The sequence below is a fragment of the Dermacentor silvarum genome, chromosome 7, assembly GCF_013339745.2.
Source record: "Dermacentor silvarum isolate Dsil-2018 chromosome 7, BIME_Dsil_1.4, whole genome shotgun sequence".
Lineage (NCBI taxonomy): Eukaryota > Metazoa > Arthropoda > Arachnida > Ixodida > Ixodidae > Dermacentor > Dermacentor silvarum.
In genome coordinates this window covers 132,859,323-133,003,501 of record NC_051160.1, presented here as the reverse complement: position 1 = coordinate 133,003,501, position 144,179 = coordinate 132,859,323, and the positions used below count along the sequence as shown (strand labels likewise).

The window sequence follows — 144,179 nt, the reverse complement described above, 5'->3', positions numbered from 1 at the left end:
TTACCACGGTGATGTGATAGCGGAACAAATCACCGTATTATTGCTCACAGAAGGCGTTTAGATTGCACGGGGCATTCTGGCTTTAAATCATGGGCATGCAGCAGTGCTCCTTTCCAACTTTAGCAACGAACGCCGCCACGTCCCGAAAGGCACTACAGTTGCGATCTGTGAGGACATAGTACAAGTAAAGGACTGCTTCGCTGTGCACGACCAAGGAATGAGTGACAAGTCCATCCCGGCCCCGAAAACATTGTCCGTCCACGTTTGCTCAACCTTGTTGCCCGCTAAGAGGAAGCGCCTACTGGAACTAATACAGCAGTTTGAGGATTGCATTTCGTATAGGTCCAAGGTCAAGCAAACACCACTGACCAAACATCGGATAATTACGGACGATGCCACGAGACCAATTCTACAGAACCCCTACCATGAGGCTTTTAAGAAACGCGAAGAAATACACAAGCACGTGAAGAAAATGCTCTAAGATGATGTGATATAACCTTCGAAGTGTCCTTGGGCGTCCCCTGTGGTGTTGGTCAAGAAAAAAGACGGCAGCTTACGTTTCTGCATTGACTACCGCAAGTTAAATTAGGTAACAAAGAAAGACGTCTATCCGTTACCACGAATCGACGATTCACTCTACAGGTTGCGCCACGCACGCTACTTTCTTCCATAGAGCTACACAGCGGGTACTGGCAAATAGAAGTCGATGACCGAGATCGGGAGAAAACTGCGTTCGTGACGCCCGACGGTCTCTACGAATTTAAGGTGCTACCTTTCGGTTTGTGTACAGCGCCTGCCACTTTTCAGCGTCTAATGGACACCGTACTTTCAGGTCTAAAGTGGGAAACGTGCTTGGTATGCCTCGACGCTGACAGTTGACAGTTGACAAGAACTTTATTAAAAGGTCCTGAGGAAAAAGATTGGGGGAGCCGAAGGCACGCCAATCAAGTTGGTGGCTCCGCCCATGACGGAGCCGGGAGCTGATGACTCTCGGCGACGTCGCGGGCCCTCTGGACGGCCTGTCGTTGATGCGTAAAGTCCGCGCTTAGCAGTAGGGCGTCCCACTTGGACTTGTCGTGAAGATCAGAGCCCGCTTTGGACGGGCACAGCCAGAGCATATGATCGAAAGAGCAGTAGTCGTGCCCACATTTGAAGCACTATTGCGGGAAGTTAGAATATATCCGATTGAGTGCTCTGGGGGTGAGGTACGATCTCGTGTGTAAGAGCCTGAACGTGACACACTGAGCCCTGTTTAATTTTGGGTGAGGGGGAGGGAATTTCCTTCTGCTCAGTCTGTAGTGGGATGTGATCTCGTTAAAGGTGATAAGAGGGTCTTTAGGGGAGCAATCCTGTGAGAGAGCTCGACCGCTAGCCCGGGCGCGGTTCGTGAATTCACGCGCTAGGCAGTGGGCCTGCTCGTTGGGGTTTCATCCCGCTTGATTAACTACGCCTTTAACGTGGGCCGGGAACCATACGATGTGGTGACCTCCTGTCTCGTTATCCGCAGTGTTTTCAAGAGATTTTTTTTACTAGGCTAGCCGTGTGCTTAGACACTAGGGCTGACGAGAAGGCCCTGACGGCAGTGCGTGAGTCGGAGAAAACAGTCGTTGGGCCTTTGGCAGCGTTAAGGGCCAAGGCTATCGCGGTTTCCTCCGCCTCGTTTGCGTGCTTAGTGCAAACGGATGCAGCGCTAATTAGCGTTCCGCGCGCGTCTACGACCGAGATTGCAAACCTGTTTTCGTTGCCGTATTTGGCCGCGTCAACGAAGAGTGCATCTGCCCCGTACCAATTAACTCTTTGAAGGATGGCTTTAGCCCGTGCGATTCTTCGGCCCTCGTTATATATCGGATGAATGTTTCTCGGTACGGGATCGACCGTTATAGCTTCCTTGGCTTCTTTGGACAGGGGGTATCTGTCGAGCGGCGGTTGTATGGATGATATATCTGCTTCGTTTAGGATTTTGTTACCCGGCTTAGTTAACGAAAGCCTGGTGATCTGTGCAGTGCGATGTGCCTTCGATTAATTCGTCGATAGTATAGTGAACACCAAGCTCCAATAGTTTCTCCGTGCTAGCACATTGTGGGATGCCGAGTAGTCTTTTGATACCGGACCTAATGAGCGTGTCGAGCTTCCTCTTTTCTGCTTTACTCCAATTGAGGAAAGGCGCCGTGTAGTTAACGTGACTGATAAAGAAGGCCTGAAAGACCCTGAGTAGGCTGTCCTCCTTCAGTCCCCCCTTTCTACTTGTAACTCTGGCAAGTAGCCTGAGTATAATGTGCGCCTGTGCGCCGAGCTTCTTTACAGCTTCTGCATTACATCCTTTGGCGTTTATTAAAAGTCCTAAAATTTTGATGGAGTTCACCCTCGAAATGGGGTGTCCTTTTCTAGTCATAATTTTGACTGGCAGTGTTTCCAGAGGCTCAAGGTTCCTAACGCCTTGCCTAGCCTGCCTGTAGAGTAATAGTTCGGATTTGCTGGGCGAGAGCTTTAGTCCTGTGTCTGTGAGGAACTCCTCCGTCACCTCTATGGCCCCCTGTAAGGATTGTTCTAGTTCGGCCAGAGATCCCCCCGGAGACCAGATTGTAATGTCGTCGGCATAAATTGCATGGCCCACTTTTGGGAGTTCGGCTAGCCTGTTAGAAAGCTTATGCATGGCGATGTTAAAGAGTACCGGGGATAGGACCGAGCCCTGAGGAGTTCCGCAGTTGCCCAGTTTGTAAGGACCGCCCGAAATCGTACCCAGTCGAAGGAGCGCCTTTCTTTTCGACAGGAAAGAAAAAGTGAAGTTCAAGAATCTCCGCCCTAGATTAAGGGAGGAAATCTCTTTCAGGATGTGCTCATGCGCCGCCTTGTCGAAAGCTTTGGCGAGGTCGAGTGCAAGGATGCCTTTAACGTCACGCGACGCGTTGTCGAATATGGATCTTCTTAGAAGGAGCATTTTGTCTTGCGTGTAAAGTCCTCTTCTAAATCCGATTAAAGTTTGTCTAAAGAGTTCGTTGTTCTCTATGTGATTTGTGATTCTATTATGTATAGCATGTTCGGCCACTTTGCAAATACAAGATGTTAGAGAGATGGGACGCAAGTTATCCATATGCGGGGGTTTCCCCGGTTTGGGGATAAGCACCACCTTGGCTGTGCGCCATTCCAGCGGGACCTACCCCAAACTCCATACTTCGTTTATCTCTGCCGTTATGATTTTTATGGCCTTGTCGTCCAGGTTTCGGAGGAGTTTGTTGGTAACTCCGTCTGGTCCAGGGGCGGACCTTCCGTTTAGGTTGAAGAGAACGTGTCTAATTTCTGATACAGTGAACGGTTCGTCTAGCTCTGGCCTGTCTAGCCCCGTGTATCCTGCTCTCACCGTTCCGCCTTGCGAATCTCCTTCCTTAATGGGGAGATAGGTGCGAGCCAGGATGTTGATAGTTTCTGCTTCCGTGAGGCCCGTGGCGATCTGCTTATGAATGAGTCTATCCACGGCAAGATTGAGAATGCTCTTGGACTGTTTGTCGTTGAGGAGGCTTTTGAGCAAGTTCCATTTACTGCCTCTTCGCATGCGACCGTCCATTTCGTTGCACGTCTCGTCCCACTGCTGTAGGGCCAGCTGCCTGGAGTACGACTCTATTTCCTTGTTGACTGCCGTCAGCTTAACTAGAAGTCGGCGATTTAGCTTCTGCGTTTTCCACCTCTCCGCGAGGGCGTGTTTAGCCTCCAGGAGGTGCGCTAACCACGAGTCCATTTTGGGAACTTCGAGCTGTGATCGTTTTTTCGGCTACATTTGAAGAGCATCTAACACAGCTACAGGGTGTTCTCCAAGCCGTACGCTCCGCTGGCCTCACGTTAAAGCCTGACGCTGTTAACCTCGACGCTGTGATCGTTTTTTCGGCTACATTTGAAGAGCATCTAACCCAGCTACAGGGTGTTCTCCAAGCCGTACGCTCCGCTTGCCTCACGTTAAAGCCTGAAAAATGTCATTTTGGCTTTAACGACCTCCAATTCCTGGGCCACGTCGTCAGCCGGGAAGACAAAATAGACGCTGTTACAAAATTCCCCACACCATCTAACAGGAAGGCAGTGAGACGCTTCTTGGGCCTCTGCGCCTATTATCGCCGGTTTATTGCGGACTTTTCACGTATTGCCTCACCGTTGACGCGACTAACACGAGAGGATGTTTACTTTGGTTGGGGCGAACGCGAGCAAATGGCATTTAACGAATTACGTCAGCGTCTGCTTAGGCCGCCAGTTCTGGCACACTTTGACCAGGACGCCCCGACAGCACTTCATACCGACGCGAGCAATGTAGGTCTGGGTGCCGTGCTGGTGCAATGGCAAGACGGCTCCGAAAAACTGACAGCCTACGCCAGCAGAACTCTTTCGCACTCAGAAGAAAACTATTCCACTACGGAGAAGGAATGCCTCGCCGTTGTGTGGGCTGTTATTAAATTTCGCCCTTATTTGTACGGTCGTTTATTCACCGTCGTCAGTGACCACCATTCTCTGTGTTGGCTAACTAATTTAAAAGACCCCTGCGGTCGATTGGCGCGCTGGAGCCTCAGGCTTCAGGAGTTCAACATGACCGTCGTATACAGGTCAGGGAAAAAGCATACCGACGCCGACTGCCTCTCTCGGTCACCTATACAGCCTTCTGTCGCCGAGGATCCGCACACAGACACTGCATTCTTGGGAGTCGTCGATACATTTACTATTTCCCAGCAGCAGCGCGACGACCCAGAACTGCTTCCGGTTATTGATTTCTTGGAAGGCCGAGGCAAAGACGTGCCTCGACTGTTTGGACGCAGTCTCACGCCATTTTCTTTAAAGGACAATGTTCTCTATAGGAAGAACTTTACTACGATGGGCATCACGTCGTGCCTGCTTCGCTTTACAATGAAGTTCTCACAGCATGTCATGATGAGGCCACCTCAGGTCATCTGGGCTTCACACGAACATTGTCCCGACTGCGGCGGAAGTATTATTGGCCGAAGCTCCCAGCCGATGTTAAACATCATGTACATACACACTTGCCCTGACTGCCAAAAACGCAAAGCACCACCCGACAAGCCAGCTGGTCTCCTACATCCTGTAGAGGTACCGGGAACGCCCTTTGCCAAATTTGGCATGGATTTTCTTGGACCATTTCCAACTTCAACTACAGGGAACAGATGGATTATTGTCGCCACTGACTACCGTACCCGTTATGCGGAGACAAAAGCTACCCAGCGCGGATCAGCAGCTGAAGCAGCTCGACGTGTCGTCGAAAACGTCGTGCTTCGGCACGGTGCCCCAGCAGTTGTAATTACTGACAGAAGAGCCGCGTTCACGGCCGAACGTTTAGAAGCAGTTCTCAAACTCAGCGGCCCAGCCCACCGGAAAACGACAGCCTATCATTCCCAGACGAATGAACTAATGGAGCGTTTGAACAAGTGAATCGCAGACATGCTTTGCATGTATGTCAACGTGGCCCATAAAAACTGGGACGAGATTTTGCCTCATGTAACCTTCGCATATAACACCGCTCAACAGGAAACGACTCGTATGACACCATTCACCTTGGTACACGGTCGCGAAGCCACGACAACTTTGGATGCAATGCTGCCCACGAGTGCGATGATATCTATGCAGATGCTGAAGAATTTGGTCAACGTGCCGAAGAAGCCAGACAGCTTGCACATGTACGCATCCACCACCATCAAGACCAACACGCAATGCGGTACAATCGTCAGCACAAATTCGTCGCCTACACACCCGGCGAGAGAGTGTGGGTTTGGATACCCATTCGGCGTAGGGGACTGAAAAACTACTCAGGCGATATTTTGGTCCATACACAGTTATCCGACGACTGAACGACGTGAATTAGGTCGTGCCCGATGGTGAAGCTTGTTCGCGGCGCCGCAAGCAACCCCCCGAAGTGGTGCATGTGGTGCGCATGAAGCCGTACTTTTCCAAGTGACTCGCGTTTTCGGGTCTGGTACATGTATACGCTTAAGTAGCGCACTGGGACGATGCTTCCCTTGGGAGGGAAGCATTAATATTCATCTTCAACCCCACTCTTACACTTTCTTGGTTAAGGTTCTCAATCATTTGTTGTAATTCATTTTCATTGTTGCTGAATAGGACAATGTCATCTGCAAACCGAAGGTTGCTGAGCTATTCGCCGTTGATCTTCACTCCTCTTACACAACCACTACCCTACTCTTACACAAGCGGAATGTCCACTAGTAAGACAATATATTGACGCGTGCTCTATGTAGACATTTAGACTACGATGAGGATATGTGCTTTAACGTGCTCCGTGTAGTGGGACAGGGGGAACTCGAAGACGAAGAAGACGTCTGTTGTTCTGGTGTTTTCCAAAGCTGTTCCGCCGTCTTGTTCAACGTGTTGTCTCTTGTTCGCGTTGACACGCCACACTGGTGGAAGTGCTGGGTATAGAACCCTGCCTGATGCTCCGAACTCCTCCGGGGAGCCGTTCATCCAGCCCATCTCCAATTACAACTCCTGTACATCGCGTCAGTCGGCGGTTGCTAGGCCTTGCCCCCGAGCTCAACCCCCTACAAGAAAGCTCGTCCGAGCCCTGTCTACCTCTGCCAATGGGAACCGCCAGCCTGCCACAGGTTGCACGAGTTCCACAAGACAGCTCTACTCACAGTCCGTCCCAGGTAACCCTTCTGCAACCACTGATTCCCGATCGCTTTCATGGTGGCGCACATGAAGATGTTGAAGACTGGCTTGACCAGTACGAACGTGTTGCCAAGGTCAATGGGTGGACTGCTCAACAAAAGCTCTCCCACGCGTATTTCGCCCTTGACGGTAGTGCTCGCACGTGGTTTGAAAACCGCGAAGCCAGTTTCGCTACATGGAATGATTTCCAACATCAGATAATTGAAACATTTGCGAGTGTCGATCGACGGGACCATGCCCAGCAACTAATTAAGCTGCGCTTTCAAAAAGCCAACGAAACTGCAGCGATGTTTGCCGAGGACATGGCCCGCCTGTATCGTACAGCTGACCCGCACATGCCTGAGGAAAAGAAATTACGGTACCTATGCGTGGCATAAAAGAAGAACTGTTCGCCGGACTTGTGCGCAATCCACCGAGTACCGTGGCGGATTTTATAAAGGAAGCCACTGGTACTGAACGCGCACTACATCTAAGAAGCAGGCAGTACGATCGCTTGCCCACCAGCACTCCTATCAATGCCGCCGCAATGACCATTAGCAATCAGAACTCCCTTCGTGATCTAATTAGGGAGATTATTCGCGAAGAACTTCAGAAGCTCGGGCTACCGGCAATGGGCACACCCATGGCGTCAGTCGCTGAAGTCGTACGTGAGGAAATTAGGCAAGCGTTCTCCGCAGGCGATCCTGGTTACGAGCAGCGTCCCCTAAGTTATGCCGACGCTGTCCGACGTCAACTTGTTATGTCCATGCGGTCGCACCATCAGCCACCGAGGGCCACACCATGGTCATCACCAACAGAGGAACCTTTGAGTCATCCGCCCGTTGTGCCAATCCCGTCATACCGCCAGCCGCCGTCAGCTGCATTTTGGCCACCGCCACAAGACGAGCCTTCGAGGCGGCCGCAAATTCGAAGAACGGACGTATGGCGCACTGTCACTAGGCGCCCCCTCTGCTATCACTGCGGAGGCATCGGCCATGTCTCCCGCCATTGCTGGTACCGCGATGCCTCATTTCAAGCTTATCAATCCTGGTCCGAAGGTCGACGCACCAGTGACGACTACCTGCTACGCCGCGACGACGCTACTTTTCAAGGTGCTCCCGCAACGCGCTCTCTGAACGATGACTCTCAGCCCAACCACCAGACCGATTTTGGCCGGCGGTCACGCTCTCCGTCCCCGGCTCATTCATATGCACAGAGTGGACGTACTTTTGCTGACCCCCGGGGAAGAAGGTCGCCCAGTCCACGCCGGGGAAACTAACGGCGGCGACCTCTGGGGTTATGGTTGCGGGCCGACAAGACGACGAAAAACCCCCAATGATCCCGCCGCAGGACGCCGTGAAACCGACAAACTGCAACGCTGACGAAATTGTGAGCGCCCATATTATTGTGTCAGTTGACGGACAGCAAGCGACAGCGCTAGTCGACACTGGTGCCGATTATTCGATAATGAGTCAAGCTCTAGCCGTTCGCCTTAAGAAAGTAAAAACGCCCTGGACCGGACCTCATGGACTGCGGGCGGTCAACTGCTCACGCCTGATGGAAGCTGTACGGCGGGAGTCACCATAGGAGGTTCGTCCTTCGTGGGAACTTTCGTAGTTCTTGCAACATGCTGTAAAGAGTTAATCCTAGGCATGGATTTTCTACGGGAATACGACGCCATAATTAACATCCCGGACCGCTTGGTTACGTTTCACAGGACTCCGGATTTATTTCCCTGCTTATCGCCGAAACGCAACGCCTGTCGTCTAATCGAAAACGACGTGGTCGTCCCACCTCGGTCATGTATACTTCTTTCGGTTGCATGTGACGTACCGTTTGATTGTGAAGGAGTTGCAGACCAAGTAACTCCCTTGTTGGTACGCCGTTGCACGAGGCATCGTAAATATCACCGATGGGCGCACGAACCTGTTGACCAATTTTAGCACGGAGCGACGGCACCTACCAAAGGGCACGGCTGTGGCCTATTTGGACGATGTCGCTGATGTTCGTGGGTGCTTTTCTGTACTAGAAGAAGCGCATGCGCAAGACCCAGCACCTGTGCTTGACGTAAACGCTACTTTACCGCAACACGAGCGATAACGACTTCTTGCACTACTGGCCGAGTTCCGCGATTGCTTTGCGATGACGTCAAGAGTCGGTCGGACGCCCCTAACCAAGCACCGCATAATCACAGAGGACGAAGCGAGACCGATTCACCAAAACCCTTATCATGTGGCCCCAAAAGAACGTGAAGCGATACAGCAGCAGGTAAACCAAATGCTTGAAGACGATGTGATTCAGCCTTCCAAGAGCCCGTGGGCATCACCTGTAGTTTTGGTAAAGAAGGACGGCAGCCTGCGTTTTTGTGTGGATTATCGAAAGCTAAATCAGGTTACAAAAAAGACGTGTATCCGCTTCCCCGCATAGACGATTCACTTGATAGGTTTCGAAGCGCTCGTTATTTCTCTTCCATGGGCTTAAAGAGCGGGTATTGGCAAATTGAAGTAGACCCGAGGGACCGTGAGAAAACCGCTTTTGTCACGCCAGATGGACTATACAAATTTAAGGTCTTGCCTTTCGGCTTGTGCTCTGCACCTGCCACTTTTCAACGGCTTATGGATACCGTGCATTCGGGGATGAAGTGGAAAACCTGCTTAGTCTATCTCGACGACGTCATAGTGTTCTCCGCAACGTTTGAAGAGCACCGTTGGAGCCTCAGACTGCAAGAGTTTGATATGACGGTCCTGCACAAGTCGGGAAAACGGCATACCGACGCCGACTGCCTGTCTCGGTCACCCATAGAATCAGCTCCTTCGACCGATGAAGAGGAAACAGCATTCCTCGGTATTCTCGACACGTCTACCATTGCACAACAACAACGTGACGACCCTGAGTTGCTTGGCCTGATTAATTTCTTAGACGGGCGAACTCGGACACCACCTAAAGCTTTCGCAAGAGGATTATCATCGTTTTGCTTAGGGAACAAAGTCCTGTACAAAATGAACTTCTCATCGAGCGGATCAAGCTATTTGCTCGTCGTTCCTACTGCTCTTCGTAGGGAAGTACTGGAAGCATGCCACGACGAGGTCACTTCTGGGCATCTAGTATATACGCGAACACTGAACAGAGTGCGACAAAGATATTATTGGCCAGGACTGCTCGTTGCCATGAAACATCACGTTCGGGCCTGCCTAGATTGTCAGCGGCGCAAGTCACCTCCTACGAAACCAGCCGGTTTGCTACAACCCGTTCAAGTACCTCAAACGCCATTTGACCAGAGCGGAATGAACCTCTTGGGTTCACTCCCTACCTCTACTACTGGTAACCGATGGGTTATTGTAGCAACTGACTATCTCACTCGCTACGCTGAAACAAAAGCTATCCAGAGAGACACAGCAGCAGAGGTGGCCCGATTTTTCATAGAGAATGTTGGGCTGAGACATGGCGCACCAACGATCGTCATAACAGACCGAGGCACCGCATTCACAGCCGCGCTTTTAGATCACGTCCTGATGCTCAGTGGCACAACTCATCGAAAGACAACAGCCTACCATCCACAAACAAACGGACTAACAGAGCGCCTGAACAAAACACTCGAAGACATGCTTTCCATGTACGTGAATATAGAGCACAGAGACTGGGACGAGATTCTGCCTTATATCACGTTTGCTTATAATACGGCTAAACAAGAAACTACACGGATGACTCAATTCCGCCTTGTACACGCACGCGAAGTAAGGACGATGCTCGACGCCATGCTACAACACGAACCTGACGACATTGACACGGATGCCGATGCGTTTACGCAACGTGCAGAAGAAGCCAGGCAGCTCGCACGCGTGCGAATACACCTGCAGCAAGAATACGATGCAGGTCGCTATAATGCCCGTCATAGGCCTGTAACTTACGACACCGGTGACAGAGTATCGGTCTGGACGCCTATACGAAAACGGGGACTATCCGAGAAGCTGCTGAGGCGATATTTCGGACCCTATAAAGTGCTCCGTCGGCTAAGTGACGTCACATACGAGGTCGTTCCAGATAGCCCTTACTGCACAAAGCGCCGCCAACACCGTTCTGAACTTGTGCACGTAGTGCGCATGAAGCCCTACGTCAGCGAGTGACTGTACGAGGGACTTTCGTGTTCACTAAGCGAACTTTTTGTTTAGCATCGGGGCGATACTCTTTTCGAGGGAGAGCAAATGACGCGTGCTCTATGTAGACATTTAGACTACGATGACGATATGTGCTTTAACGTGCTCCGTGTAGTGGGACAGGGGGAACTCGAAGACGAAGACGTCTGTTGTTCTGGTGTTTTCTAAAGCTGTTCCGCCGTCTTGTTCAACGTGTTGTCTCTTGTTCGCGTTGACACGCGACAATATTCAATATTTTTGTTTGCAAACAACTGACAGAATATTAGTTCCCTCTTAGCCTGAGCGCCAGAGCTATTTGCCTGTGCATTTTATATAACTTTCTTAGTGAGAGTGGTATTGTGCAATTTGTCGTTGATTATGTACAGTGTGCCAGTGTGCCAAATGTATAAACTATATTTAGCACAGAATAACAAAACGAAAAGTAATCGCTATCGAAGACCTGATAATTTAGCTAAAAAGTGAAATATTCATCTTGCGGTGGTTCACCATGTTAACTCTAAAGAAAGATCTTTCTGGTAATTGTATTGCATTTTATCTCTTTGAAGGCACTTATTCACCGGCGAACGCCTTACTTGTGCAGCCACACTGTCTTCGCTTCACGAAAACACTTTTCTATCACACCATCACTTTTATTGCATTTGTGATGGCTGGAAAGCGAAGCCATTCTGGTCACTCAGGGCACTAGCATACCAGAGGGTCTAGCATGGCTTGAGAGGCCTGACATGAATGTTTCTTGTGACCTCGGTGACGAAATCATGAGACACAGTGAGATAATTGAGGACGTAGTGAATGGAAATGCGGAAGCGGCCACAATATAAGATATGAGTATTTTTTCATAGGTTTCTACGAAAGAACAGGGGTCTGGTCATCATATGGCAAAGTATACTTACCGTTTGTTTTTAACGGTCTACAGACTTCGCAATCACAGAAACAGGCGCGAAAAAACAAACGCGGAGCGTTGTGGCTGCCTTTTCGTGTTTTCTGTTGTCCTGCCGGAGGTGCTGAGCTGCAATAAGCAACGAGAAGCAGTGGAGCCTGTGAAAAAGTAAGAGCAGCCACATAAACATGACGCGTGAGCTACTAATAGTGTTGGCCGATTTCGGTCTGGGGACAGCTGAGGCTTACGTGGTGACCTCCCAAATGGGCGTCATACCGGAGCAGAGTATCCAAGGTGCATTATGTCTCCCTCCCGCATACAGGACAGGGAAAATCCTGTAGTGGTTGTGTGCCGGTAGTGTAGGCGTGAAGGCGGAATTGGGGGAGAAGCTCTATTTTGTATGTTAGAATGCCGCATGTGCATGCTGAGCACGTCGGCAAGAGCGCTCTCAAAAGGTTCGGTGCTTCTATTCATTTGCGGGTAATATGCCACAGATGAGCGAATAATAATGTTTCACTAAAGTCTTTAGGATAGGTTTTGATGACTTCGAATATAAATAAGTGTCCACTGTCGCTACGAAGCTTATGGGAAGCACTATGCCGCAAAAGGAAACTACATTGAAATTACGATGCAACACTTTGCAGGGGCGGTAGCTGTACAAAATAACGCAGCTCCAGTTCTAAGATTTTATTGTTGACGCCTACAATATTCTAGGCATAGATGTTTACGCGCACGCGATCAAAGAAGCGAGTTAGGTGGGGAAGAAGCTACCGCAGACCAGGGCCGCGATAGGAGATCTCTGTTCAAAACGATTTTTGTTCAATTGCTGCGAAGTCACAAAGTGGCAGTATGCAAAATGTTTTGAGAACGGGAGGGAGAGAGCAGCCAATATGCAAGCGCTTAAATCATTCCGTAGCCGCAGCTGCCTTTTGGATCCAATCGAATTCACCAGACCTGCCATGCGAAGCCGGTCTCATAGCGAGCTGATGACCGCTCGAACTTCAGATCTCTGCGCGTTCTGCTCCTAGCAGACGACGTGCTCGAGCGTAATCAAAAGAGTAGAGCGCGATAGCGTTATTGGGACCCGTTCGCATCGCATCGTAACCATACAGCAAGTAGGCTTCATTCACTGCAACACTGAACGTGGGAAAGCCAGCTTACAAAGACCAAGATTACACCGATCCATTTAAAGTCGTCTTCACTTTTAAACTGAAATGCTTTGCTCGAAGGACGTTTTTCTAGGGACAATATAAGTGGTCTTATATTAAAATGTGAAGGCCCCACCACCTTTTTTATTATTTTGTTTAATGTTTCCTATTGCCCGAACGCACGCAGATCTGGTAGAAATGCTGGAAAAGGGGTTGGTGTTTGAGTTTCCTCGTAACAAAATTAGGTTTTCTCGTACATTCAAATTACCATCCGACGGCGAATCCGACGCCGAATGGTAAAGCCGTACTTTACCATTTTTCTGACCGATTTCACTGTGTGAAATTTAATTTTTGTTCACCAAAACCTTGCACCACGTGGAGGGCCTGCACGGTCCATATGGTTGGATGATTTTCTCCGCCACCCGCGATCGCACGCTGGTTGCGACCGCTGCGACACGGGGCCTATCGTTTTAAAATGATTGACCGGAGCCTGTCGTCATTTTGACATCATCAAAAACGAAGAACAACGTATGGCGATGGAGTTCACCGCTTGCCGATTGGCTGCTCTCTCCATCCCGTTCTCAAGAAATTTCGCATACTCCCACACTGTGACGTCACAGCAAATGAACAGAACGTGGTTAGAACAAAGATCTCCGATCGCACGCCAGGTAAGCGTTGAGTAGTGTTCTTGCTTGCCCGGCAATCTGATGCCCTCTTGTTCATGCCTTCTTGTTCGATGTTAATTGTTGTTAGCTCCAGAAATTAGCGGCAACAAGCTCCGAGAACGGTATTTTAGCATTATAGCAGTCTTTTCTAAGTTTTTAGCGTGGCTGTGTGGCCGACTTGCAGTTCGGAATGAACTGAGACGATGTGTCCAAACGCACAATTCTGAGAAACTTGAAGTAGTGACTAGGCTACCGTCAGGCTTTCTGCGGCACTCCCGTGGGCACTGCCCTAGTTGATCATGTACTGACACGTCCATTGCTCAACCACCCTCCACTGCAACTGTTTGTCATAGCTGCGTATAACGCCGGCACGGCGCACCAAGTAGCGGTTTCACCAGTGGTCACCGTCAAAGATTGAGCGGCGCTCACAAAAGCTTGGGGAAAATTTCAGAGGACATGTGAGACATACATATTCATCCTTCAGGTCTTCTTAAGCCTCGTACAAAAGCAGTCAGCATGTACTAGATGTACTAGAGGCCAGGCCTACAAATTGTTTTCAAACACGCAGTTGTATATACTTTGAAGTCGTGGTAATAAATCAGGATTACTGTAATTTTCGCATGATTATTTATTTATTTTAAATGTTTTTAAATATTCACATTAGCTTTAAAACCACACGTTGTCTTGTTTTTGGCTCTATAACGTGTTTTAGTTCGATGTCATTCTCATATTACCGACTTAATCATGGATGTGCCAATTGCGGTATGTTTCCCTGTGCCATGCTCCGAGGTTATAATGCCCACATTCTAAACTTTTCTATTAGCTAACAAAGAGAGAGAGAAAATGATAAATGAAAGGCAGCTGAACACTTCGTCCTGAGTAACAGCTAAAACAAGTGGACAGAAATAAAAAAATATATATTGTCTACCACTTGTTTTAGCTATTACTCGGGACGAAGTGTTCAGCTTAGAACCTTGTTATGCGGCACATGTAAGCTATACATTTGTAGCCATACGCACCTGTGATCTGACTTGTTTGTTATGTGTGACTGTGAGAAACAGTTACTTTCTGTGAAATGCTCTGGATGTTAGTGTAGACCAGAAAAATAATGGTAAAGCTCGAGCAAATTTGAGGCGCTATCTGTCCACCGTACTTTTGTCGGAATTTTCCGTCAATCAAAAATGGTCTCAAGCTTCTTGAGCAATATGACAATACGGCATTGTATTCCAACGTTGTGGCTGCAAAAAAAACAAGGAAGAAGAAAGCTAACAACACAGAAGCTTTTGTAAAGCAGAGTTAGAAACAAGCTCACGAATATCCAACGGCAATGTTTAAATTTATGCTAGACGAAGCTTATGCAAAAAGGTACATAAATGCTTTACAGCTAACTGTGATGCGTTCTAGTGTGCAATGACCGACGTAGGCACTGAAAAGTACAACATGTATCAAGCAACGTTTAGGTATTAGGTTGATGATGATGTTGATCTTTTATCATGGCTTGCACCCACTGAGGGGGATAGGCCAAGAATCGGGCGGCAGTAGGTAGCTAAAAACAATTCTTTTTGAAAATGAGAAACGCAAAGTAAAAGAAAGCAAAAACAAACACAAATAACATTTGGTATAACTAGACTAGTGTGTCAACGAGCTGTCAGACTAACTGAAGGGTGAATTTTAAATAAGGTTACAATCATGGCCAGGATAAATATAATGTTACTAAGGAGAAACAAATTTCAGTGAAATGAATACTGATCTCATATATATGATTGGTAGAATAAAGTTACAATAATTAGCAGTGTAATCTTCTTGTTTCAGTTAAAAATTCAAACAGTGCGCAACAAACGTCTCTGACAACAGCCGAGGGTGGAGGCCCCAAATGATGATAATACTGGTGTATTTATTCTTAATCCAATTTTGCAGAGTGGAGCTGCGAGTAATATCTTTGTCTGGTTTGAATGACGTTCGGCATGATAAAAAGTAGTGGTCTATTGTTTCAATGTCCTTGCAATTATGGCGCAGAGGGGACATCCTGAGCTCTATGTAAATAGAAATTCAATTCCGGGATGCGACAGAGTAATTTGGAGTATGTAACTTCTAACTGCCGAGAAGTACACCACTGATTATTCCAGCCAAAACCGAGATGCTGAAAGTCTGTAGATGGGATCAGCAATAATTTGCTTAAGTCATTTCGTAGGCAAAACGTTCGGAATCTCGATGCAGTGACGTAAGCTGTATCCGGTAAAATATGAATCACAGGTCTATTTGAGCATGTTCTGGTTAATAAATCTGCCATTTCATTGAGGTATAAACCACAGTGTCCAGGAACCCAGAGCAAATGAATTTTTTGTAGCAGTTGTAGGGACTAAATTTTGAAACACATTTAAGATAGTTGTATTCGTTTGCCGAGGAAACCGACGCATATACCGACCGAGAGTGTATTACTGCGACAGCTGACAATTGATTCGGGGGTAATTTGCGTAGTGCTAAAACAATCGCCAATAATTCTGCTTTGCAAATAGGCGTGTAATCCGGAAGGCAAATAGAAAAGTACCAACTAAGAGACGGAGAAAAAATGTCTGCGCCAGCCTTCTCGTCTAACATTGAAGCGTCTGTTGCTATTATATTGTTTGTCTGCTGGCGAGAGAGGTAACCTTGTAATTGGTCACTTAAATATTGGAGTGGCATTAGTTTAGCATTCTATGGGAAAATACCGTAGAATTCAATATGGAGGTTTTTCTTGGATTGACTTTTTGGGTGAATACATTGAATTTGTACATTCAGTTGTGTTAGCTGTGCCTGTACGAATACGATCTGAGGAGTGTGCAGTCACGACCAATGATTATTAAAAAATGTACTTGGTTCATTAATGAAAACATATATTGATCTTCTTTGAGAAGAATTGTAAACTTCAGGTACGTTTGGATAGTAAGGATTCTGACTGTACCTTTTAAACATGGTAATCGCGCTTCCATGTACAGAGCATTGTTTGCAACGAACTTAGGGAGTCCAAGGCACAAACGCAGAGCTTCCCTTTCGAATGGTATCAAAGGTTGAATTTTATAAGCTGGACAGCGAGAAAACAAGACGCATCCAAATTGCACGATGGGTCGGAGGTACATTTTATATATCATAATAATGTGTTTCGTCGCAACCCCTATCGTCGGTTACTGATTTTACGCAACCATCCTACAGCCCGAGTTGCCTTTTAACGCCGTTTTAAATGTGGCTTTTCCAGTTTAGTATGGCATGATATGTAATTCCCAGGTATTTAAGAGAATCCACCTGGGAAATGAACTCTTGACGATACATCAGTGAAATGTGAACGGGAACATCTAAAGGAAAGAGAAGGAGTGCACTTTTACTAACGTTCAGATGCATATGTATGGCCTCAATCCAAGTTTCAAGAATAGATAAGTTTTTGTAACATTTGATAAATTGAATGTAGATCATCATTCGATGCAAAAAAGTGATGTCATCAGCATAAACGTATACATGAATGTCCTGGAGCAGCGGGATGGAGCTTAAAATATATTAAATATAACAGGAAATAATACTGACCCTTGTGGTACTCTCCTCTTCTGCTTATACCTAAACGATGAACATCCGTATTGAAAACAGTAGAATTCTCTTTCCCTTAAAAATTCTGTAAGCGATGCCGTGATGTATTTCCGAAATCTGGAATTCTCTAATTGCTTTATCAGTATGCCATGTTCCACGGAATCACAAGCTTTAGCAAGATCTAGGGTCACTAATGCTGAATATTCTCTTCGGCGACGAGCAAGTTGTATGTGACTCTCTAAATCTACGTGCGCACACCAAATCGAGCACCCAGATCTACAACCAATTTGACAGGGGCTAAGTATTAAGTTTTCAGAAATATAGGTCGTAATGCGACAATTACAAATTCGTTCTATTAGTTTAACTAAATCTGATGTGAGGGAAATTGGTCTGATGTTATCTAAATCATATCCACCTCCCTGTTTTTTAAGCATCGGAATTACCTTAGCAAGTTACTATTCTGAAGGTACTATGGATTTTTTAAAGAGTAATTTACCATATCCAAAACTTCGTGTGGGGACAATTCATACGAAATTTTTATCACGGCTGTGGCAACTCCATCTGGTCCTGGCGCTGAAGAAAGCAGATAGCGAACAACATGCGCCAGCTCTTCTAACGTGACTTCCCTAAATTCCTCTAGTGGTAACGGTTTCACTATGTACGGTGAAATGATTGAAGTGAACATGTCTTCCAGTCCTTTTACAATATTTCTAACAATTCGGACAATTCACGTGGCGAAAGCACAAAGAGTTAATATTTGCTGTAACTGGAATCATTTTTAGAGAGCGTAAAAATCTAAAAAGTGTTTTTTGTTTTTTTGATTTAGACAGATAAGTGAACTTATTCACATCATACTCATCTTTGGCTTTAGCTATTGTACGCTTGAAAGATGCAGCAAGAAATTGGTACTCACTCCAATTCTTTGGACATTGATTACAAAGAAGTTGCTTCCAGGTAGGTTTTTGTTTTCGGTAGGCCGTCGCGCAATCTGAATTCCACCACGTACTTAATGGTTTACCTGTGTTGCAGGTTAAATTACCGGTTGCATTCTTCGCGGAACGCTTTAAAACTGCACAGAGGCTCAGAGCCTTTATATCTTCTTGCATATCCGTACGTGAAAGCATCGTAGACTTCAAGTTTTTTGAAGTTTGTTATAGTTTACAAATGTGTTATTTTTCCTTCGAGAAATCACCGGGAAATCAATTTGTAAAATCGGTCCTGCGCAAGGGCTAACGAGTTTGACAACGATGTTGGTTTTTGAGTTAGGTTTAGTACATTTGAAACCTGGGATGCAGGACCTCGGGCAGAGGCTGCACCAGTGACCTACGCCATCTGACTAGAGATCATTTGTGCCAAGGACTCAAAAAGAGTTGTTGCAAGTCGTTCTATAGCCTTTTCCATAGCTTTCTCTACTGCCTCTGCTTTGGCCTTGGATAGAGGAACATCTATACTAGCGGTGTGACGAGCTGTTACGCCTGCGTAGCTCTGGGATCTTCCCTGAACCTCTGTAACTGCTTCCCTACGGGAGTGTCGTCTGCGTTCCACCACTTTTAGTATTCTTCATTCTCGTTCCTTCGCAGAACAGTTCGAATAGTCTGCAGGGTGTGCTTCATTGCATAGACAACAGTTTTCTTCCTGAGACTTACGTTCTGTGCTGTCGTGATTGTCTCCACATAGGCGGCAACGAGTAACCGACCTGCATCCCTTTACAGTGTGTCCGTAGCGCCAACATTTCAAGCACTGTGGTGGTCTTGGGGAAAGTATCTCTACTCTGTATATCAGGGGCCATGCCTTTATTTCAGTTGGACGAACTGTTCCCGCGAACGTAACAATCGCCGATTCCGTAGGTGACTTCTTGTTATCAATAATTCGGCTACACCGGTGTACGGATACAGCTCCAGCAACTGAAAACAAGTCTAGTATTTCTGAGGGGTCCAGGCTCGCGTCGACCCCACTAACTAAGCCTTTCGAGCATGCATGGTGTGGTTGAATAAACGGGCAGTTTAGAAGGTCTCGAACGCACTCCTGGTCCGGTGAACAGCAACGAATACCACCGCGACCAAACTGACGGATCTCGGGGGATTGTTCGGAACTAGGAGGAGGCCTTTCGAAGCTCCACGTGAATCGCTTTCGGATTCTTCATCTGTATCGATCCCCCATTTGCAGGAACAAGAGCCACAAGGACACTTGTGTTGCCACTGCGTATAAAATTGAGTCTATCGGCCACTCTCGGGGAGGGATAGAAGCTAGCCAAGGGGAATGCCCTTGACCGCGGGAAGACGAGACATCAGGTTAGTCTGACTTGCTTACACTGGCGACACAATAAACCGAAAGGTGAAGAAAAAGAAACAATAAATAAGTCAAAAGAAGAACCGAGACGTTAAACGAACAGTAGAATAGCGCTGCCCGATACTTGACCACACCCAAGGCAGGAGTCCCTCGAACCTCTTATATCACAATTAGACATACCCATTCTGGAGGATAGGCCGAGAACGGGCATTCACTCAGTGGCACAATCCGAATGACTAAATCAAAGAAAGTACGGTAAATGAGAGAATTCATGAAATAAATGTATCCAGTCTATCAACAGATCCGCGTGCTTTAGGGATATCTCTGAGCCAGCTTGATAACATCACGTTTTACGTAGGAATCTTAAAGTGGGACATGCTCATTCTGGAGTACAGGCCAACAACTAAGTAGCATTACTGAGCGGCAAAAAAATTAAATCGAATGATTCGTTACTTATATTTCACCCTTCCATTAGGAGTCCGGTGTGTCAAATAAATGCCTATGAGCGGACATTATACAGGATGATCAAAGTGAAGTTGACAGATTTTTATTTTTTTAATAAAGTGCTAGGACGTACGCAACGACCACATCTACATTAGGGTTATGTGGCGAGGGGGACACAAAGTGAGATGCTAATTATCGCTGTTAGCAGTGCAATAACAAAAAATGGAATAATTAGCTTTTAACTGGCTGAAGTAAGCAGGCACGCTTGTATTGAAAAGTAAGAGGCAGTCATGTAATTAGAAAGTTCCACTTGGTGGAATTCTTCTAGCTTATCCGTGCTTTGAGACCATCATCATCATCAGCCTTTCTTAATGTCCACTGCTGTACGAACGCCTCTCCCTGCGATGTCCAATTATTCCCGTCTTGTGCTAGCGTGTTCCAACTTGCGCCTGCAAATTTCCTAACTTCGTCATCCCACCTGGTTTTCTGCCGTCCTCGACTGCGTTTGCCTTCTCTTGTTATACATTCTGTAACTCTAATGGTCGACCGGTTATCCATCCTACGCAATACATGGCCTGCCCAGCTCCATTTCTTCCACTTAATGTCAACTAGAATATCGGCTATCCCCGTTTGTTCTCTAAACCACACCGCTCTCTTCCTGTCTCTTAACGTTAGTCCTAAGATCTTTAGTTCCATCGCTCTTTGTGCGGTGCTTAACTTGTTCTCGAGCTTTTTTGTTAACCTCCAAGTTTCTGCCCCATATGTTAGCACCGGTAGAATGCGATGATTGTACACTTTTCTTTTCAACGACAGTGGTAAGCTCCCAGTCAGCATTTGGCAATGCCTGCCGTATGCACTCCAACCCAATTTTATTCTTCTGTAAATTTCTTCCTCATGATCAGGGTTCCCTGTGAGTACTTGACCTAGATAAACGAACTCCTTTACAGACTCTAGAGGCTGACTGGTGATCCTATATTCTTGTTTTCTTGCCAGGCTATTGAACATTATCTTTGTCTTCTGCATATTCATCTTCAACCCGATTCTTACACTTTCTCAATTAAGGTCCACAATAATTTGTTGTAATTCGTATTCGTTGTTGCTGAATAAGACAATTTCATCTGCAAACCGGAGGTTGCTGAGATATTCGCCGTTGATCCTTACTCCTAAGCCTTCCCAGTCTAAGAGTTTGAATACTTCTTCTAAGCATGCAGTGTATAGCATTGGTGAGAGTGTGTCTCCTTGCCTGACCCCTTCCTTGATAGGTAACTTTCTACTTTTCTTGTGGAGAACCAAGGTAGCTGTGGAATCCTTGTAGATATTTTCTAAGATATTCACGTATGCCTCCTGTACTCCTTGATTACGCAATGCCTCTATGACTGCTGGTATCTCTACTGAGTCAAATGCTTTTCATAATCTATGAAAGCCATATAGAGAGGTTCATTGTACTCCGCCGATTTCTCGATTACCTGATTGATGACATGGATATGATCCATCGTAGAATATCCCTTCCTGAAGCCAGCCTGTTCTCTTGGTTGGCTGAAGTCAATTATTGCCCTGATTCTATTGAAAATTATCTTGGTGAATATTTTATACAATATTGAAAGCAAGCTAATGGGTCTATAATTGTTCAATTCTTTAACGTCTCCCTTCTTATAGATTAGTATAATGTTGGCGTTCTTCCAGCTCTCTGGTACGCTTGAAGTTGTGAGGCATTGCGCATAAAGGGCCGCAAGTTTTTCACGCATAATATTGAAAAGTATACATGTTTATATTTCACCGCTGGCCACTTTCCACCGGCTAACAAATGTTAAACGTTATCGCTCGGCGCAGGACGCGCCTGTAGGGAAGTTTCTAGAACGTTACTTTCCGTTGCCTGTTTTCACCGACGCTTATGTTATCTGATTGTATGACCGACGCGAATTGTCTAGAACTTTCTGGAAGACACTGCGGGTACCAGGGATTAATCTGGAACATTCGATGACTCATGTATAAAAGCCGGCGCGTTTCACCGCAGATCAGATTTTCGACGATCGCCGACTGTGTTCGCCGCTATTGTTGCGCTTTGGGTGTAGCTTGCTTTTGTGGGCACAGGTTCGCCCAATAAAGAATCCGTTTCGTCATACACAGTTTTACGACTGTTTTCTTCAACATCACTATCACGTGACAATATCTCCTCCATCTTTGATTAAATGTACTGTTGTTCCATCTTCTCCAGCAGCTTTTTCCCTGGTCATGTCTTTCAAGGCCCTTCTAACTTCATCGCTAGTTATAGAAGGGGCCTCTGTATCCGGTTCATCACTATTTGGAATGAAAGTAGCTTGGCTGTTTTGGCCACTGCACAGGTCAGTATAGAATTCTTCAGCTGCTTTTACTATATCATTGAAATTGCTGATGATGTTACCACGCTTATCTTTCAGTGCATACATCTTGCCTTGTCCTAGGCCAAGCTTTCTGCTTACTGATTTCATGCTACGTCTTTATTTTAGGGCTTCCTGAATCTTTCCCACGTTACAATTTCGAATATCCCTTACTTTCTTCTTGTTGATCAGTTTTGACAGTCCAGCGAATTCTATCTGATCTCATGAGTTGGACACTGTCATGTTTTGTCGCTTCTTTATTAGGTCCTTTGTTTCTTGGAAGAGCTTTGAGATATCTAACTGCGAAGTTTAGTTGTCGTTTGCATGATTACGCATGCAAGACAGTGACGACTTGCACGAAACTCCTCCCTTCCGGAATGCACGCTCCGGAATGACTTGGTCATCTGATGTTTACGTGCGCCTAATTTTGAGGCAAACAATGAAATGCGTGGTGTTAGCGCCATCTCATTTATATTGAGCGCAGCAGCCGCTGAGAAGCGTCTATGATTTGGTATATGGTGGCATATAGTAATGTGGTAGCAGACAGAAAAACGAATCCTTGTTTTTTCTCTTTCTATGTTTACTAAAGCTCATTTGCTTTTTGCTGAGCGTTAGCTCTAAGAAGTCCATTTATTAAGCAGGCCCGCGAACACGAAGAAAAAGAGGATGGTGTCTACTAATCAATAATAGCGTTGATTGGTACTTGAGGTACCAATCAGGTACTTGAGATAAATTCATCCATGTACTATCAGTCCATATGCAGCAGCCGGCTACCGCCTCCAGTGGACAGCGCATTTTATAACAGAGTACGAAATGGGTGATTTTATGTAATGTGTAGGCTTCATGCCTTTCTTTAGCAATATCGTATTTCCTTCCCGCGGGGAAAATATTACACTATGTTGAATAGGTTAAATATGACACCGCTTTCACAGTTGCATATTCTGAAGCCAGCGATTAATTATGTGTTCAGCAAGATTGGTATAATCAGCTCACTCGCAACTGCTTGCAGGTGCAACATGTTTTAAATAATGTGCATGAATCGTTTAATTGTTCATAATGTCACCTTAGTCAACCATGACAACTCAGAATCAAGTGGGAAAACATGAGTTTGCTTTATCTTGAAATCGAAGCGTAAGCTACCTATCAGGCAATGGATGGGACTCCGACAACGACTGTTTGGTCTTGTTTTGAATGCAAAAGCATAAAAGCACTATATGCCCCATTACGCGAAAATGTAGTCGGCGTGACCGAAATATAGTACCAAATATGGCCGACGGCGCAAGGAGTCAAAACAGGTCCAAAATCCCCGGATTGACGTCAAGTTACTCAGGGAGGCTCCAGTAAACAAAGTAAATAATTGCTTTGAAAAGAAATTTTGGCACATTACGTTCTGGGGAGTAATGGAATCCTGGGGTGCAGGAAGAGCACGCATCCCCGACTCCATGGCGGCTCCATGGTTCTGTGCTTAGTGTGTTCTTCACTGCACACGTCACGTCGTAGCCATGTGCCTGAGGAAAGGTGTGGCCTAGTACCTGCGTCTTTGGGCCCGTGACGGCGCAGCCATTGGGTAGGACGTGGCGCGGTGTCACGTAACGGGTCTACAAAATGAGCGCGTTCATGACGTTGTGAGGTCTACAAGCGGTATATTCCCACATGTTAGCAGTCTTAAGAGTCTCTGGCGAACTTTCTTTTATGAGTTACATTCAGTGAAACTGAAGGCTCAGGTGCAAGTTTATGGAGACATGTTTCGACGAAAAGAACGCGGGAAATAAGCCAGAAGTCATGAAAACCGTGCCGCCCAACTAACTCCGCCGAGAGCAGACAATTTGTGCTTGCCCTGCGTTCTTGCGTTGTCTCCGGTGAAATTGGCACCAGTAAGTGCTGTAAAAAATTAAGTTTTATCTTTATTATCTTCCCAGTATGTACAGCTTTTGCAAAAATATTCCAGCTACTTAAATTTGATTATTGCTTCAGTATTGCCTCCACCGAAGAACAACCGTGAGCGTCACGAAAAGTGTTATTCCTCTAGAGTTGATATTAGGCATCGTCGGGAGGTTCAATTCTGGCCTGCAAGAAAAGACAGAATCAATGAAAAAACATGAACACCTCTAGGCAAAAGCCATAAAAAACAGTGACACAAGAAATGTACAACTCTAAACTATTACAATGTTTTACCTTTACCATACTGTTTGAATATATTGTCACGACTAAATAGCCCACATTCCTCAAGGCGTCGACGGCATACACCGGAGATTGTGCACGTCGTCCGGATGAAGCCTTATTGGTCCGAATGAAATCACTGCAGCATTCGCGTGGACAGATCCTGGCGTCGTCACGATGAAGCATCGGGACGATGCTTTCTTGGAAGGGAGGCAGTGTCACGACTAAAGAAGACAACGAAGGGAGGGAGACGAGCGCAAGCTTAATTCTCTCTCTCCGAAGAAGATAAAGTTGGCGCGGACAATTATTATTGGGCCTTCAATATAGAGCCTTGTTTGTTGTCTCACCACCGTCGTTCTGTGTGCCGTTCTTCGCATCTTGCGACAATATCACTCAGCTGCACATTGCCATTATTATAGCAATTAAAATAATTTTAGAAGTACTCACTCTTCACGTCGTTTTCCGTAAAGCCCCTGTAAAATATATAAAAGGATCCGTCAGGGGTTGCCTACACTTGTTGATTGTCGTGCTGTAAACTTTATTGTCTTCATTTTCAAGCTGTAAATTTTGTGCAGCTGTCAGCGTTTCCGTGTACTTGAAATCATACAAGGTCACCTCCATAGCCGATTTGCAGCGTCATCATTATCCCACCATCGTTTCTGCCTCGTCCTTATAGTCGTCATGAAGATCAGAGTTGCAGAGTGGGACCCTCTATACAGTTCACACTCCATTCCGGATAGTGTAAATCCGCGTAATTCACTCTATTTTGCTCCTAGAAACGAGAGAGGTAGACGTTTCCACTCATAGAATGTCTGAAGGGATCTATTCCGTTGCTCCAATTCTAGTAAATCATATACTTTCTCTACACCTGTTTAATACTTGCGCTTGCGTGGTTCTCGCCACTAAAACATCTAATTGACGCACACCATCTACCATCTAATTGACGCACAACGAATGATGCCACGTGCTATATTTTGGCATAAGAACAAACACGCTCTCTGACTTGTTTTCTCTGCGACGCATTCTTGCCTGTAGTATCTCTAATATTCGCTCTCTAAAAAAACGTTTGCCTTCATTTTCACCGTCATAAATCTCCCTGTCTATGTGTGGTGAATAGTTTTACTTCAGCCGTCAGAAGAAGCACGGCGCGAGCAATTAGATGGTAGAGCACATTCTTGTTCCTGTTATGGCACTGGCGTTGGTAATAGTGCTTATACTATAGGAACATTATTTCGCTAGCACTAATACAAAATGAGTATTAAATTTTTACCTGAAGTACTTACTATAAAATATGAGTACATTACATCACCATTCGGTTTTTAACTTTTAGCTGACAGTGTTATTCTCTTGCTCGTCAAATATTAGCAACAAACATATTTTAGTTGCACGGGATAGAAGTCACGAATATGGGCGCTGTAACATAAAGATATTCAAAACTGGTCTGTTTAATTTCTGCAAGCAGCCATTCACGAATGGTACAATTGTTTTTGGGCTACGCCCACTTCAATTGTCTATCACATGACGTCAGCAAACCACAAAAAGTCCTCATCTGATATGACATGTTTGCATTGATTATGCATGATGAGGCCGAACAAACAAAAATAATTATTTCTGATTCTACACCCTTTCACCACCAGCCTTCCGCTATTAGTCAAAAGCTTTCGGGCTGCGCCCAATGTTACGCGGTGCCCCAAAAGCATGAAAATTCGCCACATCAAAATGACGTGTGCTCGTTAAATAAGCATTAATATGGGGTACAAAACTGCAGTTTTTTTTTTTTAAATAGCCGGACACTTCTCCTTTTTAAGGTGCCCATAAGTTTTTAAGTTACCCGTCCATCGCTCTCACTGGCTGCGGGAGCTGTTAGTCAGAATGTATTTTTGTGGGTATAATGGTTTTCTCTCTTTTTTGCGCAACAGGTAACGTTTTTTAGCCCTTTCATCACGACGCGACGTCGCTCAGCCTACATTTAATTACTGAGGATACGTTTCAACGACATTTTTTTTTACCTTTCCGTGGAAAGAGGCCACGATTTCCGAACCTATATCCGAAAGCTGAATTGAATTGAATTCCGGGATGTTGCGTGCCAACAACACCATTTAGTTATGAGGTACGCCTTAGTGGGGGACTGCGGATTAATTTTGACCACCAGGTCAAAATTTGACGTCAGGAGTATTTTGCTCATGCTAGCTTACATCGATGCGGTGGTATAGCGGCTGTAACGTTCCACTGCTGAATATGGGATGACGGTTTCGATTTCCGGCCATGACGGATGCACTTAGATGAGGTCGTAATAGAAAAAAAAACGTGTAGCGTTCATTTGGTGTGTATTATTGAGACCCAGACAGTCGAAAATATTCCAAGGTATCCCACTCTTTACCTTGCCCCAATGCACGGGGCAGGCACGGGTGTTTTTTTGCATTTCGCCACCATCTAAGTGCGGCCGCCACGGCAGGGATTTGATCCCACGACCTCCTGTTTAACAGCGCAACACCATAGCCGCTTGCATCGGCGGTTACGTAAATTTGACGTCAGGAGATTGGAATAAAAACAAGTTTCGATAGTTTTACGGCATAGAGCCCATATGGCGTGAATGCAAGGTATATTCAGTTATTGCGAGTATTTTCTCCCCAAGATGTCAGTATAAGAGACTACCCCAGACTTCCCCTTTTATGAAAGAGCCTCCCTAGTTACTCTAAAAAAAAACAGCGAAGAGGCTTAGTTTTTCACAACCATAATACATAAAATGTCTATAATAATTGAGGCTTTCTTTTAACCCAAATTTGGCTGTATCGTACTTATGTATTTTTTTTATTTAAAAGTACGCTTTTTTTCACCGACCAACATGGCGCTTGTTCCAAACAGCATGGCGTACCAATTTTGCTCATGCTAGCTTACCATCGATGCGGTGGTCTAGCGGCTGTAACGTTGCACTGCTGAATATAGGATGACGGTTTCGATTTCCGGCCATGACGGATACACTTAGATGAGGCCGTAATAGACAAAAAAAAAACGTGTAGCGTTCATTTGGTGTGTATTATTGAGCCCCTGACAGTCGAATATATTCCAAGGTATCCCACTGCGACAGTTGCTCATAATGGAATTGCACTTTTGGCACGTTAAACGCCAGTATTTATTTTTATAAAACTGTTTTTATTCAAGTAAGCCTTCGTACAAAATAGCACCACTGCGTCATGCTTTCAATGCATCCAGCTAGATATTTCTGTCACTTCGATGACTAACATACAAGCAAAACGTGTGGACATGATTTTTTGGAAGATCTTTTTTGCTTTACATTTACTAGCATAATAATGAATGTTATTTTTGCAGCACACCTCTCTCGCCGCTTGTTATCGTACCTTCTGTATACTGGACAGCGCGAAAAAAACATGGCTCGCGTTCCAAGTCACCGTGGAAACGCGGCGGCTGCAATCGTTTGCGACGTCACTTTTGATGCGAAAGCAGTATGTGCCGCAGTACGCCAAAATCTGGCGTGGCAGTCGGCGGCTGACTGAATGATGATACCAAAAATGGCCGACTGCTCAGAGTGTAAAAACAGGTCATGAAATGCTGCAATTAGCCTCGCGTTTCTCAGAGAGTTTCCGCTAAACAAAGTAAATTATTATATTTGAAAAGAAAATTTGGTAAACTTGGGTCTAGGTGGGGAGGAAACCCGGGATTCGGAGCGCGAGACAGGCACGCTTCCTCGGCGTCAGAGGGGCTCCACGGTTCCGATTGAGTAAATGTGTGCCCAGTGCGTGCGGCAATGCACACGTGCCGTCACAGATTGAATGCCGCTGAACGGTCCTTCGAGTTATGAACTCTTCGCGGGCAAGCGAGCGCGTTTAGATTTGGCCTTACCGAGGGGAAATTAGAATGCAGGTGAGAGCTTGCGAGGACAAGGAATGCGCGGAAAAAACATTTCATCAGTGGGGCTATGCTTTCGCATTACCACTCGTAAGTAGAAGTAAGTGCCTCTCCCATTTTTTTTACTTGAATCTTCGTGTCATAGGTCAATCATGCTCCTGCTAGATCGCATCATTTGTGGCAACTAAATGTCAATGTCGGTACATTCACTTCAACGTGACGACTGAGAAATGATTACTGGTCTCCGGAAGCGTAGACTATATAGACTAACGTGTTGTTTTTATTTAATGCGGCAGGAGTGGTCACCCATATACTGAAATATCTGGAATTCAGGAAAAGCAGATGAATGTTGTAACTTGAATAAGAAAAAATTATTCAATAATTTTGAAATTTCCATACTTGGGATTCCCGCCTAAAATCAACGTTTAGTGCTTCAGGACTTTGTGGCCATTTCATTATAACTCCATTCCCGAATCTGGAGTTTACGTTTCATTACCATTTCGTCTACATGACTGGTCCCATAATTCCGTTCCCATTGCAGCTTGGTTTCAGAAAAAAATGAACAAATTTATAAAAGATTTCCTAAGCGTCTTTGTGCAAAAGTCAATATACGTGACATTGTAATGTGCTCACGAACAAAAAAACGCGATGGTCAGGTTCTTTCAGGCTCTTGATTCAGGTTCTTGATTATCAGGCTAGCAAAGGTGAATATAAATAACTACATAAATGAATTTAGCAAAATAATTTGTTCGGCCATCAAAAATTACTTCAGGGAAGACAAAATGGCACGAAGAACCAGTCCAACGAGTAGCACACTAAACGAATCTAAACGACACACACGCAATTCATGTTTCCCTCACCCTCACTGGACAATTCCGAACGATCGTACCATGCTATGCACAAAGAACAAACTGTTTGACTGTATTAATGCGAAAGGTGTGCTTTTATGCACTCAGAGGAATGTGAGAAAGGCAAGAATCACCTGATAAGAATCAACTTATCCAACTCGGTACTAGTCATTCCTAATTTCTCATTAGCATTTAAACTTCTCAAGTACGCCTCCCAGTATATGACACCGTTCCTGTGTTGTACCACAGAGACCACAGAGAGACCGTTAACCACCAGCTGAAGATACAACTATTACATGGTTACCAAGTTGCAAGGAAATTATTCAGCAACCAAAAAGAGGCATTGGCACTATTCATAGCATTGCATTATATCCACATCTATTTAAAGGCCGTCACTTTCAAATATTTACTGATAATCAAACTTAGCCACCTTCGGAACTTGAGGCAACCGAAAAGCAGATTTGCACGATGCATAGTACAACCTCACGAATTCAGGTACTAGCGTCTTTCATTGGCATTGAGAAGCTTCCTGACTCAGATTCCCTATCAGACTTGCATATGCGAAGAGAAAGCCCGCTTCAATATGCTATCTTAGATTGTTGGAGGGCACCGAAGATCTGCAGCTATAAGTAAAATGGATGACATGATATTCCAGAGTATAGCATACCCAACGTGTTGACCGTTATCGCAACAACCCTGAGCCTGTCTAAGATCAATAAATTTGAAGAAAAAAAACTCTTCAAACTTGTTGAAAAGGCTCACAACGGATCACATGACGGAAGAAACTAAACAGTCCAATCATCATCAGCCTATATTTATGTCCACTGCAGGACAAAGGCCTCTCCCTGTGATCTCCAATTACCCCTGTTTTGCGCTAGCTGATTCCAACTTGCGCCTGTAAATTTCCTAACTTCATCACACCACCTAGTTTTCTGGCGTCCTCGCCTGCGTTTCCCTTCTCTTGGTGTCCATTCTGTAACTCTAACGGTCCGGTTATCCATCCGACGCATACATGGCCTGCCCAGCTCCATTTTCCTCTTAATGTCAAGTAGAATATCGGCTATCCCCGTTTGCTCTCTGATTCCCACCGCTCTCTTCCTGTCTCCTAACGTTAGGCCTAACATTTTTCGTTCGATCGCTTTTTGTGCGGTCCAATATAGCGTGCCAAAAATGGTAGATAAATAAGGCAAGATTTTAGACTCCGTAAGATTAGGATGGTCGTACTGGAACATTCCACTGCGCCATTCGATGTCACGCACTTAAACATTGCTGACAACAAAAAAAAAAAAAAGAACCATAAACTGCGGCGGAATCCATCTCGCGATGACTGCCGACGGGGATGCGCTTAGCCTTGCATCAATACAGCGAAACAATGTATTTCTACCATCGAAACGAGTCATGATTGATGCGTCCACTGCTGCGGGATTACTCTTTCGCGCTCCCTTAAGAACACTCGGTGCAATCTGCCGCTGCCACCGCGAAGCCTGCGCGTTCGCTCCAAAATGCATGGAGCGCCAGTGCATGCGAATGCTCAGAAACCAGCCATGTGACAACAGCGATCGTCCCTCGTGCTTCTTTCTCGACACGCTGCGCCATCTAGTAGCACTGCCTAGAAGACCAAGCGTGACCTCCGAGACGAGATGTCTATCTGTTTAGGCAAGACCTATTTCGCTTGAAAAACAAGCAGCTGAAATTTCACGGCTCTCTACACTAGTCTCTCACATGTTTAGGCGCGATGGAGCTCAAGTTTTCTGCGGCTTCGCGGCACAAGACTGCTGAAAGCGCATGTTTGACCTGACTAACATGCAGCTAGGGTTGCATTTTGCCGTGTTGTTCATAATTTTCTCGAAGTATGGCGCCTTCGAGCTAAGGTTGACCACGAGACTTCCAACAAACACTGGCCCACAATAGCATGCGGTTTGTGAAATAAAAAGAAAAGGCATACGACAATGACAGCAGTGTTTCGTTCATTGCTTAACTCGGCAACCAGCTGCTCATTTTTTATGCTGTGATCCCAATTTATGCTGTGATTCGAATAAAATTTGGTTGGACTGCATATGGAAGGCATTACGAAATCCTGACTGGGAACTTACCACTGTCGTTGAAAAGAAAAGTATACCATCATTTCATTCTACCAGTGCTAACATATAGGGCAGAAACTTGGAGGTTAACAAAGAATCTCGCCAACAAGTTAAGGACAACACAAAGAGCGATGAAACGAAAAATGTTAGGCCTAACTTGGAGACAGGAAGAGAGCGGTATGGATCCACCGGGGTTCGCAGATATTCTAGTTGACATTAAGAGGGGAAAATGGAGCTGGACAGACCATGTAATGCGTAGGATGGATAACCGGTGGACCTTTAGAGTTACCGAATGGATACCAAGAGGACGGAAGCGCAGGCGAGGACGGCAGAAAACTAGGTGGGGTGATGAAGTTAGGGAATTTACAGGTGCAAATTGGAATCAGGTAGCGCAATACAAGGGTAATTGGAGATCACAAGGAAAGGCCTTCGTCCTGCAGTGGAGATAAATATAGGCTGATGATGATGATGATGATGATGATGATTCTTACGCACCACTCGAAGCTTGTGTTCAGCAGAGGCCAACACCAGTACAGACTACGTACCTCTTTCACGCAGTGGCCCAATCAGGCACTGAGTTGTGTTTATTCCTTAACATCACTTTTTGTATCACTGGTGTTGTAACATAGGTGTAGTAATACAGCACGACTTTTCGCGCCTATATATACATTTAACGTCAGAAAAAAATACCTCAAGGTTTTCCGGAATCGGTTGCCATCGCTAAGGTTCGTCTCCCAGAGAACCAGCGCTGAAAGTTCGCGTTGCAACAGCGCCAACAAGCAGCCTAGCGAGCAGTGGCAACACGTTTTAGCAGGACATGCTTTCATTTCACGTCAACTTATTCGCCACTCCTCATGAGGCACATGTGCCCAGCACCTGACCTGAGTAGGTATCGCATGCTAGAACATGTGAGTGCATGCGCTCCTCAAAAGACCCATTGCTACGTAGAAAGCTTGATAAGATCCACCTGTTGTTAGCGTGTATCAATACAGGCGTGCGTCTGTCACCTTATACCATTTCCTTCCCATGCCTCAGCATATTTTAGTAGGGCAATCAAATTGCCGGGGTGCCCCCTGGCCAGCACTAGTTTCCTATAGGATTCTCTCGACGCAACCCACGCCAACTCTGATGTGCCTCGGCCGCGCACGTGCGTTAGTAAGTCCAGCGGAAACGTCTCCTTATCGCTTACTGCCACTATTCACCTGCCGGGAAGGCGCACGCCATTCGTGGGTAGCTGCGGATGCACGAGTTGCAATTTACATTGAGGAGCCCTTCGATACAGACGTGCTTCGCGCATTCCAGCGCCTTATTCAGATCCGCCAGCTCCAGATTGAACGCTGCACACTTGATGATAGTCGCCGTCACGTTACTTGGGCGAAAACCTTATATGTCTCATGGTGAGGTCACAACTTCAAGGCTTGTCTCAAAATCGCGTCCTCTACCCAAAATACTCCTCTTAGGATAAGAGGCGATAATGCGCACAAAACCGCGATTAAGGGCGGAAGAATGATTAAGCAAGTGAATTGAATTGATAACTGGTATACAGATAGGTGAATGAGCAAATTCATCATCATCATCATAAGCCTATATTTTATGTCCACTGCAGGACGAAGGCCTCTCCCTGCGATCTCCAATTAACCATTAACCCTGTCTTGCGCTAGCGTATTCCAACTAGCGCCTGCAAATTTCCTAACTTCATCATTTCATCTGGTTTTCTGCCGACCTCGACTGCGCTTCCCTTCTCTTGGTATCCATTCTGTAACCCTAATGGTCCACCGGTTATCCAGCCTACGCATTACATGGCCTGCACAGCTCCATTTCTTCCACTTAATGTCAACTTGAACATCGGCTATCCCTGTTTGTTCTCTGATCCACACCGCTCTCTTCCTGCCTCTTAACGTTAGTCCTAAGATTTTTTGTTCCATCGCTCTTCGTGCGGTCCTTAACTATTTCTCGAGCTTCTTTGTTAAACTTCAAGTTTCTGTTCCATATGTTAACACGGGTAGAATGCAATGATTGTACACTTTTCTTTTCAATGACAGTGGTAAGCTCCCAGTCAGGATTTGGCAATGCCTGCCGTATACATTCCAACCCAATTTTAATCTTCTGTAAATTTCTTTCTCGTGATCACGTCCCCCTGTGAGTAAATGACCTAGATAAACGTACTCCTTTACATGCTCTAGAGGCTGACTGGCGATCCTGAATTCTTGTTTCCTTGCCAGGCTATTGAACATTATCTTTGTCTTCTGCATATTCATCTTCAATCCAATTCTTACACTTTCTCGATTAAGCTCCTCAGTCATTTGCTGTAATGCGTCTCCAGTGTTGCTGAATAGGACGATGTCATCTGCAAACCGAAGGTTGCTGATATATTCGCCGTGGATCCTCACTCCTAAGCCTTCCCACTCTAAGAGCTTGAATAATTCTAAGCATGCAGTGAATAGCCTTGGAGAGATTGTGTCTCCTTGCCTGACCCCTTTCTTGATAGGTAACTTTCTACTTTTCTTGTGGAGAACCAAGGTAGCTGTAGAATCCTTGTAGATATTTGATAAGATATTCACGTATACCTCCTGTACTCCTTGATTACGCAATGTCTCTATTACTGCTGGTATCTCTACTGAATCAAATGCCTTTTTATTATCTATGAATGCCATATAGAGAGGTTGATTGTACTACGCAGATTTCTCGATTACCTGATTGATGACGTGGATATGATCCATCGTAGAATATCCCTTCCTGAAGCCAACCTGTTCTCTTGGTTGGCTGAAGTCATGTGTTGCCCTCATTCTATTGGAAATTATCTTGGTGAATATTTTATACAATACTGAAAGGAAGGTAATGGGTATATAATTCTTCAATTCTTTAACGGCTTCCTTTTTATGGATTAGTTTAATGTTCGCGTTCTTCCAGCTCTCTGGTACACTTGAAGTTGTGAGGCATTGCGTATAAAGGGCCGCAAGCTTTTTAAGCATGATATCTCCTCCATCTTTGATTAAATCTACTGTTGTTCCATCTTCTCCAGCAGCTTTTCCCCTGGTCATGTCTTTCAAGGCCCTTCTAACTTCATCGCTAGTTATAGAAGCAGCCTCTTTATCCGCTTCATCACGATTTCGAATGAAAGTAGCTTGGCTGCTTTGGGCACTGTACAGGTCAATATAGAATTATTCAGCTGCTTTTAGTATGTCATCTAAATAGTTGATGATATTACCATACTTAGCTTTCAGTGCATACATCTTGCCTTGTCCTGTGCCAAGCTTTCTTCTTGCTGATTTAATGCTGCGTCCATATTTTACGGCTTCCTCAATCATTCCCAAGTTGTAATTTCGAATATTCCTTACTTCTTGTTGATTAGTTTTGACAGTTCAGTGAATTATATCTGATCTCTTGAGTTGGACATTGTCATGTTTTGTCGTTTCTTTATTAGGTCGTTTGTTTCTTGTGAGAGCTTACCTACTGGCAGACGGGTACGGTTCCGCAGGAATGGAAGTCAAGTCGCCTCATTCCACTTCTCAAAGCTGGCAAGTCGCCTTTGGACATTTCCTCATACCGTCCTATCGCACTTGCAAGTTGCGTTGGAAAAACAATGGAAAGAATGATTTTAACACGTCTGGAATGGTACTTAGAGTACTATGAAATCTACCCAGACGCTATGACCGGATTCAGGCGTGGCCGTTCGTCTACGGACAACGTTGTTGACTTGGTAACATTTGCGCAACACCAGAAGGCCTGTAAACGACTATCTGCTGCTCTGTTTCTAGACGTTAAAGGGGCTTACGATAATGTCACCCATGAAGCCATCCTCGGCGCGTTAGAAGCAGTAGGACTTGGTGGTAAGATATATATGTGGGTGCGCAGCTACTTACAGAGAAGATCATTCTACGTGCACACTGAAAATGGCCCGACATCCGAGCATTACGGTAGCCGACGAGTGCCTCAAGGCGGAGTGCTTAGCCCGACGCTTTTCAATCTAACCCTTATTGGATTAGTTGACAACCTGCCAAGCACCGTACAACTTTCCATCTATGCGGATGACATCTGCATTTGGGCATCAGGTGTGACACGACTTCAGCTTCGCGCTCGGCTTCAGAAGGCAGCCACAATGACATCTTGCTACCTTCGTCAACAAGGACTTGAAATTTCATGTGGAAAGTGCGCAATGGTGGCATTCACCAGGAAGCCAATGTCTGCTTACGGAATATCAATTAACAGACAACTTATACCATACAGCAGAAGTCACAGGTTCCTGGGAGTCGTAATTGACAGAGACCTGTCTTGGACTCCGCACGTGAATTACGTGAAAAAGCGGCTGTCTGCTATCTGTCACCTGTTCAGGTTCCTTGCAGGAAAAAGTTGGGGAGTATCCATACACGGTATGTTACAGCTCTACATGGTGCTGTTCGTTGGATTCCTTCGGTACAGCCTGCCTGCAATATCCAACACCTGCAAGACTAACTTCCGCATGATTCAAAGCATTCAAGCCCAAGCCCTTAAGATATGTCTTGGCCTACCATGCAGTGCGTCAACGTCTGAAACCATTGCCATTGCCCAGGATTACCCAAACACGACGCACATTGCCGTTGAGACAATGCGTACGCATCTCAGACACTATGCTAGGACCCCTTCCCACCACCTGGCGAGCCTCACTGCTGAAAGGACCTGCTCGACATTTAGCGCTACTGTCAGTGCACATCGTGCATCGTTTACTTCAGGGTACGCACCTGCGGCCAAGCCAGTGCTTCCTCCGTGGTGTTTGAGCCGTCCACAAGTACATATAACGATTCCAGGACTACAGAAGAAATCAGATGTGCTGGCCCCTGCTCTAAAACAACTGAGCTTACTCCTCTTGCATGAAAAGTACAGCAATCACGTGCACATCTATACCGATGGATCGACTACGTCGTCCAGTTCTGGTGGTGCGGTGGTTATACCAACGCGAGGAATAACACTGCGGTTCAAGACATCGCATGTCACGACCTCAACGGCAGCAGAACTAACGGCTCTGCGTCGTGCACTAGAATTCATTGACTCTGAAAGACCTACAAAATGGGCTGTGTTTTCAGACTCAAAACCGGCATTACAGTGCGTGCAGTCAGTTCTCCGACGCGGCTGTCATGAACAGTTGACATACGAAACAGTGAAACTTCACCATCACGTCCAACAAAAAGGCCACGAGGTTGTATTTCAATGGGTACCTGGTCATTGTGGAATCAGTGGCAATGATTCGGCAGACAACGCTGCTCGCACATCACACCAAGAAGAGCTCCGCGTTCCAATTCCACTTTCGAGGACAGACGCCGCAAGGCAGCTTCGACACCTGGCACGCAGTCTCTCACTGACCGAGTGGAACTCGCCAAACTTACGATTAACACGACTACATCAATTAAACCCGTCACTGCAACTCCGACCTCCATTCGGACTTCCTCGACGTGAAGCTTCGCTTCTCTGTCGCCTTTGGTTAGGAGTTGCCTTCACAAAGGCATACTCTACATTAATTGGAGTGACCGACAGTGCAGCATGCGAGGTCTGCGGCACCGACGAAACTATTGACCACCTGCTGTGCCACTGTCCACGATATGCTCAAGAAAGACAAGATCTTGCTAACGCGCTAAAAAAACTGGACGATCGGGCGCTTTCCGTGCAGGTGCTGCTGGAACACCGCCCCCATCGCTCGTCGGCCCATAAAGCGGTGAAGGCACTTTTGTGCTTCTTGAGGACGACGGGCTTGTGTCAACGTCTGTGACTATTATTGCACTAACACACGCGTCAGCGAACTAACCGCTCATTTCTCTTCTTTCCTTCCCTCCTCTCTCTCCCTGTCATCTTTGTGTTCCCTCTTCCCATTCCCCCGGTGTAGGGTAGCCAACCGGACGTTATCCTGGTTAACCTCCCTGCCTTCTGCCTTTCTCTTATTTCCTCCCTCCCCTCCCTTACCTACTGGTTGCCTTGGTGCCTTATCTCCCACTTCAATTACTGCTTCTGAGGTCAACCTAGTTACGGTTTCATTCCTTACCTCTATGTTGTCTTTATCTTCCTTTTCTAAAGCTGCATATTTGTTTGCGAGCACCAGCCTAAATTGGCCTGCTTTTAGCCTTACTGCTTCTAGGTTGGCCTGTTTCCTCTTGACTAATTTCACTCTTCAAATTGAGACAAATCCTAGACCTCACTAACCTATGGTCAGTACACTTTACCTTACCTATCACTTCTACATCCTGCACTATGCTTGTATTGGCAGGGAGTATGAAATCTATTTCATTCATTGTTTTTCTACATTAGGTCTTTTCCAGGTCCACTTCCTGTTGCTGCGCTTCATGAAGAAGGTATTCATTATTCGGAGCCTATTACTTTACCCCAATCCTACTAACATCTCTCCCCTTGCATTCCTAGAATCGATGCAATAGTTGCGAATTGCTTGCTCACCGACCTGCGTTTTCCCCCCTTTTGCATTGAAGTCGCCCATGACACCAGTATACTGAATTTGTACCTTTCTCATTGCTAATTCAACATCTTAATAAAACTGTTCTATTTCTTCATCATCGTGACTAGAGGTTGGGGCGTAGGCTTGTACTAGCTTCATTTTGTACCTTCTATTCAGCTTTATTACGACGACTGCTACCCTCTCATTAATGCTGTAGAATTCATCAATGTTTCCCGCTATGTTGTTATGGACTAGAAATCCTACCCCGAATTCTCTCTTACCTGGAAGACCTCTGTAGCAGAGGACGTGGCCGTTAGTCAGCACTGTGTAAGCCTCACCAGTTCTTCTAACCTCACTAAGGCCAATAATATCTCAGGCAATGCCTGATAATTCTTCAAATAGTCCTGCTAAGCTAGCCTCACTTGAGCGGGTGTGCGTGTTGAATGTTGCCAGGTTCAGTTTCCATTGGCAGACTGTCCGGACCCCGCGATTCTTAGCACCGTCTGCTGCGTTGCACGTCTGACCGCCGCCTTGGTCAGGTGCTCTGCAGCCACTGGGGACTGAGGGCCACGGGTTAATTGTCGGAGTCATGACGGAGGTAGTGGCCGAATATTGCACCAGGGAGGCCAATTCCTGTTCTGGTGAGGGAGTGATTTTAATAAAGCTAATGAGCAAGTTAAGAGTGAATAAATGGTGAATAAAGCGGTTTAGTTGGGTGATAGGAGTCAAACGAAAGGTAATGATGAGATATAGTGAGCTAAGATAATGAAGAGTAAATGAGAGTGAATAAGAGTGAATGAAGATGAATCAAGTGGCGATAGGGTGATTCAAGAGTGATGAAAATGGGAAATCGGGAGTAATCGATCAAACCAAGCAAAGCCGTGGTGGTAAAGTGAGTGAAGATGAACCAAGTAGTCTTAGGGTGAATCAAAATTGAATCAAGTGTTCATTTAGAGTGAATAAAGTGGTTATGGAGTGGGGATTGACTTCCAAGAAGATATATGTGAGATTTAGGGGTCCAAGTGAAAGCGACTCAGCAAAAAAAGTGCTGAGTCACGGTTTGAGTTTGGTGATTCATAGGAAGGGTGACTTGCAAAAATGACGGTAAATCGTGGCTTCAGAGTGATCATGACACAGCAAAAAGACGTAGTCGTTGTGTCATTGAGTTAACGGCGCTCGCGTTCTCGCCTATTAAGTCGCCTTAGTTGTAGCATAACGCACCCCTACTAAATTTTTTCTTCATCGCCGCCCCACTTCTGATTACTTCAGGAGTCAACCAATGTTGTAACTCTAGAGATTGGTCTGCTTTATTTTCGGCATCACTTTTGAGATCAGTGGGTGTCTACGGTCCCAAGCTTAGAGTCCGTATAATGCGCTGCCTCTTGTGGCAAGAAGTAGGTACACGTAGTGAGCGTCAGCAACGAGTCTGATAGCTGTTATATTGTGTTAGCCTTTCGGTGTGCGTGTGTGTGGTGGGGGAGTCGTGTTTTTTTTGTTTATTATTGCTCCGGAGTGTATGTGATGAGGGGAAGGGATAGTGTTAGTATCACGCGATGAAATGCGCTCGGCGAAATAAGCAAGGCACTTCATACGTTGCTCTCAGCTCTGCGGAAAGGGTCTTGCACTCGTCGCACTCGGTCAATCTTCACTCGCCTACTGCAGCCATCCCACTCAGTCCTCGGGAATGCCACATGGCGCGGCAGCAGAAGACCTAGCCTATTCGTCGCTTGTGGCAGAGCCTGTTCCAACAGCACAAGCTATTTCTGATCACACTCCTCCAGTGCACTCACCATCTCGTCTTACAATTACTCCATCGCGTTCGACCCCACCGCTACCACCAAAATGTAACGAAGACGCCAAGCAGACTGAAACACTACTTTTTACAACCGCACATGTTGCCACCTTGCAGCGTCTGACCTTTCGGCTTCCTCATGCTGTCTTTGCATCTACGGTGTTCTCCTGCATCCTAGCTACTGTTGATACCGATGACTGGTTCGGCCCTTTGGCTTGCGCCCGAACAATATATATATATATATATATATATTATCAGCCTATATTTTATGCCCACTGCAGGACGAAGGCCTCACCCTGGGATCTCCAAAGACCCCTGTCTTGCGCTACCGTACACACACACACACATATATATATATCTATATATATATATATATACGCCAGCGCAAGACAGGGGTCATTGGAGATCCCAAGGTGAGGCCTTCGCCCTGCAGTGGACATAAAATATGGGCGGATAATATATATATATATATATATATATATATATATATATACTCACTTGTGGTGGCGACGCGCGTGCGCAAAACGACTTCTCAATAAATACGTAGAGTGTGTTTCGTACGTGCATCTTTCAGGTAAAGTATCTGCCGTATACTGGCCCATGATGAGTCACTACACGCACATACACACGTACACACACACACACTCACACACACACACATATATATATATATATATATTTATTGTGCACTTCTTCATCATCTGTACATTATAATCATCATGCGTGTGCCTCTCATCTTCAACGCGCGTGCGGGCGCATCATCATCAGCGTGGGCTGTGTCGAAGGCTGTTCAGGCTGGTTGTGGACAACGCCCTTCTTCGCCGTGTCCTCTCTCGGGCTCAATAAAGGTCCGCCCTTAGTGTGACGTCACCGCCCTTACTGTGACGTCACAAGTGGTGAAGGCGCTTCTTGGTTCCCCGTCCTCTACGCACCTGGCCTACTCCCTGGAGCTTCGTTCGGGTCGCCGCTTGTGCCCACTGTCCGTCAGCATGTCGCAGGACGAGCAGCCTGGCGCTTCTACCCTAACCATCCCGCCTCCACAAGCCGCACCTTCTGTGATCATCAGCGGCCACTAGTGTGATCCCCATCTGTTCGCTGGTCTTCGCGGTGAAGATGCTGAGGACTGGCTAGATGATTACAAGCGCGTAAGCTCTGCTAATCGGTGGGATGATCCCCAAGAGCTCCGCCATGTCTCGTTTTACCTGACCGGTGTGGCGAAGACCTGGTTTTTCACCATGAGATTGATTTCACCAATTGGGATTGATTTCACCAACTTCAAGCAGCAGCTTCGGCAAGTTTTTGCCACGCCGGCGGTTGGCTCCGCCCTTGCGAAGAAAACTCTGGATGCTCGCAAACAACACTCCGGCGAGTCCTAAACATCGAGGATGTGCTTGCACTCTGTCGCCGTGTGAATGTTGCCATGGCTGAGTCAAACAGGACACGCCACATTCTTAAAGGTATTGGGACTGTGGCCTTCAACGCGCTCGCCATCAAGAACCCGGCTACCATCGCTGACATCGTATTGACGTGCCAGCGCCTCGACGAGCTCGAGTCCGTACGCTTGCAGACGGACTTCAGCGAACACCGTTCTTCGGCAGACCCCGACTTCCGCATGATGATCCGGGCGATCATACGCGAAGAACTGCAATCACTTGGCTTGTCATCTCCGTTGATGATTCCTGCTCAGCATTCTGGTGCAGCATTGCGCGACGTCATCAGAGAGGAACTTGCGTCAATGACCTGCTCTGCGAACGTGGACCCTCCGGCCCCTCGCACCGTACCAACATAAGCGCAGGTTGCTGCCGCGCCTCCAACTAGTGTAAGTCCAACGTTGCCTCTATCCACATACACGCAGGTTTGTGTCGCTCCTCCGGCCAATGTCCCCTCATTACCACTTGAGCCGTCACCGCCCCATCTGACCGCACTATCTCACAGCGCACCGAGCGCCCCTCACTACCCGCCTTGGTGACCGTCTCGTCCTACCTGTTATTACTGTGGTTATCGCGGTCATGTATCACGTTTTTGCCGCAAGCGCCAACAAGATGAGCGTCGCGGGTACGACCTGTGTGAACGCGATGCGTATTCTGGTGGGGCCACTTACCAAAGCCGTCGTTACGCTTCCCCTCCGCGCCGTTCCCCATCTCCGCCCGCAACGACCGAGACGCCGAATGGTTACCGTACCACCAGATGCCGATCACCTTCGCCCTTCCGCCGCTCCTCGTCACCGCTTCGGCCTCCCTCTTTAAACTCTGACCGCCGTCCGGAAAACTAAGTAATGCAGTTTTCGGAGGAAAAACTGCATTCACCTACAGGACTACAATTCCTCCAGCGCGCCCTTGTAATATGAGGTCCGTGTTTGTTGAAGGTGTGCACGCTGAAGCTTTTTTGGACACCGGTGCGACTTTATCTGTTATGCATTCCGATTTGTGTAGGCATCTCAGGAAAGTTACGATGCCTTATGATGGACCCGCGCTTGTTGCAGCTCAAGGGAAAACAATCCGCCCTTCCGCGTTTTCTACAGTGCGTGTATCCATCCATGGTATCGTCCACTACATATGATTTGCTGCGCAGTCGCCCTGCTCCCACCAGCTCATTTTAGGAAGGGATTTCCTTGCCTCTGCATCTGCTGCTATATGTTGTGGTCAAGGTGTCGTACATATGATCGACACCGTTCTGCGTGGCCTGAAGTGGAAGACCTGCTTGTGCTATCTGGATGATATCGTTATTTTCTCGTCGACATTTGCACAGCACCTGCAACGTCTCGACGAGGTTCTCACTTGCATAGCCAACGCTGGTCTTCAGCTCAACACGAAAAAGTGTCATTTTGGAAGCAAGATGATCAAGGTCGTAGGTCATATTGTAAGCAAGGATGGTATTCGACCTGACCCTGACAAGATTTCGGCGGTGCTTCATTTTCCTCGTCCATAAAAGACCAAGGACCTATGCAGTTTCATCGGCATCGCTTCCTATTTTCGCCGATTTATTCGCGATTTCGCCTCTATAGCTGCACCTTTACACCACTTACTTCGTTCTGGTGCTCCCTTCGTGTGGTCACCTGAATGTGAATCTGCCTTTGACCAGCTAAAGGGCGCCCTCACATCTGAACCTGTCCTGTGTCATTTTGATGAGACTGCTCCCACACTCTTGCACACGGATGCTAGCGGCCATGGCATCGGCGCTGTGCTCCTCCAACGAGACAACTCTTCGCGTGAGAGAGTCGTTGTGTATGCCAGCCGCGTGCTCATACCTGCCGAGAAGAACTATACCATCACCGAGCAGGAGTGCTTCGCTGTCGTTTAGTCAGTCGAGAAATTTCGCCCTTATCTCCACGGTCGCCATTTTACCATCGTGACGCATCACCACGCCTTATGCTGGCTTTCCACACTAAAGAACTTGTCAGGGCGTCTTGGACGCTCGATTGTTAGTCTGCAAGAATATGACTTTGAAATCATCTACAAATCTGGTAAGAAGCACCAAGACGCAGACGCTCTTTCTCGCTGCCCGCTTCCTACAGCCGCACTCATCAATGGTTCCGCCACCGCCTCCAGTGACGCACTCACTGACGTCTCTTCTACGGTGGTTTGGTCCTTCGCCACTCTTGATCACCTCACTTCGCGCGACCATGAATCATTTTCGTCTCAACAAATCGCTGACTCCTACTGTCGCCGTATTATAGACCACCTTCGTGGAGCTTCGCGCCCGCCTAACGCCCGGCTTCGTCGACAGCTGACACAATTTAAGCTTGAAAACTCCGTGCTTTATCGCTATATCCACCATCCTGATGGACGACGCTGGTTGCCCGTGCTACCTCGTTGCCTTCGTGCGCGTGTCCTTCAGGCCTTTCATGACGATTTGACTGCTGGCCACCTTGGCATCCAGAAAACTTACGACCGCATAAGAAGTCGCTTCTACTGGCCTGGCCTGCCTACCAGTGTGGCGAGGTACGTCGCTTCCTGCACCATTTGTAAGCGTCGCAAACATCCAACATCTGCTCCTGCCGGACAACTACTACCAGTCTCATGTCATGTGGACCCATTTGAGGTTGTTGGCATCGATCTCTATGGGTCACTTCCCATGACTCCCGCCGGTAGTCGATGGATACTGACAGCCGTCGACCACCTGACGCGCTATGCCGAAACAGCCTGTGTAAGTTCAACATCGGCTTCCGAAGTTGCTGCCTTCATTCTTCAATCCATCATCCTGCGCCATGGCGCCCCTCGTCTCCTTCTGAGCGACCGCGGAAAGACATTCCTTTCCCAACTAGTAGGTCAAGTGCTCAAAGCCTCTGGCACCACTCACAAAACTAGATCAAGTTATCATCCTAAGACCAACGGCCTGACTGAGCGGTTTCATCGTACGCTCTCTGACATGATAGCCGCCTATATTGAACCCGATCCAGAAACTGGGACACAATTTTGCTATTCGTCACATCCGCGTATAACACCGCCGTTCAACGCACAACCGGTTACTCGCCTTTATACCTTGTTTATGGCCGTTCCCCCAGTTCGTTTCTCGATGTTTCTTTCTTCTCTGCCCCTGCCAGTCCATCTCGATCTTCATGCGAAGAATATGTTTCCCGCCTCGTCCATTGTCGCCAGCATGCCCGCGTCAACACCGCAGCCAGACAGCGGGACCGCAAGGATCATTATGACGAATATCATCGCGTAGTATTCTACCAGCCTGGCGATGAAGTGCTGCTCTGGACACCAGTTCGCACTCCTGGGTTGTGCGAGAAGTTTCAATATCAGTTTATTGTCCCCTACACGGTCCTGGAAATGACTTCTCCCGTTAATTATCGAGTGACCCCTGTTGTTTCCTCAACTGACCGCCGTTGCCGCTCTACCGAGGTGGTCCACGTTTCCCGTATGTAGCCCTTCACGCGGCGTTCCCCGTACCTTATATGCAGCGGCCAGGATGGCCGCTTTCGCGCGAGGGAGATTAGTGTGGGCATTTATTGGGCACTTCATCATCTGTACATTATCATCATCATGCGTGTGCCCCCTCATCTTCATCGCGCGTGCGGGCGCATCATCATCAGCGTGGACTGTCGAAGGCTGTTCAGGCTGGTTGTGGACGCCGCCCTTCTTCGCCGTGTCGTCTCTCGGGCTCAATAAAGGTCCGCCCTTACTGTGACATCACAATATATATATATATATATATATATATATATATATATATATTGTTACGGGTTATTCTCTTAAGAGAGGGTTTATTGGGACACGACGTAACCGACGGCCTTGAGCGCCAACCTAGGTTCCGTGATCCCTTGGCAAAAACGTCCTTTTCTTGCACACCTCTTATATGTGTCGCACTACAGCTTATGACACATACCCAAATCACACAACACTTTCACGCTTGTAACAATATATATATATATATATATATTATATATATATATATATACAGGGTGTCCCAACTATCCTGCTCCGAGATTTCAAAATATGCAAATTCCATGTGGCTGGAGTGATTCAAGGTAATGTTTGCCGTAGCTTGGAGACAGCTTATTTTGTGCATTCCGCCTAATTACTTAATTCGTCTAATATAATGTTCAACTTGTCAAATATTATACTTAGATGAAAAGTGTCAATGGGAAAATTGCAGAGCAACATGAAAAAAATTTGGAGGGTGCCTAAGCTTCGCCTTTACGAGTAGAACCTGATACAATTCAAAGATCCCGGTATGCTTGTTAGGCTTCCCAATAACTGCATTTTTTTTCTACACCTTGGCCTCTGTGCGCAGCTGCCGTTTTACGCTGCGGAGGAGGCGAGCGCTACCTGGATGGTGTTTATGCAAGTAATTACCCGGGCGCGCCGCTGTATGTTTGGTAGAAAAACTAGAAAAGCGGTTTGCGTTTGGGTTTCCTCGCAACAGAATTATGTTTTATTGGATATTCAAATTGCAATGCTACACTGTCATGTCTGAAGTTTAAGGTTAGGTCGTACTTCACGATTTTCCTGAGGGATTTTACTTTGAGATATTAAATTAGTTCACTAACTCCTCTGCCTCACGCGGAGGGCCTGCGTGGTCGGGGATAATTTTTTAGCCGCTGACGCCCTCACCGTCACCGACGCCGATGTCGGATTTTCTGCCACACGGAGCCTTTAACGCAGTCGCGTTAAAGGCTCCGTGATCCTGATATCGCTTTCTGTTGATCTAAGTACTCTTGCGAGCGTAAAAGAAGCCCGCGAATTCGCGCAGAATTGCAGCTAGAAATGCCGTTCAACTTGCTGCTCGAAGCATTTTGCATGTATTCTCGAAGTGTCTCGTTACATTACGCATATGTTAGAAGTTGCATTGCACATGTGCACCACGCTTTGTGGTCCCGATTACCGGTGATAGGAACAAGTGATTTGACTTCAACACGCAGATAAATTTCACAGTAGTTGAGCTCTCACGTGCCCTGCTGAGGAAGGCAACATTATGCTCGCAGGTTTCACCATTCCAATCTCTGAAGCAAGACAGTTATTGCGCTTTGCGACGAACTGGTAGCATGATACAATACCTAGCGTGGTGCAGGGACAAAATTCAAAACATCATATCTCGCCTTTAACAAGAATCAAAAAGAAATAATGATGGAAACAGAACGCTAATTAGCTGGATATTTAGTGCATCTTGTTTCATATTTTTACAAAGAATACTGCATTGCAAAAATTGCGGATGACAATGGACCAAAGTCGAAAATTGTTTATGTTTGGTATGTCCTTTCAGAAACTTTCTACAATGTGTTGTAGAAAATATTAGTGAAGTACACAGCTGTGGAAAAACCCGGTAAACGTATTACAATAAATAAAGCAGTAGTTTTGCCAGCAATTATTTATTTTCATAAATGTCTTACTGAATACCGGATTCCACAGAGATCTTTGCTGACCGAATTAGCCGGTAAGCACCTTTACGTGTTCAAGACAAATCTTTCTAGGATCAGTAGGTGAATTTGTCATGTATTGGGGACTAAAAGAAGTTTTATGATAATTCTCGTGCAGTACGATGTTTTGGGTATTGGAGCAAACTATGAAAGTCCGTCAAGTAGCAAGAACTGTTTTCAGCCCGAACATATTTGAAAATCAGTCTGCGCAAGGTAGTAATTAGCCATGATTTAATGAAGCGAAATATGAGATGGTCGAGTGACCCCTTTAGGACACTTGGCGTAGAATGATCGATAAGTCATGGGACCAGCAACAGGACTACCTAACAAAAAATCAAGCAGAACACATTTCTGACGTCTTTTCAATTAGACCATGCTATTTAAGTTAAAGAAAAGGTGGTATTGAAACAAAACACTTGGTCTGTGCAATGTCCAAGTCTTTAAATTTATTATATGCGACGTGCACCTGGTTTAAGATCCTTGTGTGATTCTGTATATTATCGGTATGTGTGCGGTAATATAAGACGCGTACTTCACGGCTTCCATGTTGATAATTACTCAAGTGAGCACATTCTCATTATGTTTTCCGAATCGCGACGTAGGTATGACACTGTTTAATGCTATCAAGCAACTGCAAAACCCAACTGTTTTTTCACTGCCGGAAAGCCCCATGCTGAGGATTTTCCCGCACTTAGGTGGCTTCATACAATATAATTTCACGAATAAATACTTGAGTGAATTAAGAAGACATGTAGAGTCTAAACCTTAGTCTGACACCATGGTTGACCGGAGATAATTAGATATTCACAAGACCTAAGGTTAATCAAACAGTCTAGCTATGTGGTGTGAACGAGGTGCAAATTAGCTGATACAAGATTTCTTGTGGGAGAATTATCATGAACTGCGGGAGCGCAGCGTTTGGACGTCAGGATACTCTTGTACAGTCGATAGCGGTGGGAAACGGTTCCAAAGTGGGTAACGATGCTAAGAAAGCGTTGGTTTTCTATTTGTTCCTTTCTGGGCCGATCCTGACATTGGCTAGCGATATGTGTGGTTGTAATTGTGCTAATGTTGTTAGTAAAGTGGGTTGATTCTCGAAGCAAGTTAGCATGGTTGGGTCAATCCTGGTAATATTGTCGCAATTCAGTCGCTGAATTGTAGCATGTGGACATACATGCCTGCATCGCATATTTTTATAGGTTTAACAGCAGTGTCTCGTCGAGTAGATCTGTTGAGACGTCTCTCGCATAGCTGAAGCAAGGGAAGGGATAACATTAAGAAAAGCTGTTAGGCTAGCATGGAGTAGTTTTGAGAAGAAAAAAAATGGCGTAGTGGCGCGGTTTTATCGGTTACAAATGGTGTTGCTACCGTTTCGTATGGTCTTAGAGGACATATATTTGCGCCTCGATTGTGAGCTACAGTGAATAAGTTAATTTGACACGTCAAGCTTTACATTTCATACTTCTGAATATATACACTCGTACACACGATTCTAATAGAGCTACCAAAGAAATCGCGGCTTTTATTGAGAGCGCAAATACAGAGGGGGGGGGGGGGAAGCATTGTGTCTAAGAATTTCAGCGGTGAGTGGGATCCACCAAGTTTTAGAGGAAAACATTCATAAAAATTGACTCGCCATCTTAGCCCTGCGAAAGTGGATGTCCAACTAAGCTGTTGAAAACCACTACTACAACGGCTCCGGGGGGTGTGCAATCCTTTACTGTTTTAGAGTAATAATAGTAACGGTAATTTAGAGTAAAGGTAGCAATGAGAGTCATGGTAATTTTGACAACACACCGCAGCTGGCCGTATTGCCGTTTCGTTTTACACTTGCCGCTCCTCGTATTCACGCTGCTCGGGAGTCATAATTATGCGTTGCCTACCCATAGCGGTGCTGCCAAAACAGTGAAATATATTGCTAGGCTGCTTATATATATGAAAAGCTAGTGACGTCTCTCCCCACGTTGCAAGCTGCCGTCGCTGCGGCAGCTTGCGCAACAGTAATCTTTACCGGGAAATGTACGCGCTTTGCATTGTTATCACGAGCGCCTTATCATCGTATATGTGGTTCGGATGCTTTTGCGCTTATTTTTATTGAATCGAATCCTGTTCTGTATGTTGTATGCGTGATTCCAAAGAATATATGCACTTTTCGCTTCAATAAAAAGATTAAACTATGGGGTTTTACGTGACGAAACCACGATCTTATAATGAGACACGCCGTAGTGGGGGACTCCGCAAAAATTCAACCACCTGGGGTCCTTTAACGTACAGCTAAATCAAAGTACACGGGCGTTTTAGCATTTCGCCCCATCGAAATGCAGCCGCCGTGGCCGGGATTCGTTCCCGCGACCGCGTGCTTAGCAGTCCAACACCATAGCCACTAAACAACTGCGGCGGGTGTTTTCGCTTCACTTTTCTGATTGCGTGAAGCCTACTTCACCTCTGCACCGGGTAGGCCCAATATTGCACTACCTCCGGGATTGGACGACGACACAAAGAAAAATCAAAGCCCCTTTCTTACAAAAAGACGGGTAAACGCGAAGCTTTCTCCCATGCAAAACTATATCAAAGTCAAAGTCCAAAGCCAACGACCACGCAAAGAACCGATGAAATGCTGAGCGACCCGATGCGATGCATATGTGATATGATTGCTTATTTAGGATTGCATTTTTTGAACGTTGCAGTTGAATGAAGACACATTTCGTTAAAAAGCATAGCCTTTATTTTAGATCATGCAGCCATTGATTACACGGAAACACTCACACTCTCACGGACGACTCTACACTTGCACAGTATTGCGTTGGGATCCCTGTGGTAGACGGTCACAGTCTCTGCTGTTGATGATACACGGGATCGACCTTACAGGCACGATCGCGCTCGCGCTTACGTTTGCGTACGGCAGCCTCTTCTGCCGTGCCCTGCACCCGCGCCTACCCCTGGTGATGGCCGAGAATGCATAGCGTGACGCGTGTAATGCAATGCAGGTATATACAGTTCATGTGGGTAGCGTGGCGTTCTTATCGGTATACAACTGCGAACGTTCTCTGTAGTATTATGCGATACGCATGTCGTGCGGCGTTGTTCTATGGTGTGCGCAGATACGCAGATAGTTCCATTGCGTAAGTTGGCTTTGCTGCAGTGAGCTTTTGGCGCTTACTGATGAATCAGTCGGACATAGAAAGCTTCGCTTTAATATTTCACAGTAAATTATGATACTCCATAATGCGAAACTTGAGCGCAGCTCTATACATGTTTTCAATTCGCGATGTATTGGCTGGCGCGGAGAATACGTCTTAGGCGACACGTTACAAACGGAGCGAAGAGTGGCGCGACTGCCTCGCTAATCGCGAGAACGCGAGAGGCAGCGCGTCGTTAACGCGTGGGCGCGATTCTCACAGCGGCCGAAGGCTGAGGGGCCCGATTTAAAATAATCATATTATTGTTTGGTGGCTTCTTATGATATGACGTTTGTTTGCTATTACCAGAAAATTGCGGTGTATTATTTCTGAATCAGTGCGATATTGATCGCGGGTGCGTGCGCACCCACTTACGGAGCGGAGGTGAGCGACAGGATCGAGGCATCCTTACGACGCACGCTAATCTGGCGCCATCTGGTATCCAATGTCGCCATAGTCTATCTCTCACGGCACTGCATTTTTCTTTTCACGCTTTCGCCATACACTCCTCCTCCGCTTTCCGCCTGGTGGTTCCGCTGCACCATCCTCCTCCGCTTGCCTTCTCGCGCTCTCTTCGCTGTCGCAGTCTTTCATCGCCCGCTGCGCTCCGCGTTCGCTCCCATCTTTCGGTGTACTCGTTTGCTCGGTTACGAGGTACGACGCCGACACCCGTGCCGCAGGAACGGACACCTCAGAGCTTCGCTTTAAATTGCCAACCCACTGCTAGATGCTCACAGTGAAGCGACTCGCTGTGAAAGCACTGCGGAGGAATTCAAAAAGCTTTTCAAACCCAAGTGCCCTACTCATTGGGCGGCCAAGTTCACTACGTGCGCCATCAGAATTTACTGCCATCTGTTCTTATGCATAGTTCTAGCACAGACACTTATTTACTCATTTATATATTTGCTCAGTTAGTTAGCTGTTGATATATTTGTTTTTTTTTTGTTTCTACCTCATTTTCTCCAGGTAAGGTATACTGCATGAGAAGTGGGTGTTTACTTTTATGAAGTGTGAAGGGTCTATGATGGGTTCCACTTCATGGTAGACCTAAAACAATGTAAACTGTATTTGAATGTGGTATGGGTGAAAAGCTTATTTTAACACAAGCGGTTTTTCGCAAGAAATAAATGAGGATGCATGGTAGTCCGATCAGACAAAGGGTACTCGGTATTTTCATGGCTTCTACGAAATAAATGACAATGCTATGAAAAGTGGGTGAAATACTCTTAGAAAATCATACTAAAACTTGAAATAAAGACATTCTATATTGATGCGCGAAAACGTATATTTACAAATATTTACAAAACAGGCGAGTAGTACAGGCGTAGCAGCAACCAGCCAAGATGGCGAGGAGCAACCTCCACTTCCTCATCTTCAGTGCCGGTCTAATGCTGACCTCTGCTTCGGTGCCGGTCTTCTTCTTCTGTCTCGCGTCATTACCCCCCGGGTGAAAACACGCGCACCATCCGGGCAGGTCAGAGTGCAGCATCAGCGGACGGGTGATACGGCTTCAGCCGGGCAACATGAACTACGTCAGTCTTGATCGGCGCAGAAGATAACATTGGTTGTGCCGGTGCAATCTCATAAGTAACGTCAGTAACTTGGCGCACAACGCGATAAGGACCATGGTAGCGTGGTAGAAGTTTCGCGGAGAGACCAACGTGTCGAGTTGGCGACCAGAGGAGCACTAAGGATCCAGGAGCGTAACATACATCCTTGTGGCGGCAATCGTAACGGTTCTTCTGTGACACCTGCGACATCTGAAGGCGGTCACGCGCGATATGACGCGCAGCGTGCGCCCTTTTGATGGCATCCTGTGCGTACTCCAATGGTTGTTGTGGGGCGGCTGGTAGTACAGTATCCATAGGTAGTGTCGGTTCCCGGCAAAAAGAAGGTAAAATGGTGAACAACCTGCCGTATCGTGGCGTGACGAATTATAGGCAAATGTGACAAAGGGTAATGTAGCATCCCAGTCGCGGTGGTCGGCGGAAACATACATGGACAGCATGTCGGTTATAGTGCGATTCAGACGTTCGGTGAGGCCATTCGTCTGAGGGTGATAGGCGGTGGTGACTTTGTGTTTCGTGGAATAGGAGCGTAGAAGGTCATCGATGACACGCGACAAGAAGTAGGGACCGCGATCGGTGAGCAGTTGACGAGGCGCTCCGTGATGCAGAATAACATCATGAAGGAGAAAGTCGGCAATATCGGTGGCACAGCTGGTTGGAAGTGCGCGCGTAATAGCGTAACGCGTGGCATAGTCAGTCGCGACAGCGACCCATTTGTTCCCTGATGCTGATGTAGGGAAGGGTCCGAGCAAATCGAGGCCGACGCGGAAGAACGGCTCTACTGGGACATCGATAGGCTGAAGAAGGCCGGCGGGAAGCGTCGGTGGTTTCTTGCGTCATTGGCAAAGTTCGCAGCGGCCAACATACTTCTGTACGGCGCGATAAAGGCCAGGCCAAAAGAAACGACGCCGCACGCGATCATAAGTGCGCGTTACACCAAGATGACCTGCTGTAGGTTCATCGTGAAGCTGTTGGAGGACAGTAGTACGCATGTGGGAGGGCACCACAAGCAAGTGTTCAGGGCCTTCGGAGTATACACTGTGGCGGTATAAAGTGCCATTATGTAAGGTAAACATCCCGAGTGACTCGTCAGGGGGCCCGGAACTGAGACGGTTGATGATGGAACGTAACGCCGGATCACGCCGCTGTTCATCGCCGAAATGAATTAACTGAGATATAGAAAGGACACAGGCATCGGTGTCAGGGTTGGTGCTGTCGGGTGGATCCACGGGATAACGGGACAGGCAATCCGCGTCCTGATGTAATTGGCCAGACTTGTGGATGACGGAAAACGAGTACTCTTGTAATCGCAAAGCCCAGTGTCCGAGACGGCCTGTAGGATCTTTCAGCGAGGAAAGCCAGCAGAGCGCATGATGGTCAGTGACTACCGTGAATGGGCGGCCAAAGAGGTACGGCCGAAATTTGGAGATTGCCCAAACAAGGGCAAGGCATTCACGCTCGGTAATTGAGTAATTGCGTTCTGGGGCAGAGAGCAGGCGGCTGGCGTACGCTATGACGCAGTCACGACCATGCTGGCGCGGGGCAAGGACGGCTCCGATTCCGTATCCACTGGCATCCGTCCGAACTTCCGTAGGAGCAGATGGGTCGAAGTGCGCCAGCAGAGGAGAAGTCGTCAGAAGGCGGATAAGCGCAGAAAATGCCTGAGCTTCGAGATGGCCCCAGACGAAAGGCGTATCTTTCTTGAGAAGGTCGGTGAGCGGACGGGCGATGTCAGCGAAATTTTTGACAAAGCGACGAAAGTAAGAACATAAGCCAATGAAGGAGCGAACGTCTTTGGTTGAGCAAGGTGCAGGGAAATGCTTCACGGCGCGAATTTTTTCTGGGTCAGGTCGGATTCCTACACCATTAACAAGGTGGCCGAGCACTGTTATTTCGCGGCGACCAAAATGGCACTTGGATGAGTTAAGCTGGAGACCGGCGCTGTGGAACACTTGGAGGATGGCGGACAGGCGCTGAATATGGCTCTCAAATGTCGTTGAGAAAACAATAACGTCATCTAGGTAACATAAGCAGGTCGACCATTTGAAGCCACGAAGGAGCGAATCCATCATGCGCTCAAATGTGGCTGGCGCATTGCATAGGCCGAAGGGCATAACTTTAAATTGGTATAACCCATCAGGTGTCACAAAAGCGGTCTTCTCGCGGTCCATAGGATCTACGGCAACCTGCCAATAGCCACACCGCAGGTCGATGGACGAAAAATAACTCGCTCCGTGGAGGCAATCGAGGGCATCATCTATACGTGGCAACGGATATACGTCCTTCTTAGTGATCTTGTTCAGGTGTCTGTAATCGACACAGAAAGGCCAGGTGCCGTCTTTTTTCTTGACTAGCACAACTGGGGATGCCCATGGGCTAGACGAAGGTTCTTTAATGTCTTTTGCAGCCATCTTGTCGACTTCTGTTTGTATAATCGCCCGTTCAGCAGCAGAAACACGATAAGGATGGCGATGAATAGGGTTTGCGTCGCCTGTGTCGATTCGGTGCATGACAGCCGTTGTCTGGCCAAGTGGGCGGTTGTCGAAGTAAAAAACGTCCCGGTACGACGCTAACACACGGCAGAGCTCATCAGCCTGCGCAGGTGAAAGGTCCGCGGCTATCATTTTGTTGAATTCACTGGTAGGCAAGCTGGTGGATCCTGCTGAGCACGTCGGACTCAAACTCGACTCAGATGTTAGCGTGGATATTTCACAGTCGCTGAGGGATGCCAACGTTGCGAGCGAAATTCCGGATGGTAGAACACGGGCGGATAAGCCGAAGTTCAGCACAGGCAGATAAGCTTCGTTATTGACAATTTCGACAACCGTGTGGGGTAGGGTCACATTGTGTGCCAAGACAACGTCAGTAATAGGGGATGCAAGGTAATCCCCGTCAGCGACAGCAGGAGAGGGCGTCAAAAGAACATAAGTAGTGGATTGGGGCGGTAATCGCACGTACTCTGAAGAACACAGCTGTGTAGGTTTAGCAGGAAGAGTTTCTGGGGCAGAAGGGAGTTCAAGTTGCTGGACACCGGTGCCGCAGTCGACGAGGGCTGAATGTGTCGACAAAAAGTCAATGCCCAAGATCACGTCGTATGGGCACTGCTCAAGCACAAGAAACTGAGCGCTCGTTGTATGGCCAGATATAGTAACGCGGGCAGTACACGTTCCAACAACAGTAGGTGTGCTGCCATCGGCAACTCTCACTGTACGTAGCACGGCGGGTGTAAGGACTTTCTTCAGCTTCTCACGAAGACTAGAGCTCATCACCGAGATCTGTGCACCAGTGTCGACAAGGGCCATAACACTAACACCGTCGAGTTGGACTTCGAGCAAAATAGAGCGGGTAGGAACTGTCAGACGAGGATTTCGAGGCCGGGTCGAGAATGCAGCGTCACCTCCGGGCGCTGCACTCGTTAGTTTTCCGATGCGTAGCGTCCAGAGTTGGCAGGCGACGGGAAACGGCGGGCTTGCATCGAAGGGAATCGGCGGGCTTGAGGTGAGCGAGATCGGCGATCGCGCGGCGATGGTGACCTGCTGTACACGCTGGTGCGAGTGTCGACGTCGGGCGTGTCAGTCGGTGGAGAGCGCGACGATGTTGTACGGGAGTAGCCTTCAGATCGAGGGTTCCGGGTGCTCCAGCCAGTCGGTGACGTCTGACGGCTCCAGCAGTGTCGCGCAATATGCCCAACTCGAGAGCATGCGAAACATATTGGGCGATCATCCGGCGTCCTCCACTCAGCGGGATTGCGGTATCGCGAGTAAAAGGGCTGGTTCCGCGGCGCGACTGATGGAACTGGTGGTGTGACTTGTGCGACTGGTGGCACGCGAACAGCGCACACAGAGGAGAGTCCCAAATTCGCGACCTCCTGTCGAACCACGGCTTGAATCAATGAAACCATAGGCTGGTTGGCAGTCCAGACATCGGGCACGAGAGGGGCTGGTGACATTGCTTCTAGTTCCCGTCGAACGATCCGTGTCAAAGTGTTCGAAACCGGCGATTGTGACGTAGGTAGTGGTTCCTCACATGATGACGATGCGGCAGTATTGGGGAGCCTGGTGAATTGCTGGGCGATACGGCGGGATTTAGCTTGTTCGAATCGCCGACACTCTGTCACAATAGCATCCACGGTGGCGCAGTTCCTGAATACTAAGAGGTTGAATGCGTCATCGGCGATTCCTTTGAGTATGTGTCCGATCTTGTCCGCTTCGGACATGTTACCGTCAACTTTACGGCAAAGCGCTAGAATATCCTGAATATACGAAATGTATGATTCAGTAGATGACTGCGCACGGGAGCCAAGTTCTTTTTTAGCGGCTAGTTGACGATCCAAGGGCTTGCCGAACAAGTCATTCAGTTTTTCTTTGCAAACGTCCCAGCTGGTCAGATCGTGTTCGTGCGTCTCGTACCAGACGCGCGCGGTTCCTTTCAGGTAAAATATCACATTCGCCAGCATAAGCGTATCGTCCCATCTGTTCTGTTTGCTGACACGCTCATACCATGTAATCCAGTCCTCGACGTCCACGTTATCTGTGCCAGAGAAGGTGCCCGTATCTTGCGGAAGCGATAAGATGACAGACGGCGGGGACGGCTGCTGCACGGTAGGTTCCGGCACGGTGCGTGCTTCAGTGGCCATCACCGAGGGAACAACGCGGCGACCACTTCGGAGTTCCGTGCTTGGGTGACGGGGGTGAACAGGCAGCGTACCCAGCACCTCCACCAGAAAATGATGCGCGAAAACGTATATTTACCAATATTTACAAAACAGGCGAGTAGTACAGGCGTAGCAGCAACCAGCCAAGATGGCGAGGAGCAACCTCCACTTCCTCTGCTTCAGTGCCGGTCTTCTTCTTCTGTCTCGCGTCAATATACATGACGCGCGCAATGCAACAATGTTTCTCGAAATAGTGCTGACATAATCAATCAAAAATGTTGATAAAGTCTTAAGCACTGCGGGGTTCCACAAATGATTAACTGTCGTTGTGATGTAATATTTCCTTATGACGCAGATACACCGCAATTTGCTGGTAATAGCAAACAAGTCAGATCATAAGAAGCCACCAAACAATATGATTATTTCAAATCGGGCCCCTCACGTTCCTACTCGTTCAAACAAAAGCAATATCACACATAAAAATGTATAGTGTACTTACCCACAGTCCTGTTGACAGGAATTGTTGGTATAGAAAGAATTTTCCCCAAGCGAAGGGCGTGTTACTCCACATCTCGGGTAGGCGGAACAAACTTGCGTCGTTATGTTGTAAAAGTATCTTTTCCTTCCCCTGTCTGTGCCGCTACAAGGGCTTTCGGGGCCCTTGGCGCAATGCTCTGGCCCTTCATCTAGAGTAGGCAACAAAACGTGTTCGACATTTCAGGCATCTTGTATAAATGGGTAGCCATTGCTCATTTTAAAGTATATTTTTTGCTCGCAGAAGAAAACAATATCGCACTGATGCATAAATATTACTTGTTATCTGTATTTTCTTTTGCAAACGGCACCAAGGTGGTCGCGGCAGGAAAATACGCTCATCTGTGCTAACTATTGAGAATAAGTTTGCCCAGAACAACAGTATTAGCCCAGAAAACGTAGCAGTGCAAATACATGAAAAAAAGAAATACAGCATAGATTGAAACATAATAGAATACAAACTTAATCATGCGAGAAGCCATCGATTATCCTTAAATTATTACCATGCTCGATTTTCTTTTTTTTTTTTGCAGTAATACGGACGGCTTGCTCATGCACAGGTACCTCAACATGTGCTTTACGAAGGCCTCTGATATCACGTGTGCTTGTTTAATCTCTCTTCCGTGGAGAAAATTGATGTATCTAAGATAAGGAAGGCTATGAGACGGAGGTCCGTTGGAGAACATGTTCACATATAGGTTCACGCCGACACACAGTCCTTGTTCAGCCAATCATCCGTTAACGCATCTTGCGACTTGTGGGCCAATTATTGACCGCTTCAAAAAAGAACGCATTAAGGAATGCCAGCTAGCATGCTCCCAAGCCTTTTAAAGTATTTCACATGCTTAATTTAGCGACACAGAAGCTGCCTTTTGCCGTGAGCTTGATTATATTTTTTTATTTGGAGTTATACCAATTCTACTGAATTGATTAGAGGGAGGAAACAACGCGAACACGCGAAATCTCCCCGCCCCATTTTTTATTATATATTGCGCTGTGAGTCAATACCAGTAGTTATATTGTTACGTCACTTCTTGGTGAATAAGCACAATCAGCTTATACAATCAATTATAAAAATAATTCGCGTTTGAAGTACTGTGATGGCTCTTCAGAAATATGCTAGAAACGCGAAGGCTAATATAATAGGACACAACTCCAACTCGTTTCGTGCTCTAGAGCACTTCTCGATATCTTCTAATATATTTAAGTGTAACGTGAACTGAGTACGCAAATTTTGCATTTTGTGATATGGTTATCCACTCAGCAATATGGTTTCCGAGCCAGATGGCTAGGTTAGCCTTTCCTGCCCATGCAGATCAGCAGGAAGCACCACCTTTATTACAGCGAAGCTTTAAGGGCTAGATCTCCTAGGATGGTGCCCGCGTGTAAAAAAAAAAGAACTATCATCTTCAGCCCAAAAGTTGTAACACCCCATTGCGCTACTCGGAGCCGGCACCGAAGCCTCTTTCCTGAGTACGTAGCGAAGGGGTCGGTTTACCATTGTTCTCCAAGGGTGTCACAGTCTTAATGAAGACCCATCGTGTTGCTCTTCACCGTCATCCTCTCCTGTGCCGTCCGCGAGACGCAGTGCACCCCATCGTTCGGCGTCACCGTCAACCTCACTCACGTCCAACGGAAAGTGTCACAGCCCATGATGGATGACCCATTGTATTGCGCTTTACCATCCCCCTCTCCCGTGCCGTCCGCTAGAGACGCAGCACACCCGATTGTTCGGCGTCGCCGTCATCCTCACTCGAGCCCGACAGAAACAGTCACCCATGGCATCGTATAGCACTTTCTGACCCCTAATTAGCAGTGTCGACAAGGGCGTTTAGCCGTTCCGTGACGTGGAGACCACGCTAGCGCTCTTATCAGTTGCCCTTTTGACTCACGATGGCCCGGATGCGTGCGTCGTTCGGAGGAAGAATGCAAGGAGCGACTGGGTGCTCAGAAGCGCGAATGGGCGCGCAAACGCCGCGAAAGAGCGTACGCAGCAGAAAGTACGTAGTTCGAGTGGTTCCGAAACCATAGTCGAACAAGAGGTCATTGGCCAAACACGACGCGAACGAAAGCAGAGCCGGAAATGTGATCGGCGCCGGCGGGCCAACGCCACGGACGACTATCGGCCCAAAGAAGGCAAGCGAAAGCGCGAGGCCCGTCTACGGTAGGATGCCACACCATTGGAACAGTTCCCGGGAGCGACGGCGGGTTCTGAAGGGAGTTCATCGAGAACCCGTTCGGCGCCGCATGTGCGATGTGCGACCGACCCTGGTTGGCCTGCGGCGTGTCTACGATCGGCGGCGTGACGAACGAAGAAAACCAGCAAGAAAAGGCCGCGGGAGCGTTGCGGCAGTCTTCGCTGACGTCTACAAACAGCCGGTGTATGGGACGCGCCGGGAATGCCTGCTCAAATGCGCGGTGCCCCTGTTCACGACCGTGAACGGATACAAGTACGCACCCGTACTCAATTCCCACCATAGTACAACTTCGCTGGTCTTCCATCTCCACCAGAGTGGAAGGGCTGACAATTCTTTTTTTTGTCGCATTTGCGCAACAACAGCCGTGGCTGTCAGTGCAGCTCTCCAGGTAAGCCCGTCTGCGCGCCATGGCTGCAAGTACTGGAGCACCATGATGAATGGTCACTGCGGGCTCCGTAAGGTATATGACAATTCGTATCACAAGTTGCGAGCACAATTTATCCCAACCCCAGTCCCACCATGTGCACATACTTCTTCCTGCGCACTGTCTCGCAGTAGAATAACCTTTAGAAAAAAAAGGGAAAAAAGTAGGAAAAGTGAGCATGTTAAATATCTCCCACGCTATCAAGCAAGCAGACTCATCTAACCATAGAAATCACTGCCATTGATACCGGCCTCTTCAGCCCACCCCTCATACAATGTCCCTTTGATGAGGCCCTTCAGCTAATAACAAATAAAATGAATAAAGCAAGCACAGAAGTCTAGAAGCCAGGTGGACCTCGACACAGCTGTCTAAACCTCGGCTGTCTAAACAAACCCTGTCTTGCCTTATTTTTTCTTTGTAATACGCTACGTCACAATGTGCGTTTGATTTTGTCTCAATACTCGGGATTCCATATAAAAAGATACAGCAGTCTAACACCTAAGTATTTCCAACAGAAGTGCTACGCAAAATACAAGCAGCATCCTTTCATCGCCATTACGATTGTTTTCAAATTTCTCATTTAAACATGCGATAGCGAAACTGCGCAAAATTAAGAAATTATTGTTGGTTATGTGCTTCGAACTTGCTGGAGAACTTGCATGAAAGCGCATAGATCACCTTTGCAAGCGGAGGTGATTTATCAGGAGGCCAAAAGACAGCAGTTACGTTAACATCCTTCCATTAGTCTTCTTGAATTGTAAATTTTCCATCAACAGAAGAGTTGCACAAACCGAGGGCTTCTGAAAGTATTCTAACAGTTACTCGGCGCTCCTTCAACACAGCAGACTTGAACGAGGCAGCACAGCATAGCAAAGTTGAACGAGGTTCTTTAACGTGCACTAAAACGCAAGCACACGGGCGTTTTTGCATTTCGCCTCCATCGAAATGCGGCCGCCGCGGCCGGGATTCGATCCCGCGATCTCGTGCTCAGCAGCGCAACGCTTTACCTGACTATGTCACCTAGGCGGGTCCCGCCTTCTCACAGCTCCTGAATTATAACCATCTTTTTCACGATTTGTGCTGACTTCTTGCGAAAGTGCAGTAGGGCTCCCTAACCACTTTTGGCGCCCACTGCGAAGAGCATAAGTGGCCCGCCGCAAGCCGCGGCTTCATCGGACTCACCAATTCACGAACGCTGGCACGTAGGCCTAACTCGTCAAAGGTAACGCCATCACCAATGTACTAGCCCGACCGGTGCTATACGGAACGCCGCACGGCGTCTGTGTGCACAAATGTCAACGCTACTCTCAGCAGCACTACCTGCAACGCCGACGGCGTCTCATGCCACTTTATCAATACTTCTTTTTGGGCGAGTTGGTACATCTTGAAACTTTGGGTAACAGCGCAAACAGACGACCACAAGAAGGGAGACATGTACACACAAGCGCTGTGTGTCTACGTGTCTCCCTTCTTGTGGTCGTCTGTTTGCGCTGTTACCCAAAGTTTCATACCACTTTATCGCCGGTCTCCATGGATAGAGAGCCTTCGGCCCATGAGGCCGCTACCTTGAAAGCTCCCGGTAAGCGTCTCCCTTCAAAACTGCAATGAACTTGAACAATGAACAAGATTCAGGCCCTAATGCGAAGCGTGTGTGTACGACCCCTTCCTTGCCTGCGGCCTGAGATGCAGACGACGGCCCCGTAAAAGGCTATCATCAAAGCGGGCGCCTGCGTCGACCTTTCGGCGGTATCATCGAAGTGCATTCAAGCCGCTCTAGATTAATGTCTTCACACGATGGGATTTAGATGACTCAGTATCCATCGACGGGCAAATACGGTGTCGGTGTGGATACCGTCGCCTGACGCGGTTAGTCGACTCCAGATGCTTAAGCGGATTGTTCCTCTAGACGGCGAGCCTATACCTGTCCAGGCCTATCTAGCATCGGGCGTCGACCTACGCTGGTATGTGGTTGCTGGCGTTGACCCAAGAGAAGACCAAGACACCCTGCGCAAAGAGCTCTTCTGCCCACAACATACCATCGTTGCCGCACGCCACATGGGCAAGAGCGGTACTTGTCCCGTCACTGTGCAAGGTCCCTTAACCCCACTGGAGAATATTTACTATTATGGCTGCATCCTCCGCCCTCGCCCTTCAAGCCTGCTGTCGTATTTTGTTATGGTTGCTAAAAAAAAGGACACATGAAGGCATCATGCCCCTACACACAACCGGATGCTGACATGGACGCAACAGCCGGCTCCAATTTTCGCTATGAATTTTGCAAGTGCGATGACCACGACATAACGTCACCTCAATGCCCGACTAAACGAAACGCAACGCGAGACTTTCGGCATAAACGCCAACAATCAAACGACCAAGACCACTCGTGCGTTCTGCAACTCAACAATCGTTTCGAGATCCTGGCGGATTTAGAAACTGACGACTATCACATTGCGGATGTCATGCCTTCCACGGAAAAGAAAAGTTACAGTGCCGCGGTAAAAGAGCCGCGCAGGAGGCCTTCGCCGACAAACTCTGCGCCTCCTCCTAAGCAAACGGAAACACCAGGCGATCTCATAGTATTGGATACGAGATTGGCCAAACTTCAAACAGAGATGAATAACCTTGGGCGCCGCCGAGACCTGCTAACAAGACGAATGGCAGTGCCGTGCACATCGTCGCGTCACACAAACGTCAAGTCTTTTCAACAATCGCGTACTTCATCTGCTGACCTGACACGTATGGAACTTTTGCAATTCGTGGCCCAACAGCTGATGTCACTGTCACAATTTGTGGCCTCTAACCTTCCAAAATAATGTCGTCGCAGCACTCCCGGCCACAAAACGTTCTGCAGTAGAACTGTCGTGGCCTACCGGGCAAAATAAGTGAACTACGCAAAGAGCTTACGTTCGGCCGTCATGCTTCTTGGGCAGTACTGCTTCAAGCATCAAATACCATATTATCTATCACATCTTTCACTTTATACGCTAATCATAGTATGCCAAATCGACGCTGTGTCCCAAACAATGTCCTACCAGGTAAAGCCACAATATATATACTGACAAGCCTGCCTCAAAGTGCCATCGATCGGTCCAAATGGTGTTCGCAATCAAATAAAATCGTCGCGGTTGAGGTGGCGGTCCCACTACGGCGGCACAAGCGCCCCGTTTACGGTACTTTTGGAGCAACCATGGCTGCTCTTCTACTTAGGATATAAAATTGTCGTAAATACCATAGAAAGCTTATTCCTTGTAGATTCCAACTATATATAATATAAAAACATGATTAATGTGATTTAGAGATAAATTTTCAAGAACAAGTATGAAATACATGATTTTCGCGAACTGTGTCTCAGTTGTGACCATATTTAGAAGAAACCACCGTATTTACTGCATTGCGGCTTGCTCTGTAGCTTTAGAACATATTTATCTAATTCCTAAACGCAGAAAAATAATCTTGAGTTTTTACTTTTCGGATAATTTGCTTTTGAACATTGCCAAATACTGCAAACTTCTGTTGTAAACAGCCCGGCCACTACACGCTCAAGGAAGCAAAATTTTGGATAAGTCACAGTTCAAGGAATTTCCATCTAGGACGCAAAATTTTATTCATGTGCCTTTATTAGTTTTGAACCGCAGCTTCGTAGCTTTAGTACATTCGCGCTAAAATGGGCAAAAATAAAACCAGAATTCTAAATATTGCTTCATTTCGGCCGCATTATTAAAAACAATAATAAAGGTACATGAATGACATTTTGCGTCCTAGATGCAAATTACTTGAACTCTAACTTGTCCAAAACTTAGCTTCCTTGCGTGTGTAGTTGCCGGGCTGTTTACAACAGAAATTCGCAATATTTGGCAATCTTCAAAAGCAAATTATCCGAAAAGTAAAAACTCAAAATTATTTTGCTGCGTCTAGGAATTAGATAAATATGTCCTAAAGCTACAGAGCAAGCCGCAATGCAGTAAATGCGGTAGTTTCTTCTAAATATGGTCACAACTGGGACAGTTCGCACAAATCATGTATCCCATGTTTGTTCTACAACATTTATTTCTAAATCACATTAATCAATTTTTTATATTATATATCGTTGGAATCTACAAGGATTAAGCTTTTTATGGTATACACCATTACTTTATATCTTAACTAGAAGAGCCGCCACGATTGCTCCAAAAGTACTGAAAACGGGGGCCGCGTGCCGCCGGAGTGGGCCGCCACCTTAAAGTGCGCCTACCGAAAACAGACGTAATCGTGGTGTCGTTTTACGCTAAGCCGCACACTGGCTCCCCTACCCATATAAGACTGGGATGGATTCACTTTCTCCGAATTCAGCCCGCAAGGTGTCCTATATTGGTCGCAGGTGACTTTAATGCTCCACACGTGGCGTGTCGATCTCAAACATCATCAGCTCGTGGGAATAACATCCGGGACACATTTGTGGACTCACACTTCCAGCTGCTCAACGACGTTACAATTGCAACGCATTGTGCGGATCACCCACACCCTTCGTCCTACTCACCCGATTTGTCATGGTGGTTAGGGTCCGGTGCAATTGGATGGCGACGTGAACAAGACTGCTGGGGAATTGACCATTAACCCATCTCACTCGAATTTCCCACCCACGGACATTCCCGCCTTCGTCGCTGTTGTAGGACGCGTTCACTGGGACACCTTTCGGGAGGCAGTGCTGATAACGCAGCATCTGTCGCCGAAAAACCTTCAAGAATTTCTTCGACGAGCACTTGATTCAGCAACGCAAACGTCCTGGGTAGGTAAAGGTCATCCGGCCCCAGATCTGCAACTGTTGCGCCTTAATTGGGTGGCTCGGCGCCGGGCTGAGCTTGCTGGGTTGCGTGATCCCACATCGATGAAAGCGAAAACTCAAATGCGCCGTATCACGGCATAAGCACGTCGGTATGAACGAAGACTGGACAGAGGACGATGGCTGGATTGGTGCGCGTCCCTCGGACCCTCGTCACGCACAGCCCCTCTCTGGCGTACTTTTCGTGCAGTGGAGAACGATCAACGTCATCCCGACGCCACGGCTTCCGTGCTTCTCGCCTCTGCGGATACGCCGTCGAATGCGGCGCGACAAATAGCTCGGACATTGTTCCTACACTATGATGTGCTTCCTGCTCATGTAGATCACTCTGTGATCCTGCCTTCGACGGTCGGCCGACATCCTAATCCAGAGGCAATCACTGGAATCCGGGCGCCATTCACTATGCTGGAATTGATAGCAGCTATCGACGCGTCGAGACCACGCACAGCACCTGGACCTGGCGAATTACCTTACGAATTGTTCAAAAACCTTACAGAGACATCATTGGTCTCGCTCCTGGGTAAGATCAATCACGCGTGAAGTGAAGGCGATGTGCTTGCATCTTGGACACACGCTGAAGTTATACCTAAGAGTATACCCAAGCCAGGAAAACACCCTTCTAATCTCCGCAACGTTAGCCCTATTGCCTTAACTGCCACTGTCTGCAAAAGAACTGAGAAAATGCTTGCTACTCCGACTGCCTAGTGGCTTGAATAATTCAAGTGGTATCATCCTGCACAAATTGGATTCCGTCCGCACATGGGCACAGGAGATGGACTTGGAGCACTTACTGGCATGGTTTTGGCAGGCAATCGAACTCGCCGGGTGCGAACAATATTCACCATGGATGTGCACAAGGTGTACGATGAAGTTAGCCACGTTGCTATACTTGACATAACGCGTTGCGTTGGACTACCCGAGCACGTCTGTAATTTTGTAAAGTGCTTCCTCACTCAACAGATATTTGCCATCCGTGCGGCGGGCCACGCAACCCGCAGCTTCAACGCAAAGCGGGGTGTGCCACAGGGGTCGGTGCTTGCACAGTTGCTCTTTAACCTGGCAGTGTTACCTCACGGTGGGGCTCTGGTAGAGATTTCGGACATATACTACATTATATACGCCGATAATATTACCGTATGGAGTGTTCACAACGGCCTGCAACGACAGGAATCCGCCTTACAGCAAGCACTCAACACACAGACGAGTGGTGTCAATCCATAGGACTGACATTTTCAATAGAAAACGCTCTACGTGTCGGTTGCGAACAGCTGGGGCCATCGACGGCTTCTGGAAACGCCTATCCACCTGCACCTTTCTGAATGGCTCTGACACCAGCTCCCCAGCTACGCGTACTAGGTGTCGTCATCACGGCAAATGGCTAAGAAAAATTTTGGATCCGCGAAATTAGGCAGCAAGCGCACCGGGGGCTTCATCTTATAAGACGAATCTACTCCAACGTTGGGGTAGCCCGCACCAAGACTGCCCGTTTACTCGTCCGAACAGTTCTGCAGCCTCGTCTTATCTATTCGGCTAAATTCCAGCACTTCACGGATAATGACTGGGCCCGTCTAGAACGCATCAACAGGGAAGGAAGGCGCGTCGTTACCGGCCTTTCACGATGCACGCCAATCCGGACACTTCAGGAAGAGGCGCATCTAAACACCATTGACGAGCTGATTCATCAACGCCGTCAAGCAAGGGATCTCAAACCATCCTTTCTACAACCTGCTGCTGACTTAGCGGCATACATGGGCAGTCCGGTTTCTTCGTCGCCATCTTCGGTAGAAACCCTTCCACCTTGGGGCCACCAGCAGCTTACTGACAACAAACCCATCGGCCGTCTCCGAAATTCGGTGCCTCGTCCATCGGCCGCCTTCCGCCCCCACATAGAAGACGCAGATGCCGCACTCCCGACAGGGTCACTGGTGGCCTACACCAATGCGAGCTGCAGGGACATACAAGTGGTTACGTTCACCGTGGTGCAAGGGCACCCATCCATAAGTGCTAATTATGTGTGCCGTCTGACAACTATGGTCCCATCGGTTAGTTCTGAGTTTTCGGCATACGAAACGCAACAAACATGGTGACAGCTGCTTCCATGTCGCCGGCACCGGTTATAATAATACGCACTGACTCCACCTCGGCCATAAAGGAGATTCGGAAGCTATGCGATGCCAACCCTATCGCAGACGAAATACACCGAATGACTGCACAGATGCCCGGTAAGCTTCGGACACAGTGGATTCCACGGGACACTATTTCTGCTCACATACAAGCTGGCACCGCCACCCACAGTGAGCTGCCACTAGCTCTGGAAGCACCTTTCCCAAGTGACCCCCATGGTGATTTCCTCCCCCGCAAGGAGATTCTCCGCCGCACCACATGAGATTTAATTCAACAGTGTGGTTCAAACCTCCCAGGCGGCCTTACACGCCAGGAGGAGGTGCTGTTGCGGAGACTCCGTGCGGGGGTGGCACTTACCCCATCGGTCACCTATGCCTGACGCCCTGACCCAAATACCTCCGTGCACCATTTGCGGATACGTGCCCATATTGCCCACCTCGAGCATCCATTGCTACAATCAAACGGTTGTTGTGGACATCCCTGGTCTAAGCCAGGGAGGACGGCGCTACCTGCTAACAGTGGGCCTTCATCCCACGCGACCACCAGACTACGAGTGTGGGCTCCATGGAAATGGAAAGAACCATCGAGCAGTATTGATGTTCATCGCCGAAACCGGCCTACATTTCTATATTTATGCCGTTGAGCGAACTTTCGAAATAAAAAAATTCTCTTCTCTCGTCATATTGGGGAGGCCGCGTGCAGTGCGCACTCCCGGGAGCTACGCGCCCACGAAGAGCGACGACGGAAACAAAGACGAGGTTGCGATCGGCGGCAGCGATCACAACCTCGTGTGTGTATGTGCGTGCGTGCGTGCGTGCGTATGTACAGCCGATAAACACCCACCGATCAAGACAAATGTGCGTGCGTGCGCGCGCGCGCGCATGTGTGTGTGTGTGTGTATACCGCCGATCAACACCCACTCATCAATAATAAACGCTCGTGTATCTGTCGTTGCGATGGCCACCGCCGCAACTCAAGACAAAATAGACTCGTACCTTTGATCGAAATTCTGTGTCCCCTCTGTGTCGTGAGCTAAACAGCTTCGCTGGTCATCTATCTTCACATAATGGAAGAACTCATGATATTTTCTTTTATCGCATCATTTTCATCGGCCTTTTGAACATCTTACAAATATTGGCGCCATTGTTTCCCAGTTATACTTGAAACATTATATTCATCTTTTCTTTTGTGCATTGAGCAGTCCGACTCATATTATAGATCATCCGCGTTTTTTCGTTTGGACAGGGCGAAAGAGCGGTGTCACTACACCCGTTCGCACGTTTTGCTGACTCACTGTATACACTCACTGTTTACCGCAGTCATGGCCCAGTGATTTGGGCGTCCGCCACGGCTACGGCAGGTGGCTGGTTCGAAACCCACCGTTCGAAACCCACCGGTTCATTACTGATGGGTACAGGTGTCCCCCTACCCGGCGGCGCATTTACATTCGCGCGCCCGTACAGCCGAATGACTGCAGCGCACCCGCGCGGCACTAACGGGAACTACGCATCTAGGTGCTTTTCGGTGCTAGGGGTCGCGCGTACCTATCTGCGTCGAGCCCCCTAGTCCCCGATCGCCGCCATAGCCGCGGGAACGCCTCCGCTGGACCAGGCTCGGCAACTCTCCGCAAGCAGGGTGGCGTGCACACTGCTGGAATCAATGTCTATCCTGCATTGTTTGAGATAAAACGAAGCGATACAAGGTGGAACAACGCGTTTGCGCGAAGGGAGCTGTGCGTGCACAAACAGCGCGAATACGACCACGTTGAGAAGACGATCGTTTTCTAGTGCGGCCGTGGCGAGCCGACTGTTGGCTTCTAGTGCAGGTACTGAACGAGCATTAACTAGAGAAACACGGGATTTTGACGCGATTAGCGACAGTGTATACAACCGTACGGGCTTACGTTAGTGTCATGTGGTCAATGTTAAAACGACGATGGCATTTGTGCGCTGGCGAAGTGTTAAAACGTGATTACATTTGGCCGATCATGAAGTCGGAGGGAAGTATGCATGTGATCGTGGACGAATGGTAGAGCATCAAGCTCGTAGTCATACCTGAAAGAACTGATTATGCCACAGTGCTAGAGCCTAATTTCTTGCCATTAGTAAGCAGGCAAGAAGACAATACATTGCTGCTCTGCTCCTGTCGCGACTGTTTAGTCAATTAGTTTTAGTAGTGCCGTGTTACGGTGTGGCAAGTGCGGTAACGTACCGCGATGACCGAATACGTTTGAGCTGCGTGTGTGCTCGATGCGTACGGCAACTTGTTAACGATGACAGCGGTTAACCTTCAGGCCTTGCGTATAAAAAATAGGACTGTTTGTTTTAAATTGCACCACTGTCGACACTTTACACCAGCAGATAAGTGGAATATAATTAGTTATTGCGCCCCCTCTAAGTAAAATCTTCGTGACTAGATGACGCCACCAACCCGAAGTGTTTTTTTGTTTTTTTCACACTTGCTGCCACTTCGCCACGTTGCAGAAGGTGAATTAAATTTAACTCGTCTCTTGGTGCTACCATGGTGAAAAACGCACGCGAGACGCGGACATGCATGGCGTGGGCTCTGTGGCCGACGCCACTTGCTCGCTATGTTTAGGCTTGGTCCGGCTCGGCTTGCAAAACATGGTGCGCACCTTACCGTATGCGGTAACGTATGGTAAAACTAAAAGGGGAAAGAAATTGAGATCGAAGCTAAGTGACAAATTGTGGCCAGTCAGATTTCAACACCGTTAACTCAATGCATCATTCTGACGGACCACGGCTATAGTGAACTAGAATGTCTTAAAACATTCTAGTACACTGTACCACGGCGGCGCGGCCGCCTGCGCGGCGCGCTCCGTGGAGTCATGCAGAAGCTGGGGAGGCGACGGCGCTAGGGCGCAGGGACTCACAGAGCTAGGGGCGTTTGCGGAGACGCGTTGCCAGCAAGTACCTAGATCTGTAATTCCCTTTAGCGCCGCGCGGGCGCGCTGCAATCAACCGGCTGCACCCTCTTTTGAAGTCAGAGAAGCACAAAGCAAAATTAGTTTTGAAGAAAGGCTCAGGAACATGGATGAAAATAAATGGGCGGCTAAAGTGCACAAGTATCTCTACATGAAAAGCGTGGACACAGAATGGAGGAAGAGGTCAAGGAAGTTGGCAACCAAGTACAGGATAATCGAAACTGTAAGTAGACAACCAGGGGTCATCAGAAAGAAAGTGAGAGAAATAGAGACCGTGAATTGGATGCAAAGAATGGAAACGAAAAGGACAATGGAGATTTACAAGAATGAGAAGAAAGAAATTAGAAGGGAAAATCTGTACGATAACACAAAGGGCAGTGCCTTGCTATTTGAGGCTCGAGCCGGTTGCCTAAGGACGAAAACATATCGGAACAAATATTCGGAATTAGATGAGACATGTGTATGCTGCAGTAAAGATCCAGAGACCACTCAGCACATCCTAATGGAATGCGACGGGATCCACCCAGCGAGAACCGTAGGTAACGTGCAACTCCCAGAAGCGCTTGGGTTTAAAGTGGAAGGAAACATAAACAGATCAGTCGTAGAGATCAGCAAGAGACGATTAGAGTACTGGTGGAAAAAAAGTAGGGAAAAGATGGATGCGACCTGATCTCTTAAAATCATAGGCAGCGGTACAAGGTAAATTTTTGAAAAAGAAAAATAATGATAGGTATACAAAAATGCAAGATAAAGAACATGTATAGTATACCTGATTAAATCAAGCAGGCTAGGTGACTATTTGTCGCCGCCCCGTTTCAAAGGGGATGCCAATAAATCATCATCATCATCATCATCATGCACGGGCGTGCGAATGTAAATGCGCTACCCGGCGCCCGGTAGTGTGCGGGGTTAATAAACGTCTGGGAGTTGCTACGCGGTGTCCCGCCGCCCCCTAAAGAGCAAACCGGTTTCGAACACAAGCCCGCAAGGGTGGTTCTATGTTCACGTTTGTGTTTGTCTTTGTGTTCACCCCTATATGTTCACTGGCCTAGCCTGCACAGTTCACTGTATACAAGTTTGAGACAAAGTTCATATATGGGCTGCAAGGCCTAAGTTCAATATGAATTACAGCAGTGCTCTGTGGCACCTCATTTTATGTACCCAAAAATCATGCCTAGCCATAGCACTGTAGTTGAGGCTACGTTGCAGTGAGAGACGGGAGCGTTGCACTTGCAAGTCTCGTCAAGTTTATACTAAGCGGTAGGCATCCTCTTCCCTCAATCGAAGCAGAGTATGTGCATACACGCTGAACACATTTAGAAGCCTGGCCAGTTTCACGTATATGTGACCGCCGCTGTAAATCAACCCTAGCCCGAAACTTTCTAAGCGCAATTTTACCATCCCTTCTAAATTGACGTGGAGGCAGCACCCACATTGTTTGATAAATGCGCCTTTGTCCTCACCAGAGTTGCGGAGGCTGTTCGAATGATACCGGAAAATTACACCATCTCAAGCTCCCGGGTTAGAATGGGAATGCAATGTATGCACCATACGAGCCAGCGGAATGGGAATGGAATGGGAGCCCGAGATTCCGAAGTGAAGTTGTTATAGAATGGACGTGTAGGTATGGAACGCGTAAATATTAATATTGGGAGAATGCACAGTGCTTTCCATTTCCGCTTACCTACACTTCACTAATTTATTGCAATTCTAAACTTTTGCACGATACTGGCTCTTTCAGTTCTCACCTTTAAGTGAACACCTCTGCCGTCATAATTATCAACAAATAACTCTCCACGTTGCACAATTTTGAAGACCTCAAAACCTTTTTTGAGAGGTTCAAGTGCACCTAAAGACCGCAACTTTTAGTTCTCAAGACTGATGTGATTAAGCAAGAGCATGCTTCACCTCCGATGCCAAACAAGACATCGCAGACAGCTTCATCCTGCGCGAGTCCACTGTGATTTTGAACGCTCGCAATTTTTTTTCGCACACTCACAAGTGTCCAGATGGCAGGGTAACATGTGGCCAGAGAGATGTGCGGGAAAAAAATGCGCTTCTATTTCTTCTAGTCAACAAATTGGCAGAATAATAATGCTAAATGCATGACGTCGACAGAAACATAATAATATTTTAACCTTTATTTTACTCAACTAAAGATAGTTTCACGCGAATGAGAAGTTCTTGAATATTGTGGGCTTCACTCAGAAGGAAAACCTTGCTTGCATCGCCGTGCGCGATGCAGCTGTGAACCGACTAACATGTGCACAGCTAATGCAAAGCTAACTACAGTGGTTAGGAGCGGGCAGCGATTGTCTAGTATTTGAAAAATCGGCGACTAATGCTGTCCTAAAGTAGTATCCTGTCTGACTGTGAAAAAGAACAGGCCCATTCCAATGTGACGAACGAACTACGTAAACACGATAAAAGTGAAACTTCGCCTATTAAAGACTCAATTATTATGAATTTTTTATTCATTATCCTTTTAAAGCAGTGTATAAGTTCACTGGGCATTTGCTGTGTTTTCGTTACTTTTTTTATGTTGAAACTAAAAGGGGTTTTGGAAGAGGGTTCCTAATGGCAAGCTGACATGCAGTCCTCTCAAAGAAATTACCATGTTTCGATATACTTGTATTTTGATAGCACGAACTAATTTATTTAGCAATCACGTCATATATTCGTGAATTCTCATCGACACCAATGGCATCTGTATATACTGTGAAAAGATTAAATATTAGGGGACAGGTTGGAGCGTGATGCAGAGATAACACGCCACAGAGCATATATGTACTTGCGGGGGTAAAATAATACGTATAAACTTTTCTAATGTTGTTAAGATGTCAAAAACAAGCTTATGCACGCAAGCCTAAGTAGCAAACATTTATAGAGAAAAGGTGTTTCATTTACTGGTGTTGGAGCAATCGAATGTATCAGCTCAGTCACTAGAGGAATGAGAATGTCCATATCTCATCATTGCGTGGACTGAAAAAAGAGTGGAATTGAGGCAATTTCTATTCTCCGGAATGGAGTGGGAATGAAATGGGGGGCCCCACTACACAACTATGGTTCTGACCAATGAAATTTTTACAGGCATGGAATGCGGATGAGTGGTTCCGGCGGAAAGAAAGATTGACGGAGGGTCTGGACTTAGAGGGCTCTGTGCCTGCTACTCAACCGCAATGTTTTTAGATTTATCAGGATCTCTTTTATTGCGCTGCGCTTTAACGCAGCTAGCTCTACTGCAATCTATTATGCCCAGCTACTCGCTGATTTCCATTGCCTAGAGAGCATTCTTTATTTCTTCAACGGTCTCTAAGAAATCAGTCAATGCAGGGTGTTTTTCTTTAGCTGCACCAACCACCATGAAAACAGGAGAACTGCCAGAGCCAAAGCCTACGACAAGTATTCGGATCACACAGGTGCCTTCTTTGTAGATGCCGCCGGACCCCTGCACAACCGCTCCACGGCAACCGTTTTACACAGGGGACAGGTGGTAGACTGCATCTCGGCCACCGGAATGGACATCACAGCCATGGAAGAGGCCGGTATAGCCTTAGCCATTCGTAATCCAAGAGCCACCTTTGTCCTCAAATATTCCCAGGCGGTGTATTGCAACTTCGCAAGAGGTCAAGTCGGCCACCTCGCACACTCAATACTGCAACAGGCTGCGGCCAATCGTCAAGAGGGTCAGTGGAAACAGCTGCTGTGGGTACCAGGCACGCGGGAGTTCGAGGCAATGAGATTGCTCATGCCTCCGCCCGAGAACTTCTACACCGGGGCTCCGCCGATTCCTCCACAGCACAACTTCTCGCTGACCAGGACGATCCTCAGCCCCTTCTTTTATATTCTGAGATCCTACAACACCTCCGGCTCAGTAGACGCACTTTACCCCCGCCTGATCCCAAATTAGATAAGGCAACGCAAGTAGCATGGAGACGCTTACAAACATTGTCCTTTCCTAATCCTTATGTATTATCAAAGATAGATTCCATGACATACAATCCGCAATGCAAATTCTGTACCCAGACGGCCACGTTATACCACATGGTCTGGGCGTGCCAACAGAATCCGCAAATATCGGCCAAACGTAATCCGACGACAGTCGAGTGGGAGGTGACCCTGTCCAGCTGGGACCCAGAACAGCAACAAGCCCTGGTCAACCGAGCCCGGACGGCGGCAAAAGCCAATGGTCTTCCGGACTAGGAGGTCCAACCACAAAATGGCTATTAATTTTCAATAATAAATGTTTTATTCTCTTTAGCTGCACCAAATTTTTTAAATTAGAAAAATACAAATCTTGGTCACGTTATGTTCACTATTCGAGTGTACGGATTGGCGGCCTCTAGATACAGCGCAATTTCCGCACTTACGTGCGTAATTAGCGAAGTTACGGTAATTAACGTTCTAATTATCAACAATAGGAGGCTACAGCAAATGAGTACTTCGCTGCCCTTCCTCGACACTACCTATTCCAACAATCAGATTTTGAATAGTGGAGTTCATGTGGGAGCTACGCGAACAATTAGTGCCCCTTGACAGGCTCCTTGAAACCGAAACTGGCCTCAAAAAGAGCGTCTGTGTCGTCGATGTTAAGCCACAGCTGCTACTTCTCGGTGTTTGCTATCGCCCCCCAAGACTACTGCTGATTTTTATTTGAAACTTAATAATATTATAAGTATTTTAACTTAAAAGTGCCCGAACGCACGTATTTTGCTCATCGGAGACTTCAATTATCAGAACACTGACTGGTCTTCTGCGCAATTACGTTCCAACTAAGCACGTGCTACAGATATCCTTGACGTTTGCCTTAACTTTAACTTAACGCAATTGGTAACTAAACCAACAAGCGTTACACAGGTTACGGATAACATTTTAGATCTTATACTTGCCACTCATGCCGAAAGCCTGTCAACCATTAACAATATCCGAAATTAGGGATCATAAAGTAACCATGCCACCTTCACCTTTACTCCCAGTTTACGCCGCTCTTACGAAAAGGTCATCCGCCTCTACGACAAAGCAACTACACTGCAATAAATCAAGAACTACACGACTTTTATGGAATATTCGAATCAAGCTTTCATTTGCAATCTGTGGAAATCAACTGGTCTCTCTTTCAGAATAAATTTCACTCCCTAGCAGACAAGTTCATTCGAACTATTACCGTTTACGCTAACCGACATCAGCCATGGTTTAATAAAGCACTTACAACTCTCGAAAAGAAAAAAAAACTACGTCTTTTTGGATCCGCTAAACTGAAACCTAACCCGGGCGCCTGGGAAAGCTACTATGAGTCAGGGCATGCATACTTGAATGCTATCCGCAGAACTTAACACTTGTTTTATCATAACGACCTTCATCGCATGATAGCTAATAACCCCAAAAAATTTTGGCTCGTCATTATTCCCCAGAAAACTCGCACTATCACTATTCCGAACGAAATTGGTGATGTTCTATGAGATATTGACTGCGCTAATGTTTTTAACACAACACGTTTGTCTGTTTTCACCATAGAATCCGATACACCCATTCAATATATTTCTGTTCCTGGCATGTCAGAAATGCTGCCATCATTTTTTCAATAAACGATACCTGCAGCGTAATAGAAATCCTCAACATGTCATCATCGGCTGGCCATTACAAAATTACTTCAAAACTGTTAAAAAACACCAAAATAACATCTGCTTCTTATTTATTCTTACTGTTTCCCAGCCATTAACCACATGTAACCTACCGATTCAATGTAAAGTGGGCAAGGTCGTTCCGGTCTACAAATCAGGTCACAGAGACTCACCACTAAACTACCACCCAATTTCCGTAACAAGCGTTCACTGCAAAATCATGGAACAGGTCATTTTCTCTTCCTTAATTGTCTTTCTCGACTCAAACAATTTCTTTCGTTCATCACAGCATGGTTTCCGTAAGGGACGGTCTTGTGAAACCCAGTTGGCCATCTTTCTTCATGATCTACATTCAAACCTCCATACTAATACACAGACCGACGCCATTTTTCTCGATGTCGCAAAGCTCATAAACGCCTGCTTCTAAAGCTTTCACAGTTGAATATTCACCCTAACGTACTAAGATGGATAAATGAATTTCTTACTAATCGTTCGCAGTTTGTGCAAATAAACAACAATGTTTCTAATCCGCTTCCTGTAGCATCAGGTGTTCCACAGGGTTCTGTGCTAGGACCCTCCTGTTAAGATATATTAATTATCTACCACTTAGTTCCTCTAGTTTTATCCGCCTATTGTTGACGATTGTGTTGTCTACAGTACCATAACTAACATCAGTGACCAAATACTGCTTCACAACACCTAAACAATATTGAAAATTGGTGTGATGACTGGTTAATGCTGCTAAATCCTTCTAAATGCAAAGTTATGTCAATAATCCGCCGTCGAAATCCCAGCAGGTTCTGTTATGTAATATAAAACAACGCCCTATTGAACCTGTTAAATCCTTCAAATATCTAGGCATCACTACTTCACACAACCTTGACTGGCGTTCGCATGTGAACAAGGTTGTATCATCTACCAACAAAAAGGTAGTTTTTTTCATTAAACGCCACTTATAAAACGCACCTCCCCACGTAAAACTACTAGCATACAAATTGTTCATCAGGCCTAAACTTGAATACGCTTCTGCCATCTGGTGCCCGCATGAAATTTACCTCACTAACGCCCTTGACGCCCCGTACAGAATCGCGCTACTAGGTTCATTCACTCTGCATATTATTACGACATCAGCATATCATCCTTAAAAGCAGACTCCGGTTTACCAACACTTTCGTATCGCCGTCGCATCGCCAGCCTATCTTTATTTCACAGATTTTTTTACAGTCATCGCGCTCTCTCGCCATACATTTCACCATCAGCAAGAATATCACTCCGCACCGGTTATTCATTAAGTGTCACTCGCCCCAAAGCACTGTGACTTTTTCCTCTAGTTTTTTCCCCTCGCGTAGTTGTATACTGGAACGGCCTTCCCTACCACATCGCTGCCATCATCAGTTCATCTGCATTCACGGAAGAAGTGTCAATGATTCTCTCACCTTAACTAATATTGTATTAACTATTGTTGTAATCCCACCCCCTGTGTAATACCCCCGTTTGGGGTTTTTAAGGAAATAAAGAAGGAAAGAAAGAAAGAAAGAAAGAAAGAAGAAAGAAAGAAAGAAAGAAAGAAAGAAGTCATAACTACACCGAAAATGCTACCGATATATTGAAAGTGTGGAAGAATGTGGTGGGGGCCTGGGGTTCACGCCTTGAGCTTATCCTGAATTATACATTACAGTTTTAGATCTATGCCTTACTTAACAACAGGAACATGTGTGTTGGTGCTTTTTGCCAAAGGCAAAAAAACCACTGCTCGATTTTTCTTCGTGCCGTTCCACACTTGTAAAACAGGGGATAGTTTAGTCAGCACTTAGGTCTGCTATCGCTAAGTCATGTCCACACTGTATGCAACAAATTTTTCGCTACAGCTAGATAGGCTAAAAAAGGCTGGATATCCTGCACATTTGTTATCACTAACATATGAAAAGCTTTCAAAATGGGTCAATAGTGCTGCAATAAACCAGCAAGATAAACAGAAAAAAAGAACGGTTTCCTGTAGTGCCCTATGTGCAAAGGTTTGTCACATGGTCTACGGAATGTAGCCAGTAGATATGTCGTCAATACGTTTTTTTTCGGCTCCCTGTTAGTTGTCAAGGGTGTGTCCTTTCATAAAAAGTAAACTTGAGCTGGCGGGCGGGGGGGGGGGGGGGAGTAAAAAGAAAAAATGGTTGCAGTGTTAAGCACGTGGCGCCTTTAGCACATTGTGACACGGGCATTGTTTATCGCACTCCACTCAAGTGGGGTAAAGCTTATATTGGACAGAGCGGCAGGTGCCTCAATATTGGACTAATCGAACATCAGCATTCACCTAACAATCCCTATGCTTCTCATCTAGCCTGGCATTGTTTTACGTGCGTTTGTAAGCCATTGTTTGAGAGACACAAAAGTCCTTTCTAGAAAGAAATGCCAAACTACATGCGAAATAATGAAGCATTTCACATAAAAAGGCTAAGAGAAACTTGCGTTACCCAGGCATCAATATCATTGTCAGAAAGTAAATTTCAATGTTTGCTCAGCACATGCGTCAGTGCGAAGTATTGCTTTTTCATGTCTGAACTTTTGCGGCATCACAATTTTTTTATTTGTTTTATCTGGTAACTGTTATCCTTTCGACGATGTGCTCTTTCTACGCTACGGTTTTTGAAATCACTTATATATGTTGTTCCTTCCAACAAAGATTTAGTTGTGAGTTAGCGCATGTCCTGTCTTCTTCTGCCACCAACCGTGTTTCTTTCGCGCTTAAACCAAGAATATGCTGAAGCGTGATTTCATGTAGGAGCAGTAACGGTAGGCTGGCAGCCATTGTTTGGAGTCGCAATCGACTAGGTTCTCACACGGGTAACGTCAACAATCTTCTGTAGGTTTTGTGAAGATAAAAAAGTCGGTACATGCTTCCAAATGTTCACCGTATTGTTCACATCCGATAGATTACGAAAGGTGCGTAGTGAGCTTGAGAATGGAGGTAATGTTTGCATTACCGCTTTCGCTACGGTGTGTCGCGAATGTACGACACTCCGCATTTGCGGTACTCAATGGCTGCACCAACACGTTGTTCAAGGACCTGGGGTGCTATGCAGGATGCGCCGAGTTTCTCGTTCGCACGAGTTTTACCCGAGTTTGCTCGATGGCACTCAGTGAACGCAGATAGCAAGGAACGTGCAATAACAGCAGGCAAAAAGAAATGTCGAGATAAAGCCGCGTATGACAACATGAGCGCACCCTGCGCAGCGCACTGCTTCCGCGCTTCAAGCACAGAGGACTGCGCAAAAAGCGCGCCAGCGCCGCGTATTGTTATCAACGTTTTATCGCAATTTAGCAATACCGTGACTGTCCCGCTGTCTATCTGCACACTTGCCGTGAGCCGCTTGCCACGCCTTTCTCGGGCGCGTCAAGGGCGTGCCTCCTCTTTCAGGCATTATCTTTCTATCCTCCGTCGAATGCGAACAGGGCACATGCGGTGCATTCTTGCACCTACACTTTCCCTCAATCGAATACTTCGGAATAGAACAAATACAATAACAAACATTTTATTTCTTAAAGTATCGGTTTTAGTTTTGAATGCTCTAAATTTGGGATGACAAACAGACATCGAGTGAATTATTAAATTGTGCACTTTTTTGCTGCGAGTGGCGACAGTGAGGCGAAAGCTTACAAGCGGATACATTCTAGAGGGTCGCATGCACGAGGGAGTTCCTACGGTGAGCAGTCGCCAGGGGGCTGCAGTGCTATTCTCGATAAAATCGATGCGATAATGACGCATAAAGTCAGTCATGACAATCCCTGTCCATTCCCTGTCTATTAGGTGAATGGCAGCGCAGCGCTGCGGCATGGTGGTTCACCGCAGGTGCTTTCACTGAGGCGGCTATTAAGGGCGTTGCTTTACCAACTGAAACGACACACTAGCGATAGAGACGGGGGCAACGGCTGTCGCTGCAAAATTGCTGTGCGGTATTGTAGGGTCCGTTGTGACGCAGCACAGTGAAAATGCACCAGTGTATCTGCGTGCGCGTAGTCTTCGTGATGCATTGCGAAAAAGAGCGTGCTGCCCAGCGACACAAATCATCGTTTCTCCCCGCTTGAACAGTGAAGGTGCCTCCGTGCGCATTTACGCATAATTTGAGTGTGTTGTTCACTCCAATGTGCTTGCCGATTGCCTCTGCTGCTGAGCTACCAGCGATCGCAGATGGATATCGTAACGACAGCACAACAATCGCATTTTGGCGGGTGAGGGCTCTTGTGTGCAGGTTAGGAAATTATACTTCAAACGCAGGAAGGTGTTGCAATTGTTTAGTGTGGCGTGCTTGTGATGAAACAATGCCATCGCACTGGATGTGTTTGCGCTGACCGCTGACCCTGTTCGCGGCACTGCGGCTCCGATACATCACTGATGACAGAGCAGCCATCTCAAATGACAGCTGCGATACGTTGTCGTTGGAAAACACTACGCACTGCTCAGGATCGTCGTCCACCGCGGCGCATCGACGCCTTGCAAGCAGCTACAGTGACCTGCCGAAAATTATTTGTAGTGCGCTACGTCGCCAGACTGCAGGCAAGGAACCGTGTTGTGGGGCTATCACAGCCAAAGAAGATATATGCAGAAGCCCGCGAAAGTCGACGCTTTTTTTTATATAGTGGTACGCAGTGCATCACCAATGACAGTGCGTTGTGCGTGTTTCATTTCGCCGGTCAAGATTGTTAATGCCTCTCAGATCCGCACCACGTCGCTGTTGCCGAAAAGTAAGTTGGGCGTAGCCCAACCGTGGTGGGCGCGCACAAGAGTTACATGCCTCGCGCGGGGCGTGACCTATGGTTTTGATTGACAGGCGAACTCGGACCAAACTCGTACATCGCGAAACCCCCCTCGAGTTGAACTCGTGAACATGGCGACGGCAACAGCAGCCTGTGTCATCGCATCCAGCTGCAGTAGGCGTCAATATTACCGTCTGGACCCGTTGACCTACATGACCGACGTAGAGTTTCGCGTCATTTTTGCCTTTCCAAAACGTCAGTGCGCTGGCTGTGTAACGAGTTAGGCGAAGTACGTCGTCTGCGGAGACAGCGTGGTGGGCAAATTATGCTTTCCGAGCACAGAGTGGTGTGACTAGGTTGCGGAGGAAAAGTTCGTGGGATCGCTTCGGCTCTCTCCTGTTTCAAGCACTGCTCGTCCACCCCAGGCCAGCCCCAGCCCCAGGCCAGGTCCGGCGTCGTCATCGGTCCGGCGTCGTCATCAATCCGGACCCACCAACCTGCGCACGCGAAGTGGTAACATTATATTGGAAGGCTCAGAATGGACGCCGGGCTGCCTTCCGGTGCAACAGCTGCCGAAATCAGTTTTCGCACTTCCACGGTACCGCGGCACTGCATGGGCAGAGAGGCGAAGGAAGTTACTTCGCAAATACGGACCGCCTCGGCCGTCGGAACGACCACCTCTCCAGGCGGAAAATGATTTGGCTCACGTACTGCGTGAGCCAAAGCGTAGACATATGGTTGTTGAAGGAGATGACCGGCAACTTGTTTCCTCTATCGGAGCACGCCATCGCCGACTGGAGGAACTACCCCCATAAGTTCGCGAGGGACGAGCTGCTGGCGCAACCGCCACTCGGTGGCCCCCGGTAGATAGCGCAAATTGACGAGTGCATTCTTCGCGGCGAGCAAAACTACAATAGAGGCCGCCTAATGTCGGGCGACAACTTTCCGCCCAGCCGCCAAAATTGCAGCGGTGTTAAAGATGGTGGCCCATGGGTCTTCGGCATTTTCTGCGCGACCAGAGGTGTGCTGCGATTTTCAAGGTCGACCGACGAAAGTCGGCGACGCTAGGCGCCATTATTGCAGCCAATGTTCAACCGGGGACCATTATTCATAGCTAGGAAATGGCCTCGCCGCATACAAATATATTCCCAATTTAGTGGATGCTAACGGGGCTATGCATCAATCTGCATTGCGAGATAGTCGACCACAGCGTGAACTTTTTGGACCCCATCACGGGCGTTGACACATAAAAAAATAGAAAGTTATTGTCAAACAGTGTTGTGTCGGCGTCATACCGAGTTCTGCGCATGCGCAGTACGTGTCATTTTCTTCTCCTCGCTTCCACATCCTCTCCCACTTCGGGGATAAAAGCAAACCTACGCCCCCAAATAAACGCTTTGTATGTTCGAGCTGGCTGTGCCTCGTAACTGCTCCGGCCCGCGTGCCGTGGCTATGCTACAAACAGTGAAGCGCCACCTCGTCAGCGATGGGTACATGGTAACTGCACCGATGCTGGAGTCTCACCTGGGATGGATGTGGTGGCACTCAACGGCCACGTGCGCTGCAAAGACCCTCTCTTGCGTTTGTTAGAAACCACGGATCGCTCGGGCTACCCAGTATAAAGAGTCTTTCCTGCGGTTGTTAGAAGCCACCGATCGACGCTTGCCAGTATGAAGGTGCATCGCAAATTAAAAGTAAATAAAGCGTAGTATTCTGACCCTTGTATGAGTGCGTTTCGGCATTCCCGAGTGCTTACACGGTAAGCGCGGGGCAAACCACTTGAGGCGCTAGCCGACGCTCACATCGTCTCGCAGCTGGGGCAGCTGGGGTGCCTCGATGCACGCGCACGCATCGAGGCACCCTACTCGCAGCCTTTCTTCCGCGCGAGCAATGAGCGATCTGTTAAAAGCCCAGTGTGAAAATCCGGCGCACACCAATCTGTGCTCAGAAATGGGAGCGCAAGCACGTAGCGAGCCGCACCAATCCAATCCAGAGGAAAAAGAAAGAGCAACGAGTGATCTGTTGAAACCTTAGTGAGAAAACCAAGCGCACACCAATCGGTGCTCGGAAATGCTAGCGCAAGTACGTAGCGAGCCGCGCCAATCGAATCCAGAGAAAAAAAAGAGGAGGATGAGCGTCCCCTCGTGGTATAACGGGAAACGTATTAAACTGCAAATTAGTCGTAAACTTTAAAATGCTTATAATTGACATAAATGTGACTTATATTATTGTACTAAATGCATTTATTTTGTAACTTGCTTGTGCCTGTAATGCACTCGGTGGAACGACAAGCAAGTGAAAGAAGGCACGACCATGCACCGACCGTATGATTGCGTGAGCCCCAGTTTGTCGACCGCCCATATGGAAACGCCCAAGGGTTGATAGCCACCCAGAGTGAATCTAGGTAAACCAATGAAGCTGGAGGCGTGCCGGCGGACAAACTTGGTCTTGTTACCATTTGTTCGTTCATCTGGGGCGTCGCCAGAGCTCGTGAAGATCCCGAGTTTCGCCAAACTCGGCGCATCCTGCATAGCACCCCAGGAAAGTGCCTTATTGTTCAGCAATGAATGGACTTTAGATCCTTTTAGTGTAGATAAGGGGTTCGCGAAACCCTTCTTCCGCGGCGATGTAAGCGACGACAGCTGCCTAAGAGGAAGGGAAATCGTGCGAAGTTCCTGTAAGTAACCAGGGCCATAGACCGGTTTTCTTCTAATATTTTTTTTGAGGGGGTGGGGTTGGGAGGCAGTGACCTAAGAGGTGTAAGGAAATGACCCAGGAGGGTATTTTCACATGTCATTTTCTATTACGTCGCCCTCGTACACTCTATTTAGGGAGGCAAGGGGGAGGCTACCTGCCTATTGTGCTCACCGCCTTCCCCTTGGCAACGCCCCCTGCCAGTAGCTTTCTTTAACACTGACAACTCGGATACGTCTGAGCCGTCAACAGCACGCGGCAGCCACGCAAGGGATCGGAATGCGAGGTACAGGCAGTATTTTATGAGTGCACAGGGCAACGTACACCTGATGTCAGAAGAAAGGTGGCAAATGATTTCATTTTTGTCCACTCCCGTAGGTTCCCAGACACAGGCGTGTTGCCCATTCGCTAAATATGTGGTGCTATATTGTACAATGTAAAGAGTTCTGAGCAGATTAAGCCAGGGACTGCCTCGGAATCCTTTCGTTTTCATGCGTTATGTGTGCAACATCTTAACTTTTTTTTTGAGGGGTGGTGGCAAAGTGCCAGATGGCACGAATTCGCTACGTACCTCGAAGTTCATAGAAACTTCTGTCTTCCTACTAAAGTATGCTGGCATTCAATTACGAGGGCTAAATAAAGTTACACCGTCCTCTACCAATTGTTTCTGCAGTGCCTTCAGTAATTCGGGCGTTAAAGGCTTGCCAAACGTATACGCCACAGCTTGCAAAGCATCGTGGATTCCAAGTATTCCAACCAAAACGCTGGTTTCAATAATTATGTAACGATACTGAGGTCTAGCTTTATTGAGTGATTTCTAGGGTCAACAAGTTATGTTCTTCTGCCGTCTGGCGCAGAAGTGTCAGAAATTAGCTCATGTAGCGTCGAAGATGACGCACTCATCAGGAATATTTCCGGCATCGCTGCGTCGCACAATTCTACAACGTATTGTTAGTAATAACCGCAGAAGCATTAGCCAGGGCGGATTGTCGACATGGAAGGCACCCTCGCTAAAAGTGCGCATAAAGTTTGCCGACAGCCGGTCCAAGATTTTCTTTTAATGCGTTAGCATTAGGAGTGTCAAAGTGGACAAAAATGTATGGGTGTGAAGTGTAGGAAACAGGTCAAACGTGACATATATATATATATATATATATATATATATATATATATATATATATATATAACCATATCTTAAGAAGCCAACAAACAATGACACCAGTGACAACATAGGGGAAATTACTTGTACTTCCTAATTGAATTAAAGCACTGATAAATAATGAAAATGAGAATGGATGAACAAACAACTGATCGCTGGTGGGAAACGAACCTAGGTTTGTGAGTGGTGGCGCTGGCTGACACTCCCAGGGTTAGTTCTAGTTTTAAAGACTTAAATACCCCAGAAAGTGGAGGGGAAGATATTGTCGCGGTAGCTAAATGGTGAGAGCATCGCTTGCGTAATGCGAAGACGTGGGTTCGTGCCCACCTGCCGCCAGTTGTTTTTTATCCATTTTCATTTCACTAATTTATCATTTCTTTAATTGAATTAGTAAGTACAAGTAATTTCCCCTATCTTGTCATTGGTGTCATTGTTTGCCGGCTTCTTATGATATGATTAATAAAATTCAGGCCCCTCGGTTTACTTTCTTCTCGTGCATTACATAACGAGGGCTCGAATCCGGCAAAATTGATGCCTTCAGGTAGCATATTTGGGTCTATTGACCAGTGGCCTTCGCTCAAAAAAGATCACGTACTCGTGACGCTTGCATCACAAAGGATGTTCCAAACCCGCCGTCCAGGTTTGTAAGTGGTGGCTCTGGCTAACACTCCTAGTGTTAGTTCTAGTTGTAAGACATAAATACCCCAGAATCAGGATGGGAAAACGGCGCCGCGGTAGCTGAATAGTGAGAGCGTCGCACACGTAATGCGAAGACGTGGGATCGTTCCCCACCTGCGGCCATTTGTTTTTCAATCCATTTTTATTTCAATTATTTTTTATCATTTTCTTCGGTTCAATTACTAAGCACAAGTAATTTCCTCTATGTTGTCCTTAGTGTCATTGTTTGTTGGCCTCTTATGATTTGATTATGAAAAATCGAGCCCCTGGGTTCCCTTTATTCTTGTTCATTATGTATATATATATATATATATATATATATATATATGACGCGAGCAGGAGGCTGCGGACGTAGAACAACATGGTCGCCCGAACACTGCCTTTATTCGTCGTCTTCTGCTTTCACCACTAATGCCCCGCATCGTCCTTGTGTGGTTCGTTACACACTTTCCCCCCTCCCCCCCCCCCTAGAGAGCCTAGGTACAGGGGCGGATGATACCGTCTCAACCTTCTCACATGACCAATGTCAGTCTGGCAGTCCGGTGAGGTCCAGAAGAGCTCAGGTGGCCGAGGCTAACTGTTGCACTCTGGACGGCATATGCATGGCCCGATTAAACAAGGCTTGGAAACATTGCAACAGGGGGAACTCGGATGTAGAAGGCGTCGGCTTACTCGTCGCGACTTGTAAACACACGGCGTCTCTTGCTCGAACGTTCGGTGGACTGAGTAGTTGAGGCGACGTCACTGGTGGTTCGGTATGCCGGGAAAGTGCCGTGTCCGTTTTGTCGTTGTGCACAGCGAGGTCGCAGGAATCCTTGAGGTGCCAGCAATCCCGATAGGTGGTGCTGAAGGTGTACTCGGCGACGTTTCTTGCTTGTAAAAAGTTGCCTTCGTTGAGTGCGCCTTATGTTTAGGTGGCTGGCGCACTGACGTTTTCTTTGTTGTTGCAAATTTGCTTTGGGCGACGCTCGCCGTCGTTGTCGGTGTCGAAGTCGTCGTCGAGGTAGCTGAAGTTGACCTTGGAGTGACTTATTTTGGTGATTCTGATGTGGCAGCGACAACTGATGATGTAGCACTGCTTCTGTAATAACGCTGGCATCTGGTTGGCATATTCGTGCCGTCAGCGGCACGTAATTGACACACTGCTTGCTTTCGTGTGGCTTGTCTGTATGTGTGAGGTTCTTCAGAAGCCATTTCTAAGGCTGTCATCCATGTGCCATCGTTCTGAGCGGAAACTTCTGCTAGTTGGCAATGTGTGGTATCTGGTGGCCCCAATGCTTCTGCAATGTCAGCGTTTTGTTGAAGATTAGTGTGTGCAAAAGAGCTTGAGATATGCAAATCAGCCTGAACTTCAAGTGGAAGCTGTTCATCCGCTCTTGATGAAGGTAGATGCTCTTTGTCGCCAAATGAGCATATGGTGTTGGTGTTTACATTTTGGTGTTCTAGCGGAAAGTACGTTGGATTAATTTTATAGGTTCCACTGATTGTGTCCATGCAGCCTACAATCTCAGGTGGTCGATCGCTGGATGATGCCGTAGTGAATATGCCTCCACCACGTGCTTGAAGTGATAGGTCTGTCTGTGGAAAATTTCAGGTTTCATGCATGAACAAAGCGACTGTGTGAAGCACGGGCTGCCGAATGAGCTTCATAGAAGAGTCGCGTGACTTAAAACGAGGCGGCGGGCCACGCGTGCAAGACGCGGTGAACGCAGTCGATGCTTTAGCGATTGCACGAGTACGATAGCGGAATGAAGACGCATATATTGGTGACTCCTGCATGGAAGTGAAGTCAGGTGGAGTGTTCGGTCTTGAAGAAATGCTACGTGAATATCGCTCAGCGAAAGGAGGCTTTACTTTGTCCATTGTGCGTGCTGAAATCATGCCAGGCGTGCGATTCTGTTTCGTATTTTCAGGTGGGTTACTACATGACAAACTTGTTGATGATCTAGTCATGCGTGGCTTTGGTTACCACTGATGATGATAGTCTGTGTGTGACTGCGGCGACCCAGTTGTGATTTCTCCAGCTGTTGGATAATGAGCGAGTCTGCAGCGTATACTTTAAATCGACTGATCATTTCTTCTTTGATTTTGTCCCACAATTCGTCGTTTTCAAAGATATGCGTAAGGTAGAAGCGAAATGCCTCACCAGTGACGTAGTCATTGAAGTTGGAGACGATATCCCGTTCTGACCATGATGCAGCGGATGCGTGGAGCTCGAAAACGTGGAACCAATCTTCCATGGGCCCATCGTCCACTGATCCGGTGTACTTGGGAACGTCCAAGGCTTCCGATGGTGCAGTCATGATGCTGGTCTGTGTAGGTGGTGGATCTCTGCGCATGGGGTTCACGGCGTGGTGTTCAATTCTCGCATGATGATGTGAGCTCGATGCGGTGGCTGCCAGGTCATTATCCTGTCGACTTGTGTGACGCGAGCAGGAGGTTGCGGACGTAGAACAACATGTTGTTGTTGTTGCCTCAAAACAATATGGTCACCCGAACACTGCCTTTATTCGTCGTCTTCTTCTGCTTTCACCACTAATGCACCGCATCGTCCTTGTGTGATTCGTTACACACACACACACACATATATATATATATATATATATATATATATATATATTGTTACGGATGATCGATGTTTATTCACAGGTGAAGACTAGGATGGATGAGAGGTCGCCACGATGTCGCCACCGAAATGTAGCCGTGGCTGCTGCCGAGTTCTTCGTTCTCCTCTTCTTCTATCTCCTCTTTGCCACGTTACAATCCCCCTTTCGCAGCCGAAGCCCATTGCGAGAGTCACTGTTCTTCGTCGGGGTAGTAGCGCTAAAGGCGGGCAACAAGAGCCAGCTGGGTTTTCTTGGAACGCCTATCTGTAGACAAAACTCGTGCAACCACGTAAGTAAGGTCGCTCAGGTGATCTAAAACAACGAACGTGCCCACATATTGTGACAAGAACTTGCTGCACAAGCCACGCTTGCGTTCTTGGGTCCATAGCAGCACTAGGTCACCTTTTTGAAAATAAATGGCTTGATGGGATCTATCGTACCGATCCTTCGAGTGGTTTTGCGATGCCAATGTGCGGACGTGGGCTATTCGGCGGGCTTCCTCGGTGAGGCCAAGTGTCTTGGTGACGGAATCCTCAGCGTCCAGAGAAAACGGCATAATCGTGTCGAGGAAGCTCCGCGGCGATCGAGCATAAAGCAGATAGAAGGGGCTGTAATTCTTTGTCTCATGCTTCGCAGTGTTGTAGGCGTATGTTATGAATGGCAACACATCATCCCAGTTCTTGTGGTTAGAGGACACACACATGGATAGCATGTTCGTCAAAGTTCGATTGGTGCGTTCAACTAGACCGTTGGTTTGCGGACGGTACGGCGTCGAGTGACGAAATTGTGTTCCACATAGCCGAAGCAGCTCTTCAACAGCGTCGGCCACGAATTGACGACCGCGATCACTCATGATCACGCGAGGTGGGCCATGGCGTAGGACGACATAATGCAACAAGAAAGCAGCCACGCAAACAGCGGTAGATGACGGCACTGCTGTGGTCTCTGTGTAGCGTGTAAGGTGGTCTACACAAACGATGATCCATCGATTGTTATTTGATGACCGTGGGAATGGGCCCAGGAGGTCCACGCCAACTTGCTCAAAAGGTGCATGAGGGGGAATCAATGGCTGCAGAATACCTGGTGGGGCGGTTGAAGGTCGTTTCCGCCGTTGGCCTTGGTCAAAACTAGCCACATATGGCTTTGTTGTTTGACGCATGTGAGGCCAGTAAAATCGCTCTTGTACACGCTGTAGCGTACGGGCGAATCCAAGATGACCTGATGTTGGATCATCATGCATGGCATGTAGCACGGCACTACGGAGACTCTCCGGGACTACAAGATGAAAGCGGGCGCCACTTGCAGAGTGGTCGGATTTATATAACAAGCTGTCACGTATGGAAAAACCACCACTGGCTTTCGGATTCAGGGCCATCACAAAAAGAGGTTCCAGATTGACGTCGTTGCGTTGACCCTCCTAGAAGATGGTCGCGCCCGGAAATTCAGGTGCAATAACGGCCAGACAGTCATCGAAAGTGTCTTCGTCAGAATTTGCCTTTGGCAGTGGTAAGCGGGAAAGACAGTCGGCGTCAGCATGCCGGCGGCCGCTTCTGTATTTCACGATACAGTCGTACTCTTGTAGTCGCTAGGCCCACCGTGCTAGACGACCAGGCGGATCCCGAAGGCTGACCAACCAGCATAATGAATGGTGATCAGTGACTATGCTGAATGGGCGACCATAGATATAACAGCGGAACTTCTGAACAGCAAAAACAGCTGCAAGGCATTCCTGCTCAGTGACTGTAGTTTCGCTCAGCATTGCTTAAGCAACGACTGGCATAGGCAACAACGTGTTCGGCGTCGTTTCGCCGTTGAACAAGTACCGCTCCAATGCCTATTCCGCTGGCGTCAATATGAACTTCGGTAGGGGAACACGGATCAAAATGACGCAGGATGGGGTCTGATGTAAGCAAGAATTTAAGTTGACGGAACGATGACTCACATTCTGGTGTCCATTCGAAGGATACATCCTTTTGCAACAGACGCATTAACGGGTGCAAAACATCGGCGAATTTTGGGACAAAACGACGGAAATAAGAACAGAGTCCCAGGAAACTGCGCAGTTCCCGCACTGACTGCGGAGGTTGGAAGGCACTGACTGCTTCAATCTTGCGGGGGTCAGATCTGACTCCATCTTTGTCGACTAGATGACCGAGAACCAAAGTCTGTCGCTCCCCAAACCTACACTTACCACAGTTAAGAATCAAATCTGCTTTCTCTATGCATTTCAGAACCAGGCTAAGGCGCTCGTTATGCTACTCAAAAGTTTGGCCGAAGATAACACCATCGTCCAGGTAGAAAATACATATATTTCCCACTTTAGACCACCGAGAATTGTGTCCATGAATCTCTCGAACGTTGCGGGCGCATTGCAGAGCCTGAACGGCATAACATTAAATTCGAATAAACCGTCCGGCGCAAGAAAGGCGGTCTTCTCTTTGTCGACGGGATCCACAGGTACCTGCCAATAGCCTGAACGCAGATCGAGGGACGAAAAGTAGGAGGCAGAATGTAGGCAGTCTATTACGTCGTCAATTCGCGGGAGTGAGTACACATCCTTTTTGGTAATTGCATTTAGTCGCCTATGATCAACACAAAATCTCCACGAGCCATCTTTTTCCTTTACCAGGATGACAGGTGCGGCCCACAGGCTTGATGATTCTCGAATTACATTTTTCCTCAGCATCTCTTGTACCTGGTCCGCAATAATCTTGCGCTCTGATGAGGACACTCGGTAGGGCTTTTGCCGAAGAGGATGTGCCAATCATGTGTCAATGCGATGACGAGCACGCGAGGATGGGATAGTTGCTCATCTTGAGAGAAGTCGAACACGGAAGCATACTAGGCTAGCAGTTGTACTAAGGTGTCCCGTTCACGTGAAGACAAAGACTTGCTGACCATGCGTAGAATTTTCTGCTCGTAAGGGCAAGTGGCTCGTCCATCAGTGGAATCCTCGTCCCTGACGATTATCGATGAACAGCACGTGACGTCGTCGAAGACAGCAATCTTCATGTGTTCGGGAACACGCACAGGGACGGCAGAACAATTTAACGTCCACAAAAACGTGCTACCATTGTTCACAGATACAATACTATTGGGTACCAGTAGGTTTTTCTTCCCACAAGAGTCGCCAAAGGGTTGTACCACGGCGTCAAATGAAGTGTCTGTACAAGACGCCATGATGGATACCGGTGCTAAAGACCACGGAGGCAGCGTCACTCCCTCAGCAACGGCAAACGTTTTTTTCCAGCGGGTTGTTGATTCACGAGGTCTGATAATGATGGATCCTTACAAGCATGGACCCCAGGTTTTCCGCTATTTATCGAAAGCTCGCCAGCACCACAATTGACTGAAGCCCCGCAGGTTTGCAGAAAGTCTATCTCTAATATAACGTCGTGCGTGCAGCGTTCCAAAATCACAAACTCTGTTAAATAACACTTGTCCGCCAATAACACATTCACAGCACGAACACCAAGCGGACGCAATATTTCACCGCTTACTCCGCGGAATTTAGCATGCGTGTCGAAGGAAAACATCACTTTGCGTCGAAGCCGGTTCTTGAAAGAAAGGCTCATAACAGATCTCATAGCCCCGGTGTCCACCAATGTCATTGTACATATACCATCAAATGTCACTTCCACTTTGTTTCTCAGCATTGCAACCGGTGGAGGTATCAGTGTCGTGTCGAGTCTGGCGACCTCACCTCCATCGGCCGCGCAGTCTAGTTTCCCGACGGCGGTGGTGAGAATGAACGTTGCCTCGGTGAAGGAGAGCGACGTTGACGTGAAGAAGGTGGAGTGAGACTGTGGTCTGAAACGGGCGAGTCGCTGCGGTGATTCCGCCGAGGACTGTTGATTGGGAAGGTCGTCGACGAAGTAAAGGAGCGTGGAGGCAGGGAATTGTCGACGTTAGGATGTTCAGTGCCATATGACGTTGGCTGTTACTCGTACCACCTCGGCGCCCAACGACGCTGACGACAGAATCGAGAGATGTGTCCTGTGACAGCGCAGGTATAACACACGGGAGGCTCACGGCTAACGTTCGGGTAGGATGGGTATGTCCGTGGCTCCGAGTAGGCCGTTGCTGAGCAACGGGCATGTCCCTCAGCACGCCCGTTGCCGGTTTCCCGGTGGTAGTTCTGTTGCGTTCTCATTGGCCTTCTCGAGCGGTACTCCTCGACAGTCGCTGCAGCGATGGAAAGGGGAGCTGGTGGAGGATTGTACAGATGTTGGCTATCACGGACCTCATTGTTCAATTCCGTGCAAAGACGTAGCTCCTTTCTAACAATCTGTCTAATGGTCGTCGCGAGATCGACTGATGGGATGTCGTCTTCAATGCTTGCAACAGTTGTGACGTTTGCTAGCCGGCCAAACTACGGGATTATGTGGCGCAGTTTGAGAGCCTGAAAGGTACGGCAATGACGTATTACGTCGGTGACTGAGCCAAGGTTCTCTTTACCAATGAGGAAGTTGTAAACGTCCTCCGCGATTCCCTTCAACAAATTGCCAACTTTGTCCTCCTCTGACATACGAGGATTGGCCATCCTGCATAGCTTCAGCACGTTTTCGATGTAGGTCGTGCACGTCTTGCCCGGAACTTGAGCTCTTTGAAGGAGCGTTTGCTCGGCCTGCTTCTTCTTTGCGATTGAATCACCGAAACGCTCCTTGATTTCGGACGTGAAACGATCCCACGTTTTCAGAGTTTCCTCATGATTATCGATCCGCACGAGCGCTGTGTCCATCAGACAGAAGACTACGTTGAAGAGTCGCGTTACGCTGTCCCAACGATAGTGCTTGCTCACGCGTTCGTAGTGGTTAATTCTCTTCGACGCCCTCGCCGGGCTTCCCTCCGAATGTGCGAGGCTCTACCAGAGGTTGGCGCTGCCACGGACTAGCCATCGTTTCGGTCGAAGATGCCGCTGGTTCCGTGCGAGTGTTGGCTTCGGTGTGGGACATCTGGGACACCGGAAGTAATGCGGGCAATCCAGCGATTCGGCGGCTTCGACGCAGATCAGGAGGTTGGTGAGCCGTGTTGGCCGTATTGCGTGGTGGTCGGGGGTACCCAGCACCTCCACCAAAAACTGTTACGGATGATCGATGTTTATTCACAGGTGAAGACTAGGATAGATGAGAGGTCGCCACGATGGCGCCACCGAAATGTAGCCGTGGGTGCTGCGGAGTTCTTCGTTCTCCTCCTCTTCTATCTCCTCTTTGCCACGTTACAATATATATATATATATATTGTAAGGAAGAAGAAGTGCGTCGTGTAGAGCTCCGCAGCCGAATCGCCAGCGCTACTGTAGTGGGGCGCGTGCTCGACGCTGTTCCTGGTGCGCTTGGCGAAACCTACGCTGTTGTGTCTTCCTGTCAGCGTCCTTCGTGCCGTCCACAGCCGTGCTAGACTTCCTTGTCATAATTGGTGGAGGTTTGCTGGGTCTCCTGTAATCCTAAAATTGCGCAGCCGGATCCTCCCTGCCATCATGACCTCCGCAAGCGCCACGAGCGTACCACCACCTGCTCCCAAGTCCTCCGTATGCCCCGGCACACTCCGTCAGCGGGACCCTCCCATCTTTAGCGGTGCTGATGACCACGACGTTGATGACTGGCTATCATCATACGAACGTGTCAGTCTTAACAACAAATGGCATGACACCACGAAATTGACCTCCGTCCCTTTTTACCTTACCGGAATTGCCCACTTGTAGTTTCGCAACCACGAAAGCGAAGTCCCAAGTTGGACTGTGTTCAAGACAAAGTTCAGCGAGGTCTTCGGCCGCCCTGCTGTTCAAAAGCTTCATGCCGAACAGCGTCTGCAGTCGCGCTCTCAGCAGCCTGGTGCGACCTTTACGAGCTACATCGAATATGTCACCGCTCTCTGCAAACGCGTCGTTGCATCCATGACTGAGGGCAATAAAATCAAGCATATACTGAAGGGCATCGACGAGGATGCGTTTCAGATGCTGATTTCAAAGAGCCCCCGACTGTTGGCCAAGTTATTGAACTCTGCCAAAGCTATGACGAGCTCCGCCGTCAACGCCTCCTCACCCGCCGTCCTGTTCCCCATCAGGAATCGTTGCCCGGCTTGACCTCTCCTCTTCACGATTCCAACCTCCTCTCGCAGATCAAGGCTTTCATCCGGGAAGAAGTTGTTCGCCAGCTCTCCCTTATCTCCAACCCGCCGGAGTCCAGTTCGTCCCTTAGTCCGACCCTACGACACGTCATAGAAGAACAAGTGTCCGAGGTCCTTCCTCTGGAGCGGGCGCCTCAACTCGCCGCCCCACTGACTTACGCCGACACCGTCGCACGACCACGCCCACCGACGTTCCGGGCTCCGCCTTCGATGCCCTAGCCCTGTTTTTACTTCCCCGTCACCACGACCTCCAGTCCATCGAGCAATTAATCACTGGCGCACAGCGGACAATCGGCCCATCTGCTATTCGTGTGGTATTCCCGGACACGTTGCACGCCTGTGCCGCCGCCGTCCACTTCATCCACGTGACGACTCACGCACAGCAGCGTACGACCATCCGTTGTCTTACGCTCCAGACCGCGATTTACCTCTTCCCCGCCCTAGCCTTCACCCAGTTTCTGACCGCCGTTCTCCTTCTTCTCGTCGTCGCTCGCTCTCCCCGATGCGTCGATGTCCCTCTATTACTGACACGGAAAACTAAGTGGGGCAGTTCCCGAGGCAAGAACTGCGTCATCGTCGCAACGCTCAAGCCCTCTTCTTTCGCCGCCCAACGTTATTGATGTCGCTGTTGAAGGTGTCTCTGTGCTTGCCCTCATTGACACAGGTGCCGCCATATCTGTGATTGCCGAAAAACTATGCCGCTCAATACGAAAAGTTACGACGCCTTTCTTCGGTCCATTACTCCGCACGGCCACAGCACAGCACGTCCAGCCGGTGGCTGCGTGCACCGCCAGACTTGAAATTCAAGGAGTGCTCTACATCGTCGAGTTCGTCGTTCTTCCGCACTGTTCCCACGATATTATATTAGGTTGGGATTTTCTCTCTCGTCACCAAGCTGTCATTCATTGCTCCGGTGCAGAAGTCGCCTTCTCTTCGCTTGGCAATGCCATATCTGACGAAGTTTCGCTTTCCTGCACCAAGTTATCCCTCACTGACGACATCCAGATACATCCGCGCGCATCCGTTCTGGCACCTGTATCCTGTTCCATTGCCTCCGACTCTACCGTACTCTTCACACCTTCCAGTGCTTTCGTTCGTCGCCACATCTCACCACTCCCAACCGCGCTGCTTGGCCTTCAAGCAGGTGCGACTCACCTTCCTGTCTACAACCACTTCCCATTCCCGATTACGTTGCTTCGCGGTGAATATCTCGGCACTGTGGAGCCTTACGACACCATTACCGCGTTGGACCTCGGATGGATCATCCGAGGTCAACAGCCTCTCCGGTTGTCCCGTACCTGCCACATCGCCTGAAGACGTTTTCAGTCACGTCACCGACCACGCCTTAAACCCCAAGCAGCACCATGACCTCCTCCGTCTCCTCGACAAATTTCGCCCTGCTTTTGACAGCCATAGCACTTCTCTGGGTCGAACGACGACTGTGTGCCACCGGATTGACACCGGTGCTCACTCACCGCTACGGCAGCGACCATACCGCGTATCTTCGACAGAACGACGCGTCATTGATGAGCAAGTAGGTGAAATGCTCAAGCGTGACGTCATTGAACCATCCGACCGTCCATGGGCATCGCCAGTTGTTTTAGTTAACAAGAAGGATGGCTCTATCCGCTTTTGCGTGGACTACCGTCGCCTAAACAAAATAACCCGAAAGGATGTTTATCCATTGCCACGGATTGATGACGCCTTAGACTGCTTACAAGGTGCAGAGTTCTTTTCCTCCCTCAATCTACGCTCTGGTGATTGGCAGGTGCCTATGGCTGCAGACGATAAGCCTAAAACAGCTTTCATCACACCAGATGGCTCATGCGAATTTCGTGTGATTCCATTCGGCCTTTGCAACGCGCCCGCGACTTTTGAGCGGATGATGGATACTATTCTTCGAGGCCTCAAATGGAACACGTGCTTGTGTTATTTGGACGATGTAGTCGTTTTTGCACCAGATTTTCCTACTCACCTTGATCGCTTGGAGCAGGTTTTACGCTGTCTCAGTGACGCTGGCCTCCAACTCAACCTGAAAAAATATAACTTTGGGGCACGGAAGCTGACAATTCTCGGACATGTCGTGTCGAAGGATGGCGTTCTCCCCGATGCCGCAAAGCTCCGTGCTATTAAAGAATTCCCAATGCCAACGTCTCTAAAAGGCTTGCGTAGTTTCATTGGCCTCTGCTCGTACTTCCGCCGCTTCATTCGAAATTTCGCTTCGATAATTGCACCGCTGACAGAGCTACTTAAGGTGATACCAATCTTTCCGCGTGGTCCCCGGTTTGCGACGAGGCCTTCGCGACGCTACGTCGCCTGCTTACAACACCACCGATACTGTGCCATTTTGATCTAACTGCTCCCACGTAAATCCATACGGATGTTAGCGGCGTTGGTCTTGGCGCTGTGCTGGCCCAGCGAAAGCCCGGCTACCAAGAATATGTTGTTGCTTACGCGAGCCGCACTCTTACGAAAGCCGAAGCAAATTATTCAGTCGCGGAATAAGAATGTCTAGCGATCATCTGGGCCATTACAAAATTTCGTCCATACCTGTACGGCCGGTCGTTCGATGTTGTCACCGATCACCACGCACTTTGCTGGTTGTCGTCCCTCAAGGATCCCTGCGGCCGCCTAGCCCGGTGGGCGCTGAGGGTCCAAGAGTACGAGATCCGGGTTGTCTACCGCTCAGGCAAGAAGCACGGCGATGTCGACGCTCTTTCGCTCTCGCCTGTCCACACCGACATTATCAGTGTCTCCGTCTTAGACGACCCACTTCCCCCATTCGCTTCTGTCGACATGGCTTTGGAGCAGCGCAAGGACTCCTGGATTTCATCTTTGATAGATTACATCTCTGATTCACCTGAACGCCCACCATCCCGAGCACTACGCCGGCAAGCTTCGCACTTCGCCATCCGCGATGGCATCGTCTATCGCCGTAACTACAGTTCCGACGGCCGCAAATGGCTGCTTGTAATACCCCGGCAGCTCCGCACCGATGTATGCGCCGCTTTCCATGCCGACCCTCAGTTTGCACACGCTGGTCTCTTCAAGACCTACACTAGACTACGTCATAGGTTTTATTGGCGCGGTATGTACACATTTGTGGAAAAGTACATTCGCTCTTGCACAGAATGTCACCGTCGCAAGCCTGATCCTTGCCGCTCTTCTGGACCAATGCAACCTTTACCGTGCCCTTCACGACCATTTGACTGGGTTGGAATAGACCTATACGGGCCTCTTCCATACACAGCTGCTGGGAATCGCTGGGTCATTGTAGCTATAGACCACCTCACGAGGTATGCCGAAACGGCCGCTCTACCAGCCGCGACTGCTCGTGACGTTGCCTCCTTCCTGCTTCAACGCTTCGTTCTACGTCACGGTGCTCCCCGCGAACTACTGAGCGACCGCGGCCGCGTCTTTCTCGCCGATGTCCTTCAAGAACTTCTCACTGAGTGCCGCATTATTCATCGCTGTACCCCCGCATATCACCCGCAAACAAATGCATTGACAGAACGCTTTAACCGAACTCTTGGCGACATGCTTTCGATGTATTTCGCCTCCAACCACACCAACTGGGACATCATCCTTCCCTATGTCACTTACGCCTACAATACGGCACCCCAGGCAACGACAGGCTTTTCTCCCTTTCGTCTGTATGGCCGAGAACCGTCATTTCCCATTGACACTATTATTCCTTACCGTCCCGACTTATCAGAAGGTACACCGGTCTCCGAAGCCGCCCGGTACGCAGAAGAATGTCGGCAACTAGCTCGCTCCCTTACAACGCAAGAACAAGCGCTACAGAAATTTCGTCATGACGACGGGAGCCCCCACACCCACTTTTCGCTTGACGCTCTCGTTTGGTTGTGGGTGCCTCCTACTTCGACATCAGGTGTCTCCTCCAAGTTTGTATCCCGATACCATGGACCCTAGCGGGTTCTGCAGCAAACTTCTCCGGTGAACTACGTCATCGAACCTCTGACGCCCCCAACGGACCTGCGTCGCCGAGGCCGCGAAACTGTCCACGTCGATCGGCTCAAGCCGTATCACGAGCCCTTCGTCCTCACGACGCCTTAGGCCTCCGGTGCGGCTCCGTCTTCAGCGAGAGGGGAAGATGTGAGGAAGAAGTGCGTCGTGTAGAGCTCCGCAGCCGAATCGCCAGCGCTACTGTAGTGGGGCTCGTGCTCGACGCTGTTCCTGGTGCGCCTGGCGAAACCTACGCTGTTGTGTCTTCCTGTCGGCGTCCTTCGTGCTGTCCACAGCCGTGCTATACTTCCTTGTCATAATATATATATTGTGAGGGGGTTTATTTATACAGCAGTTAGGGCTACGCAACAGCCTTGTCTCAAGAGCGTCGGTCGCTGTCTCGCGCTCTCCGGGCTGCTGGACTTCGTCCTCCTCTCTCAATGGCTGCGGACTCTCTTCCCCACTACATTGGCCCCGGCGGCGAAGAGGAGCCATCCTGGCGACTCAAGGTGAGGCAAGCACCAGAGGGTCGTAGTAGGGCTTTAAGCGGCTCACGTGGACTGTGTCACGACCGCGGCAGCGTCTGTCGGTGGGAGGTGTCACAGGCTCGACGACGTAGTTCACCGGCGATGTGCATTCAACGATCCGGTAGGGACCGTGATATTTCGCTGCAAACTTGCGGGAGAGACCAGGGGTGGGGCATGGAATTGAAAGCCACACCAACGAGCCAACAGGGAAGGTAGGGGTAGGTTCAGCCGAGTCAAGGCGCTCTTTTTGAAGACCTTGTGTCACTGATGTAAATGAGCGTGCGAGTTGGCGGCACTCTTCGGCGCATTGAGCAAGTTCTGAGGCTGGGCGGTATTCGGATGCATCCGGGCGGTATGGAAGTATAGTATCCAGTGTGGAAGATGGCTGACGTCCGTATAGTAAAAAGAAAGGGGAAAATCCAGTGGTGGCTTGTGTGGCTGTGTTGTAGGCATATGTCACAAACGGAAGCACCAAGTCCCAATTAGAATGGTCGGAGGCTATGTACATGGAGAGCATATCACCGAGTGTTCGGTTAAAGCGTTCCGTCAAGCCATTAGTCTGCGGATGATAACTTGTAGTGGTGCGATGAATGATATTGCACTCACTAAGAAGCTCTTGGTCGACTTGAGAAAGAAACACACGCCCTCGGTCGCTAAGCAGCTCGCGTGGCGCACCGTGGCGAAGAACGAAGCTGCGCAACATGAATAAGGCAACATCACGAGCTAAAGCTGTTGGAAGAGCGGCGGTTTCGGCATATCGAGTGAGATGGTCGACGGCCACAATAATCCACCGATTGCCCGCAGGGGTGGAAGGAAGGGGTCCGTACAGGTCGATGCCGATCCTATCAAACGGGCGAGCGGGACACGGCAAAGGTTGTAATGGGCCAGGCGTGTGACAAGTTGTTTTCCGGCGTTGACACTCAATGCAGGAACGAATGTACTTGCGGATGTATGTGTACATTCCACGCCAGTAGAATCGCTGGCGCAGTCTATCATACGTTTTCAAAACGCCAGCATGCGCGTTTTGTGGGTCTGCGTGAAAGTGCGTGCACAGGTCAGAGCGCAAATGGCGAGGTATAACAAGAAGCCACTTTCGACCATCGGGCTGGTAGTTGCGGCGGTACAACATGGCTTCCCGGAGCGCATAATGAGGTACTTGGCGACGAAGGGCACGAGAGAGCTGTGGGGCTGGTGTCGTCGAAGGCATAGAGAGAACGTCGATCAGTGAGGCGATCCAGAGATCCTTGCGCTGTTCTGAAGGCATGTCAGTGATATCGATGTTAGCACAGGAAGTCGCGGAAAGGGAAAGAGGCACGACGTCACAAGGCAGGGGCGAGCGGGAAAGTGCGTCAGCGTCGGCGTGCTTGCGTCCTGAGCGGTAAATGACGCGAATATCGAATTCTTGTAGACGAAGCGCCCAGCGTCCAAGTCGACCTGACGGATCCTTCAGTGAAGCCAGCCAACAGAGCGAATGATGATCGGTGACGACATCAAACGAATGGCCATACAAGTATGGGCTGAATTTCTGCAACGCCCAAACAATTGCCAAACATTCCTTCTCGGTAACCGAGTACTTGGACTCTGCCTTGGTAAGGGCACGACTCGCATAGGCAACAACGTACTCAGAGAAGCCCGGCTTACGTTGGGCGAGGACAGCGCCAAGGCCGATCCCACTAGCATCCGTGTGTACCTCGGTCGGAGCGGTAGGGTCGAAGTGACGTAGGATGGGCGGTGAAGTCAAGAGACGACGTAGTGTTGCGAAAGCCTCATCACACGCCGGCGACCAACCAGACAGACAGCTATCGCCGCTGAGCAGCTTCGTCAGTGGTGCTATTATAGAAGCGAAGTTCTGCACAAAGCGGCGAAAGTAGGAGCATAGACCAAGGAAGCTGCGAAGCGCTTTCACGGTGGTAGGCTTCGGGAATGCAGCAACAGCACAAAGTTTCTGCGGATCGGGAAGGACGCCGTCCTTAGAGACTACGTGGCCAAGGATGGTGAGTTTGCGAGCGCCGAATCGGCACTTCTTGATGTGAAGCTGAAGGCCTGCGCGCGTCAAACAGCTCAGTACCTCGTGAAGCCGCCGGAGATGACTGTCGAAATCAGGGGAGAAAACGACGACGTCATCCAGGTAGCACAGGCACGTCTTCCATTTCAACCCACGCAAGACACTGTCCATCATCCTTTCGAATGTGGCTGGGGCATTACATAGGCCGAAGGGCATAACATTGAATTCGTACAGCCCATCGGGAGTTACGAAGGCAGTTTTCGGGCGATCGGATGGTGCCATAGGGACCTGCCAGCAACCAGACCGTAAGTCTAGTGATGAAAAGAATTCGGCTCCCTGCAAGCAGTCCAGGGCATCATCGATGCGTGGCAGGGCATAAACATCTTTTCGAGCAACTTTGTTCAATCGGCGGTAGTCGACGCAGAAGCGGATTGAGCCGTCTTTTTTCTTGACAAGAACAACAGGCGACGACCAGGGGCTGCAGGACGGCTGAATGATGCCACGCTTAAGCATGTCGTCAACTTGTTCGGCGATCACATGACGCTCAGCAGGGGATACGCGGTAAGGGCGCTGGCGCAGAGGCGCTTGTGAGCCGGTGTCAATCGGATGGAGAACAGTATGCGTGCGGCCTAATGACGTCTTCTGGCAATCAAACGAGCCTCGAAACTGGTGGAGGAGTGCAAGAAGTTTCTCGCGGTGTACCTCTGCAAGTTCGTCGTCGATGGCGGAGCCGAACATACTTAAAGGTGCTCGATCAGGCGTACTAGCAGCAGGTGTCAGGGCACTAAGCTGCAAGTTGTCCATGTCGTCAAGGCAGAAGATGGACGATACGTCGAACGCCTGAATTGTGCCGATACACTCTCCACGGAGTAAGGTTGAGGGAACCGGCAACGGATTCATAACAAATAAGGATGTGGCGCCGTAGGTCATGTCGAGAACGGCAAAAGGCAACGTGAGATTCCTGCGGTGTTGAATGGTCTCGGAGGGTGTAAAGAGAACTGTAGACTCATGAACAGCGGCACAGGACACGGGGACAAGGACTGTACTACTGGGTGGTATGGTCGTATCCTCGGCGACAAACAACTTTTTCATTGTAGGTGCAGACGACGCGGAACACAACGGTGAGAACGCCACCTCGGCACGAGCACAGTCAATAACAGCATGATGGCGAGAAAGAAAATCCCAACCGAGGATGACATCATGCGAACGGGCTGGTAGCACAAGAAACTCAATGGGATAAACAACATCTTGAATTATGACGCGGGCTGTGCAGGCGGCTAACGGCTGAATATGGTGTGCGCTGGCGGTACGGAGGGATAATTCCCTTGACGTCGTCGTAACCTTCCGAAGCAAGTGGCAAAGTTTTACATCAATCACTGAAACGGCAGCACCAGTGTCCACAAGCGCAAGGGTACGAAAGCCATCCACAATAACGTCAATGAGGTTCGCTGGAGAAATTCGAGGACTTGAACTTTTCGACGACGACGCAGTTCGTGCCTCGGGAACTGCGACGTTTAGTTTTCCGCGTCAGAAGGGCAGGGTCGACGGCGCATAGGTGACAGAGAGCGACGTCGGGGGGATGGAGATCGGCGGGTAGCTGAGGGCATGCGCTCGGGCGAAGAGGATTGTTGTAGCCGCGCTGTGCCGTCAAAGCGCCCAGGATCGTAAGCAGACGGTCGCATGACATCTATTGGAACAGGAGGGCGACGGCGACAGAAGCGTGCCACATGTCCTGCATAGCCGCAAGAATAACAGATAGGGCGATTGTCCGCAGTGCGCCATGGATTTGTGGGGACTGGTCGGCTGAACGGAACTGGTGGGGGCCGAACGGGTGCCGACGCGGAAGAATAGGTCGGTTGACGAGGCGGCCCGGCAGCGACGACTTGCGCATACGACAAGGGCGCAGGCTCCGGAGGTGGCGGACGAGCGAAAGGCAAAGCGTCAGCGACTTCTCCTTGTATAACTTGGCGTATGACTGGGGCCAGATGTTGAGTCTGGGCGGGCTCGGGCGTGCTCGATAAAATGGAAAGCTGTCGGGCGACCTCCTCACGTACAAACTGCTTGATCTGAAGCAACAGTGCATTCTGGTCGCCCAAAGTCAACGCCGCGATCGAGTCGTTCTGTTCCAGAGGGCGGCGAGTTTGGGCGCGTTGCTTGCGCAATTCGTCGAAACTCTGGTACAAGCTGACGACATCGGCGACGGTTTGTGGGTCTTTTGCCAATAGCATTTGAAATGCGTCATCAGCTATTCCTTTGAGGATTTGCTTGATCTTGTCCGACTCGTGCATCGACGGGTTTAAACGCTTACACAAGTCGACGACGTCTTCAATATAGCTGGTGAAGTTCTCACCGGGTTGTTGAGCACGTTCACGAAGTCGCTGTTCTGCGCGGAGTTTGCGTACCGCGGGGCGGCCGAAGATTTCCGAAAACTTTGTTTTGAACGAGGCCCAGTTATTAATCTCCGCTTCGTGGTTCCGGAACCAGAGACTGGCGACGCCGGTCAAGTAAAAGATTACATTGGTCAGCCTAGTCGCATCGTCCCATTTGTTGACTGCGCTTACCTTCTGATAAGTTGTCAGCCAGTCCTCGACGTCTTGATCATCAGTCCCGCTGAATATCGGTGGGTGACGCTGAGGCAGCACGCCGGGACAGACGGTGGCTTGAGTCTGAGAGGAGCCTTGCGTGGTGGTTTCTTCCGCCATCGCTGACGCTGGAGGTAAGGTACGGCTTCGTAGTTCCTGGTTGGGAGACTGGGATCGATACCCGGCACCTTTCCACCAAACTGTGAGGGGGTTTATTTATACAGCAGTTAGGGCTACGCAACAGCCTTGTCTCAAGAGCGTCGGTCGCTGTCTCGCGCTCTCCGGGCTGCTGGACTTCGTCCTCCTCTCTCAATGGCTGCGGACTCTCTTCCCCACTACAATATATATATATATATATATATATATATATATATATATATATATGGTCGCAGTATACCATATATATATATATGGAGATAGAGAGGCCGTGAGTGGTCTCTTAAACGAAACCGCAAGGAGCCCAGGGAATCGGTTCCGTTTCTCAAGAGTTTCACTCCAACGAAAGTGCCGCCTAAACGGAACGCCATCTTAATGTTTGGGTCATTTTGTATTCGTAAACATTCCCTAAATGCCACCATTTTTTTGCAACATGCAGGAAAACGGAACTGTGAGCGTCAACGGAAACGAAACAAAACAGGCCATTTCCGCAGCATCGTGATATGGGTGAGAAACATTGCGGTACGCGACGGTTATACGCATTTTTTTCTCTTGGCCGTTATTCACACTTCACTGTTTGTGCTGAAGTCCTGCTCGTCTGAGCGTTTCCGATGGCGACACCGAAACGCCCGCATAATGCACTTGCGGCGATGTATGGCATCCCAAAGAGCAACCTCAACAGGATACTTCAAGAAAAATACAAGCTGCAGTACATGTCCGGCAGTTTCTCTCCGTAGAGGAAAAGACTACGTTTTGTTTTATTTATGCTACACAATCTCTGTGTGCTATGCAATTAATGTTTTTCTATGTAATAAAGTATTTGCCTATATAAAATCAGGAACGCTTTGTGTACCCTTCAGCTTTGCCTCTCAGTAAATAAAACTCTTGATAAGCGGAATCTATTTTTCTGGTCTTTTGAGGTTCTGTTTAAAGAAAGTCCACTGTATTAGGTAATTGTCAAGAGCAAAGTTAAAATGCATTCTCGATATTTTTTGTCACATTAAGGAGGCTGTCTACTTTCTACCAACAAAATCACTGTGAAGTAATATTTGATTTCTTCTAACGTATCGCTTTTTCAAGTCACAATTAAGAGTACATTTGCTACCCATAGACAATGCAAAAAACGACTGAACAAAAGTTTATATTTTTGTACCTTAAATTTCTATATTGTCATCATGCATTCGTAGCTTCACACATTGCGTTAAAAAATGTGCAGGAGGCGGGGTAGTGCACATAATTTTTGTCATATTGCAGCATTGCAGTTCGTATGCGTTAATTTTCAATATATATATATATATATATATATATATATATATATATATATATATATATATCAATGGGCTGGATTTTTGTTAATCACAACCATGTAAAGCCTAAACACAATGAAACCAAGGAAAACATGGGACCAATTAGCTCTGCAGTGAAGTGAAATGTAGAACACTATCAGTAAAAAGGAAAACAAAACTGCACGCAACGGCAAGATACCACCGGTGGGATGTCAACTCACAACATTCGCATTACGCAGGCGTTGTACTACGCAGTATACAAGAGGCCCAATGTAGCAGTATATTGGGTCATCGTGTGTCAGCGACTGTAGAAACATCGCAAAGGCCTTCTGCCAGGTGACCACATATTGTGGCGTGACGTCACAATATATATATATATATATATATATATATATATACATTGTGAAAGGTTTATTAGAGATCGCAGCAGCGCAACGTCGACAGTCGAACGAGACACAGCTTTCAAGCACGAGCGCCGTTGCGAGCAACAGCGCTGGACCCACTAGCGTCTGGACAGACTACAGCTAGACACACTAGCGTCTCTCTTCGCTGCAATTACCCCGGGAGTCATAAGGGAGCCGTCCGGCGACCTAACAGCTCGTCAGAATGACAGGATCGTAGTATGGCTTGAGGCGGTCGACGTGAACAATGTCTCGTCCACGACGGTGCTGGTCCGAAGACGGTTGAACTGGTTTGATAACAAAATTCACGGGAGATGCGCGTTCGACGACGAGATAAGGGCCTTCATACTTCGAGAGTAGTTTCGATGAGAGGTCAGGGGCGGTGAACGGGACAGAGAGCAACACAAGCGCGCCAGGACGCAAGTTGACCGCGGAATTGCAGTCGCCGCGAGTGCACTTCTGGCGCTCTTGGTCGTTGGAAATAAAGGCACGTGCGAGGTCACGGCATTCTTCAGCATGCGGTGCTGTGGCAGAAATAGATGAGCCCTCGGATGCATCCGGCAGGTAAGGTAAAATTGTGCCGATGGTGTGCGACGGGTGCCGACCGTATAGTAAGAAAAAGGGCGAAAAGCCAGTGGTGCTCTGAGTAGCGGTGTTTTGCGCGTAGGTGACGAAAGGCAGAATGGCGTCCCAGTTCGTGTGGTCGGAGGAGACGTACATACATTGAAAGCATGTCACCGAGCGTGCGGTTGAAGCGTTCTGTGAGGCCATTGGTTTGGGGGTGGTACGCCGTAGTTGTGGGATGACTAACGTGGCACTCTTTAAGAATGGCTTCAACCACTTCCGACAGGAAGACACGTCCGCAATGAATGAGCAATTCCTGGGGTGGACCATGCCGCAGGATGAATCGGCGAAGGAGGAATGAGGCAACATCGCGCGCTGTAGCTGCTGGGAGAGCGGCAGTTTCGGCGTATCGTGTGAGGTGATCTACTGCTGCAATGGCCCAGCGGTTACCAGCCGACGTCAAGGGAAGTGGCCCATACAAATAAATTCCAGTGCGCCCGAATGGCCAGGTAGGGCAGGGTAGAGGCTGCAGACCAGCCGGCGAGAGCTGGGGTGAAGATTTCCGGCGCTGGCAGTTGGGGCAGGAGCAAACGAACTGTTTAACGTACTTGTACATTCCTCGCTAGTAGTAGCGCTGTCGAAGGCGCTGGTAGGTTTTGAAAACTCCCGAGTGTGCGCACTGTGGATCGGCGTGAAAGGATGCGCAGATTTCGGAGCGCAGACTGTGAGGAACTACTAACAACCACTGGAGGCTGTCTGCGGCATACCTGCGTCGGTGAAGCAGTTTGTTGCGAACCGTGAAATGGCGAACCTGACGACGCAACGTACGAGTGGTTGACTGTGGTGATGGGTCAGCAAGGAAGTCCATAATCGAGGCAATACACGGGTCATTGCGCTGCCTAAGGTGCATTCATATGACCAGACGGAGGAGGGATTTTCGCAGTGGATGGCGTATCACGTGACGCGCGCGTCATCAAAACGTGCCGCCCTGGCCCAGTCCAGCCTCTACCGCTCGCGGTCCGGATTGAAAATGCTCGCCGGTATTTCCATTCGTCCGTTTGGCGGTCGTCTGACCTCAATTTAGCGTAGTCAGCGTGAAATCTCTCAACATTGGATGGATTGGCGTGGCTACGATGGCGTGTTGTCGGTTTGAAGCCATGTGTGTTGTTGTTGTGCAGCAGTGACCGCACATGCTTTTGCTGCGGTGCAGCGAGAAAGGCGAGTCATGGTTGCTCGCGCATTTCTATTTACTCAGACCGCGCAGCCTGCGTGACCTCAACATGAGTAAGGTGCACAAGAAAACGCTAAGTGACGAGGGAACCGTCACTTTTTTACTCTTGTTGAGGGATTCAGAGCGCTATAGAATATAGCGCACGTCGAGCATGCAAAGTCGCAGCTGCTAATAAGCGTTGGAGTCGACAGTATGCACGCGGATTCCGCAAACGGCGCTCCGGCTGTGGGAATGCGACCTAACTCGGCTGCGCCGGATTCAAGTGATCACGTGACTGTTTGGCCCGCGGAGCAGGCGGGATTTTGCCCTCGCGTGTGTATCCACCTTTAGAAGCGATAGTCTGAAGGTCGATTGAAGAAACAGCTAGCTGCGATAGTGAGCAGCAGGTATTGCCATCAGGCAAGGGATAGCGTGATAGGCCGTTGGCGTCCGAATGTTGGCGTCCGTGTGGTACAGCACGCGGATATCGTAGGCCTGCAGGCGAAGTGCCCAGCGGGCAAGACGACCTCAAGGATCCTTCAACGATGACAGCCAACGTACTGCATGGTGGTCTGTGACGACCTCAAATGGGCGGCCATACAAATAAGACCAGAACTTAGTAAGAGCCCGGATGATCGCCGGACGTTCTTTTTCCGTGACAATGTAATTGGTCTCCGCTTTCGCAAGGGTGCGACTGGCATAGGCCACGACATATTCGGGAAAGCCAGGTTTGCGCTGCGCAAGGACAGCGCCGAGGCCAACACCGCTGGCATCTGTGTGTACCTCTGTAGGGGCCGTCGGGTCGTGGTGGCGCAAAATCGGGAGTTGTCAGCAAACGACGGAGATTTGTGAACGCTTCCTCACACTCTGACGACCACAAATGAAGGGGTCCATTGCATCCAAGGAGCTTCGTCAGAGGTGATATGATGGCGGCGAAATTTCGAATGAAGCGGCTTAAGTAAGAACACAAACCTACGAAACTTTGCAGTTCTTTGATGGACGTAACTTTAGGGGATTCGGCGACGGCACGAAGCTTGGCTGGATCGGGGAGAATTCCATCCTTAGAAACGACGTAACCCAGTATCGTCAGCTGCCGCGCTGCAAATCGGCACTTTAAATTAAGTTGTAGGCCGGCGTTTCTCAAACACGACAAAACACGCTGGAGGCGTATGAAAGGGGCGTGGAGAAGTCCGGTGCGAAAACAACGACGTCATCAAGGTAGCACAAGCACGTGTGCCAGTTCAAGCCGCGCAGAACGTTATCCATCATGCGCTGAAAAGTTGCTGGCGCATTACAAAGTCCAAACGGCATGACGTTACATTCGTATAAGCCATCGAGCGTGACAAAGACTGTCTTCGGTCGATCGTGATCTGCCATAGGTACTTGCCAATACCCTGAGCGCAGATTGAGAGATGAAAAAAATTCTGCTCCTTTTAGGCTGTCAATGGCGTCGTCGATTCGCGGAAGCGGGTAAAGGTCCTTACGAGTGATCTTGTTGAGGCGCCGATAGTCCACACACAACCGTACAGAACCGTCTTTCTTCGTAACCAGGACTATGGGAGATGCCCATGGACTGTGGGAAGGTCGGATCACTTCGCAGTGGAGCATATCGGCCACTTGTTTATTAATCACGTGACGTTCTGTAGCCGATACACGATATGGGCGTTGCCGCAATGGTGACTGGGAGCCAGTATCGATGTGGTGCGTAACAGTTGACGTCCGGCCCAGAGAAGGTTGCCCGACGTCGAAAGAAGCATGAAATTCTTGTAAGATGCACAGAAGCTGTGATCTGTTGTTGAAGCTGTGATCTTCTGTTATTACATATGTAATAAAATAAGAATCGACCACATCTATAGGCAATGGGCCAGACGTAGAAATCGAGCAGAGCGTACTGTAGCGGGCACACTATAGGTCTTCGGAAACGTCTGTAATTTGTACGTCTGCGATCATAGGCGTATCTACCGGGGAACAAGCCCCCCCCTCCCCCCCCTTCCCGCTCTCAAAAGTGGGGGGGGGGGAGGCAAGGTGTGCCATTTGCCCCCCCACTTTTGAGAGCGGGCACTTTTGGCTACACGCTGGAGAGTCAAAGAAAACCACAGCAGAAGCTAAGTTTTCTTGCTAAATAAAGTGGCCACGTATGTAATGATTTTATTTACTGCGTATCCCCTGCTTGGGTAGCGAGGACTGCCTTTTGTGCCTCCTCGGGACACTCTGTAGCGGACGACCCGCGGAATTCGCCATATACGCTCGGGTTGCGGAGAAGGCCTGGCGCTGGGCAGTTCCCGCCCTAACAAATGTCAGCTTGCGCTACTTGCATTATGCCTAGCTTTTGGGGCCGATAAATCTGTATTTCGAAACACAATAAGCTTGCCATATTTACCCTACTGGCGAGTGGTGGATCCGTATAAACAATTATAACCAGCCGCGCCCAACGACTGATGTGCCTTACACGAAATGGTTGGGTTATCAAATGCTGGAACTATTCAATCTCTGTCCAGAAATAGCCTACTAATCGTTGCAGTCTCAGTATCTTATCACCATCGAAAATATAATAAACCTCTTACAGGTATAACTGCAGAATTTTCACTGTGTGATCACGACTTATTCTAGACATGTTCGTGAAAATGACCGTGGTCGAAGGTAATTTCAACACCAATAGAACACTGACTTTAATTTTTTTCTCAAGGTTTGTGTCACTTCTCACCTTGTCAATTTTATTTTCAGTCTGTTTCCAAATAAGAGCTGCACTATTACTTGTTTCCCCACAGCAGCATAACAGCAGATGTTTCATATTGGGAAAAAATTAGGGCCACTTTTTGGTGGCGTGTATCCAAATTTTGCACAGCCTAGGTTGCTTATGTGTTCCCGAAAACAGCTACTGAATAGTCTCCCCTGATTTTTTATGCGTTATACACGGCATTCAGTTGTTTTCCCCCGGTATTATAGGTAAACTATGCGGAGTACTATGCAGAGTTATTTATTCCAAGTACGGAGAAATGTTCTGAGTGACGAGCGAGAAGTGTTTATTCTGTGTAGGGTCTTTACAGCGTTTGTAGAAAGTTACTAATTAAAGCATTCCAGGGTGTCACGCCGTTGCTAATTGAAATGTTTCCCAGACTCCTAAAGCAACAGAACAAGAAACGGTCGAAACTCCGTCAAAATAGAGAAAATTTTAACCGCAGTGCGTTGCGAAACTTTCACTTTCCTGCTTTAAAGCAAGTGATCCAGATAATTAGTAAACCCTAGTTTTTCCATGTGTTTTCGTGCATCATACGAGATTCTTAGTTTGTTTCTCCACTGTCCTCTGTGAGCTAAAGAAGGTATCTTGTTTACATCTGCAGATAATTATGGTGATGGTATGGGTAATCTGTAAAAATGTTCCAAATGTGGGGGTTAAATCTGCATTTTCCAGTAGAATGCGTATGCAAGTGGTCCATTGCGTTATTAATCTGTTTTACGAGTGGAGCAAAACTAAGGCGGCTGTGCTGGCGTAATGACAACTTCAACTGAGGTCAAATTTTGCGAATATAAGTGGAACAAAACGCCAAGTTTATGTGCGATGGTAAATGCTTGTTGATCAAATACAGATTAAAAAATTGTAACCAGGTGTTCGAAAGTATCATGCTGCTGCTAGGTTTCCTGATGTTCCAAAAGAACTGCGTTTCAGATATTTTATACATTGGAGGAATAGACAGGTTTTAAGTGCAATGCGTTGCGCATTTTAACGTTTCTGGCTCATTTAGAAGCCTTACCAATAATTATTGTACCCTCATATTTTATTTCGTTTTACATTGTCTGGCGTGATATACTAGGTTCGCCTGGTGTCCTCACCGAACTGAAGGCGGCACATTCATTATGTTTGGTGACTGTAAGGAGAAGTTATTAGGTGACGTGTAGGTGAAGTTCAGATTAGATGGGTAATAGGGGCTTTCACAATAAATTACGTATGAGCACTCTAGAGTGCTATGAGCGTGTCTAACGAGCGGGAAATAATTTAGCCGGCTGCCATGGCAGAACTATAAAAGCCATCAAGACCAAATTTTGTGAAGATTGGTGGTATGCTATGGAAAGTCTCTCTGCGAAGTTAAATGCGGTTGGATCAAACACAGCCTCTGTAAAGCACTTTTTATTAAAGTGTTAGAGCACGTGATATGACAGCTATCAGCTATGCTTCCCACTGTCCCAACATAGCTGTAAGTTACAACAGGTTTATATTTTGTGGAAAGGGGAGGGGGGGGGGGCATGGCAACTGCATGGTGCGACAAAATTGTTACATTCCTGGTCCAGTTAGAAGCGAAAATAAAGGACGCGTACGTTACTGACAATATGTAGGTAAACTTCAAAGACAGGGGTCTAAGTATGACCTTTGCAGTAAATTAAGCATGCAAGCGATCCGGAGCTTTGTGAAGGTGTTCTGCGAACAAAGAATTTATCCCACTGCTCTCGAAGAACTGTGAACTCAACCGATATCAAATCTAACGGAAATTGAGTAAGGAAGACGAGGGGAGGCAGGAATAGGAGGGAGGACACCATGGTAAATGTTATGGCGAAGTAACATGTGTGTTGATGAATTACTGGCTTTTAAAAAATTCACCACGAGAACTGCTTCAAACCATTACACGGGGACGAAAGTTTCAAATGGAACAGTCATATACGGGCAACTATTTAAGGTATGCGATGTAATTACAAGAAATTGAAAGTTTTATCGCAACTGTTCGAAAGAAACAGCTTCGCTGAAAACGGGGTTATAATTCTCGAAGGTCGCACACAACTGCTGTCTTTTCTTTTTCTAGGGGATATTGCAAGTAGTATATGTTGATTGTACTTCGTTGCGTAGACCCTTGAAAATACTATTACCTAAACTAGAGAAACACTTATAATGTATATTTCAAAACTAAGTACAATTATTTGTTTAATTAGTGAAATTGGCTGTAACAGATGTGCATTTTTTTGTGTGCTGTACTGCGGCTATATACACTTGCCGGAATTCGGGACCTCTATGATACACTCGTTCCCTTTTGTCGCTGCATCATCTTGAAATTTTATATAGTTACAAGAAAAAAATGCAAATTCAAATAATTTTTCGGGCCGCCACGGTTTATCTCACCATGTGTGATTAATAAATAGGTCGATGGCTGTTACATATAAAAATAACTGATAGACGCATTTCTAGGCTGTTTCGATTATTGTTATAGTAATTCAATATATATATATATATATATATATATATATAGAGAGAGAGAGAGAGAAAGAGAGAGAGAGAGGTAGAAATGTCAGATTTCTTGCGGTTTTGCCCACCCACTCGAGAAATGGCTGGTACGCCACTGTCTGCGATAGCTTCGACCTGCCCAGACATGCTCCTTGAAGTAGCAACACAGGGGTACGAGAACGGTTGCAAACAAATATAGCACTAGAGCCTTGTTTAATTGCGATAGCATTATATGGACACTCAAAAGCAGATTTCTGCCGTCGGCGTCGCCGTCGCCGTCGCCGTCGCCGTCGCCGTCGCAGTGAGTTTCCGTATGACGTCATTTGGAGATGAAATCGTCGCCGCGCGCCGAACGCTGTATGTGCGAGTGAAAGGGGCGCGAGGGCGCGTCTTTCACGGGAGTGAACGCACGGCGGAGAACAAACGCGCGTTCTGCGCCGTGCTCGCTTAAGGGCTGCAGAAGTAGGCGTCTCTTTTCGCCGTCGCCGTCGCCGTGAGGTTCCGTATGACGTCAATGGAGATGAAATCGTGGCCGCGCGCTGCCGAACGCTGTATGTGCGAGTGAAAGGGCGCGAAGGACGCGCTCTTTCACGGGGAGTGAACGCACGGCGGAGAACAAACGCGCGTTCTGCGCCGTGCTTCCTTAAGGGCTGCAGAAGTAGGCGTCTCTTTCCTCCTTTACAATCACCATATATGTAGAGCAAACGCGCCTTCTTCCGATGCGCGAGACGCCGTGGGGGAGGGGGGGAAGGGGGAGGGAAGGGAGGCGACGTTTAGCTGCAGCACCAAGTGCCTATTTATATCACAGGCTCCGGCAACAGTCACCAACGCCGCACGCATTTTGAGCGAACGCGGGCAAAACGCCGACGGCGTCGACAACAGTTCTGCGCGTTGCCGGTGCTGCTGCATGTCCAAGTTTATACAGCTGATAAAGCTAATATCATTACTCCGTATAGCTCTCTACAAATTTGCTATCGCATCCTCATATATTTAGAGCAACGCGCCTTCTTCGGACGCGCGAGAGGCCGTGGGGGAGGGGGAGGGAAGGGAGGCGACGTTTAGCTGCGGCACCAAGTGCCTATTTATATCAGAGGCTCCAGCAACAGTCACCAACGCCGCACGCATTTTGAGCTAACGCGGGCAAAACGCCGATGGCGTCGACAACAGTTCTGCGTGTTGTTGCTACCAAAGCCGCTCACCTTACTTCGTATGACATTGCTGTGTTGCTATCGCATTCATTGCTTCGCCCTTAGGGCGAAACTGTGACATTTTTATGTCCACCGCCGCAAAAGGTAACAGTAGACCTTTTCGAGTGGAAAAGCGGCCAGACGGAGAAAGTAGTGCGATGGCGTCGGAGAGGCTGCTGCAGTACATAGAGACAACCACTGACGAGTTGGGAGGAACGGTGGTGTCGTGTCTGACGAGTAGTTTGTTCGGAAGAGAAGTATTGTCGGCGAGCGTCAAGTCTGTGAGCGGCGACCATTCTAGTTCGTCCCATGCGCAATGATTGACGGCATTGTGGCGGGAGAGAAAATCCCAGCCGATGATAACGTCATGGGAGCACGAAGAAATTGCAATAAATTGGACGGCGTATACAACGTCCTCAATGACAACATGAGCTGTGCACGCCGCTAATGGGTGAATACGCTGTGCGCCGGCTGGGCGGATGAACAGTCCAGTAAGGGGCATTGTGACTTTCCAAATCAAGCGACAAAGTTTTGCGTGCATAACTGATACGGCGGCTCCGGTGTCCACAAGTGCAGATGTGTGAACACCATCAACAAACACGTCTATCACAGTCGTCGGGCTGCCCTGAGGACTTTCGCGTTGCGCCGGCGTCGCAGCCCTTGCCTCCTGGGCTGCGACGGTTAGTTTTCCTCTTCCCGAGCTGCGAGACGAGGCCGCATCGGTGATAGCGAGCGTGGGCGTGGAGAAGGTAAGCGGCGGGCATTGGGCGTTGGGCGCAACGTAGGTGACGATGCCGAAGGGTCGTCGTAATATGGGCGGGGAGGACCGACCATGTGATTTTGCGCATATGTTGTAGCGCTAGGCGACTGCACGCGATTACAGTAACCTGCGACGTGACCTGCGTAGCGGCACGCAAAGCAGATAGGCCGGTTGTCGGATGTACGCCACCGATTCGCTGTGGTGTCCGTGTAGGACGACGCGTTGTGCGGGCCGGCTGGTGATGTGGTAGCATGGCGGGCTGTGGTCGGGGCATAGTGAAGACGTCGGCGTAAGTGAGAGGCCCACCTTGACGGAAGGGGTGAGGACTGGCGACGACTTCCGCGTAGCTGAGTGGTGCAGCCGGAGGGATCTGTCGGGGCCTGGCGACGATTTCAGCGTAGAGGTGCGGCCACAGGAACATGTTGGTGGCGCTCAGACGAAATCTTGTTCAGTTCTTGCGCAATGGCGCGGCGGAGCGGGGGCTCAAAACTTGACGTTGGCTCTTGTACTGGTGGCGGTTGTCCAAAGGACATCAAGGAGAGCTGGCGTGCTATTTCCACGCACACGAACGCCTTCATTTCTGCCATCAACGCTGACTGCTCAGAAATGGCCGTCAAGCTAGCGAGGTGCACGTCGCGTGATGGAGGGCTACGGGTCAACAACCACTGCCTGCGTAGCTCCTCGTAACTTTGGCACAGTGTAATTATCTCTGCCACAGTCCGATGAATTTTGACAACAGAATGTTGAAGGCATCGTTTTCATTGTTTTTCATAGCATTCCTGATCTTATCAGACTCCGACATGGTTGCGTTGACTTTCTTGCATAAGTCCAGGATGCCTTCGATGTAACTTGTGAATGATTCACCGACTTGCTGAGCTCATTCCCGCAAACGCTGTTCGCCTCGCAGCTTACAAACAGCAGGGCGACCAAAAACATCCACAAAAGACGTCTTGAAGTCTGACCACGTCGGAAAATCAGTTCCATGGTTGTTGTACCATAAGCTGGCCACACCCGCGAGGTAGTAGAGCATGTTGCTGAGCTTAGCTGCTTCGTCCCATTTATTGTGGGCGCTTACCCGCTCGTAGGTTGTTAGGCAATCCTCAACGTCGGTGTCATCCGCGCCTGTGAAGATAGCAGGGTCCCTGTGGCGAGGCACACCAGAGCAAGGTGCCGGTGCAGGGGGAGGCACTTGTTGGGAGGCTTCTTCAGGCATGGTCAAAAGTACGGTGCGGGATCGAAGTTCCAGGTTGCAGGCTTTGAGAGCGCAGCACCTCCAGCAATTGTAAAGGGTTTGTTAGAGATCGGAGCAGCGCAGCGTCGCCAGGCAAACGAGACACGGCTGTCAAGCACGAGCGCCGTTGCGATCAAAAGCGCTGGACCCACAAGCGTCTGGTCATACACACCTGGACGCACTAGCGTCTCTCTTCGCTACAATATATATATATATATATATATATATATATATATGTACGTGCCTTGTGGGCGCTAATCGAGGAAAAGGGCAAGACTGCATACCTGTTAGTAGTCGCGCTCGCCTGCTGGTCATATGGTAACCGAGTCATTGTAGTGCGTTCAGATGGAACCGAATCCACATTGAGATTTGTCGAGAACAACGCAATATTTGCCCGCTAGCCACTACGCCACGAAGCGCACATGGACACACGCACCATGATGACAATAAACACCCAACATTAACGAAAGACTGCGCGTTTCTAACGCGTTTGTGCTAGTGCGTTACGGCCCGTGTAAGAAGCTGGTGTAAGACGCTGTGGCCTCTCCGCCTTACCCCCGTATTCATAAACGCTGATGGCGTCGGCAAACGCGGTGCACGTTCCGGCATGTGTAAACGGCTGCGTAAGACGCTGTGGCCTCTCCCCCTTACTAGAGAGTACTGCACGTTTCTAACGCGTTTGTGCTAGCGTCCCCTTAAGCGGGAGATGGTGCAATAATAATGAAGGGCGCTGTTATAAAATAGGAATGACGTCACATATGGCGCGTGTCATTGGTGGAAGTCAATCGTTCGATTTAGTGCGGCGAGACTGGGTGAATTACACGAAAGATTCACGGTTTACCGATGATTCCCTCCGGAGCTTTGCCCACTAATCATCATTCACCCTATCCACGGGGTGAATGATGATATGAAGCTGTTTTTTTCTTGGGCTACGGTAGTGGCATATTCTCTCCCATTAGGTTTACCGGAACCGCATTTTCACATTATTGCGGTTGCTTCATATAACCGCATGCAGGTGTGCAAGTTGTGCGCTGTCAATAGGCAGAATAAAGTTATGACAATGACTTTCTTATTGATGGACAGTACGATTGCGAGCAATCACTTGTACATACGAAACGTAACCGCTACTTCTTCGTACATACCTGATTCACAAACATCGGTACAATTCTTGCGTGTACGAAACAGTGTTTGGTTCGGGCAACCAGTATCTGTCAGTACAACGCAATATTTCTTGCCGTCGTCGTAATAGTAGCCAGCGCCGATGCCATTGCAGTCACGCCATTTACCGAAGTCGGGCTTTTTGCAAGTATTTGCATTGTAATTACTGGTGTCACCTGAAAATATCAAAGATGGGTGAACGATAGACATTATAATCGTCCTCTTCCAGGACCAAGGCATCTCTCGACCATCTACATTATCTATGTAGCTGCCCTTCTGGTCGGCCTTTATTCTTAGATATAGGTCAATGTTGTGCAATTAGATAATGTGAAAATAAATGATAAATATAATGCAATGCTGTAGTAAAACGACTAAATTTGTGCCTGCTGAAAACGGCAGTGGAATTGATAACAACGTAATAATAAGTGCACATTTAAATAAAACTACGAGAACTGCACTTCAAAGCAAGCGCATTTGAGCAGTCACGTCGCAGGGTCTAACATGCAAGGCGCTGTCTCGTCGGCGTACGGAAATCCGAGCTACGTCTCTGTGCGGACGTTTAGAGCCTCAGTGTTGCGCAGCAGAACACAGCGCCTCACTTGAGGCTCAATAAAAGAGAGGCAATCACCATGTCCAACGTGGCAATTGATCTGGTGTTTCGCTTTTCCTTGCACAGTGCCTCCCTTCACCACGGTTGCCCAACAACTGGCGTCACGCTCACTGCAAAGTGAATCGAGGATTGGCCGCAGTGGCAACAAGCTCCAGACGAAATATAAATAAGTTTGAAGATTAGATATCTCGCATTCATGATTGCACAGGAAACAGCATAACGCGTTCAGCACTGTATCCGAATGACGCACCTTGGCAATATCTTACATCTTGTCAGGATTGTCTTTCCCAATCAGAGCCCGTTAACCAACCCTCGGTGTTTCCTGCAGCCGCTCCAGCTCTTTTTTTTTCTAAATTAAAGTAACTTCCGTTGACTTGTGTCCTCTTAAACGATAATGTTCGTATTGAAAAGGTCAAGAAGCATTACATTTGCTGAAAGATAGTATGTTCTGTAATGTGCTTCAGTCACTGTTGAATGCGCCTCAAGAATGGTCATGCTACATATTCATCTTGGGACATGGAGCAGCTTCTATATATGGTATTTTCTTCCGTGTAACGAAGAGGCCACTGAGTCAGTCGCATAATGTACTACATATAGAATCATTGAACGACATCTTTCGAATTATATCGAAATAAATTCGTGCAATAAATATCCGGCAAGCGCGTTTGTTGAGAGCACTTTTCTTTATGTTTTTACTTTTATTTTGGACAACAAATCCCGATATTGGGGGCCTCGCGCTTTGCCACCTGACCATTGCTGATTTTATTTTCGGCACAACACATTGTTTAATAGCACCGGCCCAAGAAACGAATACGTGCATCAAGGATGTCTGTGTCGTGTGAAGGGAGAAGACAACAGTAAATTCAAGAGTGACTTTCAATATTACCAGTGTGTGTAGTTGATGGCGAAATGTTTTATGGTAAAGGAACCCCTCCGCGGGTTGGTTCATTTAAACAGACAAATGCAGCGAATGTGTCATGCACTAGTGATCGTGTCTGCAAAGTATTACACTGCTGTGCGCCACGATAACTCTAGGCAGCCTAGCAGAGTATCAAGGCCATATGTACAAATGCCTCTACGTAAAATGAACTCCCTGCAACATCATGCACCATGACACTTCAGCAATTAAAACGAGGAAAACGAAATGTCGCCACTGCAATCACGCCCCGCAACAAAAAACAAAGAGAAGAAAGAACACGGGATGCGTCACATGAACCTGATGCGGCCCCTCAGCTCACGTTTGGGAGAAAGCCGGGAAAGAACGCTCCTTGTTGGCGCTAGTCAATGATGATGATAAAAGCTTTATTGAAAATAAGAAAATAAAGCTTGGGTAACGGGAAGGCATGGTCAGGTCCCTATTCCGGGACACCATTGGCAAAAGCCGCTGCCCGTGCTCTTTCGATGAGGGCTCGTTGCTCCTCGAGGTCCTATAGCTAGACAGGGCCGCCTCCCAGTCCTCCCACGTTGGCTGATTTATTATGGCAATACTGCTATTTTTCTGACAAGCCCATAGCATATGGTATAAATCTGCCTTTTGGCCACAAAATTTGCACTGCGCCGAAAAACGACGGGCTCTATGGCGTGAAGAGTAGATGGATTATTAAATGACAGTTTCTAGCCGACGGACGTGAGACTCTTCTGATTTATTCAGACCCTTAGCGGGCCCTAACAGTGTCTGCCTCTCAAGGCGCAGATGCTGTAGTATCTCTGAGTATGTTGTTAACGGAGTGGGGGAGACAAAGTCAGGAAAGGAGGACGTAGAAGGATCCCGGGGAAGAAAAGCTCGAGCATGTGCACGCTCGTTTCCCTCCACCCCCTCGTGACCTGGTACCCATATCAGCTGCTTCGGTGCAGCGCGAGTCTTAGCTTGACTAAGAAATTTGCATGCCAGCGGAGTGATTTTACCACGCATATAGTTTCTATAAGCCGCCTGCGAATTTGTAATAATGTATTCTGACGGGGGTGTGTCGCGGCTAGGGCTATCACCACTTCCTCCACAGCCAAGGTTTCCCCGTCACGAACTCAAAGCCCGTCTACAACATGCATTTGGTGCACCACTGATATTGCCGATATGAGGAAAAGGGGAACAGTGCAGATCTATTGGTAGTCGCGCTAGCCTGCTGGTCATATGCTAACCGGGTCATTGAAGTGTCTCTATATTTTCCAATATTGAACAGATTTCGAAAACGTATTTCGCTAAACGCTCTTTGGAGGGCTTATAACACCTTCCACAATTTAAATAAAATATTCACTGGGAGTCGTTTTTAACAAATACCTTGCAGCTGGGTTGAGGATGCAGGCAGGAACTTCTTTGTGTAAATCGCTTGTTTTTTTGTAAAACATAATCTCACACCACTGTGGCTAATGCACGCTCATTCAGCGCAAATGTAGTTTTAGGATTTTTAGAGCACCGAAACGTGTGAGTTTCAGTACACTAATATTTTACGCTCTACTTTTTTGGCCTGACTTCTTGAATTCCTTATCGCAATAGAAAAAAAATAATAAATATGGAAAATAAGGGACAGTTGTCAATATTTACGCATTCCCGCTATTATGAATGCAGCTGTTACAAAGAGTTTTCGAAGACTGTAATTCTGCGTGTCTGCTAATTAAGCCTGTCTGGTTTATTGCGATGTCACTTATATTGTCACTCGAAGAACGCTCGTGTGGCCGCTGTCGTATTTGCTACAAACACGCTCTCACGGCATTCTTGGTGCCATGCCCTGCGACGTTTATTATCCCTCACTAGAGGCAGAAAAAAAATCAGGCGATGGGTTTGTAGATGTAGAACCACGCTTTTCAATGCCAACGTAGACAACTTGTGATGATGTCGAGGTGGTACAGCATCATCATCATAAGCATCAGCATATATTTTATGTCGACTGCAGGACGAAGGCCTTTCCCTGCGATCTCCAATTACCCCTGTCTTCCGCTAGCGTTTTCAAACTTGCGCCTGCAACTTCCCTAACTTCATCATCCCATCTGGTTTTCTGCCGACCTCGACTGCGCTTCCCTTCTCTTGGTATCCATTTTGTAACCCTAATGGTCCACCGGTTATCCCTCCTACGCATTACATAGCCTGCGCAGCTCCATTTTTTCCGCCTAATGTCAACTAGAATATCGGCTATCCCCGTTTGTTCTCTGATGCTTACCGCTCTCTTCCTGTCTCTTAACGTTAGTTCTAAGATTTCTCGTTCCATCGCTCTTTCTGCGGTCCTTAACTTCTTTTCGAGCTTCTTTGTTAACCTCCAAGTTTCTGCCCCATATGTTAGCACCGGTATAATGCAATGATTGAACACTTTTATTTTCAACGATAGTGGTAATCACCCAGTCAGGATTTGGTAATGCCTGCCGTAGGCTCTCCAGCCCAATTGTATTCTAATATATTTTTTTTCTCGTGATCAGGGTTACCTGTGAGTAACTGACCTATATAAACGTACTCCTGTACAGACTCTTGAGGCTGACTGGCGATCCTGAATTCTTGTTCCCTTGCCAGGCTATTGAACATTATGGTTGTCTGCTGCATAAAAACCTTCAACCACACTCTTACACTTCCTCGGTTAAGGCACTCCAACACTTGTAAATTCGTCCCCATTGTTGCTGAATAGGACAACGTCCCCTGCAAACCGAAGGTTGCTGAGATATTCGCCGTTGATCCTCAACACTAAGCCTTCCCAGTCTAAGAGCTTGAATACTTCTTCCAAGCATGCAGTGAAAAGCATTGGAGAGATAATGTCTCCTAGCCCGACCCCATTCTTGATAGGTAACTTTCTACTTTTCTTGAGGAGAACCAATGTAGCCGTGAAATCCTTGTAGATATTTGCGAAGATATTCACGTATGCCTCCTGTACTCCTTGATTACGCAATGCCTCTATGACTGCTGGCATCTCTACTGAACCAAATGCCTTTTCATAATCTGTGAAAGCCATACAGAGAGGTTGAGTGTACTCCGCAGATTTCTCGATTACCTGATTGATGACATGGATGTGATCTATCGTAGAATATCCCTTCCTGAAGCCAGCCTGTTCTCTTGGTTGGCTGAAGTCAAGTGTTACCCTGATTTTGTTGGAAATTATCTTGGTGAATATCTTATACAATACTCAAAGCAAGCTAATAGGTCTATAATTCTTCAATTCTTAAACGTCTCCCTTCCAATGGATTAGTATAATGTTGGCGTTGTTCCAGCTCTCTGGTACACTTGAAGTTGTGAGGCATTGCGTATAAATGGCCCCAAGCTTTTCAAGCATGATATCTCCTGCATCTTTGATTAAATCTACTGTTATTCCATCTTCTCCAACAGCTTTTCCCCTGGTCATGTCTTTCAAGGCGCTTGTAACTTCATAGCTAGTTATAGAAGGAGCCTCTGTATCCGGTTAATCATTATTTCGAATGAAAGTAGCTTGGCTGTTTTGAGCACTGTACAGGTCAGTATAGAATTCTTCAGCTGCTTTTACTATGTCATCGAAATTGCTGATGATATTACCATGCTTATCTTTCAGTGCATACATCTTGCCTTGTCCTATGCCAAGCTTTCTTCTTACTGTGTTATTGCTGCGTTCACATTTTACGGCTTCCTCAATCTTCCCTACCGTAATGACGAAGTTAGCACAAGCGTGACACCAGTTCCGAAAAGCTCCCGATTGGCTACCGAAGTCTTTGATTCATGCGTTGACGCCAACCTTTCCCTCGAGCACTGCGAGAAACTCCTGTCTCTCCTAGATACTTTCCGTTCTTCGTTCGACTGTACGGAACACGCCTTGGGTCGTACGAACAGTGTTTCCCACCACATCGACACCGGGTCCCACTCTCCCCTCAGACAACGCCCCTATCGCGTTTCAGCGGCGGAGCGTTGTATAATCAACGACCAAGTGAATGACATGCTCGAGCGTGGCGTCGTTCAACCATCCCAGAGTCCGTGGTCTTCTCCAGTTGTGCTAGTGCGAAAAAAAGATGGTTCTATTCGTTTCTGTGTCGATTACCGCCGCCTAAACAAAGTCACACGGAAGGACGTCTACCCTTTACCCCGAATTGACGATGCACTCGATTGTTTACAAGGCGCTGAGTACTTCTCGTCATTGGACCTACGATCTGGCTACTGGCAGGTTCCCATGGCCGAATGCGATCGACCGAAGACAGCGTTTGTCACCCCTGATCTGCTATATGAATTTACCGTCATGCCATTCGGGCTCTGTAATGTGCCCGCAACTTTCGAGCGCATGATGGATAACATACTTCGTGGTCTCAAATGGAACATTTGCCTATGTTACCTTGATGACATCGTCGTGTTTTCTTCAGGCTTCTCGACGCACCTCTCACGTCTCCACCAAGTTTTGACATGTCTTAGGAACGCTGGTCTGCAGCTGAATATCCAAAAGTGTCGCTTTGCAGCTCGCACCTTGACTGTCTTGGGCCACGTTGTGTGCAAAGACGGCGTCCTCCCTGATCCTGCGAAACTTCGAGCTGTCGCCGATTTCCCTAAGCCGACGTGACTGAAGACCCTCCGGAGCTTCATCGGCCTTTGTTCTTATTTTCGCCGCTTTGTGCGCGATTTCGCGACCGTTATCGCACCCTTTGACGCGACTTCTCACCGTTGGCACCAACGTGTCTCACTGGTCTCGTGAATGTGATGACGCATTCCTGACGCTACGCCAGCTGCTCACAGCTCCTCCGATTCTCCGGCACTACGATCCCCGGGCGCCTAATGGAGGTGCACACTGATGCAAGCGGCGGGGGCCTTGGTGCGGTGCTCGCGCAACGGAAGCCTGGCAATCACGAGTATGTTGTCGCCTACGCGAGTCGAACCCTCCCAAAGCCGAGACCAACTATTCAACCACTGAGAAAGAGTGCCTGGCTATATTCTGGGCTCTTGCCAAGTTCCGACCCTACCTTTATGGCCGCCCGTTTTATGTCATCACGGACCACCACGCTCTTTGCTGGTTGTCGACTTTGAAAGATCCCTCGGGCCGCCTCGGTCGATGGGCCCTCCGGCTTCAAGAGTATGATATCCAAGTGGTGTACAGGTCTGGCCGCAAGCATTCTGACGCGGACGCCCTTTCTCGCTCTCCTCTACCCCACGATACAGCGTCTCTCTCGGCACAGTACACCGCTATCTCAGCGCTCAACGTCGAGTCCATGCATTCGGAGCAACGGAAGGATCCGTGGATTGTTGCCCTTCTCGACCTTTTGTCGGATTCCACCGCCAATCCGCCCTCCCGCGCGCTCCGCCGTCAAGCCTCTCATTTTACCGTGCCAGACAACCTGCTCTATCGCCACAACTATATACCGGGTGGTCGTAAATGGCTTCTCGTAATACCTCGTCACATGCGCTCCGACATCTGCGCTGCTTTTCATGCCGACCCACAGAGTGCTCACGCAGGCATGCTGAAAACTTACGCAAGGTTGCGCCAACGCTTCTACTGGCGCGGTATGTGCAGCTTTGTCCTAAAGTATATCCGTGCTTGCGAAGCATGCCAACAACGCAAGATTCCTCCGCAACGCTCGACCGGTGCTCTTCAGCCTTTACCTTGCCCTGCGCGGCCTTTCGATCGGGTCGGCATCGACCTTTACGGCCCACTCCCATGCACTACGTCTGGAAGCCGGTGGATAATCGTTGGTGTTGACCATCTCACCCGATATGCTGAGACTGCCGCCCTTCCTGCCGCTACAGCACGTGAGGTTGCTTTCTTCATCCTGTGCAATTTCGTGCTTCTACATGGCCCTCCTCGAGAACTCCTCAGTGACAGAGGACGTGTCTTTCTTTCCTAAGTGGTCGAAGCTCTGCTTGCCGAGTGCCACGTCGTCCATCGTACACCAACCGCGTACCATCCGCAAACCAATGGATTAACTCAGCGCTTCAATCGCACTCTTGGCGACATGCTCACTGCATACGTCGCGTCGGACCACTCCAACTGGGACATGGTTCTCCCCTTTGTCACCTACGCTTACAATACCGCGACTCAAGCGACCACATGTTTTTCTCCATTCTTTTTATTGTATGGACGAGAACCCTCGTGCACGTTCGATACAGTATTGCCATACCAACCTGATGCCTCTGAATATAAACCCATATCAGAAGTAGCCAGGTACGCTGAAGAATACCGCCAACTTGCCCGTACCTTCACGACGGAAGGTCAAGCCCACCAGCGGAATCGACATGACACCGACCTGAGCCCTACAACTTTCCGTGTCGGCTCCCTCGTTTGGTTGTGGATTCCGCCTCACATTCCCGGTCTTTCGTCTAAGCTGCTGGCTCAATACCACGGACCCTACCGGATCGTCGCCTGTACATCTGCTGTAAACTATGTGGTCGAGCCTCTCACGCTGTCTGACGATCTGCGGCGTCGTGGGCGCGAGACCGTGCACGTCAGCCGGCTTAAACCGTATTACGATCCCTCTATCGTGTCGTCACCATGAGTCGCCAGGATTGCTAGTCTTCTCTCGTGGGGCCATTGTAATGACGAAGTTAGCACAAGCGTCGCTGTGGTCGCATGGCACCTGAAGTGAGGAAGATAAAGACGAAAGGATCGGTGTCGCTGGTTTTGCCTCGCGCTGGCGTTTGGCTGGAACTGCTCGGGTGCTCTTTGCGCTGGACATAACGGGATTGAACGCCAATAAACCCCTTATCACTACGTTATAATTTCGAGTATCGGTTACTTTCTTCTTGTTGATCAGTTTTGACAGTTCAGCGAATTCTATCTCATCTCTTGAGTTGGACATTTTCATGTTTTCTCGTTTCCTTATTAGGTCCTGTGTTACTTGGGAGAGCTTACCTACTGGTTGCCTTGGTGCCTTACCTCCCACTTCAATTGCTGCTTCTGAGATGAACCTAGTTACGGTTTCATTCATTACTTCTATGTTGTTTTTATCTTCCTTTTCTAAAGCTGCATATTTGTTTGCGAGCACCAGCCGGAATTGGTCTGCTTTTACCTTTACTGCCTCTAGGTTGGCCTGTTTCGTTTTGACTAATTTCACTCTTTTTCTCTTCAAATTGAGAGAAATCCTAGACCTCACTAACCTATGTTCACTGTATTTTACCTTACCTAACACTCCTACATCCTGCACTATGCTTGTATCGGCAGAGAGTATGAAATCTATTTCATTCCTTGTTTCTCCATTAAGGCTTTTCCAGGTCCACTTCCTGTTGCTGCGCTTCCTGAAGAAGGTATTCATTATTCGGAGCCTATTCCTTTCTGCGAATTCTACTAGCATCTCTCCTCTTGCATTCCTAGAATCGATGCCATAGTTGCCAATTGCTTGCTCACCAACCTGCTTTTTCCCCACTTTTGCATTGAAGTCGCCCATGACTACAGTATACAGAGTTTGCACCTTTCTCATTGTTAATTCAACATATTCATAAAGCTATTCTATTGCTTCATCATCGTGACTAGAGGTTGGGGCGTTGGCTTGTACTACTTTCATTTTGTACCTCCTATTCAGCTTATTTACAACGACTGCTGCCCTCTCATTATTGCTGTAGAATTCATCAATATTGCCCGCTATGTTGTTATGGACTAGAAATCCTACCCCGGTATCTCTATTATCTGGAAGACCTCTGTAGCAGAGGACATGGCCGTTAGTCAGCACTGTGTAAGCCTCACCAGTTCTTCTAACCTCTCTAAGGCCAATAATATCCCAGGCAATGCCTGATAATTCTTCAAATAATCCTGCTAAGCTAGGCTCACTTGAGACGGTGCGCGTGTTGAACGTTGCCGGGTTCAGTTTCCATTGGCGGCCTGTATGGGAACACAAAAAAAGATAAATCTCATTGTAGTGATCGTGACTGGTTATACGAATCTCTCCAAGGCTAACGCATTCAGTTCTTTGCTGGGTTCGCCATGATGAGAAGCAAATTTACTTTCCAACGCGTAAGAGAGAAGCGACATGGCACGATGGTATCGCTCGTGTTCTCCCATGATACCAAGTAGGATGAAACTACTTCCGAGAAGGGCGACGCGCACTGATTGCGAGAGCCTTGGTAACAATGCCGGTAGCGCTGGTATTACTATAGTAATGCATCAGGTGGGACGCTTGTAGTTTCAGTCGCTGTAGAAGCTGCGGTAAGGGGTATAACGGTAGCCACGTAAAGGTGACCAACCCCATTGCTTGAAGTCACTGGACTGGACAGGCATGTGTGCGACCTGTGCGCCCATAATTTCACGTCGAGCTCAGAAAGCGTATATTATCCGAATCCGGAGTGCACCTGCACAGCGGAAAGCACCTCATCGCCGGGCCTAGAGCTTATTCAAGGCACGACGAGAACTCCATGCAGTTCGCCCGGAAAGGCGTCACAGAGATTAGAGTGATTCAGATGTTAAGCCATGAGGCCATCGAGCTGGGCAAGCCATACATTTTTGGTCAGGTCAAAACTGTATGTCAGTGGGCCACAGGTCGGAAGGCCCAATTTCCTCCACGAGCGTTCTACTACGACGCTACGTCGACCGACATGGCGACCGTCGCGCTTAGTTGTATTCCGGAAGAACGACGTGGCGACGTCCAAGCCAGTGCGCGTTCGTCTGCTCCTGGCTCCCAAGCCATTCTACCAGGACTTGTAACGGCAATTACGAAAAATGACGATGATTAACCATCGTGATGTTGAAACGAATCTGCCATTGAAAATCCCCTTAAGGTGCATAACCTGTGTGTCAGCTGGCCATTAAATGCCACGAACAGACCTATAAGGAACTAACGAACACTCTCTGTTTTAATGTGCGAATATGATAAAATTATTTGCTGCTCTTGTTCAGTGCTTTATTGTGAGGGATACGTCTACTCCTGTACACTATTCTGTGTAACCGGCTTATCATTTTCAAAAGCGAAAGGCTAGACGAGCTGAAAGTGAATACCAGGTATCTTACCATGAATTAAAATTGCCACCAAAACGGACGTTGTAATTACCGCAAGATGAGAATACATGTCGGTGTTTTAGTCTTGGGTCTCCCTTCCTACCTGCATAAACAAAATTAATCTTTCTTTTGTTATTAACAGGCAGAAAGTTTCCTTACATAGGGCGCGAAAATCACAATGAAACATTCTTTTATTGGTAGAGTTTTATTTATATTCCCAGCGTGAGAAAACACAATATGCTGAGACCAATGAGCAAAATAACAGGAAATGTAAATAGCACATACATGAAGCTTGCAAACATAAGCAACTTGAAAACCTCATAATTGTATATACATTGATATTAAAACAGGAACCGATATTGTATCATTTGTCAGGCATTTTAGTCGCAGTCGGCACGGCAGCTCCAGTGGCACACCACTCGAACCAGGCCCTCTAGCGTGCCAGTAGCACGTTCTGCAGCTTCGTCTCCAACAGTCAGGCTTATCTTCGGTGCCGAGACAATGACGCTTCGAAGATGTCGAGGCAGGCACATGTTGACAACCAGATGAGCACCCAGGTTCAGTGTACGTGGTAGCCGGTATCGCTGGTCTGATGGACGGTGGCAAGTGCGAGAAGGACGCGAACGTGAAGGTTACACAGCGGGAACTGAAGAAGATTGCTGGTGCGATGCGGACCAAACCGATCAATTTGAACAAGAACACCATCTACGTGGCCGGCATCAAGCACGCCTGCTTATCGGCGTGCTTGATTGGTGCTGGGCCGCAAGGGCCACTCCGCCATGATCGTCGCGGCAAACAAGAGAAGTGTGCTGGTGCCCGCCACCGTCAACGACTTCACCCCTCCCCCCCCCCCCCCCCCCACCCGGCCAGCTCAACACGGTCATTGAGCTGGGCTATTACCTCAGGTCCAATGGCTACTAGATGGCCACGAGGCATCGTCCGTCTCTTCCTAGTGGATAAGCCTGCATTGCCCCGACACCCACCTTCACCTACCACGTACCACACCAAATACAATGAGCGTGTTTGCCTAGCAGCACTTGGTCTAGTTTGCAGCGGTAGGGCGAAACAAGTCCGTCGGTGCTATGGCTAAGCCAGCGAGCAAGCGCTTCTCGTAGTGTTCTACTTACACCAGGAGCGCCATAACGTAAAATGATTCCAAACTTCTGACGTCAAATTTACGTAACCACCGATGCAAGGATCGGGCCGTGATCCGCAGCGTTGTCTGAACAACCCAATCAAACACTCTCCTCGTTTATAGGAGGTCACCTTTGCTCGCTTTCAAAAGCAATAACATTGTCTACACTCAGCTGTTTTTCTTACCTAAGTGGCTGACAAGAGGCGAGGAGCACGCTCTAGTGGAAAGGGTTTCGATTGGGCCGAGCCATCGCAGTGAAAATAGATAACCGCATGAAGAGGGTGGTACCGGCTTCATGGCTTGCGGTGGCTGGTTGAAAATCGCGGCGGCGTGCAATGGAAGGATAAGAATGCCACTAAAATGGATCCTCATCAAGGAAGAGTTGGCAGAGCGATGTCGTATACGCGCCGAAAGGGCCCGATAACGTTTTACTGCCACGCAAAAAGGTTTATCCTGCGCAAATAAATACATGCTCACCGGCAGGTGCGAGTAGCGAGGGCCTGAGCGATCGGCGGGCAGCCATCTTCTATTCCTTACGAAACCGGGCAGTCTATGGCTATTCAGAAAAATTGACAATTTTTCGACATATTAATGCATTTTTTTCGTGCACACGTCATTTTAAGTGGTGAGTTTTCGCTGTTTTGTGAGGTCGCGTGACAGACGCGTGAAGTGGGCGTAACCAGAAAAAATTGGACCAATAGCAGAGGGCTAACGGTGAAAAGAGGTCGAATCAGGAATGATTGTTTTTCTTTTGTGCGGTTTAATCATGCATAATAAGTGTGTACATGTTATATCATATGGGGAGCTATCGTGGTTTTCGTGACGTCTCATGACAGACAGGGGAAGTTGGGAGTGGCCCGAAAATGTTTTGATCAATCGTGGAGGTCGATTGCAGAAACTGGAATCAAGACAGTTTGGAATCACTTTACGTTATAGCCCCCCAGAACCGTGGTCAGTGCCTTCAGTACAATTCAATAAAACGTAACTGTTAAACCAACTTAGGAAAAAACGGCAGAGCAAATAAACTAACGGAACCGACACATAGGTAAATGTCGAAAGATGGGTAAAAATGTCCTTCAATTTCGTAATAGTACGTAAAACGTTGCTGCATTTTCTATGAGATATTTCTGTATTTCCAGGAGCAAATGGCGTCATTACTTGCAAATGCAATATTTTTCTTCCTAATGGCTTCTGCCAAGCTACTATTAAAACCTCAGCGTTCTCTGCAGATATTTTTGTTTTGGGGTAAGTTTATTTTTAATTGTCAAATTTATACTTATGCGTGGTGAGGAGAGACAGGAATATACACCAGATAGGTGGTCGCTATATATTATGAAAGCTATAGGAAAATTTTCTTTTAATTTATGTTCTTATACAGCTTATTTGCAATTTTTATTTACACCTATAAATTTACCACAACATCATTCCTTTCTGGGATGGGGCTGGGATGCCGTACATACAGATGCCATTATTTTTTTTGTGCACTTTAAAAACATGAGAACTAGGTTTTTTATAGGTAAGACAAATATGTTATAAAATGTTTATATTTGGGGACTGATACCTCTCCCCAGACCCTAAATAAAATGTGCAACGGTGAATGCGTTGCTAATAAAAAAATATTTAAAGACCTCATTGGATTTGCTTTTATGAATTCTCTAAAGGCTGGTTTTCCATGGCATGCCACAACAATCAGCACGAGAGCTGCTTGAGAAATAACTTTCCAGAGTTAAGAAACGTTGCCTTCAAGTTCCTTTCAACTGTTTAAGAAAAGTTTCAGTTGCTGGTTTTCTTCCTTTCGTCTTTTGTTTTTTTACCCATGCGACCAAAATTTAGTTTTTGACAGCATGCACCGGTGATGGCGCTACCGGCACAGAACCGGGGGTTATAAGCAATGTCGCTCGTCTTGGCCGTGTGCTATGCTCTGACCCGGATTGCTCATTTGCCATCGTTTATTATCGCACTATATATGGTGGCGAACTCTTTCTCTGACTATATATATATATATATATATATATATATATATACAGTCATGAAAACCATATCAGTGATGACTTCTATCTTTAAGCTACCATATGATGGCGACCACGCTTCCTGGATACGGCTGAGCGCGCTGCCCTGAGTACCGCGACCACAACACTGTCTACGGAAACCGCACCTTTCTTATGGAGCAGCTGAGCAGGCAGCCTGGTGGCATTCATGCACTGCGGCTCCCCGCAGCCGGATGCGGGGAACTGCCGTGGTTTCACGACTTTCAGGATGACCGCCATCGTTGGGTGAAGACAAAAGTTGACAGTCCCTTTCGCATACGCTAAACCAAGTGAAGGCGAAAGCATGCCAAATAAATTACTTCGACATTCTCATTCGATTGCGCTGTTACTTCCTATTACTTGTTTTCTGTTTGTTTTATCGTTTTCTTTTCGCTGTAGGTTTAAGTAGTTCATCCTTCGAAGACGTACTTTCTCTCAAGTTACATACCACGTTCAGTAGAACAAAACAGACTGAACCGCGCCACCTCCGCGCCACGATTTCTATGAGGCGTCACGTAATTGCACGCGTACTTTTCATGACGCGCCTGACCGGATGCACACGTAGACACGGTATGATTGGTCCCGGTAGACATGGTAGACACATAATTATAATTTCATTCACTTTTTTACCGTAGATTTGCATTATTTCACATTGGAATCGCCTTAATTCACTTTACTTCACGTTTTGCCTTAACTTCTGATTTAACACTGAGAACACTTAATTCATATTTAAACGTATCACCTGCATTCACTTATCAAGCCATGTATTGTGTCTCAGACGTCACTTGAATTTTGGTGCTATGACTCCGGACGGTCGTCGGATTTTTCGATCTATAAGCCGTATAAGGCTTTCGACTCAATAATGCATTAGGTTGTTGTCATGACTGGCCAGACAAAAAATACCAAATTAGTAGCAAAATAATATCGCGGCGACACCCAGGCAGAGATCAACCACGAAGGCACTGTGCACCGGTCCTTGGCTGAATGGCATGGAGCTTTTATAACATTTGGGGAAAACTCACTCCGTCGGTGGCGCAATCTCCACACCCATCGCTGTTTCACTCCTCGTAACGCATCACGAAGCCATATCATTGCCTCTACCCCAACCCATAAGCACACCGCACACCACTACTAATACTTTCACATGGCTGTCTACACAGCCGAGGTGCAACCCAACCACCACCGAGAATACTACCATTTTCCAAATTTCGCCGCTGCGTCTACGTCCGACAAAAAGTCAGCACGTGGACTCGCAGTCTTCCCCGCCGTAGACCCTGAATGTTGGCTGTATTTCTTGCTGCGGATCTCTGACTATGTCTAGCTATGCGATGACACTCCGTCTTCCCTGCCAAAGCCCGATACCACCTCTTGATCTTAGGAATGGGTGACGCGGATTTCGCGCTCACCATCGCTCGGGACGCGCCAGTTCCTCGTACTTGTCCTGTTGTCACTACAGCACTCTGACCAGTCCGTGGATCCCGGAGACGAGATACTTCGGCACACGTTGGAGCGGCACGTCTGGCTTTCATAACCGTCACTGCCCGAATGAATGTTCGTCCACCACGCACTGACTGACGTCTCGCTGAAGGAAGCAAATATGATCGACACGGCTGAGCTCACCTTCATTCAAGACCTACCTCTACGGCCGAAATCTTTCTATCGGACGCGCAAGATCCGATCGGTTTAGGTGTGGATGCAAATATCGCCTGTTTCGAGCTATTCTCAGGAAAATAGGTGGTCGTTCGGTACGTTGTTGCATGAACCGCTTTAGCGGCATTGCACCAAAACGGGGCTGGAACATCTGATGGAAGAATTGGAATTTAGTGTGTGTTGCGGGAGGCAATTTGTAGGAGCTGCAGTTGTCAAAGGAGACGCGCGGTCCGACAACAAGCCCGGTAGAAGAGAGTTAAAGGCAGTGGGTGAGTTGTTTGAAGTTTGAAGTTTATTACGATTTTCACAATACAAGATTGTCATGGCCCCAGAGCAAAAGGCGAGACAAGCACAGCAGACAACAGTGCAAAAAAAGTATGTTTACATATATACACATAATACACACATATATAGATACTTGTATGTATATGTATATGTACGAATGATATAATTATACATTCAATAAATCAATAGAGCACAAGAAGTATAAATAATGCAAATGAAGAAATAAAAGAAGGTACAGAAAACCCAAAGCCAAATGGAAAAAAAGTATTGCAGCCCATGACAACATATCAGTTGAAAAGTAGGAAAATCATTTAAAAACAGGAGTCAATAGTCGAGAAAATCCAATTTCGATTTCTTTCTGAATATTGAAATGGTTGAGGAATCTTGCACAATATCATATAAAGCCTGCTCATCATTAAGTAGATTAGGAATCTGCCACTGTAAAAGCTGATTGCCGTAGTTTGTTCTGAGCGCGGAGAGCGCCTAAGCGGGCTGAGGCGGGACTTCCGCTATTCGGTTCGCGAAAGCAGTGCGGTAGCTTTGAAGTCAAGCCATCGCGGCTAGACCACGGTCCTAGGTAGGACATTAGGCAATATAATAACAAGAGCTTGGTGGCGCTACCCACCGTCCCGTTCCAAAGGGGACGCTCCCAGCATCTATCGATCCAGCATAGGTAGCGGTTCAAGGCCGATAGAGAAGTGTTCAGGAAGAGAAAGAAGATTACGTAGATTTATAAACATTGCGTAATGAAAAAAAATTACTCCATCTCCCGCTAAAGGGAACCATGTGTGGATGCGAAGCAGCGGGGAGATGGTTAGCTTGAGCGGGAGATGGTTTTGCGGAAGCGGCCCGAGCGCTCATCGCGGCGCTGCACAGGAGAGAGAATGAGGCGCGCGCGCTCCGTCATTTTCATACCACGTAACTACCGTGGCGCCTCAAGCGGAGTATGCAGCTGTCACACCAACTGTCGCGCGCGCCGCTCCGGATTCATAGAGGAGAGAAAGGGGGGGGAGCATAGTACAGGAGAGAAAGGGGGAGGGGACGCGCACACGCTGTGGGGGTGTGGCACGCGGGCGCCGCTACGTAGAGTATTCCTAGAGGAGAGAAAGGGGGAAGCGTAGGAGAGGAGAGAGAAGGGGAGGGGACGCGCATGCGCTGTGAGGGTGTGGGACGCGGGCGCCACTCCGTACAGGATTCCTAGAGGAGAGAAAGGGGGCGCGTAGGAGAGGATAAATAGGGGGAGGGGACGCGCATGTGCTGTGGGGGTGTGGGACGCGGGAGGGATGGACAGAGCGCCCGGCAAAAAATGCTTCGCATTTAAAACATGTGTGGCATACCTGATCAACTTAAGCAGGTTAAGTGACTGTCACCACCCCGTTCCATAGGAAATGCCATTAAAGCATCATCATCATTAGCATCGTGTCGGGCCATTTGACATGCGATGTGACATGCGTGCGGCGTATCGTCGAGACATACAAACTTTGCATTACAGTTCCGTTATATTCCCTCAGCTGTGCCTACATGAAGCAATTACACTTAGCAGTTGCATGCTGCTTTTAGCTGAACCTCGCTAACTCAAGCAGGCTAGGTGACTATTCGTCCCCACCCCGTTGGGAAGGGGATGCCAATAAATCATCATCATCACCACCATCATTAACAGCAACGTACCATGACATGGGCGCCACATTGTGTGCGTACCTGTGCTCACTCTTCAATACACGTTAGGCGCCTCCTCCTAAGGTACAAACCGCTGCTGAGAAGTGAATCGTAAATCTAACCGCGCGGCTGCAACCAGGCAAAATCGGGCTCAGCAAACCGCAGCATAAACCGCAGCTCGCCATCGACAGTTCATATCGTTCTCGCGAAAACGACGCGAAGAGACTTCACGGCGAAAGCCCTGAAGCGCGTGTTACCGAAAATGTTTTTTCGAAAGGTCTTATGCAGCCGCTCTTATAGCTTACGCTGTGAATGTCCTCAGTGTACCGCGCAGGCTTGTGACTTTTGGGCAGAACGTCGAAACATTGGAACTCTGGATAGTGTCACTCTGTAGCCCGCTGTGTGCACACTGTGCGCACGGCAGTGCGACTGGACGAACGATGGGGCGATGGTAATGTTAGGGTTGAATTTTAAGCACGTGCAGGCACATCGGACGGGAGATTCGGCTGACACGGAAAGAAGACCAAAACGGTAACATCATGATAACTCGTAGTCTTTAGTTGTCGAGGTAATTAGTTTCAATTCTAACGTTTGCATATGCCAATTTCATAAGCAGTTAACCCCAGGAGGAGTGAGCTAGGTGGTAGTGGGATGCGTAGAACTGCTGCCGACGCCGACCGCGTTTCCCCGCGTTCGCGCCGAACGCGCCCGGTGTCCGTAACTGCAGCCGATGCCTCTGACGGCGGTTCGGCAGGTCTGGACGAGAGAACTGGACTCTTGTCGCTTTCGAAAGACTGAAGCGAGAGCTAGGGAAGCTGAAACCAAGCGTCTTGCCTAACCTCCGCAGCAGTGCTGCTAGCTTCTCCGCAGTAGCTCTGCCTAGCTTCTGCCCACAGCGGCTCGGAGGCGAAGCTAGGGAATGACGTCACTCCAGAGTCGCCGAGGCGCGGAGACAAACTTTGTCTCGTGAGTTTGCGCCGAGCACATGGGTCGTCCGAAGAAGATCGTCATGCCCGACGAAGAGGAGGAGTGGCGCGAAAAGCGCCACACTGCCACTCGAGAGTGACTCCAAAGACTTCACGCCGAACCTGTTTCCCCAGCACCACCACCTAAAGCAAAGCTAATAAAAAGGCTAAGTTAAAGATAAGAGAAAACCAAGATAAAGCTAACGAAAATGCTAAGTTAAAGGTAACATAGAACCAAGTTACAGCTAAGAGAGAACCAACTTAAAGCTAATGAAAACCCAAGTTAAATTGAGGGGAGGGCCACCTGCTTCGCTGTTTGCTTAGACTTCGCACCACTAGTGTGAAGCTGCCCCCATTTTTTATTCTTTTATCACATACACATGCGACACTCAAATGCTAAACAAGACATAAATACCTAAAGCATTGCGGAAATAATGTTGGTATTACGTACCGTTGAAGAGGAACTCAACAGTAGCAGGAAATATTTTCTCAATATTACTGGTCCTTAAGGAAACCGATTTAAGCCGACAGAGCAAGGCTCAGCTGCCGAAGGAAACTACAATGCGACAGGTAAAATTTGACGTTAAAGTGTAACAGGAATAATGCGTATTGTTGTGAAGGAGCTCGGGGAGCTTATTTTCGCAGCCGGTGTTAGCACATGTTGTTTGACAGTGCGAACTTAGACAAAGGATGGCAAAGATGCGCCAAACGGAGACAAGCGCTGACTTCCTTGGTCGTCGTTTAGGTTGGCGCTGTCAAATATCATGGATGAGCCCCAACTAGCCCGGTCGCATAGTTCACTACATTTAGCACACGTGTAGAATTGTTGCGTGTATCACCTTAAAATTGCCTCCTTCGTTATTGGCTACAAGGTTTATCATTGACGAAAGAGCTGAATTATACCACATACGGGACATTCATTCTTGTTACCCATGAATTGCAGCGTTTGTTGGGGAGTGCGTCTCTTTGTTTCTTTCTACATACATGTGACAACAACAGATCTTGTTCAATATGTTATGATAGTGATTTCCTTTCTTTTCTTCTTAAAATAAGTTGCTGAACTTTCTGTGACATTATCAGAAATGCCGATAGATTAAAGACATGCAACATTTCTGGCAATAGGTAGTGCAATAGGACATCAGAGTTTCCATAATCGTAGTGCTTTCAGTATACTTGCGCGTGGCGACACTGTCGTGAAAGGCTTCACGCTGCAGACTTAACAAACGAGGAATGGGCAAAATGAATACCATTCGACATTATTTATAAAGGTATCCTAACTGAAGTCAGTCGTGGGCGGCTATTCATATGAAATAAAATTGCCAATGCAGCTTCATGCCACGGCCATTTATTCAAACTCGCAGAACTTATGTGACGTTTAACCGCGCTAAGCAGAGAGGCGCTAGGAATTAGGCTTCCTTTGTTGTACCTCTCGCGACCGACTCTGAAAAATATGATTAAATGACATTAGGCTGCAATCATTCATTGAGCTCGGAGCTCATATGCTGCGACAGCACCATTCCAGGTTAGTGTGGACCACCATATTGCCCCCTGCAGTAGTGGGCACAGTGCAAGAGAAGAGGCGGGCAGGGACAGGAAGAAAGAAGTGCGCCTGCTAACCGCCCCGCTCGATAGCTAGGTCTAACCGCCGTTTTTTACTCCAGCAGCAAGCTGCTCTCAATAAACGTCGTCGGCCCCATTTCAAGAGACGTGGGAAAGTTGGGGGAGGTGCGGGGTATATCTCACCCATGCCGTGGACCCCTCGTAGGAAAGGAACCAGAACAGTGACAATCAATACTCCCCTCCATCAGACCAGCCGCAGGATACGGGGACTGCCTACGGAAGACAAAGCAGCGATTCAGGCCAACTCAAACGGTATAGAAAGCCTAATGACGAACAGGTACACACTTCAGAACACACCGGTCCCAAAGTCGTTTCATGGCAACGTGTTCGAAGATATCGAATACTGGATGACCGTCTTCGAGCGCGTGGCCGAGTACAAGAATGGAACGACGCGACTAAGTTACGAAATGTCTACTTTTTCTTGGAGGGCGGAGCGCGTACATCGTTTCAAAACCGTGAGGAGGAACTGACGTCGTGGCGTGAGTTCCACCGTCAGCTACTAGACACCTACACCAGTGCTGATCGTTGTGAACATGCAGAACGAGCGATCCCGGCCGGCGTCCAGCTTCCCAACGAAAGTGTTGCTGCGTTCGTCGAAGATATGACGCCCCTCTTCCGACGAGTAGATCCAGGAATGACCGAGGACAAGAGGTTGCGGCACCTGATGCGAGGAGTGAAGAAGCAGCTCTTCGGTGGCCTTGTGAGGAACCCTCGCAAGACTGTCGCCGAATTTTTGTCTGAAGGCTGTAAATATGGAGGAGATGCTTCAGAATCACTCGAACTTCTACGAACCGCAAGTGAACGCGACATCCACTACCGAGATTTTCACGGCCATCGAGAGCACCCAGCACAACATTCGGGGACTCATCCGCATTGTGGGCGAAGAAATACAGAAGGTTTACGGCACGCCACAAACTACGGTCAGCTCCATGGCAAGTGTTGTGAAAGATGAAGTGCACCAAGGCTCCGGTTAGTTATCAATGAATTAGCTGACAGCTTGGCGAGAGCTGCCCTTAGTGGTCCAATCCTTCCGATTGTTCCTGTATCAGCTTACATAACCGCGGCTAGGTTCAGGAGACGGGCAGTCATGCAAGACTCCTGGAACCTGTCATTAACAAATCTAACTGATTATCGACACCTCCTATTTCCTTCGAACAGAAATTTCTGCAATAATAGGCAACTTGAAGACCTCTTTACCAAATTCAGATGTTGCATTTCTACATTAAACTTTTATCTGCATCGATCTGCATCCAGCGCCCTCCTCTGTGTGCTCATACTGTGGTAAGACGAAACAATAGAACACTTCTTCCTGTCATGCCACCGTTTTTCCTCCTTAAGAAATCATGCTTTAGAAGGAAAATTTCACAGTGCTGGATTGAATGTTATGATGCCCAATATTCTATCTTTTAGTGCCTCTTGTCTCGGACATTGTCATGGGGATGTTGGTGCAGCTGTTGTGGGGTATATAATTGATTTAGGACGATTTCCTTGCTAAATTCTTAAATTTTATATGAATAAGTTTCTTTAGTCATTCAAAATTTTAGAAAAGTAATCCATATTAGACTCCGATAATTGTTTTCCTTCAATCACCCGATTCTTGGCCTATCCCCCATAGTGGGTACGAGCCACTCACGAAGGCAAGCAAGCAAGCAGGCAAGCTCCGGTACACCTTTCTTCCTTTTGCTATCACCGTGCCTGCACCTATGCAGCAGCCTTGAGGTACCCTGCTTCATCACCCCCGCTGTTTGCTTACGCCTCTGACCCGGTTGCACTTCCACCCGCCTAAACCGGTACAGTAAATGGAAGAACGGCACACACCTCCAGCGTTTTCCCGTGCTGCTCCTCTGGTTGTGCTTCAGCCGGAGAAATCAGCACGTTACGCCGACTATCGAAGCATGCCCCCTCGGAAGTCGGATGTTTGGTGCACACCGGACCACCGTCTTCTGTGCTTCCTCAGCGGATGGGCAGATCATTTGTACCACAAGTGCCCATACCGACGCCTCGGGTTGCGGGGATTTTCCACCTACTCGCCGCTACGCCGACTACGCCAACGATCTGGGGACACTGAAGATTATCTGGCTCAACAGCAGATGCGACCGCCTACCGCGTGGTAGTTGCGATCGCCGTCGCCAAGGCAATTTCACCACCGCCCCAGTGGTATTCGAGCGCACGATCGCCAAGTCTCCGCTGGGAAAACTAACTACAGCTATCTTTGGGGGCGAGGCCATTGACAGTCGACGCGCTGAAGACCTCCGATCGACGCGAACAAGGAAGAGTGCCGATCTGACGTCAACTACAACTGAACGGCATAACCGGCGCTCGCTCCGCATAACCGGATCGACGGTTACGCGGTTAGCGCTTTAGTGGACACTGGAGTGGACTGTTTTATTTTAAGCGGGAAGATGGCGACGTTTTGATGAAAGTAATAACACCTTGACATGGCTCGTAGATTCGGACGGCTGGTGGTCACGTCGTTGCTGCCCTTGGAACCTTCAAGACAAGAATGGGTATTCAAGGATCGCCATTCGTGGCGAGCTGCCTTGTCCTGCGCGAATGCTCCCGCGACGTCATTCTCGGAGTAAACTTTCTGTAAGAATACGGGTACGACGACAAACGCCATGACGACACGCTTCGTGTTTCCGCCGAAAGTGTTGCACTTCCTCCACTAGCCAGTGTCCTAGCAGAAGTGATGTGTGGTGGAATGCGCGAAGGTGAAGTGGTCGCAGAAAGTATCTTATCGCATCTACTGACCCAAGGTATTTGTGCGGCTAGGAGTGTGCTAGAGCTTCGTGATGGCCCATCTAAGTTGCTTGTAACCAACTTTAGTAACGAGCATCGACATTCCTTCCCCGGTACTTCGATAGCGTTTTCAGAAGGAATAGAAGATGTTGCTGGCTGTTGTGCCCCTGAAACAGCTGGGATGACTGACATGTCACTGAGCACCATCGACATTAATTAGCAGTTATCAAAAGACAAACAGGCGGCACTGCACGAGTTCTGGCTTGAATTAAGAGCATGTTTCGCAAGTTCGTCTAAGGTACGCCACACTTCAATCAAGACAGCATCATCAGATGCGACGACGCGTGCCCGATACGCCAGCAGCCCTACCGCGTGTCGGCAAAAGAACGCGAAGTGATTCATACGCAAGTACAACAGATGCTTGACGACGGCGTTATCGAACATTGCAACAGCTGATGGTCGTCTCCAGTCGTTCTTGTCAAAAAGAAACACGGAACGCTGCGCTCTGCATTGGCTACTGGAATCTCAACAACGTAACTGAATTGGACGTGTACTGACTGCCACGTATCGGTGATTCGTTAGAATGCGGCATGCCCAGTATTTTTCGCCACTCGATTTGAAAAACGGTACTGGCAGATAGAGTTAGACTAACGCGACCGCGCGAAAACTGCCTTCGTGACTCCCAACGGCCTCTACGAATATCGAGTCCTCCACTTCGATTTGCGTTCAGCCACAGCAACTTTCCAGCGAATGATGGATACTGTCGTCCCTGGACTGAAGTGATAGACTTGTCTCTTGACGTAGTCATCATTTGAGCAACACCTTCATCCCCTGCTTAATGTGCTAGAAGCGATCGGATCGGCTGATCTCACGCTCAAACCAGGAAAGTGCCACTTTGGTTATGAAGAGCTCAAGTTTCTCGGACACGTCGTAAGCACCAAGAGGAGTCCTACCCGATCCTGGAAAGCTTGCCGCTGTAGCGGCAGTTCCTCCTCCTGCCGACAAGAAGGCCGTGCGGCGCTTCCTGAGCTTCTGTGCGTATTATCGCCGTTTTATTGAATTCTTCTCGAAGATAGCGGAACCCCCGACTCCCCTTACAAGGGATAACAAGCCATTTGCCTGGACGAATGACCAACAGGTGGCCTTCGCTGCACTACGACAGCGCAAGCAGTCAGCAGCCGTCCTGGCACATTTCGACGAAGAGGCTGACACCGAGGTGCCTACGGACGCCTGTAACATTGGTCTTGGTGCATTAATCGTCCAATGTCAAGACGGCATTGAAAGAGTAATAGCTTATGCTATCCGCGCGCTGTCCCGTGCCAAGGCGAACTACTGTACCACAGGAAAAGAGTGTTTCGCAATTGTGTAGGCGATCACAATGTTTCACCCTTATCTCTATGGTCGTCCCTTCAAAGTGGTGACAGATCACCACTTTGTTTCTTGAGACTTGGTTGGCAAACATACGCGATCCTTCAGGCTGACTGGCACGGTGGAGCTTGTGGCTACATGAATCTGACGTCACTATTGTTTACAAGTCTGACCGCAAGCACGAAGACACTGACACTGTGGCGTGCACCCGCCGAATCTGTCAGTCGAGAGTCAGACGATGACGGCGGCTTCCTGGTCGCCATTATTACATCAGACTTGATCAGACGGCAGCATGACAACGCTTAAATTCGGCCTATTATCTACCACTTAGAGGGCCGCCTAACGACCATACCATGCCATTGAATTATTGGGTTTTACGTGCCAAAACCAGTTCTGATTATGAGGCACGCCGTAGTGGGGGACTCCGGAAATTTGGACCACCTGGGGTTCTTTAACGTGCACCTAAATCTAAGTACACGGGTGTTTTCGCATTTCGCCCCCATCGAAATGCTGCCGCCGTGGCCGGGATTCGATCCCGCGACCTCGTCATCCATGTCACGTATTGACGTCCTTCCGTCTACGACATAGCGCGCAATACAAGAAAAACGCCCGTACGAGTGACCGAGCCTACCTCCTAGTGGTTCCAAAAGACTGGCTGGACGATATAGCAACACGCAGATGCACGGCGTTGTAACATTCGTCACATAGAAGTGTGCTACACTCTCGGAGACCAAGTGTGGGTTTGGATTCCTGTTCGTCGCCGTGGCCTTTGTGAAAAGTTGCTGACCCGGTATTTTCGTCCACACAAGGTGCTGCGTCGCATTAGTGACGTGAACTAAGAAGTCGTTCCGGACAGTGCTGCACAAACACCGGGTAGACAACCACCTAGCCCTGACATAGTCCACGTCGTACGCAGAAGCTTGCGTGTTCGAATCACGTCTGGTTCACCATTTGTAGGAAGAGGTCTGGTTGAGGATCTCCCACAAATTGTGACCCGGACGTGATGACCCAGACCCTGACGTCATCCCACAAATGGTGAGCCGGCCACAGCGCACACCTGCCACGGCGCTCACCAGGCCACGACGCTCACCGGCCACGGCACAGCACCGGCCTCGGAACGATCTCCTGGTGGTACCTTACAAAAGGTGTGCCTAAAGCGTGCCTGAGTGCACGCGTCACGTGGTCACAGAGACGCGCTCATTCCACTGCTGGCGTGTTCGTCGTCGTTCGTCTTCTTCCAGAGCTGGCTCCGATGCCGCTGATCATTGCAGCATTCCCATACTACCCTTCGCGCTCGTGCTACTGCTCGTGCGTTCATCGTCGCCTTCTTTCACGTCGGGCAGGCTTTCGCCTTCACGTTTTACAAACATGTAACACTTGCTTACTTCTTATTGCTTGTGTGCTTTTTCCTCAAATAATTGGTGGTAACCTACTACGAGGAATATACAAGCAAGCGGTTGCAGGGTTTTTTGCTGCAGGTCGAGAGTGTGGTCGAATAATGATATTCTCTAGAAAGAAACAAAATACATACAGTATGTAAAATATTATTAAAATGATACTTTTAAGCTATCTAATTATGTCAGTTAGCATTGGAAAGCTTTCAAGGACTTTTTTGTCATTGTAAAGCGGCAGACACCTACAAGCAATTGTCTAATGCTCCTAACGCTAAATATTTAACCAGCTGCACCATGGTTACACTTATTGTGTGCCGCTTTTCAATGACCCTCTCACCAACATGGGTCGCTGGGTATATGCCAATAGGCCTGTGGCAAGGGAAGAGACAATTATCAGCGATCGAAAGCACCAGGGCGCCACGCTTCCAGTCTTGGAGACAACACGTGGACGTTCCTGCAGCGCCACGAGATGGTGCATCGCGTCCAGAAAGAAGTGCGAGGGCGGAGCCCAGTTGCCGCATGACGCATTTCTAAGCGTTCTGACACACCTACGCGCCATACATTTCAGAGTTCATGTGGAGGCAGTGCGGCGCCGCCGAGTTTTTTTAGGGAAACACGGAAGAAGCGTCCCACAGGAGTATACGCCTCGTGCATTACTTTTTTCGACGATGGCGAAACCTTGTGACATTATATTGAATAAATGCTAAACGCATTAACGTCGACGGTCATCGTGAAATGGGTTACGCCTAATGTTTTCCGGAACCGGTGTTGTGACCCGGTTCTGGGGTCTTTGGTTCGGACTGCGGCATCACTACGAAGGTCGCTTGCCAGAGCTGCCGGGGCGCTCATGGCTGTTTTTATATGTCGGTCTAGAAAACGCCATCCATGCAACCGCGGTGTGAGGCCCGCGCGGGCGGGCACTTCCCCCAAGTCGCTGATCACTTTCAAGACACAGGCACGCGGCCGCGCTGGGAGCAGCAGCCGACGGAGCATTACGCACCCCTACCTCCTCTCCCTCTCCGTCGCCTCGCCCCCGTGCCTCGTGCGGGAAAGACCGCGCGCTTCCGGCCTGCCTTTTCCCTCGCGTGTGCTACATTGACCCGCGATTGCCGACTCACGCTCGTACGCTTTCATTCGCGCACACAGCGTACGGCGTGCGGCCACGATTTTATTGCCGCGGGACTTTAAACGGAATATCACGCTGATATGAGGAGTGGTTGAGAAGGAGAAGCTCAGATTTCTACGGAGCAGGCGACAGTTCAGCAGCGGTGAGAAAGGAGCCGATGAGATCTAGCCCACGTAGCAGGGTGTCCTGTACGTGACCGGGAGAGCCAGATAGTGATAGGGGAGACAACAGCACCTTGAGGAGTGCCACGGGTGAGGACGTGGAGGTCTGACAGATGAGTGTCCACTCGAAAGCGAGCCACTCGATTAGAGAGGAAGGAGCGGAAATAAGAGTACAAGTGGTTGCCGCATCTCAAGGAGGAAAGTTGAGAAAAGATGTGGGCGTGGCAGACACCGTCGAAGTACTTGCGGACATCAACAGTCACACGAGCATGGATATGGCTGGCAGTGGGTGAGAGGAAGGTATGCTGGAGGATCAGGAACATGTCCTGTGCACAGACGCAGAGTCGGAAGTCGATAAGAGAATGGGGGAAGAACTCTCTCGCCTGAAGGCGAGTCAGAGCCATTTGCTCAAGGGCCTTAACAATGCATGAGGTCAGGGAGATAGGGCCAAAGTTAGAGAGGGAGGGAGGCTTGTCCTGCTTTGGAATCATAGAAATGTGGGATGTCCAGGAGCTCGGCAGGCAGTCGCTGTCCCAGGCCTTATTGAAAGTCTGGAAAAGGAATTCCTTGGCGTGGTCAGGAAGGTTGTGGAGTGTGGACCGGAGCAAGTAGCATTAGAAGCCAGGGCAGCTTCGAGCTCCCGGAGAGTGTCTGGGTTAGAATCGCCCTAGTTGGGGTAAGAGGCGGCGGGAGATAGAGAGGTGAGCTTGTCAAAGACATCGGAGGGAGTCCCCTGAGGGAGGGCTTTGGCTAAAGTGGAAGCAAGGGCACGCTTAGTACCTAAGAGAGATTTAAGAGAGACCATGTGGATCGCGAGTGCAATGCGGAATCGAGGCCGTCGCAAAGCGCACTCCAACGAGCATGCTCGAGGGATGCGTCGTGGGCGACTATCTCGGCCCGCAGAGCAGCAATCCGGGAGGAAAGTTGAGCATTTAAGGGCCGGGAACGGAAGGAAAGTTGTAGACGTTTACGGCGACGCCATAAACGGAGAAAGTGGGGATCGGGAGCTGGGATCGGGTGACGTGAGCGAACGTGGTGGCTACTGGAAGACACCGCTGCGGAGATGTACGACGTCCAGTCATCGTATGATTCAAAGTACATGGAAAGAAGATTAGTGCAAAATGCCAGCCAGTCAGTGTGACTGACTGGGTGCCATCGAGGGATGTGGGAAAGAGAGGTGGTAATATTGTGGCCTTCTTCAATGAAGCACAGTAAACAAACTGGTTTATTGTGGGCGAACTTGTGGCCGGAAACGTAAGTCCAAAACACATTCACACAATTGGCAAGCACAGTTAACATGATCCCGTTCCACAGTCAACCACGTCCGTAGATTGAGCACACGCGCTGTCTCGCCATGCGTGAGGCGTTGCTGGCGCTCTTCTAACGGCGGTGCAATGAGACGCCTGGAAGGATACTTCGCGAGAGTGCTCGTAACTGGCACGTGGAGAGATCTGTGCGGCATTACTTCTCCTCCGAAAACGCATCGTACTGATGCGTGTGAAACAAATTTCATACACAGAAGTGTTTTCGTTGCCTGTCGAAGTACGGCTTCATGCGGACTACATGTACGGCCTCCGCAAGGTGGCACCTTGATAGCTCTTGTCCACGAGAAACAACTTCGCAATTCAGGTCACCTACTCGGCGAATAACTTAGTAAGGACCAAAGTATCTGCGAAGGAGTTTTTCAGACAGGCCTCGACGACGCACTGGTGTCCATACCCACACTTTATTGCCTGGCTGGTACTGAACTTCTCTGCGACGCAGGCTGTTGTAGCTTGCCTCCCTACGTTGTTGTTGGCGCATACGGAACCGTGTCAACTGCCGGGCTTCTTCAGCTCATTGCAGAAAGTCGTTCACTTCGTATTGGTTGTTGTTGTTGTCAGTATCTACTGGTCACATCTTCAACCTAATTCTTACAGTTTCTCGATTAAGGTCCTCAATCATTTGTTGTAATTCGTCTTCAGCAACAATGGAGATGAATTACAGCAAATGATTGAGGACCTTATTCGAGAAAATGTACGAATTGGGTTGAAGATGAATATGCAGAAGACAGACATAATGTTCAATAGCCTGGCAAGGGAACAAGAATTCAGGATCTCCAGTCAGCCTCTGGAGTCTGTAAAGGAGTACGTTTATCTAGGTCAATTACTCACAGGGACCCTGATTACGAGAAAGAAATTCAGAGAAGAATAAAATTGGGTTGGAGTGCATACGCCAGGCAATGCCAAATCGTGACTGGGAGCTTACCACTGTCGTTGAAAAGAAAAGTGTACAATCATTGCATTCTACTGGCGCTAACATACGGGGCAGAAACTTGGAGGTTAACAAGGAAGCTCGAGAACAAGTTAAGAACCGCACAAAGAGCGATGGAACAAAAAATCTTAGGACTAACGTTAAGAGACAGGAAGAGAGCGGTGTGGATCAGAGAACAAACGGGGATGGCCGATATTCTAGTTGACATTAAGCGCAAGAAATGGAGCTGGGCAGGCAATGTAATGCGTAGGATGGATAACCGGTGGACCATTAGGGTTACAGAATGGATACCTAGAGAAGGAAAGCGCAGTCGAGGTCGGCAGAAAACCAGATGGGATTATGAATTTAGGAAATTTGCTGGCGCAAGTTGGAATCAGCTAGCGCAAGACAGGGGTAAGTGGAGACACAGGGAGAGGCCTTCGTCCTGCAGTCGACATGAATAGGCTGATGATGATGATGATGATGATGATGATGATTGGTAACATAGGATCTAGTGTGGTTGTGACTATGCGGCCATAGGTAAGTTGAAATGGAGTGACCTGCGTTGTCTCTTGAACAACCGTATCATAGGCAAAATAGCGTAGGGCAAAATTGCGTCCCATGTCTTATGTTCGAGATCGACATACATAGACAGCATGTCGGCCAGGGCTGGGTTTAGACGTTCCGTAATATCATATGTTTGGGGATGGTATGCAGTGCTTTTCCTGTGACTGGTGTGAGTCATCTTCATCAAGTACTGCATCAACTCAGCTGTGAAGGCTGCTTCTTGATCCGTAATCACGACCATTGATGCACCTTCTCACAGGACTATGTTATAAACGAAGAACTTGGCAACTTCAACTGCCGTTCCTCGCTCAA

The 144,179-nt window shown here is 48.2% G+C and overlaps 1 protein-coding gene across 1 annotated transcript; it reads right to left on the bottom strand.

Annotated features, from left to right (window-relative positions):
* Positions 1-24,051: 24,051 nt before the first annotated feature.
* LOC119458454 (uncharacterized) lies at positions 24,052-114,719 on the bottom strand. Its single transcript, XM_049671221.1, has 4 exons — positions 114,475-114,719; positions 56,069-56,255; positions 24,751-24,776; positions 24,052-24,210 (listed from the first exon to the last, which is right to left on the bottom strand). The coding sequence occupies exons 1-4, from the start codon at positions 114,698-114,700 to the stop codon at positions 24,200-24,202; spliced, it is 450 nt and encodes a 149-aa protein (XP_049527178.1). The 5' UTR covers positions 114,701-114,719; the 3' UTR covers positions 24,052-24,199.
* Between the last annotated feature and the right edge of the window lie 29,460 nt (positions 114,720-144,179).

Bases quoted from the DNA above. Each gene is read 5' to 3' on its own strand.
- LOC119458454 (XM_049671221.1), bottom strand. From the start codon at position 114,700: ATGTCTATCGTTCACCCATCTTTGATATTTTCAGGTGACACCAGTAAT. The intron at 56,256-114,474 runs GTATGTACGAAG...TGCCTACTCTAG, and splicing joins TACCGATGTTTGTGAATCAG to ATGAAGGGCCAGAGCATTGC. The intron at 24,777-56,068 runs GTAAGTACACTA...TATATTTTACAG, and splicing joins TCCTGTCAACAGGACTGTGG to GGGCTTTACGGAAAACGACG.